The 109989-nt window shown below is 44.4% G+C and overlaps 1 protein-coding gene across 4 annotated transcripts; it reads left to right on the top strand.

Annotated features, from left to right (window-relative positions):
- The first annotated feature begins 19787 nt into the window (after positions 1 to 19787).
- Positions 19788 to 96641, top strand: nup214 (nucleoporin 214). 4 transcript variants are annotated; one of them, XM_014133105.2, is made up of 37 exons: positions 19788 to 19990; positions 24581 to 24776; positions 24903 to 25057; positions 25248 to 25446; positions 25552 to 25622; positions 25908 to 25971; positions 26103 to 26206; positions 26405 to 26511; positions 26701 to 26767; positions 27042 to 27168; positions 33196 to 33354; positions 33531 to 34023; positions 36904 to 37043; positions 43139 to 43218; positions 43349 to 43432; positions 47621 to 47770; positions 48053 to 48211; positions 48386 to 48489; positions 48592 to 48783; positions 48984 to 49069; positions 49161 to 49244; positions 49351 to 49638; positions 49868 to 50035; positions 50744 to 50852; positions 55828 to 55906; positions 56764 to 56836; positions 57105 to 57204; positions 57533 to 57582; positions 57730 to 59274; positions 69007 to 69074; positions 69301 to 69478; positions 77952 to 78119; positions 79776 to 79947; positions 86672 to 86823; positions 87873 to 87906; positions 96327 to 96367; positions 96464 to 96641. In XM_014133105.2, exons 1-36 carry the CDS (start codon positions 19949 to 19951, stop codon positions 96328 to 96330), a joined length of 6051 nt encoding a protein of 2016 aa, XP_013988580.1. In that variant the 5' UTR covers positions 19788 to 19948; the 3' UTR covers positions 96331 to 96367; positions 96464 to 96641. The 4 variants fall into 4 exon arrangements, with proteins under 4 accessions (XP_013988580.1, XP_013988564.1, XP_013988571.1 ...); XM_014133089.2 differs by lacking the exon at positions 96327 to 96367; XM_014133096.2 differs by having other exon boundaries at positions 96327 to 96641.
- Positions 96642 to 109989: the final 13348 nt, after the last annotated feature.

The raw sequence follows: 109989 nt of genomic DNA, 5'->3' as shown, positions 1-109989 counted from the left end.
TCACCTGCCCTGAGTTAGGTAATTAAGAGGGCTATTTAGTTCAGCTGGCCCGCACCCTATTGTGCGGGATTGTTTTTCTGTATGTCAACTGCGTTTGTTGACTGTGCTTGTCCATTTTTCCCTGTTGTTGGGAGACCTTTTATTTTTGTACGGGTGGTTCCATTAAAATTACCACACAGTGTTCGCTGCTTCCTGCGCTTCTTTCCGCCACACCACAGACAAGACGTTACAGAATCCCGCACCACCAGAAGGAGCATGGAATCAGCGGGAGCAGCGGGCACTCCACTACCCTCAATGGAGGAACGTGTCCAGCACAATACATCGGTCCTGCATCGCATCGGATCCGCCATGGACCAGATGATGGAGAGGATGGAACGATGGGAGAGGAGTGGTATCCTCTCTCCACCTACACCCCCCCCGATACAACCATCTCCTCCTCCTACGACGTCTGGCTCTGGCGCGCTTCGCCTGGCACTCCCGAGGGAGTACGATGGGACGGCGGCTGGGTGCAAGGGGTTTCTTCTCCAGCTAGAGTTGTACCTGGCCACCGTCAGACCTGCTCCTACAGGAGAGGAGAGCGTAAGTGCCCTCGTTTCCTGCCTGACGGGCCGAGCTCTGGAGTGGGCTAATGCGGTCTGGAACGCTCCAGACTCGGCGAGGGACCACTACCCAGAATTCACCCGCCGCTTTCGGGCTGTTTTCGACCACCCCCCCGAAGGTAAAGCGGCGGGTGAACGGCTGTTCCACCTCAGGCAGGAGACGAGGAGCGCTCAAGACTTCGCGCTGGAGTTTAGGACCTTGGCTGCTGGAGCGGGGTGGAATGACAGGGCCCTCATAGACCACTACCGGTGTAGTCTCCGGGCGGACGTCCGCAGGGGAGCTGGCCTGTAGGGACACCAATCTATCCCTGGACGAACTCATTGACATGTCCATACGGTTGGACAATTTGCTGGCTGCCCGCGGGCGTTCGGAGAGGGTCCTGCCCGTTCCACCGCCGTGCACCCCCGCACCTACCCCTATGGAGGTAGGGGGGGCCGTGCCAAGGGGCACCGGAGGAGGTGGCTCCTCCTGCACCAGCTGTGGTCGGAGAGGACACACGGCCGACCGGTGCTGGAGGAGCCAGTCTGGGAGTCGAGAAGGCAGGCAGAACACTTCTCGGTCACCTCAGGTGAGTCAGCACCAGACTCACCCAGAACCCCCTGTTGGTCATGTGTTTTTGCCTGTTTCATTTTCTAATTTTTTTCCCTCTTCCCAGCATAGGGCGCTAGTCGATTCAGGCGCAGCTGGGAACTTTATGGACCATGGACTTGCCATTAAGCTGGGCATTCCACGGGTGCCGATAGATTCCCCCTTCCCCGTGCACTCCTTAGATAGCCGACCATTAGGGTCAGGGCTAGTCAGGGAGTCTACGGTGCCGCTGGACATGGTAACGCTGGGGAATCATAGGGAAAGCATTAACTTTTTCCTTATTGATTCACCTGCGTTTCCAGTGGTGCTGGGGGTCCCCTGGCTGGCTGGTCACAATCCCCTCATTTCATGGAAACAGGTTCTCCAGGGGTGGTCGGAGGAGTGTTCAGGGAAATGTCTAGGAGTTTCCATAGGTGCCACGTCGGTGGAGAGTCCAGACCAGGTGTCCACCGTGCGCATTCCCCCTGAATACGCCGATTTGGCGATCGCTTTTTGTAAAAAGAGAGCGACTAAATTACCACCTCATCGACAAGGGGATTGTGCGATAGATCTCCAGGTTAACGCTGCGCTTCCCAGGAGTCACGTGTACCCCTTGTCACAAGAGGAGACGGCGGCTATGGAGACATACGTCACGGAATCCTTGGGACAGGGGTACATTCGGCCCTCCATCTCACCCGCTTCCTCGAGTTTCTTTTTGTGAAGAAAAAGGAGGGAGGTCTGCGTCCGTGCATTGATTATAGAGGTCTAAACGCGATCACGGTGGGGTTTAGTTACCCACTACCTCTTATCGCTACGGCGGTGGAATCATTTCACGGAGCACAGTTCTTCACAAAATTGGATCTCAGGAGCGCGTATAACCTGGTGCGTATCAAGAAGGGAGATGAGTGGAAAACCGCCTTTAGTACCACATCAGGCCATTATGAGTACCTCGTCATGCCGTATGGGTTGAAAAATGCTCCAGCCGTCTTTCAATCCTTTGTTGACGAGATTCTCAGGGACCTGCACGGGCAGGGCGTGATTGTCTATATCGATGACATTCTGATATATTCCGCCACCAGCTCCGCGCATGTGTCCCTGGTGCGCAGGGTGCTTGGTAGACTGCTGGAGCATGACCTATACGTTAAGGCTGAGAAGTGTGAGTTTTTCAAACGAGCCGTCTCCTTTCTGGGTTATCGCATTTCCACCACGGGGGTGGTGATGGAGTGTGACCGCGTTAAGGCCGTGCGTAATTGGCCGACTCCAACCACGGTGAAGGAAGTGCAGCGGTTCTTGGGCTTTGCCAACTACTACCGGAGGTTTATCCGGGGTTTGGCCAGGTAGCGGCTCCCATTACCTCACTGCTGAAGGGGGGCGGCGCGTTTGAGATGGTCGACGGAGGCGGACGGAGCCTTCAAGAAGTTGAAGACCCTGTTCACCGACGCGCCCGTGTTGGCGCACCCGGACCCGTCTTTAGCGTTCGTAGTAGAGGTGGACGCATCCGAGGCTGGGGTGGGTGCCGTGCTATCACAGCGCTCGGGTGCGCCACCGAAACTCCGCCCCTGCGCTTTCTTCTCAGGGAAGCTCAGTTCGGCGGAGCGTAACTACGATGTGGGGGACAGGGAGTTGCTAGCGGTAGTCAAAGCCTTGAGGGTGTGGCGACACTGGCTTGAGGGGGCTAAGCACCCCTTTCTCATCTGGACCGACCACCGAAACCTGGAGTACATCCGGGCAGCGAGGAGACTGAATCCACGTCAGGCAAGGTGGGCCATGTTCTTCGCCCGGTTTAGGTTTACCATCTCATATAGACCGGGTTCCCTTAATACTAAAGCCGACGCGCTGTCCCGTCTGTATGACACGGATGACCGCCCCATCGATCCAACTCCCATCATTCCAGCGTCTAGGCTGGTAGCACCAGTGGTGTGGGAGGTGGACGCGGACATCGAGCGGGCACTGGTGTTGGATCCTGCGCCTGCGCAGGTGCCCGTGGGGCGCATGTATGTGCCGCTCGATGTTCGCGATCGGTTGATTCGGTGGGCGCACACGCTACCTGCGGCGGGTCATCCTGGTGTAGAGAGGACAGGGCGGAGTCTAAGGGGGAAGTATTGGTGGCCCACCTTGGCTAAGGACGTGAGGTCATATGTCTCTTCCTGTTCGGTCTGTGCCCAGAGTAAGGCTCCTAGGCATTTACCGAGAGGGAAGTTACAGCCCCTCCCCGTTCCGCAACGGCCATGGTCGCACCTGTCTATCGACTTCCTGACAGATCTTCCCCCCTCTCAGGGGAACACTGCGATTCTGGTGGTTGTGGATCGGTTTTCTAAGTCCTGCCGTCTCCTCCCCTTGCCCGGTCTCCCTACGGCCCTGCAGACTGCGGAGGCCCTATTTACCACGTCTTCCGGCACTACGGGGTGCCGGAGGATATTGTCTCTGATCGGGGTTCCCAGTTCACATCCAGGGTCTGGAAGGCGTTTATGGAGCGGCTGGGGGTCTCGGTCAGTTTAACCTCCGGTTATCACCCCGAGAGCAATGGGCAGGCGGAGAGGGTGAACCAGGAGGTGGGCAGGTTCCTGAGGTCGTATTGCCGGGACCGGCCAGGGGAGTGGGCGAGGTATATTCCTTGGGCAGAGTTAGCCCAGAACTCACTTCGCCACTCCTCTACTAACATGTCACCCTTCCAGTGTGTGCTAGGGTACCAGCCGGTCCTGGCCCCATGGCACCAGAGCCAGACCGAGGCTCCTGCGGTGGAGGACTGGGTTCAGCACTCCAAGGAGACCTGGAAAGCAGTACAGGACTCACTGAAGGAGGCCAGTGCTAGGCAGAAAAGGAGTGCTGACCGCCACCGCAGTGAGGCGCCGGTGTTCGCACCGGCTGACAGGGTCTGGCTCTCGACCCGGAACCTGTCTCTCCGCGTGCCCTGCCGGAAGCTGGGGCCGCAGTGTGTGGGGCCCTTCAAAGTCCAGAGGAGGATAAACGAGGTGTGTTATCGGTTGCAACTCCCTTCCTATTACCGTATTAACCCCTCGTTTCATGTGTCTCTCCTCAGGCCGGTGGTGGCTGGTCCCCTACAAGAAGATGAGGTGCCGGAGGCCCTCCACCCCCTGGACATCGGGGGTCCCCGGCGTACAGCGTAAGGGCCATTCTGGACTCGAGACGCCGGGCGGGGGGGCCTGCAGTACCTTGTGGACTGGGAGGGGTACGGTCCGGAGGAGAGGTGCTGGGTGCCGGCGGAGGACGTCTTGGACCCATCCATGTTGAAGGAGTTCCACCGCCTCCGTCCGGATCGCCCTGCGCCTCGTCCTCCGGGTCGGCCTCGAGGCCGGTGTCGGCGCGCTGCAGGGGCCGCGCGTCAGGAGGGGGGTACTGTCACGATTCCTACCGACGGTGGCGCCCCCTCCTGCTCGGGTGGCGCTCGGCGGTCGTCGTCACCGGCCTATTAGCTACCACCGATTCCCTTTTTGTTTTTCCCTTTTTTAATGTTTTCTCACCTGCCCTGAGTTAGGTAATTAAGAGGGCTATTTAGTTCAGCTGGCCCGCACCCTATTGTGCGGGATTGTTTTTCTGTATGTCAACTGCGTTTGTTGACTGTGCTTGTCCATTTTTCCCTGTTGTTGGGAGACCTTTTATTTTTGTACGGGTGGTTCCATTAAAATTACCACACAGTGTTCGCTGCTTCCTGCGCTTCTTTCCGCCACACCACAGACAAGACGTTACACTTTCTCCACATTTTGTTGTGTTACAGCCTGAATTTAAAATGGATTCAATTGAGATTTGTTGGTCACTAGCCTACACACAATACCCCACAATGTCAAAGTGGAATAGTTGAAATTTTTTTAAACAAATTAATAAAAAATGAAAAGCTGGAATGTCTTGAGTCAATAAGTATTCAACCACTTTGTTATGGCAAGCCTAAATAAGTTCAGGAGTAAAAGCACGAGATGACTACCTCATCTCTGTACCACACATACAATTATCTGTAAGGTCCCTTAGTCGAGCAGTGAATTTCAAACACAGGTTCAACCACAAAGACCAAGGAGGTTTTCCAATGCCTCAGAAAGAAAGGCAACTATTGGTAGATGGATAAAAAAAGCAGACATCGAATAACCCTTTGAGCATAGTGACGTTATTAATTACACTTTTGATGGTGTATCAATAGACTCAGTCACTACAAAGATACAGGCGTCCTGGCCTCCCAAGTGCGCAGCGGTTTAAGGCGTCACTACAGACACTGGTTCATTCCCAGGCTGTGTCACAACTGGCTGTGATCGGGAGTCCCATAGGGTGGCGCACATTGGCCCAGCATCGTCCGGGTTAGGGGAGGGTTGCCGGAGAGAAAGGAAACCGCTCAGTGATTTTACCATGAGGCCAATGGTGATGTTAAAACAGTTACAGAGTTTAATGGCTGTGATAGGAGAAAACTGAGGGTAAATCGACAACATTGTAATTACTCCATAATGCTAACCTAATTGATAGAGTGAAAATAAGGAAGCTTGTACAGAATAAAAATATTCCAAAACATGCATCCTGTTTGTAACAAGGCACTAAAGTAATATTACAAAAGACTTGGCAAAGCAATTCACTTTTTGTCCTGAATACAAAGTGTTTGTCACGCCCTGACCGTAGAGAGCCTTTTTATTTCTCTATTTGGTTAGGTCAGGGTGTGATTTGGGTGGGCATTCTAGATTATGTATTTCTATGTTGGCCTGATATGGTTCCCAATCAGAGGTAGCTGTCTTTTGTTCTCTCTGATTGGGGATCATATTTAGGCAGCCTTTTCCCACTGGGGTTTTGTGGGATCTTGTTTTTGTTAGGTACTGTGTAGCCTGCAGAACTTTACATTAGTTTTTTGGGTATTTTGTTGTTTTGACGGTGTTCATTTTTAATAAAGGAAAAATGTTTGCCTACCACGCTGCACCTTGGTCTCCTTCTTACGATGAGCGTGACAGTGTTATGTTTTATTGGATTTGCCACAAACATATCTTCATATTTTCAAGCATAGTGGTGGCTGCATCATGTTATGAGTATGCTTGTAATCGTTAAGGACTAGGAGAGTTTAAGGATAAAAAAGTAACGGAATGGAGCTAAGCACAGGCAGAACACTAGAGGAACACTTGATTCAGTCTGCTTTCCACCAGACACTGGGAGATGAATTCACCTTTCAGCAAGACAATAACCTAAAACACAAGGCCAAATCTACACTGACGCTACTTACCAAGAAGACAGTTGTTTTCAATTTTTCAGTATGTGGTATTGTGTGTAGATGGGGGAGAAAAATATAAATTGAATCCATTTTGATTTCAGGTCTTAATACAACAATATGTGAAATAAGTCAAGGGGTATGAATACTTTCTGAAGGTACTGTATATAGGGAGTGGAAAAACATGGCTATATACAGGGAGTACTAGTACCGAGTCGATGTGCAGTGGTACGAGGTAATTAAGATAACTATGAACTGTACAAATACAGTAGGTAGGGGTAAAGTGACTAGGCAACATGATAGATAATAGACAGTAGCAGCAGCGGTTGTGGTGAAAGTGGCTTGGGTGGCTGGAGTCTTTGATAAATGTTGGGCCTTCCTCTGACACCGCCTGGTATAGAGGTCCTGGATGGCACGGAGCTCAGCCGCAGTGATATACTGGGCCGTACGCACTACCCTCTGTAGCGCCTTGCGGTCGGATGCCAAGCAGTTGCCATACCAAGCGGTGCAGTTGAATAACTTTGAGGATCTGAGGACCCATAACAAATCTTTTCAACCTCAAATAAAATAAAATGGTATTTGTCACATGTGCCGAATACCGTGAAATGCTTACTTGCAAGCCCTTAACTAACAATGCAAAAAATGTTTTATATTTACTAAATAAACGAAAGTTTTAAAAAAGTTACGCAATAAAATAACTATAGTGAGGCTATACACAGGGGCTACCGGTACCGAGTCAATGTGTGGGGGTACAGGTTATTCAAGGTAATACAGTGGGGGAAAAAAGTGTTTGATCCCCTGCTGATTTTGTACGTTTGCCCACTGACAAAGAAAGAATCAGTCTATAATTTTAATGGTAGGTTTATTTGAAGTGAGAGACAAAATAACAACAAAAATATCCAGAAAAACGCATGTCAGAAATGTTATAAATTGAATTGTATTTTAATGAGGGAAATAAGTATTTGACCCCCTCTCAATCAAAAAGATTTCTGGCTCCCAGGTGTCTTTTATACAGGTAACGAGCTGAGATTAGGAGCACACTCTTAAAGGGAGTGCTCCTAACCGCAGCTTGTTACCTGTAAAAAAGACACCTGTCCACAGAAGCAATCAATCAATCAGATTCCAAACACTCCACCATGGACAAGACCAAAGAGCTCTCCAAGGATGTCAGGGACAAGATTGTAGACCTACACAAGGCTGGAATGGGCTACAAGACCATCGCCAAGCAGCTTGGTGAGAAGGTGACAACATTTGGTGCGATTATTTGCAAATGGAAGAAACACAAAAGAACTGTCAATATCCCTCGGCCTGGGGCTCCATGCAAGATCTCACCTCGTGGAGTTGCAATGATCATGAGAATGGTGAGGAATCAGCCCAGAACTACACGGGAGGATCTTGTCAATGATCTCAAGGCAGCTGGGACCATAGTCACAAGAAAACAATTGGTAACACACTACGCCGTGAAGGACTGAAATCCTGCAGCGCCCGCAAGGTCCCCCTGCTCAAGAATACATATACATGCCCGTCTGATGTTTGCCAATGAACATCTGAATGACACAGAGAACAACTGGTGAAAGTGTTGTGGTCAGATGAGACCAAAATGGAGCTCTTTGACATCAACTCCACTCGGAGGAGGAGGAATGCTGCCTATGACCCCAAGAACACCATCTCCACCGTCAAACATGGAGGTGGAAACATTATGCTTTGGGGGTGTTTTTCTGCTAAGGGGACATGACAACTTCACCGCATCAAAGGGACGATGGACAGGGCCATGTACCGTCAAATCTTGGGTGAGAACCTCCTTCTCTTAGCCAGGGCATTGAAAATGGGTCGTGGATGGGTATTCCAGCATGACAATGACCCAAAACACATGGCCAAGGCAACAAAGGAGTGGCTCAAGAAGAAGCACATTAAGGTCCTGGAGTGGCCTAGCCAGTCCAGACCTTAATCCCATAGAAAATCTGTGGAGGGAGCTGTGTGGTTGGAGTCTTTGACAATTTTTAGGGCCTTCCTTTGAGGTCCTGGATGGCAGGAAGCTTGGCCCCAGTGATGTACTGGGCTGTACGCACTACCCTCTGTAGCGCCTTGCGGTCGGATGCCAAGCAGTTGTCATCCAAGGCGGTGATGCAACCAGTCAGGATGCCCTCGATGGTGCAGCTGTAGAACTTTGAGGATCTGAGGACCCATGACAAATCTTTTCAGTCTCCTGAAAATAGGCGTTTTCGTGCCTTCTTCACGAGTGCGTTACTTCATTCAGTTCAATGTGTGATTACTGTAGACTGGCATGACTTAGCTAGCTACAAAAAATTTGATCATATTACTCCAGTGCTAGCCTCCCTACACTGGCTTCCTGTTAATGCAAGGGCTGATTTCAAGGTTTTACTGCTAACCTACAAAGCATTACATGGGCTTGCTCCTACCTATCTTTCCGATTTGGTCCTGCCGTACATACCTACACGTACGTTATGGTCACAAGACGCAGGCCTCCTAATTGTCCCTAGAATTTGTAAGCAAACAGCTGGAGGCAGGGCTTTCTCCTATAGAGCTCAATTTTTATGGAATGGTCTGCCTACCCATGTGAGAGACGCAGACTCGGTCTCAACCTATAAGTCTTTATTGAAGACTCATCTCTTCAGTAGGTCCTATGATTGAGTGTAGTCTGGCCCAGGAGTGTGAAGGTGAACGGAAAGGCTGGAGCAACGAACCGCCCTTGCTGTCTCTGCCTGGCCGGTTCACCTCTTTCCACTGGGATTCTCTGCCTCTAACCCTAATACAGGGGCTGAGTCACTGGCTTACTGGTGCTCTTCCATGCCGTCCCTAGGAGGGGTGCGTCACTTGAGTGGGTTGAGTCACTGACGTGGTCTTACTGTCTGGGTTGGTGCCCCCCCTTGGGTTGTGCCGTGGCGGAGATCTTTGTGGGCTATACTCGACCTTGTCTCAGGATGGTAAGTTGGTGGTTGAAGATATCCCTCTAGTGGTGTGGGGTCTGTGCTTTGGCAAAGTGGGTGGGGTTATATCCTGCCTGTTTGGCCCTGTCCGGGGTATCATCGGATGGGGCCACAGTGTCTCCTGACCCCTCTTGTCTCAGCCTCCAGTATTTATGCTGCAGTAGTTTATGTGTCGGGGGGTTAGGGTCAGTCTGTTATATCTGGAGTATTTCTCCTGTCTTATCCGGTGTCCTGTGTGAATTTAAGTATGCTCTCTCTAATTCTCTTTCTTTCGGAGGACCTGAGCCCTAGGACCATGCCTCAGGACTACCTAGCATGATGACTCCTTGTTGTCCCCAGTCCACCTGGCCATGCTGCTGCTCCAGTTTCAACTGTTCTGCCTGCGGATATAGAACCCTGACCTTTTCACTGTGATTACTATTATTTGACCATGCTGGTCATTTATGAACATTTGAACATCTTGGCCATGTTCTGTTATAATCTCCACCCGGCACAGCCAGAAGCGGACTGGCCACCCCTCATAGCCTGGTTCCTCTCTATGTTTTGGCCTTCTCTAGGGAGTTTTTCCTAGCCACCGTGCTTCTACACCTGCATTGATTGCTGTTTGGGGTTTTAGGCTGGGTTTCTGTACAGCACTTTGATATATCAGCTGATGTAAGAAGGGCTATATAAATACATTTGATTTGAGCTACAGTAGCTAACTGGGTTTCCAAACATGTTGATGATTCTGTTGTTAAATAAAATGTCTAACTATCAGGGCACAAGGCCAGACCCAGATGCAGAGACAGGAGGCAGATGGTTGGAATCTTAGATGTTTATTGATCCTAAAAGGGGTAGGCAAGAGAATGGTCGTGGACAGGCAAAACGTCAAAACCAGTACAGAGTCCAGGAGGTACAGAGTGGCAGGCAGGCTCGAGGTCAAGGCAGGCAGGCGGGTCCAGAGTCCAGAAATAGGCTAGGGTCAAAACCGTCAGGACTAGCAAAAAGAGAATAGAAAAGGCAGGAGCACGGGAAAAACATGCTGGTTGACTTGGACATACAAGACGAACTGGCACAGAGAGACAGGAAACACAGGGATAAATACACTGGCAAAAACAAGCGACACCTGGAGGGGGTGGAGACAGTCACAAGGACAGGTGAAACAGATCAGGGAGTGACAGTACCCCCCCCCTAGAGGCACCACCTGGCGTCCTACCCGGGCGCATACTTGGCTGACCGGGGTGTTGTCGGTGAAAATCGGCAATGAGGGCCGGGTCCAGGATGTCTTTAGCAGGGACCCAGCACCTCCCCTCCGGGCCATAACCCTCCCAGTCAACCAGGTACTGGAAACCCCTGCCCCATGGTCGAACCCTCAGGAGGCGTCTCACCGTATACGATGACCCAAGGGGGAGGGATGGGCCTAGAAACAAAAGACAAAGGACTGTGAGACACGGGCTTAATCCTAGACGCATGGAAGGTAGGGTGAATACGGAGGGTACGGGGTAACACAAGACGGACAGCAGTGGAACTAAGGACTCTAGAGATGGGAAAAGGACCAATGAAACGGGGGGACAGTTTGCGTTACTCCACCTGAAGGGGCAGGTCCCGAGTGGAAAGCCATACCCTCTGCCCAATGCGGTGGTGGGGAGCTGGGGTCCGATGACGGTCCGCTTGTCGACGATACCTGGAGTTGGTCTTGAGAATTGCCGCCCGAGCTCTTCTCCAGGTACGTTGACAGCGGCAGACAAACATCTGGGCCGAGGGTACGCTGACCTCCTGCTCTTGTTCCGGGAAGAGTGGAGGTTGATACCCCAAAGAGCACTCAAAAGGAGAGAGTCCTGTGGCCGAACAGGGAAGAGCGTTCCGGACATATTCCATCCAGACCAGTTGTCGACTCCAGGTAGTGGGGTTGGTTGAGACCAGGCATCTCAGGGTGGTTTCGAGGTCCTGGTTGGCTCGCTCCGACTGGCCGTTGGATTGGGAATGAAATCCGGAGGACAGGCTGGCCGACGACCAAATAAGGGTACAGAATGCCTTCCAGAACTGAGGACCCCGGTCAGGGACCATGTCCATCGGCAGTCCATGGATCCGGAAGACGTGCTGCACCATAAGCTGGGCTGTCTCCTTGGCAGAGGGTAGTTTGGGGAGAGGGATGAAGTGAGCGGCCTTAGAGAATCGATCCCCTACCGTCAGAATGACAGTGTTGCCATCAGACGGAGGGAGCCCAGTGACAAAGTCCAGAGAGATATGGGACCAGGTAGTGGCTGAAGGAGGCCAGAAGGAGCTTGCCGTGAAGTCTTGTTCTGAGCACACACTCTGTGCACGCGGTGACAAAGGCAGAGACATCAGAAACCATTGTGGTCCACCAGAAACGTTGTCAGATGAAGGCTGGGTACGACGGGAACCTGGATGACAGGTCAGCCTTGAGGAATGAGCCCATTCCAGGACCCGAGACCGGACTGAGTTAGGAACAAATAACCGTTTAGCCGGGCCCCCTTCAGGTTCAGGCTGGGAACGTTGGGCCTTGCGAACCAAGGTTTCAATACCCCAATCCAGGGACGAATGGTTTCGGAGACCGAGGGTGTGGCAGAGGAACTGTATATGCGGGAGAGGGCATCCGGCTTCACATTTTTGGACCCTGGGTGGTAGGAAATGGTGAAGTTGAATCTGGTGAACAACAAAGCCCACCGGGCCTGCCTGGAGTTAAGGCGCTTGGCTGTACGGAGAAATTCTAAAGTTTTATGGTCCGTCCAGACCATGAAGGGCTTGTTCTGCTCCTTCTAGCCAATGCCTCCACTCCTCCAGTGCCAACTTGACAGTCAGAGTTCTCTGTTGTCAATGTCATAGTTCCTCTCTGCCGGACTGAGACGATGAGACAGGAATGCACAAGGATGGAGCTTCTGGTCCTGTGCAGATCGCTGGGACAGGATGGCCCCCACTCCAACATCAGAAGCATCAACTTCTACCACAAATTGACGGGATGGATCCGGATGGGTGCTGTGGTGAACCGATGTTTCAGGTCCACGAAGGCTTTGTCAACCGCTGGAGACCATGTGAACGGTACTTTGGGAGAGGTGAGTGCCGAGAGGGGGGCCGCCAGAGTGCTGTAGTCCCGAATGAAAACGGCGGTAGAAATGAGCGAACCCCAGGAAATGTTGCAACTGCACCCTGGACGTAGGCTGAGGCCACCCCACCATCGCTTTCACTTTTTCCTGATCCATTTGGACATTTCCATCTGCGATGACATATCCCAGAAAGGAGATTGTTGAGCGGTGAAACTCACATTTCTCGGCCTTCAGAAACAATTGGTTCTCCAGGAGACATTGAAGGACTTCTCTGACATGCAAAACATGATCTTGGGCAGCCTGGGAAAAAAAACAGGATGTCGTCCAGGTAAACGAACACGAAACGGTTCTGCATGTTCCGGAGCACATTGTTTACCAGAGCCTGAAAAACAGCGGGGGCGTTGGTGAGTCCAAACGGCATGACCTGGTACTCATAATGTCCACTGGCTGTATTAAAGGCTGTCTTCCACTCATCTACTTTGCGTATCCGAACCAAGTGGTAGGCATTCCGAAGGTAGAGTTTGGAAAAAATGGTGACTCCCTGGAGAGGTTCGAAGGCCGAGGTGAGGAGTGGTAGGGGATAACGATTCTTGATCATTATATCATTAAGACCCCTGTAGTCAATGCGCAGGGTCTTGTACTTCTTCTCCATGAAGAAAAACCATGCGCTGGCAGGAAACGTAGACGGACGGATGCCTCCAGTAGCCAGAGATTCCTCAACTTACTCCTCCATGGCCTTGGTCTCTGGGCCGGATAGAGAATATAGACGACAACGAGGTGGTGTGGTGCCTGGGAGGAGATCAATGGCACAATCATAAGGACAGTGCGGAGGAAGAGAAGTGGGCCGTGCCTTACTGAAAACCTCCAGGAGGTCATGGTACTCACTGGTGATGGCAGAGACATCCGTGGCTTTTCTCACGTCCTGAGGGGAACGTCTCAAGGACAGCTGTGTGCCGTTTTAAGGCAATGAGAATGACAAAACGGACTCCAACCCTGGATGGAGCCCGTGGTCCAGTCAATAACCGGATTGTGTTTCTGGAGCCAAGAAAATCCCAAAACCACAGGAACATGGGATGAGGAGGAGCTGTATAGTCTCACTTTGGTTTCCTGATACCCATATATGAACGGGCACAGTGCTATGGGTGACTCTTCCAATAGAACGGCCATCCAGTGCCCTTGCATTCATGGGGACAGAGAGAGGTTGAGTGGGAATACCCAATTCAGAAACCATGGTAGCCTCCATAAAACGTTGATCAGCCCCAGAGTTAATGAGCACTCGGAGAGACTTAGATTGGTCTCCCCACAGCAAAAGCACAAACAAAGGTGTGTGGGTGATGGGAATTAAGGAATTCCCAGTCTGGCTAACCAGAGTACTTGTACCGACCAGAGACAGGGGTTTCCTAATAGGGCAGTTAGCTATATAATGTCCTGCCTCACCACAGTACAGACAACAGTTAGAACTCAACCTTCGTGAGCGTTCCCTAACCGATAACTGAGCTCTTCCCAGTTGCATTGGCTCAGGAGTATCCAACTCACCCGTCGTAGATGATTCAAGAGGGGGCTCAGGTGGCGTCGGATCCTCTCAGAAAAACTGCCTTTGGAAACTTCTGGATTCCTTCGAAGGTGAGCCAGCCCTAGCGAATGAACGAGTGTGCCTGGGGCAAGACTTCTTCTCACGCCAGCGTTCCCTTAGATGTCCATCAATTCTAATGGTGAGAGCGATGAGGGAGTCGAGGTCCACCGGTAATTCCCGAGCAGCTAGCTCATCTTTAACCACCTCAGATAGTCCGTGAAGAAAGGTATCGAAAGAGATTCCGGGTTCCAGGCACTCTTGCCGGCCAACGTACAAAAATCAACCACGTAGTCTGCCACACTACGGGAGTTTTGACGTAATTCAAGAAGCTTACTGGCCGCCTCCTTTCCGGATACCGGAGAATAGAATACCTTCCTCACCTTTGCCATGAATTCCTCCAGATGACAACAAAGGGTGGATTGTTGCTCCCAAACAGCAGTGGCCCAGGAGAGCGCCCTTACCGACATTAGCGTAATAATATACGCTATCTTCAATCGGTCCGAAGGGAATGAAGATAGCTGTAGCTCAAAAATAAGAGAGCACTGAGAAAGAAAACCCTGACAGGCACCAAAATTCCCAGAATATCTCTCCGGAGGAGGTAAGCGGGGTTCTCGGGGAACCAGTGTAGGCTGTACCAACTCACCACTAAAAGGAAAACAATTTACCGGGAGATTGGGGTTTCTCAGGGATGGAATAAACAAAACATACAGTCAATAATACAGTACAAAAAAGAAAACAAAGGGTATATATACAGTGAGTGCAAATGAGGTAAGATAAGGGAGTTAAGGCCATAAATAGGCCATGGTGGCGAAGTAATTATAATATAGCAATTAAACACTGGAATGATAGATGTGCAGAAGATGAATGTGCAAGTAGAGATACTGGAGTGCAAAGGAGCAAGATAAATAAAATAAATACAGTATGGGGATGAGGTAGATAGATGGGCTGTTAACAGATGGGCTAAGTACAGGTGCAGTGATCTATGAGCTGCTCTGACAGCTGGTGCTTAAAGCTAGTGAGGGAGATATGAGTCTCCAGCTTCAGTGATTTTTGCAGTTCGTTCCAGTCATTGGCAGCAGAGAACTGGAAGGAAAGGCAACCAAAGGAGGAATTGGCTTTGGGGTGACCAGTGAGATATACCTGCTGGAGCGCGTGCTATGAGTGGGTGCTGCTATGGTGACCAGTGAGCTGAGATAAGGCGGGGCTTTACCTAGCAAAGACTTGTAGATAACCTGTAGCCAATGGGTTTGGCGACGAGTATGAAGCGAGGGCAAACCAACGAGAGCGTACAAGTTGCAGTGGTGGGTAGTGTATGGGGCTTTGGTGACAAAACGGATGGCACTGTGATAGACTGCATCCAATTTGTTGAGTAGTATTGGAGGCTATTTTATAGATGACGTCGCCGAAGTCGAGGATCGGTAGGATGGTCAGTTTTACGAGGGTATGTTTGGCAGCATGAGTGAAGGATGCTTTGTTGCAATATAGGAAGCCGATTCTAGATTTAATTTTGGATTGGAGATGCTTAATGTGAGTCTGGAAGGAGAGTTTACAGTCTAACCAGACACCTAGGTATTTGTAGTTGTCCACGTATTCTAAGTCAGAGCCGTCCAGAGTAGTGGTGCTGGACGGGCAGGCAGGTGCGGGCAGTGATCGATTGAATAGCATGCATTTAGTTTTACTTGCATTTAAGAGCAGTTGGAGGCCACGGAAGGAGAGTTGTATGGCATTGAAGCTCATCTGGAGGTTAGTTAACACAGTGTCCAAAGAGGGGCCAGAAGTATACAGAATGGTGTCGTCTGCGTAGAGGTAGATCAGAGAATCACCAGCAGCAAGAGCGACATCATTGATGTATACAGAGAAAAGAGTCGGCCCGAGAATTGAACCCTGTGGCACCCCCATAGAGACTGCCAGAGGTCCGGACAACAGGCCCTCCAATTTGGGATTCGAAATGGTCAGTAATCTGTTTGTTAACTTGGCTTTCAAAGACTTTAGAAAGACAGGGTAGGATAGATATAGGTCTGTAGTAGTTTGGGTCTAGAGTGTCACCCCTTTGACGAGGGGGATGACCGCAGCAGCTTTCCAATCTTTGGGAATCTCAGATGATACGAAAGAGAGGTTGAAAAGTCTTGTAATAGGGGTTGCAACAATTTCATCAGCTCATTTTAGAAAGAGAGGGTCCAGATTGTCTAGCCCGGCTGATTTGTAGGGATCCAGATTTTGCAGCTCTTTCAGAACATCAGCTATCTGGATTTGGGTGAAGGAGAAATTACATTTACATTTAAGTCATTTAGCAGACGCTCTTATCCAGAGCGACTTACATTCACCTTATGATATCCAGTGGAACAACCACTTTACAATAGTGCATCTAAATCTTTTAAGAGGGGGGGGTTAGAAGGATTACTTTATCCTATCCTAGGTATTCCTTAAAGAGGTGGGGTTTCAGGTGTCTCCGGAAGGTGGTGATTGACTCCGCTGTCCTGGCGTCGTGAGGGAGCTTGTTCCACCATTGGGGTGCCAGAGCAGCGAACAGTTTTGACTGGGCTGAGCGGGAACTGTGCTTCCTCAGAGGTAGGGAGGCGAGCAGGCCAGAGGTGGATGAACGCAGTGCCCTTGTTTGGGTGTAGGGCCTGATCAGAGCCTGAAGGTACGGAGGTGCCGTTCCCCTCACAGCTCCGTAGGCAAGCACCATGGTCTTGTAGCGGATGCGAGCTTCAACAGGAAGCCAGTGGAGAGAGCGGAGGAGCGGGGTGACGTGAGAGAACTTGGGAAGGTTGAACACCAGACGGGCTGCGGCGTTCTGGATGAGTTGTAGGGGTTTAATGGCACAGGCAGGGAGCCCAGCCAACAGCGAGTTGCAGTACTCCAGACGGGAGATGACAAGTGCCTGGATTAGGACCTGCGCCGCTTCCTGTGTGAGGCAGGGTCGTACTCTGCGAATGTTGTAGAGCATGAACCTACAGGATCGGGTCACCGCCTTGATGTTAGTAGCGAACGACAGGGTGTTGTCCAGGGTCACGCCAAGGTTCTTAGCACTCTGGGAGGAGGACACAATGGAGTTGTCAACCGTGATGGCGAGATCATGGAACGGGCAGTCCTTCCCCGGGAGGAAGAGCAGCTCCGTCTTGCCGAGGTTCAGCTTGAGGTGGTGATCCGTCATCCACACTGATATGTCAGCCAGACATGCAGAGATGCGATTCGCCACCTGGTTATCAGAAGGGGGAAAAGAGAAGATTAATTGTGTGTCGTCTGCATAGCAATGATAGGAGAGACCATGTGAGGATATGACAGAGCCAAGTGACTTGGTGTATAACGAGAATAGGAGAGGGCCTAGAACAGAGCCCTGGGGGACACCAGTGGTGAGAGCACGTGGTGCGGAGACAGATTCTCGCCACGCCACCTGGTAGGAGCGACCTGTCAGGTAGGACGCAATCCAAGCGTGGGCCGCGCTGGAGATGCCCAACTCGGAGAGGGTGGAGAGGAGGATCTGATGGTTCACCGTATCAAAGGCAGCAGATAGGTCTAGGAGGATGAGAGCAGAGGAGAGAGAGTTAGCTTTAGCAGTGCGGAGAACCTCCGTGACACAGAGAAGAGCAGTCTCAGTTGAATGACCAGTCTTGAAACCTGACTGATTTGGATCAAGAAGGTCATTCTGAGAGAGATAGCAGGAGAGCTGGCCAAGGACGGCACGTTCAAGAGTTTTGGAGAGAAAAGAAAGAAGGGATACTGGTCTGTAGTTGTTGACTTCGGAGGGATCGAGTGTAGGTTTTTTGAGAAGGGGTGCAACTCTCGCTCTCTTGAAGACGGAAGGGACGTAGCCAGCGGTCAAGGATGAGTTGATGAGCGAGGTGAGGTAAGGGAGAAGGTCTCCGGAAATGGTCTGGAGAAGAGAGGAGGGGTCAAGCGGCCAGGTTGTTGGGCGGCCGGCCGTCACAAGACGCGAGATTTCATCTGGAGAGAGAGGGGAGAAAGAGGTCAAAGCACAGGGTAGGGCAGTGTGAGTAGGACCAGCGGTGTCGTTTGACTTAGCAAACGAGGATCGGATGTCGTCAACCTTCTTTTCAAAATGGTTGACGAAGTCATCCGCAGAGAGGGAGGAGGGGGGAGGGGGAGGAGGATTCAGGAGGGAGGAGAAGGTGGCAAAGAGCTTCCTAGGGTTAGAGGCAGATGCTTGGAATTTAGAGTGGTAGAAAGTGGCTTTAGCAGCAGAGACAGAAGAGGAAAATGTAGAGAGGAGTGAGTGAAAGGACGCCAGGTCCGCAGGGAGGCGAGTTTTCCTCCATTTCCGCTCGGCTGCCCGGAGCCCTGTTCTGTGGGCTCGCAATGAGTCGTCGAGCCACGGAATGGTGGGGGCTTTGGCGGGTTGCTGTGGAGGGTGCCAGGCAGTTGACCGGGGTAGGGGTAGCCAGGTGGAAAGCATGGCCAGCCATAGAGAAATGCTTATTGAAATTCTCAATTATAGTGGATTTTTTCAAATTTCTGTTTGAAAAAGCTAGCCTTAGCTTTCCTAATTGCCTGTGTATATTTGTTCCTAACTTCCCTGAAAAGTTGCATATCACGGGGGCTATTCGATGCTAATGCAGAATGCCACAGGATGTTTTTGTGCTGGTCAAGGGCAGACAGGTCTGGAGTTAATCAAGGACTATATCTATTCCTAGTTAAATTTTTTTGGAATGGGGCATGCTTATTTAAGATGGTGAGGAAGGCATTTTTAAAGAATAACCAGGCATCCTCTACTGATGGGATGAGGTCAATGTCATTCCAGGATACCCCGGCCAGGTCGATTAGAAAGGTCTGCTCACAGAAGTGTTTTAGGGAGCATTTGACAGTGATGAGGGGTGGTCGTTTGGTCGTTTTATGACAGTGATGAGGGGTGGTCGTTTTATAACCTATATTAAACTAGGCAAGTCAGTTAAGAACAAATTCTTATTTACAATGACAGTCTAACCCAGCCAAACCCTAACCTAGACGACGCTGGGCCAATTGTGCGGCGCCCTATGGGACTCCCAATCACGGCCGGTTGTGATACAGCCTGGAATCAAACCAGGGTCTGTAGTGACGCCTTTAGTACTGAGATGCAATGCCTTAGACTGCTGCACCACTCGGGAGAGACTCCATATCAAAAAACAAAAGAACAGATAGATACTTCACTTTTTTACCATTCACCACAAAATTCATCCGACAAGCTTCAATCACTCCAGGAATATTTTTCATCTCTTCAAAATTGACTTCCCACGAGACGTCAGATATAACCCCCTTGATGGGTAGCCTGACACACACGACACTTCAAACTTGTCAAATCGGTTAAGACACAATGCACGTTCCTTCTGATCCGCAAAAGCACAAAAAATCTAAACAAGCCCACCTCTCGTGATCCTCACAGCCTTCACTTTACCCAGCACTCTCTCCACCAGTTTAGATAACTCAAATGGTTTCTTTAAGATTGGTACTCTGCTCAGCTGCTCGTCATTAAGAAACCGTACTCGATACAAAGGACCATTCTCATCACTGTCCACTACTTTGCTTCGTTTTCTATTATTTTGGATAATACTCCAATTCTCCTTGATTCTACAGCCATTGTATTCAGAATCCACTTCATCATCCGATTCCGCCATCTTTCCATCGGCTTTAGGGTTTATGATCGACAGTAATGTTATGCTGTCCCGCTCGTGGTGTATGTAGCACTTCTAGTCACCTGTCCCCAGGTAACTGACTGCCAAGGCCTTTTGAGATCATTTAATGTTGGATCATTGATTTACACTTCCAAATTTGAAATCATTGACGTCACGTCACATGTGAGTCTTAGGCCGATTACTCTCGTCTGAATTGAACTAGCATGCCAATCGCTCTGGGATGGATTATTCTGCCTTGCAAATGAAGTTTGTGCGTCACTTCCTTATTGTATTTCACAAAATTTCAGCGCGGTATGATTTCTTTTCATGTGGAAAGGAAAGGCTAGAACCAGCCCGTGTATATTTCGTAAAGTTCTGTTGTAGCTGAAGTAATTATATCTGCTGTTAATTTCAAAATGAGTGAAGACCCTGACTCTCCTCCCGAAAGGGAAATGAAGGTAGGCAAACTATTGTAGCTACGTAGCTAGCAAGTTAACTAGCTTGTATCATTAGCTTGCTAGCTAGCGTATTTGCGCAGCAGGTAGTTTGTCTGCCTGTCAACCAGCTAGTGTTTTTGCTAGTTAGTTAGCTCGCTAGATAGCGATCTGGGGATAACCTTCCAACTGAAGTACGTTATTGTCTGTTTCTTGCTGCCCAATTCCCATAATGTTACTAGCTAGTAGCTATCCTATATTTTAGTCAAAGATGGCTAGCTAAGCCAGACTCAACTAACTAACAACAAAGTCATGAACATCAAACAACTCAACGATGTATGGATTAACAACCGTGTATAGCTAGCTAGCTGTATACATTTGGGTGTCTAACACTGACTTTCTTCAACAGTAACTAGCTATGTCATCTAATTAGCTACCTACAAGCTAGCTGGTTAGTTACATCAATTTACGAATGCTGTTGTGCTCTACGTAAATTAATCTTGTTTTTGCTATTAGTAGCATTTATTCTAGTAGGCATTCATTCAGCTGCTAGCTATCCCAACGTAATTTATTTCCAAATCCACCTCGTCCTGTCAACAATATATTGTTGTTAACATAGTCAAAATGGGCTTTACAGATCTTAACCCTTGTTGTCTTAAGGGTAAAAAATGACCGCCACTATGTTTAACAGCAGAGAAAACCCCCTAAATTATATTTTTTCAACTTTTCCTAGAGTGACCCCAACATTAGAAAAAGTGAAACATCTCCTTTGTTCATATTTCCATGAAAGCTGTACACCACCAGGGTAGGGCTGGGTGATATGGCCAAAATATTATATGACGGTATTAAAAAAAGAAAAAAGAATGGTATGACGGTATTTTTAGTTTTTGAATAATACAAGTTCTACATTTGCTTTATGAGTAGTGAGTGATCCTAGTGTGGCGGCAACACATACATTCTAAGTGATTTCAATGAGTCTCGCTCCATTCTGATTGTTTTATACTGTTCAATTCAACTTCAACCAAAACAAATTTCTGCATTTCCTGCACTCTATTGCAGTGGTGGAAAAAGTACCCAATTGTCATACTTGAGTAAAAGTAAAGATATGTTAATAGAAAATTACTCAAGTAAAAGTGAATGTCACCCAGTAAAATACTACTTGAGTAAAAGTCTAAAAGTATTTGGTTTTATATATGCTTAAGTATCAAAAGTAAATGTAATTGATAAAATGTACTTGAGTATCAGAAGTAAAAATTTAAATCATTTCAAATTCCTTATATTCAGCAATATATATTCACCCCCCTTTTTTCTCCCCAATTTCGTGGTATCCAATTGGTTGTAGTTACAGTCTTGTCTCATCGCTGCAACTCCAGTACGGACTCGGGAGAGGCGAAGGTCGAGAGCCATGCGTCCTCCGAAACACAACCCAACCTAGCCGCACTGCTTCTTGACACAATGCACATCCAACCCGGAAGCCAGTCGCACCCATGTGTCGGAGGAAACACGCGTACACCTGGCGACCTGGTCAGCGAGCACTGCGCCCGGCCCGCCACAGGAGTCGCGAGTGCGCGATGAGACAAGGATATCCCTGCCGGCCAAACCCTCCCTAACCCGGATGACGCCTGGCCAATTGTGCGTCGCCCTATAGGCCTCCCGGCTGCGGCAGAGCCTGGGCTCGAACCCAGAATCTCTGGTGGCACAGCCTTAGACCACTGCGCCACCCGGGAGGCTGGCACCATTGTCTTGTTTTTTTTATTTACGGATAGCCAGGGGCACACTTCAGCACTCAGACATAATTTACAAATGAAGCATTTGTGTTTAGTGAGTCCTCCAGATCAGAGGCAGTAGATGACCAGGGATGTTCTCTTGACAAGTGCGTGAATTGGACCATTTTCCTGTCCTGCTAAGGATTCAAAATGTAACGAGTACTTTTAGGTGTCAGTAAAAATGTATGTAGTAAAAGGTACAGTATTTTCTTTGGAATGTAGTGAAGTAAAGTACAGATACCAACATCAACAAATTAAGTAGTACTTGAAAGTATTTTTACTTAAGCATTGTTTACTAATGGGGAATGCAGTCAGAGGCTATAAAGGTGCTTCTGATGACAGTCCCCCCAGTTCTCTCTTTGCTGAAGCAATGAGTGCACAATTCAGTGCCCAACAAGTCGTAGATCTGATTTTTTTCAGATGTCCAGGAGGAACAAGAGAACAATGATTTAGAAGAGCAGGTGGTATCTGAAGAAGAAGATGGGGAAGAATACAACCCAGAGCACGATGCATCATCTTCAGATGAAGAAATCCCCCAAGCTGAAAGAGGGACGTTTCTGTCAAAGAAAAGCAGAATAACATGGTCCTTGTCACCATATGACAACCAGGGCAGGATGGCAGCACAAAATGTCATAAGGATGACCCCAGGGCCCACAAGACATGCAGTTGCCTATCCCCAGGACATCGCCTCTACATGTTCATCACACAAGCCATCGAAAAAATCATCCTGGAGATTACAAATTTGGAGGGTTTCCGTAAATATGGAGACAACTGGAAAAGGATGGATGAGATTGACCTGCTTGCCTACATAGGGCTGCTAGTCTTAGCGGGTGTGTATACGTCCCGAGGCGAGGCTACATGTAGTCTCTGGAATGCAGAGTGGAAGGGCGATTTTTCGTGCCACAATGCCACTGAAAGTCTCACACTTTCTCAAGAGTGCTGCGATTTGATAACCGTGAGTCAAGACCTGCAAGACGTGTGAGACAAACTGGCGGCCAAAAGAGTTGTCTGGGAGAAGTGGGTGGAGCGTCTGCCATACCTCTACAACCTTGGGCCTGAAGTAACAGTGGATGAGCAACTGGTTCCATTCAGAGGTACATTTTTATTTTCATATCTGTAATGTAAGTAATTTTTACAGTTCATTTTATTATGTATTGCTGTAATATCATTGATTTATGTGATTGTTTTTTGTGACATTGATACTAATTACTGATAGTAATCTCTTTTGTCAAAAGGTCACTGTCCTTTCCGACAGTATATGCCCAGCATGCAAGCAAAGTATCGCATCAAGATATGGGTGGCCTGTGACGCACAATCCATCTATGCTTTGAAGATGCAAGTCTACACAGGGAAGCTGACCAGTGGAGGCCTGGAGAAGAACCAGGGGATGTGGGTTGTGCTTGATGTGACCGATGCACTGAGGGGTCACATTGTCACGTGACAATTTCTTCAACTCTTATGAACTCAGCCAGCAGCTCCTGAAGAGGAAGATCACCATGGTTGGCACAGTTAGAAAGAACAAGCCTGAGCTCCCCCCTACACTCCTCGCAACAAGGGGGAGAGAGGCCATCTCATCAAAGTTTGCCTTCACCCCACCACCACTCTAGTTTCTTACCTCCCAAAGAGGAACAAGAATGTGGTCCTCCTGAGCACACTGCACAAAATGGCTGAGATCAGTGATCGTGAAGACAGGAAGCCAGCCATCATCCTGGACTACAACCACAACAAAGGAGGCATGGACAACATGGACAGGTGATTGAACTTACAGCTGCAGCAGAATAACTGCTCGCTGGCCCCTGGTCATCTTCCATAACAGCATTGATGTGTCCTCATACAATGCCTTTGTAATATGGAGCAAGATCAACCCTACCTGAATGCCTGATAAGCGGAACAAGAGGAGGGTGTTCCTGGAGCAGCTGGGAAAGGCACTTGTAACCCCACACATTCAAAGAAGGGAGCACCTCCTCTGCACAGCAGCCTCTGCAGCACTTGTGAAAGCTCTTCAGGGGACTGAATCTTGTCCTGATCCACCTGAGGCTGGGGCAGGCAAGAGGAGGAGATGCCAATTCTGCCCCCCAAAGAAGGACTGTAAAATAAATACTATGTGCTGCACATGTGAGAAATACATCTGCAAAGTCCATGCATACACACTTGCATACTGTCCTATATGTGCTAATTAGTTGATTGTTTTATGTTCTTCACGTTTGTTTTGTGTCTTCACGTTTGTTTTGTGTCCATCTTATTTATTGTTGTTTATGCACTTTGTGTCTGGGGCAATTGTTAAAAAATGAGAGAAGACTATTATTTTGTAGTTGAAGTCTTCATTGTACAGTATATAAGAATATATTACTGTTTTGCCCAAAAAGTTCAAGACTGTTATTGTTTCCCTTCAATAAAATGCATTCAAAACTACTTTCTGCACATTTCTGCTACTTTCTTAGGCCATAGTAGTGCTATTTCTTGCTTAAAAATGTAGGTTTACACCTATGCAGTACCTTTAGCAATAATAATCTTCTACTTTAGTAAGGAAAACAATAATGACAGGTGTATTGTAATAAAATCGAGTGGTGTCCACTGATTTAAATGCAGTCTTTCTGCATTGTGAAGAGGGAAAACCCAGATATTCACAAAGTTTGTGAATTGTTTCTTCATGCAAAATAGATTTGGGGTTTAAAATTCAGTTAAGCTGCTTTATTTTAGGGCTTTAGTGAAGGCGGGTAAATTTTTTTACCCTTAGGACTAGGGGAGTATACAGAATGTTAAGATTACGCAAGGGTTAAACGAGTAGCCTACATGAGACTATATTCAGTGCCATCACAGTCATGAAGTATTCTATTATTTTATGCAGGATTTTCAGTTCCGGCAAATGAAGAAAACCCGTGTCTTTGATTCACCTGATGAGCTGCCGAAGGATAGATCAAGTCTGCTCGCCATCTCCAACAAATTTGGACTGACATTTGTCGGACTAGACAGAAAGATCAAGGTGTACCTCACGGGGGACATCCTAGCTTCAGACAAAGTTGATGGAAACTCCAATGAAATAGGTAAGATTTTCTGTACATTGGTCATTCTGTCTCGTACGGTTTTCCTAAGCAATGACAGTTATGGCGTGCCTTGGCCAATGTAACTTGACTTTACCTTTTTCTCTCAATCTTACTCCTCTTTCTCAGTTGAGGGGATAGCAGCCTTAGCTGATGTTCATGTGGAGTTGCCTGTGCACAACCTGGGACTCAGCAGTGATGAGCTCACCCTGTCAGCCAGTGGCATGTCAGAAGCATCAGGCCTGTCACTGGCCTTCTACGACGTCCGCACCTTCATCAACAAGGTGATTAACTCTCATAACAACCCCCCCACTGCTAATGGAGTGGTACGGTTTCGTCATGGTGAAACAGAGTTCAGAGCCCATGCTTTGATATCAATTGAAAGCACACCAAGACTAGTCACCAACTTCTTCAGTTCCATATTTTTCCCACACACCTAATCCCCTCACTTCCATGGCTGCCCCCTCTCTCCAGGCCCGACCGCAGAAGTTGCCATTTGCGACTCTGCAACCGAGAGCCGGCCTGGGCATTATTGTGCAGGACCTCAAATGGAACCCGGTGCAGGTTTCCATGCTGGCCACCTGTCTGTCTGACGGCAGCATGATGGTGCTGGAGGTCACAGACAGCGTCACAGTGCAGGCCCAGCTACCTGCCACAGAGGGCATCACCTGTGGTAAGTGTGACATAGTGTGTAATCACTTTGAGGAATACATTTTTCATGTAATTGGAATTTTATACAATTTGTTTTCGCTTTCTGTCATCTTCTCCCTTAATACAGTATGCTGGAGTCCCAAAGGAAAGCAAGTAGCCGCAGGAAAAATGAATGCAACAGTCAGTCAGTATACTCCAGTAAGTCTGTACCAACAACTCTCAGTATAATACATTAACGACGTTAGACACACTTATTATTCCTGTGAAGTCTGGTGTGTATGATGTATTTTGCTCACAGGAGGTTGGTGGCACCTTAATTGGGGAGGACAGGCTCAGGGCAATGACTGTAGCTGAATTAGTAGAATGGTATTAAATACATCAAACGCATGGTTTCCAGGTGTTTGATGCCATTCCAGTTGCTCCGTCCCGGCGATTTCTAATGATTATGCCCTGGTCTGACTCTGACTCTGCTCTCCTGAACAGGGGCTTCAGGAGAAGAAAGTGATCCCCTGCCCAAGCTTCTACAGCTCTGACAACCCTGTCAAAGGTAAACTAGACACAGATCAGGCTGGCCTGAAGCAATAAACCTGAAATTGAACATTTTAGTGCCTTAATTTTCCTGCCTGATAACCTTAATCTCAATTATATGTTTTCTTTGTGTTGTCCTTTCTCTGTCAGTGCTGGATGTGCAGTGGCTGAGTACGTTTGTGTTTGCTGTGGCATATGCAGCAGCCGACGGCTGTCCGGAAACACCTCCTGAACTGGTGGTGATCTCCCTCCCTGTGAGTAGTACCAATGGTCTGTCATGCATCTGAATGATGATGAGATCATTTTGCAGTGTTAATTTTTCATTGTTCTAATACTAATAGGGTCATTTCACTCCGTGACTGAAATGTTTTCTCTCCTAAATGATAGTTTATGGGTTTGCCTTTTTCATTATTACTGAAACCATTTTGACAATTAACATGTTGATATGTCAGACAAAGACAGAGAAGAGGGAGGAGAGGTACCTGAACTTCAACGACCCAGTGTACGGCACCTGCACTGAGAGACAGCATCACTACTTCCTCAGCCACATAGAGGACTGGTGAGACGCTCCTCACTCTGTATTCTGCCCTGCCTGTCTGCAGATATTTTTTTATTTTCTTGTTTGTAGAAAGTGGCTTTTGAATGCAAACTCAGTTCCGTTTCCCTCTGGCTCTCAACTTCAATGTTCGAGGAACAGCTGTGAGGTTGGTGAATCACTTATGCTCATTGTTATTTTTTCTTCTTTCAGGGATGTTGTTCTTGCCGCATCAGCAGCCTCCATTGAAGTCAGTGTCATCGCCAAGCAAGAAGATAAGGTAATATTTGTCAATCAGCATTGGCTTGATTCTCACACTGGGTCTTAGAAACTTTAGCAGTTCAAGGTTGATCTGGATTGCTCAACTTCAGATATCTTTGTGCAGAACATGGTCTCATCCATTGGACAAGAAGACATCACCTCAGCATCTTCTGATAAATGATTATGGAGTAGTAAAGCCCTAATCAAAGGCCAACTGATATTGATCAATTGAGCCCCTGAGTGTCTATGTTGTCATGTAACCTCTTTGTGCAATGTGCTATTGTGTTGTTCAGACCAACTGGGAGCTGTGGTTGCTGGAGGACGCCAGCAGGGGAGAGCTGCCTGTCTCTCAGAATAACGACGACACGCTGCCTCTGGGGCTGGCCATCGACTACACCAGCCAGCAGGAGATCCACATCAGTGAGTGGTTGCTGCTCTCTCCCCTTCCAGCTTTCCAGATTCTTCTGACCCCATTCCAAACTGGTCACTTTCTCCTTGATGGATTTGTAATTCTCCCCTTGCTGAATGAAAGGACTTTGCCATGTCGTTACCAGTTCATTCAGATCTACGAGTGTGGAGTAGGCAGGAAGGGTCAGGCAAAAGAAGCTGGTGAACCATTTGGAATCAGCTGATATGTTTGTCAACAATGTAGGGCTGACCCCATTTCGTCAACTGGTCGATTGTTTGGTCGATAGGCTGATGGTCGACCAAGATTTCTTTACTCGAGCAGTAGCAACAAAAAATAACATGATGTGCAAGACACCTGTCTGAGTGGACTGATCCATTGTGGAGGCCTTGGGGATGGCCCAGTCCATCAGTCTAAGACGTGCTACTGAAATTGTATATTGTTATATTATGTAAGAACAATGGTGCAACACAAATACAAATAATATTATTTAAGAACAGATGTGCTTTCTCCTGCGTTGGATAGTGGTCGCTGTCTGCGGTTCTGAAACACATAGGTGTGCTGTTGAATTGGCACTTTTCCTAGACCATGTTGCAGTGTGCATAATAGCACATTTAACCAGCATATTGGTGTTGAGAACAATGCGGCAGAGGCAACAGCAGAGTTAGGAGATGAGAAAACAGCCCTTGTCTTAATTGTCTAAGAAAAGTGAGGAGAGAGGAAACACCAACTTAATTAGGTCTATAATCAATCGCCTTAACTGTTAAATGTGCCTGGATTTATATCATCGTCATCCATATACACTACCGTTCACTACCGTTCATATATCATCATCCATATACACTACCGTTCATATATCATCATCCATATACACTACCGTTCATATATCATCATCCATATACACTACCGTTCATATATCATCATCCATATACACTACCGTTCATATCATCATCCATATACACTACCGTTCATATCATCATCCATATACACTACTGTTCACTACCGTTCATATATCATCATCCATATACACTACCGTTCATATATCATCATCCATATACACTACCGTTCATATCATCATCCATATACACTGCCGTTCATATCATCATCCATATACACTGCCGTTCATATCATCATCCATATACACTGCCGTTCATATCATCATCCATATACACTACCGTTCATATCATCCATATACACTACCGTTCATATCATCATCCATATACACTACCGTTCATATCATCATCCATATACACTACCGTTCATATCATCATCCATATACACTACCGTTCATATCATCATCCATATACACTACTGTTCACTACCGTTCATATCATCATCCATATACACTACCGTTCATATATCATCATCCATATACACTACCGTTCATATATCATCATCCATATACACTACCGTTCATATATCATCATCCATATACACTACCGTTCATATCATCATCCATATACACTACCGTTCACTACCGTTCATATATCATCATCCATATACACTACCGTTCATATATCATCATCCATATACACTACCGTTCATATCATCATCCATATACACTACCGTTCACTACCGTTCATATATCATCATCCATATACACTACCGTTCATATATCATCATCCATATACACTACCGTTCATAGATCATCATCCATATACACTACCGTTCATAGATCATCATCCATATACACTACCGTTCATATATCATCATCCATATACACTACCGTTCATATCATCATCCATATACACTACCGTTCACTACCGTTCATATATCATCATCCATATACACTACCGTTCATATATCATCATCCGTATACACTACCGTTCACACATCATCATCCGTATACACTACCGTTCACACATCATCATCCGTATACACTACCGTTCACACATCGTCATCCGTATACACTACCGTTCACACATCATCATCCGTATACACTACCGTTCACACATCGTCATCCGTATACACTACCGTTCACACATCGTCATCCGTATACACTACCGTTCACACATCGTCATCCGTATGCACTACCGTTCACACATCGTCATCCGTATACACTACCGTTCACACATCGTCATCCGTATACACTACCGTTCACACATCGTCATCCGTATACACAAATGACTATTGTAGCTGGAAACGGCTGATTTAAAAGAAAAAGAAAATGGAATATCTACATAGGCGTTCAGAGGCCCATTATCAGCAACCATCACTCCTGTGTTCCAATGGCACGTTGTGTTAGGTAATCCAAGTTTATCATTTTAAAAGGCTAATTGATCATTAGAAAACCCTTTTGCAATTATGTTAGCACAGCTGAAAACTGTTGTCCTGTTTTAAAGAAGCAATAAAACTGGCCTTCTTTAGACTAGTTGACTATCTGGAGCATCAGCATTTGTGGGTTCGATTACAGGCTCAAAATGGCCAGAAACAAAGACCTTTCTTCTGAAACTCGTCAGTCTATTCTTGTTCTGAGAAATGAAAGCTATTCCATGCGAGAAATTGCCAAGAAACTGAAGATCTCGTACAACGCTGTGTACTACTCCCTTCACAGAACAGCACAAACTGGCTCTAACCAGAATAGAAAGAGTGGGAGGCCCCCGTGCACAACTGAGCAAGAGGACAAGTACATTGTTGTCTAGTTTGAGAAACGGACACCTCACAAGTCCTCAACTGGCAGCTTTATTAAATAGTACCTGCAAAACGCCAGTCTCAACGTCAACAGTGAAGAGGCAACTCCAGGATGCTGGCCTTCTAGGCAGACCAAGAGTTTTATTTTAGTCTGGGACAGCCCTACAACCGGACAAGTTATAGTTGAGTACTCTTGTGATGGTTAGTGTCTATCAATTCACCATTACATATATCACCAGTAGTAGCCTACATTTACTGTTAATTCCCAGCATTTCTAATCTATAATGTTTGTTTGGTTATGGTAATTTCTCTTCATGCATTCAATATATAGGGAGTATACAAAACATTAAGGACACCTGCTCTTTCCATGACAGACTGACCAGGTGAATCCTGGTGAAAGCTATGATCCCTTATTGATGTAACCTGTTCAATCCTCTTCAATCAGTGTAGATGAAGGGGAATAGACAGGCTAAGGAAGGATTTTTAAGCCTTAAAACAATTGAGACATGGATTGTGTACGTGTGCCATTCGGATGGTGAGTGGGGAAGACAAAATATTTAAGTGCCTTTGAACGGGGTATGAAAGTAGGTGCTAGGCGTACCGGTTTGTGTCAAGAACTGTACCGCTGCTGGGTTTTTCACGTTCAACAGTTTCCCGTGTGTATCCACAATGCTCCACCACCCAAAGGACATCCAGCCAACTTGAGACAACTGTGGGAAGCATTGGAGTCAATATGGGCCAGCATCCCTGTGGAACACTTTCGACACCTTGTATATTCCATACCTCGACGAATTGAGGCTGTTCTGAGGGCAAAAGGGGGGCTGCAACTCAATATTAGGAATGAATTCCTAGTGATTGGTACACTCAGTGTATTATTATTATTATTATTATTACTACTAATACTACTACAGTAGTTTACCGTTCTGATTGTAGGAGTGGACACGTTTCTAGAGCTTACAATGTATAGTGCATTCAGAAAGTATTCACACCACTTGACTTTTTTCACATTTTTATGTGAAAATGTGAAATGTGTACAGCCTTATTCTAAAATGGATTCAATTGTTGTTTTTCCCTCATCAATCTACACATAATACCCCAAAATGACGAAGCAAAAGGAGGTTTTTAGAAATGTTTGCAAATGTATTAAAAGTGAAAAACATATCACATTTACATAAGTATTCAGACCCTTTACTCAGTACTTTGTTGAAGCACCTTTGGCAGTGATCACAGCCTCGAGTCTTCTTGGGTATGACGCTACAAGCTTGGCAGACCTGTATGTGATGAGTTTCTCCCATTCTTCTCTGCAGATCCTCTCAAGCTCTGTCAGGTCGAATGGGGAGTATCGCTGCACAGCTATTTTCAGGTCTCCAGAGATGTTTGATCAGGTTCAAGTCTGGGCTCTGGCTGAGCCACTCAAGGACATTCAGAGACTTGTCCCGAAGCCACTCCTGCGTTGTCTTGTCTGTGTGATTAGGGTCGTTGTCCTGTTGGAAGGGAACCTTTGTCCCAGTCTGAGGTCCTGAGCGGTCTAGAGAAGGTTTTCATCAAGGATCTCTCAGTACTTTGCTCTGTTGATCTTTTCCTTGATCCTGACTAGTCTCCAAGTCCCTGCCATTGAAAAACATCCCCACAGCATGATGTTTCTTACAGATGTGATGCTTGGCATTCAGGTCAGAGTTCAACAGAATCTTGTTTCTCATGGTCAGAGTCCTTTAGGTGCCTTTTGGCAAACTCCAAGCAGGCTGTCATGTGCCTTTTACTGAGGAGTGGCTTCCGTCTGGCCACTCTACCATAAAGGCCTGATTGGTGCAATGCTGCAGTGATGGTTGTCCTTCTGGACGGTTCTCCCATCTCCACAGAGGAACTTTGGAGCTCTGTCAGTGACCATCGGGTTCTTGGTCACTTCCCCGACCAAGGCCCTTCTCCCCCGATTGTTCAGTTTGGCCGGGTGGCTAGCTCTAGGAAGAGTCTTCCATTTTAAGAATAATGGAGGCCACTGTGTTCTTGGGGACCTTCAATGTTGGAGACATTTTTTGGTACCCTTCCCCAGATCTGTACCTCGACACAATCCTGTCTCGGAGCTCTACGGACAATTCCCTCGACCTCATGGCTTGGTTTTTGCTCTGATGTGCAAAAAGGGGGACCTTATAGACAGGTGTGTGCCTTTCCAAATCATGTCCAGTCAGTTGAATTTACCACAGGTGGACTCCAATCAAGTTAACATCTCAAGGATGATCAAAGGAAACAGGACGCACCTGAGCTCAATTTCAAGTCTCATAGCAAAGGGTCTGAATACTTATGTAAATAAGTTATTTCTGTTTTTATTTTTTATAAATTTGTAAACATTTCTAAAAACCTGTTTACGCTTTGTCATTATGGGGTATTGTGTGTAGATTGATGAGAATCTTTTTTTAAAATCAATTTTAGAATAAGGCCGTAACGTAACAAAATGTGGAAAAAGTCAAGGTGTCTGAATGCTTTCCCAATGCACTGTACAGTTTATTTTATTAAAACACATAGGGTTTGTCTATATATGGAAAAATACACATTTAAACATTTCTACCAATCGATTGGTCGAAAGAAAACACTACTCTCGTCTGTAAAGTTTTTTTAATGCACTGCAATGTTCCGCTCCTCAGTGTCAGTCAGTAGCATTTGGTATGCGACGCTGGTTGGTACGTTCTTTTTGGCAACTGTCAGATGAATAGTGATATGCTACTGTCTCGGTATCTACTGGTATCTACAGTCAGTCAAACTGTCACGTAGTACCGCTGATGTTCCTGTCTGGGCTCCCCGCTTAAAAGACTCCACCAGCAAACCAAACTATCAATTTGAGCAGCATTTTTAAATGATTGTATTCTGATCAAATCCTGTCTCGAGAGACCTAGGCTGTATTGGATAGAAAGAGAAAGGGGGAGGCCCACGTTCATTACAATGACTCGGACGAATGAGAGAACATCAACAGAACCAGACAAGCATGTCTGAGAATGCTGATGAGGTTTACCCTGAGCTTTCCAAACTGTTGTTCTGTCTCTGGAGAGCAGTCTCAGGCAAGCAGACTCATTATTTGTCTCATCACACTGGCTTTAGTGCTGGTTTTTCCTCCAAGTGCTCAGGGCTTTGTTTCTTACTAAGAACTCAAGGTCTCTTACGTCACACAGCAATATAGCAATTCATATGCTCTGTACTTGTCTCGGCTTTTGTTAATGTCCTGGGTACCTGTGTGTGGGCGTGCATCTTCCATGAGCTTAAGTGTGTTTGTGTGTGTGTATATCTGTCTGGCTGGGTGTTTGCCTTGTTGTTTCAGTTAAAGTGTGTGTATGCCTGTGTGTTTCTCTCTGGCTACCAATAGTTAGACCTAGTTAGTTATACTGTACTTGATGTCACTTTTCCCCGCTATGTCACTACAGCCGATGAGAAGACTTTGCCCCCGGCGCCCACTCTGCTGCTGCTGTCTACAGATGGAGTTCTGTGCCCCTTTTCACTGCTCAACTTCAACCCTGGGGTCAAGCAACTGGTCGCTGCCCCCACCAGCCTGGCCCTGGACGGAGAGAGACTGCCCCCTGCAGGTCTGGAGGACCTCTTCAGCTTTTTCATATTTACAAATCGTGTATTTTTTTTCTATCTCACTGAATACATTTGTCTTATGATACTTGCAATACCTATACTACTATCATACTGTAAAGTATTTATAATAGTGTTGTGATAGGATCCACTAAAAGCAGCTCTCCTCTCTGCATTGCAGGATCTGCAGCTCCCCTCCCCCCTTACCCAACCTCCTCTCTCCCATCAGCCCCGGCGGCATTCCCTCCGCTCCGCCTTCCCTTGGCCACCACACCAAACCCTCCTCCCCCTGCCTCCTCCCCTGCCTCTGTTTCACTGTTCACCGCAGCCCCAGCTCCAGCCTCCTCATCCGGCTTCTCGTTCTCCATGCCCCCCTCCTCTTCCACTGCTCCCCCCGCCTTCTTTCTGGGGGGCTCTACTGCCTTCAGTGCGAGCCCAGCCTTGGCCACCTCTGGTAGCTTCTCCTTCTCCTCCAAGCCCCTGACAGAGACCCCAGCCGCAGCTTCGGCCTTCTCCGTCAGTGCCCCCAAACTTCCAGTGATGGAAATGGCTCCAGTTCCGGCCCCCACTCCAAAGCCCACCCCCCAGCGCCTGGCCACCGCCTCCCCCATCACGGTGCTCCGAGGCACCCCCGAGCCAACCACTCCCGCTGTGAAGATGAACCTCAATGACAGGTGAGAGGTTGATATACATACCTGAATAACTTTGACTGTTTACATTTCACTTAGATCAGTTATGGGCAACTCACGGCCCCCCTTTTGTAGGCCTGCGGACCAATTTCAATTAAAAACGACTCCGTTAGGGTCTCAACTTACTGTTGAGAGTTCGAGTAATAGAATACACAAGGTGCTGTTTTGAAATTCGTTTGTGCATCAGCAGTGACTTAATTAGCCCATGTCAGCCAAAAAAATTCGATTACATTTTATTTATTTTTTATTTATTGTTAAGTTAGTCTAGCGGCCCGCTATCTAAAACTTGTAGTAAGCATGGATGAATTACCGACTGGGGTAGGGCCCATTGATCATCAGTTATCATTTTAAAAACATTTACCTCCACCCTATGGCAAAATGTGTAGAATTGCATGAAATTAGTTATCAAATTGCTAAACCTTCTCTCCGCCCCATCGCAAAAAATCTTTAAAATATACATTTTTTCCTCTTTGATGTCATAAGGCGTGTCACTGAAATGTTTTGTTCGCTAGGTGGTGGGGGGGCTGTATTTGGTATTTTTTTAGGATCCACATTAGCTGTTGCAAAAGGAGCAGCTACTCTTCCTGGGGTCCATACAAAACATGAAACATGACATAATACAAAACATTAATACACGAGCAGCTCAAGGACAGAACTACATAAAAAAAAGTGTAAAGGCACACACAGCCTACATATCAATACATACACAAACTATCTAGGTCAAATAGGGGATAGGCGTTGAGGTGTTGCTTTATCTGTTTTTGAAACAAGGTTTGCTGTTTATTTGAGCAGTATGAGATGGAATGGAGTTCCGTGCAATAATGACTCTCTATAATATGTACGTTTTCTTGAATTTGTTCTGGATTTGGGGACTGTGAAAAGACCCCTGGTGGCATGTCTGGTGGGGTAAGTGTGTGTGTCAGAGCTGTTTGTAAGTAGACTATGCAAACAATTTGGGATTTTCAACACATTTAATGTTTCTTATTATAAGAAGTGTTGCAGACAGTCTTTCCTCAACTCTTAGCCAAGATAGACTGGCATGCATAGTATTTATATCAGCCCTCTGATTACAATGAAGAGCAAGACGTGCCGCTCTGTTCTGGGCCAGCTGGAGCTTAACTACGCCTTTCCTTGCAGCATTTGACGACATGACTGGACAATAATCAAGAAAAGACAAAACTAGAGTCTGCAGAACTTGCTTTTTGAAGTATGGTGTCAACAAAGCAGAGCATCTCTTTTTATTACGGACAGACCTCCCCATTTTTACAACCATTGAATCTATATGTTTTGACCATGACAGTTTACAATCTAAGGTAATGGCAAGTCATTTAGTCTCAACTTGTTCAACAGCCACGCCATTCATTACCAGGTCTAGAACTTAGGGAATGATTTGTACCAAATACAATGCTCTTAGTTTTAGAGATGTTCATTACTGTCCACCCATTCCAAAACAGACTGCAGCACTTTAAGGGTTTCAATGACTTCATTAGCTGTGATTTCTGATGTGTATATGGTTGAACATCAGCATACATGGACACACATGTTGTTTTAATGCCAGTGGCAGGTCATTGGTAAAAATAGAAAAGAGTAGAGGGCCTAGAAAGCTGCCCTGCGGTACGCCACACTTTACATGTATGACATTAGAGAAGGTTCCATTAAAGAAAACCCTTATGAGTTATATTTTGTAGATTGCCATATCCTGGATTCAGAGCTGAGGTTGAAAAGCCATAACACAAGTTTTTTTCAACAACAGGTAATGGTCAATAATATCAAAGGCTGCACTGAAATCTAACAGTACAGCTCCCACAATCTTATTATCAATTTCTTTCAACAAATCATCTGCCATTTGTGTCAGTGCCGTACATGTTGAGTGCCCTTCTTTATAAGCATGCTGAACGTCTGTTCTTCATTTGTTTACAGAGAAATAGCATTGTATTTGGTCAAACACCATTTTTTCCAAGAGTTTGCTAAGAGCTGGCAGCAAACGTATAGGGCTGCTGTTAGAACCAGTAAAGGCCCCTTTACCACTTTTGTTTAGCGGAATTACTTTGTCTTCCCTCCAGGCCTGAGGCCGAAGACTTTCCTCTAGGCTCAGATTAAAGATATGACAGATAGGAGTGGATATAGAGTTGGCCACCATCCTCAGTAGCTTTCCATCTAAGTTGTCAATGCCATTAGGTTTGTCATTATTGATCGATATCAATAATTTTCGCACCTCCCACACTAACTTTACAAAATTCAAACTTGCAATGCTTGTTTTTTTTATGCATGAATACGATAGCTCACTGTTCGTTTGCCCACTTTGCCAATGAAGTAATCATTAAATTAAATGCCAACATCAAATGTTTTTTTGTATGGGCCTGATTCGATGAAAGATGGAGTTAAATTTGTCTTTCTGCCCATCATTTCATTTTAAGTACTCAAGTTTTTTTTCCATCATTCTTTATATCATTGATCTTGGCTTCATAATACAGTTTCTTCTTCTTTTTGTTGAGTTTAGTCACATCATTTCTCAATTTGCAGTAAGTCACCCAGTCAGATGTGCAGCCAGACTTATTATCTGCTCCTTTTGCCCCATCTCTTTCAACCATACCGTTTTTCAATTCCTGATCAATCCATGGAGCCTTAAGCGTTCTAACAGTCAGTTTCTTAACAGGTGCATGTTTAGCAATAATTGGAAGAAGCAATTTCATAAATTCATCAAGTGCAGCGTCTGGATGTGGGTACGCAGACCCATGAGCCACTGCCAGCCCCTCATGATGAGTTCTGTGTTTTATGGCCCCTACCCCCATCAAAGTTGCCCATCCCTGACTTAGATGTTTGTTGGCTGGCTTAGCTAGATATGCTTATGTTTCTGTCCCTCAGATTCCTGGCAGTAGAAACCCCCGCTGCAGCTCCAGCCTCCCAGCCCTTCTCCTTCAACTCCACACCCAAAGCTGCCTTCTCTGAGCCTAGCAGCCATCCCGCTCCTCTGCCCATAGTCACCAAGTCTGCAGCCATGCCAGGTAAGGACAATAATAAGCATAATTCAGCATAATTCATACAGATGTACAGTGCCTTCAGAAAGTATTCATACCCCTTGACTTATTCCACATTTTGTTACAGCCTGAATTCAAAATGGATTAAATATAAACATGTTTTCACCCAAAAACACACGATACCCCATAATGACAAAGTGAAAACATGTTTTTAGAAATGTTAGCAAATTTATTGAGAATAAATGTAATTTACATAAGTATTCACACCCCTGAGTCAATACTTTGTATGAGCACCTTTGGCTGTCATTGCAACTTTGAGTTGTCTTGGGTATGTCAGCTTTGCACATCAGGAATTGGGGAATTTATCCCATTTTTTTCCCTTGAAGATTTCCTCAAGCTCTGTTAAGTTCGATAGGGAGCGGCAGTGAACAGCAATCTTCAATTCTTTCCGTAGATTTTCAATGGGATTCAAGTCCGGGCTTTGTCTGGGTCACTCAAGGACTTTCACATTCTTGTTCTGAAGCCATTCCAGCGTTGCTTCGGCTGTATGCTTGAGGTCATTGTCCAGTTGGAACGTAGATCTACGCCCCCGGTCATTTGCACTCTGAAGCAGGTTCTCATCAAGGATTTGGCTCCATTCACTGTTCCCTCTATCCTTACCAGTCTCCCAGTGCATGCCGCTGAAAAGCATCCCATAGCACGATGCTGCCACCGCCATGATTCACGATAGGGATGGTGCTAGACAGGTGATGAGCTGTGACAGGTTTTCTCCAGAAATAGTGCTTTGCATTCAGACCAAAGAGTTTAAAAAAAATCTCATCAGACCACAGAATCTTTGGCCTTATGCTCTGTCTTTCACATGCCTTTAAGCAAACTCCAGGCATGCTGTCATGTGCCTTTTTCTCAGGAGTGGCTTCTGTCCGGCCACTCTCCCATAAAGCCCAAAATGGTGAAGTGCTGTTGAGACTTGTCCTTCTGGCAGGTTCTCCCATCTCTGCCAAGGATGGCTGTAGTTCTGTCCGAATGGTCCTGGGTTTTTGGTCACCTCCCTGACCAAGGTTGTTCTTGCCTGGTTGCTCAGTTTGGTCGGATGGCCATCTCTAGGCAGAGTCTGGGTAGTTCCATATTTTCAATTTCCCAATGCTACAGAACACTGTGCTCTTGGAAACTTTCAACACTCAAGAAATTGTTTCATATCCTTCCCCAGATATGCCTCATTGCAATTCTACCTTGATGATCGATGCATAATTCCCCCGACCTCATGGCTTGGTTTTTGCTCTGACATGCACTGTCAACTGTGGGACCTTATATAGACAGGTGTGTACGTTTCCAAATCATGTCCAGTTAATTGAATTGGCCACAGGTGGACTCCAATCAAGTTGTAGAAACATCTCAAGGCTGATCAAATGAAATTGCATGCACCTGTGCTCAATTTGGAGTGTGATACGGTTGAAGTCAGACGTTTGCATATGCTTAGGTTGGAGTCATTAAAACTCGTTTTTCAACCACTCCACATATTTCTTGTTAACAAACTATAGTTTTGGCAAGTTGGTTAGGACATCTACTTTGTGCATGACACAAGTCATTTTCCCAACAATTGTTTACAGACAGATTATTTCACTTATAATTCACTGTATCACAATTCCAGTGGGTCAGAAGTTTACATACACTAAGTTACTGTGCCTTTAACCTAGTGTCCCACCCACGGTTCACACTATTCAACAGCCAGTGAAAAATCAGAGCGCCAAATTTAAAACCACAAAATGTCATAATTCAAAGTTCTCAAACAAAGGACTATTTTACACCATTTTTAAAGGTACACGTCTCCTTAACCTCTTACATCTAGACGTTCCGCTAGCGGAACACCTGCTCCAATATCCAATGATAGGCGTGGCGCGAATTACAAATTCCTCAAAAATACAAAAACTTCAATTTTTCAAACGTATGACTATTTCACAGCATTTTAAAGACAAGACTCTCCTTTATCTAACCACACTGTCCGATTTCAAAAAGGCTTTACAGCGAAAGCAAAACATTAGATTATGTCAGCAGAGTACCCAGCCAGAAATAATCAGACACCCATTTTTCAAGCTAGCATATGTCACAAAAACCCAGAAGACAGCTAAATGCAGCACTAACCTTTGATGATCTTCATCAGATGACACACCTAGGACATTATGTTATACAATACATGCATGTTTTGTTCAATCAAGTTCATATTTATATCAAAAAACAGCTTTTTACATTAGCATGTGACGTTCAGAACTAGCAAACTTCCGGGGAATTTACTAACAATTTACTAAGTTACTCACGATAAACGTTCACAAAAAGCATAACAATTATTTTAAGAATTATAGATACAGAACTCCTCTATGCACTCGATATGTCCGATTTTAAAATAGCTTTTTGGTGAAAGCACATTTTGCAATATTCTAAGTACATAGCCCAGCCATCACGGGCTAGCTATTTAGACACCCGGCAAGTTTAGCCTTCACCAAAATCAGATTTACTATAACAAAAATGTTCTTACCTTTGTTGTCTTCGTCAGAATGCACTCCCAGGACTTCTACTTCAATAACAAATGTTGGTTTGGTCCCAAATAATCCATCGTTATATCCGAATCGCGGCGTTTTGTTCGTGCGTCCCAGACACTATCCGAAATGGTAAATCAGGGTCGCGCGCATGGCGCAATTGGTGAGAAAAAAATTCTAAATATTCCATTACCGTACTTCGAAGCATGTCAACCGCTGTTTAAAATCAATTTTTATGCAATTTATCTCGTAAAAAAGCGATAATATTCCGACCGGGAATCTCGTTTTCGGCAAACAGAGGAAAAATCACAAAGACGGGGGCGGCCAGGGCACGCGCCTAAGCCCACAGTCACTTGATCGGCCACTTGAGAAAGGCGATAATGTGTTTCAGCCTGGGGCTGGGATGACGACATTCAGGTTTTTCCCGGGCTCTGAGCGCCCATGGAAGACGTAGGAAGTGTCACGTTAGAGCAGAGATCCTTTGTAAAAGATAGAGATGGCAAAGAAGTTCAAGAAATGGTCAGACAGGCCACTTCCTGTAAAGGAATCTCTCAGGTTTTGACCTGCCATTTGAGTTCTGTTATACTCACAGACACCATTAAAACAGTTTTAGAAACTTTGGAGTGTTTTCTATCCAAAGCCAATAATTATATGCATATTCTAGTTACTGGGCAGGAGTAGTAACCAGATTAAATCGGGTACGTTTTTTTATCCAGCCGTGAAAATACTGCCCCCTAGCCATAACAGGTTAATGAAACCACGTTGTCCGATTTCAAAAAGGCTTTATGGCGAAAGCATAAAGTTAGATTATGTTAGGACAGTTCCAACACAAGAAAAAGCACACAGCCATTTTCCTAGCAAGGACAGGCGTCACAAAAACCAGAAAACCAGCTATGCATGCACTAACCTTTGACGATCTTCATCAGATGACACTCCTAGGACATCATGTTACACAATACATGCATTTTTTGTTTGATCAAGTTCATATTTATATCCATAAACCCCATTTTACATTGGAGCGTGATGTTCAGAAAATATTTTGCCTCCAATACTGTCGGTGAGCAGCACAACAATTTACAAAAATACTCACCATAAACGTTAATAAAATATTAAACTGTTATTCAAAGAATTATAGATGAACATCTCCTTTATGCAAACGCTGTGACAGATTTCAAAAAAGCTTCACGGGGAAAGCACACTTTGCAATAATCTGAGTACTGCGCTCAGAAAAATACACTAGGCAATACAGATACCCTCCATTTTGGAGTCATCTAAAATCATAAATAGCATTAGAAATATTCACTTACCTTTGATGATCTTCATCAGAAGGCACTTCCAGGAATCCCAGGTCCACAATAAATGTTGCTTTGTTTGATAAAGTCCATAATTTATGTCCAAATAGCTCCTTGTTGTTAGTGCGTTCAGTTAGCTACTCCAAGTGTAGGAAGCATGCGGAAAATGTCACGATGAAAAGTAAAAAAAGTTTGATTTACGTTCGTTCAAACATGTCAAACGTTGTATAGCATCAATCTTTAGGGCCTTTATCACTTAGAACTTCAATAATATTCCAACCAGACGATTCCAGCGTTTGGAACACAGATAACTCTCACGTGAATGCACGCCAATGAACAGCAGTACCTTCCTGAGTCAACAACTTCCAACTTCCTCTGTTCGCTCTCTGTTCATCATAGACGCCTCAAACAACTTTCTAAAGACTGTTGACATCTAGTGGAAGCCTTAGGAAGTGCAAAATTAACCCTAAGTCACTGTGTGTTTGATTGGCAATGACTTGAAAGGACTACAAGCACCAGAATTCTCACTTCCTGGTTAGATTTTTCTCAGGTTTTTGCCTGGCATATGAGTTCTGTTATACTCAGACATCATTTTTTGAAATTTCAGAGTGTTTTCTATCCAAATCTACTAATAATATGCATATTCTAGTTTCTGGGCCCGAGAAGTAGGCCATTTAATTTGGGTACGTTTTTCATCCGGCCGTGAAAATACTGCCCCTACCCTAGAGGTTAAACAGCTTGGATTAATTCCAGAAAATGTCATGGCTTTAAAAGCTTCTGATGGGCTAATTGACATCATTTGAGTCAATTGGAGGTTTACCTGTGGATGTATTTCAAGGCCTACCTTCAAACTCAGTGCCTCGTTGCTTGACATCATGGGAAAATCAAAAGAAATCAGCCAAGAATTGTAGACCTCCAAGTTCATCCTTGGTAGCAATGTCCAAACTCCCGAAGGTACCACTTTCATCTGTACAAACAATAGTACGCAAGTATAAACACCATGGGACCACGCAGCCGTCATACTGCTCAGGAAGGAGACGTGTTCTGTCTCCTAGAGATTAACGTACTTTGGTGCGAAAAGTGCAAATCAATCCCAGAACAACAGCAAAGGACCTTGTGAAGACGATGGAGAAAATGGGTACAAAATTATATCCACAGTAAAATGAGTCCCATATCGACATAACCTGAAAGGCCGCTCAGCAAGGAAGAAGCCACTGCTCCAAAACTGCCATAAAAAAGCCAGACTACAGTTTGCAACTGCACATGGGGACAAAGATCGTACTTTTTGGAGAAATGTCCTCTGGTCTGATGAAACAAAAATAGAACTGTTTGGCCATAATGACCATCATTATGTTTGGAGGAAAAAGGGGGAGGCTTGCAAGCTGAAGAACACCCAACCATGAAGCACAGGGGTGGCAGCATCATATTGTGGAGGTGCTTTGCTGCAGGAGGGACTGGTGTACTTCACAAAATAGATGGCATCATGAGGCAGGAAAATTATGTGGATATATTGAAGCAGCATCTCAAGACATCAGTCAGGAAGTTAAAGCTTGGTCGCAAATGGGTCTTCCAAATGGACAATGGCCCCAAGCATACTTCCAAAGTTGTGGCAAAATGGCTTAAGGACAACAATGTCAAGGTATTGGAGTGGCCATCACAAAGCCCTGACCTCAATCCTATAGAAAATTTGTAGGCACAACTGAAAAAGCGTGTGTGAGCAAGGAGGCCTACAAATCTGACTCAGTTACACCAGCTTTGTCAGGAGGAATGGGCCAAAATTCACCCAACTTACTGTGGGAAGGTTGTTGAAGGCTACAATTTAAAAGCAATGCTACCAAATACTAATTGAGTTTGTAAACTTCTGACCCACTGGGAATGTGATGAAAGAAATAATTCTCTCTACTATTATTCTGACATTTCACATTATTAAAATAAAGTGGTGATCCTAACTGACCTAAGTTAGGGAATTTTTACTTACATTAAATGTCAGGAATTGTGAAAACCTGAGTTTAAATGTATTTGGGTAAGGTGTATTTAAACTTTCAACTGTACATTTGCACCCCAAAAAATTGACATGTTTTCACTTTGACATTATGGAGTAGTGTGTGTGTGTGGTGGGTGAGATTAAATAAATACATTTTAATCTATTTTGAATTCAGGCTGTAGCATAACAGAATGTGGTGAAGAGTCAAGGGGTATGAACAATTTCTGAAGGCACTGTACTTCTTTTTTCAAAATTAGAATCTTTATTGTTTTGGTTTGTGATATTGTTGATATCCATTCTGTCTTTCTGTTTCAGGCCCAGTCCAAACCAGTACACCCCCCACGGTTGTACAGAAATCTGCCCCAGCCACCCAGACAAGTACACCCACTCCACAGGTGCTAAAACATCATCTGCCTATTGAAATAAATAAGATATTAGACCAACAATCAATTTATTGTAGGACAGGTCATAATAGTAGAGACAAATGCAGTGTCTAGAGACATCTGTCTGTTTGCTGTCCTCTAGGCTGCGCTGAGTGTGAATGCCCTGGAAAAGCAGCTGCAGCCGAGGAAGGACTCAGACCCAGTCATGGCTGGAATACTGGAGGAGGTAACAGATTAATCCAATAGTCTTTCTCTCAAACTACTGCTACTTAATTACTTTTTTATTTTATTATGAATCCTATTTAGTATCATAACCACACACATTCAGTGGAGTTAACCCACAAAGGAATCGAACCCAGCACCATGCTCCAACCAATTTACACTATATGGGTCTTGCTATAAATAATGGGGCTAATGTGTGACGTTGGTATAAACATTTCAAAATGCTTTGAAATAACAACAAAAAAAACTTTTTTTATGCAGTTCCAGTTGTGTACTTGGGGGAATATATTTGCAAGTTGGCCCATAATTCCACCTTTACAATAAGATGGGCCTAGGACTATACATCCTTTAAGCAGGGTTCATACAGACAAGGACTTTTAGTGATTTTGTTTCAAGCTCTTAATTTATATTTTGAAGGACCTCAATGTTATACAATTGTATAATGTGTATAATTGTACATATAGGGCCTAATATAGAACGCGCCCCCCAAAAAAAGGCATGCAAAAAGTAGGCCTTACCAATGCGTTGATATTCAAATTATTATTACATTACAAAATATGTGAAAATAATGTCGACTTCACTAAATACACTGAAAGAAAATATATAAAAGCAACATGCAACAATTTCTTAGATTTTACTGAGTTACAGTTCATATAAGGAAATCAGTAAATTGAAATATATAAATTAGGCCCTAATCTATGGACTGGGAATATACAGTGCATTTGGAAAGTATTCAGACCATTGACTTTTTCCACATTTATTACATTACAGCCTTATTATAAAATGTATTAAATAGGTTTTTTTTCTTTCATCAATTTACACACAGTACCCCATAAAGCAAAAACAGTTTTTTATTTTTATTTTATATGAGCAAATTTCTGACATTTACATAAGTATTCAGACCCTTTTACTCAGTACTTTGTTGAAGCACCATTGGCAGCAATTACAGCACACCTGTATTTGGGGAGTTTCTCTCATTCTTTTCTGCAGATCCCCTCAAGCTCTGTCAGGTTGGATGGGGAGTGTCGCTGCACAGCTATTTTCAGGTCTCCAGAGATGTTCAATCATGTTCAAGTCCAGGCTCTAGCTGGGCCACTCAAGGACATTCAGAGATTTGTCCCAAAGCCACTACTGCGTTGTCTTGGCTGTTTAGGGTCGTTGTCCTGACCTCCTGTCTGAGGTCCTGAGCGCAAGGATCTCTCTGTACTTTGCTCCATTTGTCTTTCCCTCGATCCTGACTTGTCTCCCAGCCCCTGCCACTAAAAAACTTTCCCACAGCATGATGCTGTCACCACCATGCTTCACAGTATGGATGGTGCCAGGTTTCCTCTAGACGTGGAAACGTGATGCTTGGCATTCAGGCCAAAGAGTTCAATTTTGGTTTCATCAGACCAGATAATCTTGTTTCTTATGGTCAGAGTCCTTTAGATGCCTTTTGGCAAGCTCCAAGCAGGCTGTCATTTGCCTTTTACTGAGTGGCTTCCGTTTGGCCACTCTACTATAAAGGCCTGATTGGTGGCGTGCTCAAAGATGGTTGTCCTTCTGGATGGATCTCCCATCTCCACAGAGGAACTCTGGAGCTCTGTCAGAGTGACCATCAGGTTCTTTGTCACCTCCCTCACCAAGGCCCTTCTCCCCTGATCGCTCAGTTTGGCTGGGTTGCCAGCTCTAGGAAGAGTCTTGGTGATTCCAAACTTCTTCCATTTAACAATGATGGAGGCCACTGTGTTCTTGGGGATCTTCAATGCTGCAGAAAGGTTTTGGTACCCTTCCCCAGATCTTTGCCTCAGTACAATTCTGTCTTGGAGCTCTACGGACAAGTCCTTTGACCTCATGGCTTGGTTTTTGCTCTGACGTGCACTGTCAACTGTGGGTCCTTATATAGATGTGTGTGTCTTTCCAAATCATGTCCAGTCAATTAAATTTACAACAGGTGGACTCTAATAAAGTTGTGGAAACATCTCAAGGATGATCGATGGAAACAGGATGCACCTGAGATCAATTTCACATCTCATAGCAAAGGGTCTGAATACTTATTTAAATAAGGTATTTCTATTATTTTTCATAAATGTGCAAACATTTCTAAAAACCTGTTTTAGCTTTCTCATTATGGGCTATTATATGTAGATTGAGGACATCTTTTTATTTAGTCCATTTTAGAATAAGCCTGTAATGTAACAAAATGTGGAAAATGGGAAGGGGTCTGAATACTCTAAGGAAATGCACTGTAGATATCAATCTGTTGGTCACAGATCCTTTAAAAAAAAAAAACATTAAATATAAACATATGGGTGTGGATCAGAAAACCAGTCAATATCAGGTGTGACCACCATTTGCCTCATGCAGCACGACACCTCTTCTTCAAATATACTTTATGAGGCAGTTGATTGTGCCCTGTGTAATGTTGTCCAACTCCTCTTCAATGGCTGTACTAAGTTGCTTGATATTGGTGGGAACTAGAACACAATGTCATACACATCAATCCAGAGCATCCCAAACGAGCTTAATGGGTGACATGTCTGGTGAGTATGCAGGCCATGGAAGAACTGGGACATTTCAGTATCCAGGAATTGTGTACAGATCTTTGTGACATGGGGCCGTGCATTATCATGCTGAAACATGAGGTGATGGCGGCGGATGAATGGCACGACCATGGGCCTCAGGATCTCGTCACAGTATCTTTGTGCATTCAAATTGCCATCGATAAAATGCAGTTGTGTTCGTTGTCCGTGGCTTATGCCAGCCCATACCATAACCCCACCACCACCATGTGGCACTCTATTCACAATGTTGACATCAGCAAACCGCTCGCCCACACAACGCCATCTGCCCAGTGAAACTGGGATTCCTCCGTGAAGAGCACACTTCTTCAGTGTGACAGTGGCCATCGAAGGTGAGTATTTGCCCACTGAAGTCGGTTACGACGCTGAACTGCAGTCAGGTCAAGACCTTGGTGAGGACGCAGATGAGCTTCCCTTACACTGTTTCTGACAGTTTGTGCAAAAATTCTTGGTTATGCAAACCCACAGTATCATCAGTTTTCTGGGTGGCTGATCTTAGACGATCCCGCAGGTGAAGAAGCCGGATGTGGAGGTTCTGGTCTGGCGTGGTTACACGTGGTCGGAGGTTGTGAGGCCGGTTGGACATACTGCCAAATTGCCTAAAATGTCGTTGGAGGCGATTTATGGTAGGGAAATGAACATTAAATTCTCTGGCAACAGCTCTGGTGGACATTCCTGCAGTCAGCATGCCAATTGCACACTCCCTCAACTTAAGACATCTGTGGCATTGTGTTGTGACACAACTGCACATTTTCAGAGTGGCCTTTTAATTGTCCCCAGCACAAAGTGCACCTGTGTAATGATCATGCTGTTTAGTCTTGTGTGTTAGTCTATTCTACACAATTGCGCACAGTAGGCACAAAAACATGAACTCGTATCCTTGATGTTAAGTCTAGCGCGACCCGACCTGTAAATAAAGCAGACAAAAACAGATGTTCAAGATCAGTTCACTAGGGATATTAGATCCAATGTGGATCCAGGCACAACTGTCCTCACCAGTGTAAAGAATGAGACGGAAAAATATTCTGGACATTCCTCGTTAACCTTTTTTCCGGCACTTGGGCTGTTGCATTGCATGCGCTATCACAACAGCTGTTTGTCACTTGACTATCAGTAAGAAAATATCTTCCTGGATAAGATGATGATGTGTGAAAATAGCTCATCACAAAATGCGCATCCAACAAATATTGTGCATAATTATTGAAGAACCACGTTCATGACAGTATTGATTTAGGTTTTAAGTAGGAAGGTAAGGTGACTCTCGTTTAGAAGACACTCGTTCAATGTCTAATTTGACTGATTAATGCTTAATATAATGATAAACGACAACTTACACTGCCATAATTGCAAGGACAGAAAAGTAATGTTTTATGTCACATGATTTTAGACACATCCGTCGAGACAACAACCATGAGAAAGGGTTAAACAGGTTTTAAATCAACGCGTACATTTTATTGAATGTAGCTGGCTCCCCCCTTATATCTTAATGTAATGACATCAACAATAAAATGGCAGATTATCAACAGCTGTAAGAAGTTTTCCAGTGTAAGAAATCCTCACTGATACCCGAGTTTATAGAAAGACCCATATGGTTCATCATGGTAGCTTCATGCTGGTTGTGTTCCTCTCAGATCGCCCACTTCCAGAAGGAGTTAGATGACCTGAAGGCACGCAGCCACAAGGCAGACTTCAGAGTGGGCACCACAGAGGAGATGAAGGAGCTGAGGAAGGAGTCTGAGGACCTCCACATCTTCACCCTGGAGATCAAAGACACCACTGAGGTACAGTACGGATTTAATTTCATTTGATTAGATGTTATTATTTCAGAGATAAGGCCAGCATCAATCAGAATATGAAGCTCTGTGTAGTTGCCATTGTTAATTTATGTACCCAGTTGTGTAAATTCAAAGTAACAAAGTAATCAGTTGCATTCACGTGGCCCATGAACTCACACCCCCTGGTGTTGCCAGGTCTATAACAACAAAATTAGCCATTTCAACTTAAGTACAACCACCTAGACCTCATAGGCTCTTACCATGTGTATGTGTGCTTGTTCTCCCCAGTCTCTCCACGGGGACATCAGCACTCTGAAGACCACCATGCTGGAGGGCTTTGCCGGGGCGGAGGACGCAAAGGCCCAGAGTGAGCTCAACAGACACCGGGGCTACCTGCAGCTGCTGTACAAGAAACCACTGGACCCACGCAGTGAAGACCAACTCAAGGTAAGCCTCTGGATAGATACGGAATGAATGGTTAGATGTGTATATCGAACGTCTATCATTCCTCAGGGTGGATGTGGTAGAAATGGTAAAAGCCTAACACTATTGAAAATAATTCACTGTGTAGAAGACTTTGTTGGACTGTCATTTCTTTTGGGGTTTTCTCCCCATAACCAGGAGATTCGCAGGCTGTACCAGTATGTAAAGTTTGCTGTGGAGGATGTGAACGACGTGTTGGACCTGGAGTGGGAGAAACATCTGGAGAATAAGAAGAAACAGAAGTGAGTGAGAATTCTCTTTCACTTCCTATGTCAATTTCCAATTGTCATTGAATGTTTCCTTTCTAACCAGTTTCCTCTGTGGTACTCCTCTGTCTCTTCCAGACACATGATTGTCCCAGAGAGGGAGGCTCTATTCACAGCCTTGGCCAACAACCTGGACATCATCAACCAGCAGAAGCAGAGGCTGGACACACTGGTCAAAGACCTCCATGCCCTGCGGCTCTACAACAAGACTGCAGCCTGGAGCACTCCTGCCCCCAGCCAGCCTGCTGCTACCACCCCCACCGAACAGAGGTATGTACAAGGGTGTATACCTGAAATACAATGGCCAGATTTATTGTAGCATGAAGATCTGTTCAGAGGCAGTAAGTTTTTTTTTATGTCAAATTTTTCACTGGGGTATGTGTGTTGCAAAGTAGTGTTTTTTTATTTTATTTTTATGCATAGTGGTTAAAAATCAATGATCACTTATGAATTCCCTCTGTATTTACTAGTTTGGACAACGAGCTGGAGAGTTTGAGGGATGCACTCCTGAAAGCCAGTCTGGAGACCATTCCCAAGACCACTTCGAAATCTCCAGGCAAAATGCTTACATTTTCCAACACGTCTCACTGTGTTAACTGTTGTGCTTGAGAGATGTAAATGTAATTTGACTCCTTCAATTTCTGCAGCCAAAATGTCTCCGATGAAGCAGTCTCAGCTGCGTAACTTTCTCTCCAAGAGGCAGACACCACCAGTCCGCTCCACCGCTCCAGGTATTCCCAACACCAACACACAGAACACAGTGACCAGTGCTGAGCAGTGAAGTATAAGTAACGTGTGGCATTTACCCCTCCTGAATGTCCTCTATCTTTCCCCCAGCCAACCTGTCCCGCTCGGCCTTCCTCTCTCCCAAATACTACGCGGACCTGGACGATGTGAGCTCCACCTCCTCCCTGTCTCAGGCCCTGGACCCAGACTACTCCCATTATTTTGCGGAGGAAGAACCAGAGCCTGAGCCTGCCCCCCTCCCCATGCTCCCCCTCTCTATGCCCCGCCACCCCACGGTGGTACGCACCCCCTCCATAGCCCCGGGGTTTGGGGCCATCCAGTCCACTCCCTTCAGTAAGGTGCGCCAAGGACTGGGCCTCAGCCCCATCATGAGCCCAGGTAGGAAACTATTGAGCTTATTTGACCTTTATTTAACCAGGTTGGTTGGAGAACAGCAGGTAATACAACTTTGCTGTTGTTTAGTAGTATGTCATTGATATTGTATGTTTTACCCTCTAGTATCAACCATCAGGACACAGAGAGGACAGACAACCTTATGTCAAAGTGCTGTACTATGGTTTTAAGAGAGCTATTCTGTAGTACAGTAAGTCATCAAATTCTTCTCTAGTTCCAACCAATAAGATCAACATGGGAGGTGCCGACAGCACGGCACTAGCCACTAAGACGGTGAAGCACGGAGCCCCGCCTACTGAGAAGGCCACACCCGTCCCCCTTCCTGCCCAACAGGCTGCTGCTAAAGCCGCTTTCCTCAGACAAATGGCCAATCAGAAACCAGGTAGGCGGGTTGCAATTAATGGGAAGTACATTGCATTTGTGACCGTTTTTCTGTCACTGTAACAACATACAATGTTGCCTTGAGACCTAGTATAAAATCTATGGACATTTTTTTTCTTTCTGCTCTGCAAAGGACATGGGCTTTGGGATCTGTTTCTGTGTTGTGACCATGTTAGGCTATGTTACCTTAACAGTATAACTCGTTTTAAAAAAGAACAAGCTAGGAAGAAACTTTCATTGTTAATCTCACTACATTTAAAACAGTTTGAAGACACTCAGATTAAGAGACCGGTAGAGCTTCTATTCTGCTCACTGTCGGTTCACTTTGAACAGTAAAACTCAATGCTATGTTCATACTCAGACACCAGGGGGAGACAAAGACCTCAGGATCATAGGTGAACTGACAGCCTCATGACTTTACTATGAAGAATAATGGTTGACAATAGTTTAATCAATAAATTAAATAATTACATACAATTATTTAAACAGTGCTTTTAAAGTTTTAATCAATTGAGACTATTCGTCTGAATATAGTGTACATCAGTCTGTTGGTAACCCAAAATAACATGACCGGTATGATTTGAAGTGATTGAATGAAAAGGTTAGATAATTTTTACACACAAAAGTGACAAAATATGTGCGTCTGGTTGTCCCAATGTCAGTTTTAATGACAAATTGTCATTGACGTTTCTTCTTTGTGGTCAACCAGCAGTCAGTGGCTCTCTGACAGAGTCCACCCTGAAGACTGTTCCCCAGGTGGTCAACGTACAGGAGCTCAATGACAAAGGACCGCCACCGCCTATCTCCACTGTGATCAGGTAATCCATCATCATCATCAATTTTACCATCCCTCTTCATCAGGGCGTCACCTTGGGCCTACGCTCAAGAATGCTAGGCACCTTTTCTGATTACAATTCACAAAAAGTAGAAAGGACATTAAATGAAACAAAATATTATGTAGATAAGAAATCTGTAGACAGTGAATACATTTCGTTAGGAACGGGCTGAGTGGATCCTATCTAATATTGTTACAATAGTTGGCTGATTCCAATCTAACCATTACTGTAAAAATAACCTACAGTCCACATAACTACTGTACACAGCAGCTTTCTTGTTTTTGTTTGTCTAATTGAAAAACTTCTGTGTGCTGCAGTGTTAAGGTCTGCTGACAGTGCTGAGCCCCTCAGGGTCTGACACAGTGACTGTGTGTTTAAAAAAAAAAGTAATGTCACGGAAATACAAAGTCTTTCTTTGTAGTCTAATACGTGTAAGGTGTACACTATATACTGTATTTGAGTTTGAACCATGCAGGGTCTTCTGATAGGCAAAGCTTTAAAACGAGGTTCCGCTGAGTGCCAGATTACTCTATGGTGGATGGAGGGAGAGAGGGGTTATCGCTATTTTAGCTTGGCGAGGCACATTTACAATGACTCGCTGATGCAGAAAGAGACAGCTACACACACAAATAAGGGCAATAGAAAGAACAGGGTGAGCGGGTGTGCTGTACAGACAGTGACAGGACTAGACTGGTGCTGCATGAAGGGGCCATGTGTGTGTGTGTGTGTGGGGATGGGCACACACATGGGCAATGGACCATGTTATAAAGTGTGTGTGTGTGTGTGTGTGTGTGTGTGGGTGGGTGAGTTTACGTCCTGAGGGACGAGGGCCCACTTCAGCACTAGCCTATGCTATTTGTGTGGTTGTGTGTGTGTGGGGCTGCATACTTTACGTCAGTGTACAGTGTGAGTGGTTCCCAACGATGCAGAGAAATATTTTACAAATGATATAACACAATGAGTAACGATAACTTGGTTATATACACGAGGTACCAGCACTGAGTGGATGTGCAGTGGTACGAGGTAATTGAGGTAGAGATGTACATACTGTAGGTGGGAATAAAGTGACTAGGCAACAGGATAGATAATGAACAGTAACAGCAGTGTATGTGATGAGTAAAGAGTTAGTGGAAAAAACGGTCAATGCAGATAGTCCGGGTAGCTATTTAGTTAACTATTTTACTATGTAGCACTAAATAGTTTAATAGTCACTGCCATTGGTGATGAAAGGGCTGTTGATGACAGCTGTGCATGTCATGTCAATACCAGAGTGTCTAAGGGGCGCCAGGATGGACAGATGTTGGCAGCAGGTACAGCCCTGTATTCCTGTTCCCATAAAGTGACAGAGGGAAAATGTCATCGTCCCCAATGTCACAGTACAGTCAGCCTGGAGGGAGAGGGGGCCTTTAATTGGTACCGTCAGCAGTTTCTGGTTTTAGAATAAATGTTCTTGGGGGAAAAGGAAAGTTCATTTTATGCTTAAGTGCAGATAAGAAATAAACGCACACGTTCTGTTCTTTGTAGATAATATCTGGTATTTGGGAATGAAATTGTTTGACTGCACCAAATGTCAGTTTATTCAGAGGACCTTCCTTGCTTACAAATAGAGTTTTGAATAGTTGTTGGTCTTACATTTGAGTGTGAAATGCACTTTACCCATCGTCCTTATCTAGGGAGATCCTCTTTCTCTCTTAGTCTCACCCTGGTCCCTTATTTTTCCCATGGCATCACATTAAATCACCCATGGCTAATAGTCACCCATAGCAACCGGTCTGATTACTTCTCAGACGAGTTATATGCAGGAACAGCCATTTACTAATCCCATATCCCCAGCCTGTCCTGTCTTCACTGCAGTAGTGTTGTCCTGCCCCAGCCATGGTGTGGAACTGGGGAGACAGTATAGATTATCAGAGGCACTGCTGCTGCCAGCCAGATGCCAACTGCCAACATCCGGACGGAGAATGTGATTTGGTGTATGGGGGAAAACACAGCCGCAGCAGTATAGGGTTTTCTCTCACACAACTTCTCTCTCTCACTCCTCTTTTCTGTCCTCGGCTCTCCCATTCTTTCCCTGTCTCTCTCTTTCGTGTCACATCTGTCATCTAATGCCCTTTTACACGCGCACACACACACACACACAACATGACTTAAACAGAGCAGAACACCTCAAAGCATATAGCCAGCTGTAGCATCCTTCCTATTAAGATTTACTTCAATTAATTCATTTCATTTTATCCGTGGGTGGTCTTTACATTTCTAGGCTTCAGTGGCCGTGTGATAGAGTTATAGTGTGTTAGCAGCAGGAACATTGCACTGGAGTGGGTGGTCACTGGTGCCTGGCCTAGCCTGCCTGGCAGTGATAAAGCTGGCCAAGTTGTAAACCTAGGCTGATACATGGCAGTGCTTGTAAATGTCTGTTGGTGCCAGGTTACAGTGCGTGCGTGCGTGCGTGCGTGCGTGCGTGCGTGCGTGCGTGCGTGCGTGTGCGCGCGCGCGCGTGTACGTACGTGTCTTGTGCTTGACCTCTAGTACCTAGGAAACAGCAGACAACAGCAGAGCTCTCTCCCATCTCTCAGAGTTAATGCATGGGTAAGGCCTGCCCATGCAACTTTGATGGAGAGACACTGAATAATTGACAGTGTGTGTTGCTGACCCAAGGCGATAGGTCCACACTTCCGCTCACCAAACGGACATGTTTGTAACTATGGAAATGTTGTAGCAAAGAGAACTTGGCCCTGTTCCAAAACAACTCCTAGCCCCCGTCTTTGCAGATCTGAAAGAATAAGATGGGTCTAAGCAAAATGGGGGAAGTTCCAATAAAACCAATTGAAAACCATTTCGCTTACACCTTTCCAATTCCTGCAGTGTGTGGAGCTCTGTTGTGTCTGGTGTTTGAGTAGTTCTAAAATGTATAGCTTGCTTCACTGTTTGTTGACTACTACTAGTGTTATGTAGGCTACTCTGGTTCCTGCACAGTACTGGCTGATGGGGAGAGCCTGCACTACCTCTTTCTCCCTGGAGGGGGCCCTGTTGTCAATGAGATTTTAGTGGCCATTCTTGGCCTGACTTGGGCATGCTTGAGTAAGTGGGGGCTCAAGATGACAGCATTGGTACCTCACAGTTCAAACTCATCAATGTTTAAATAAACCTGTCACAGGTTCAGCCGTTACTTTACGCTACACATCCTCCTCGGTCTGCTAACTCACTGGCCTTAGCGGCTTACATCTGTAGTGGAAGATCTAGGATCTGTAGCGCTTCCCATTAGCTTTTTGATCACCTCTTATCTCAGGCCTGTTCAGTGTGCCTGTTTCTTCTTTTGTTTAGTGCTTAGGCCATTTCTTCAACAAGCACATTCCTTTTGTGTGTGTGTGCGTGTGCGTATTGATCGATGCGGGCTGCCCAAGGCCCTGTGGTGATGCGGTGCTCATACTGATGCAGCACTGAGACGGCCGTGAGTAGAGTTGCTGATGAGCGGAGTAATCATCCCCAGCTCTGCCACCTGCTCTGTGCCCCCTCATCCAGAACTAGCCACACACACACACACACACACACACACACACACACACACAACAAGAACCACCAGACAGACACCCACATTGAAAGATGAAAGAACCACTAAACACACACTTAACCCAAATATTATGCATCTATACACATACATACTCGTCACCACTACCTACCTCATAGGAAACACACAGTCACTTTACCAAACACACAGTCACTTTACCAAACACACACCTCTCCACCAGAGAGAAGATCCACTGTGTCCCTAGTCAGGTTGATGTCCCTAGTACAGCAGTTCTCTGATGTGGAGTCATAGCTTATTGGAGGTGAGTCCATCACATGAGACGAGAGCCATCAGCCCTGGTTTGTGTATGTGGGCCGCAGCCGAGAGAAACAGACTCCAGCTAGACGGCTTTATCAGGTCACTGCCTCCGTCGCATCTGATTCACTGCCGGCATAGGCTAGCAATCTGAGTGCATATCTGGCTTGCCATCCCCCACGGCACTCACTGCCCCAATCTCCCTCTCTTTTATCACCTCTTTCACAAACCGCTCCCTCTCTGTCCTCTATATCCCTCCCTCTTCATCTTTAGTTCTCCCATGCCTCTCTCCCGATCGGTCACTGTCTGCCATGCTCTCTTTCCTTCTCTGCCCTCTCCCAATGTCTTTGCCTCCCTATCTCACCCTCGCTCATTCTCTAACCCTCTGCCCCCCCCATCTCCCCCCGTGTCTCTGAGAGGATGTAATTGATGGTCCTCTCTCTCTCTCTGCTAGGCCTCGCTCCTCTATTGTGATGCGGTTGAATATTTTGGCAGGATTCTCCCTGGGGCCATTTTCCAAATTAGCCCTGCTCACAATAACGAGTCCACCACAGCCAGACAGTCTGATAGGCGGCTTATTTTAGAGATGCATTCCCCAGCCAGTCAGTCCCTCAGACACAACACTGGGCCTGTATTGTGTCCATCCACGCCAGTATGGTTTTGGTTCAGTTGTCAATAGTCTGTCCGTGGCAGTGGTTGATGTTGAAGAATAATTAGTAAGGCAGTGCAGGCCTATTGTTCTATGGCTTTTGTCTTCTGTATTCTATTCACTACTGTAGGTATCGTACATGGCCTTGGCTTTTGTCTGGGATGAGACTATCCTTGGGTTATGCAGAGTGTTTGCAGATGGGCCAGTAAATTATAGGCTGATGCAAAGCGCTGACACACACACACACACACACACACACTCACACACCCCAATTAATCACTTGTGGCGTGAATGGCAATCACACCTCAGTTGTAAGTATGTGCATGTCTCCTCACTGACTTGCATTCGTTAACTTTCGGAAAGCAATTCCTGATGAAATGGAGTGGAGGAGATGAGAAATTAGGCTGTATTTCAAATGTGATGTATGCTTTGAATCCAGCTCGTTGTGCACGGTTGTTTTTATTTCCTCTTTCTCCCTCTCTCAGCTCCTCAGTCCCAGCCCCGGTCGGTCAGGTTGTTCAGCAAGTTTTGGCTACAGTGGCCAACACCAACCAGGCCAAACGAGTGAGTATCAGCAGCCCATATGGCATCCTCCCAGCTGTCAAATCCTGTGAACTACATCACACTCCATACCTTTATGCCAGCTGTCTGGGTATTACTAGCCAGAGGCCTCATTTCTCCCTGCTCTAAGAAAGTCAAGTCAAGGTAAAACGTCACCAACTTGCAGTCGGAACCAACTGAATACATGTGCAAGAGATATTCAGCTACAACCGGAGGCAAATGGAAATTCAATAGAAAGTTATTGTTTATTCATAAATACCAAAGAGTTTAATGTGTGTGCTATCAGTGGCTGAATATCTCTCCTACACCCCATCTCTAAGAACTCAGCAACTCTGTGTAGTTCCTGGAGTTCCAGTGTAGTTGGCTGACGGCTGGGCTGCGTTGTTATGGGTTAGAGTGCACAGGGCTGTGAAATGCCCCAGGTTCCTCCCATGTCCCAGCGGTGGAGTGATACAAGTGGCAACTGGGTGGGAACTGAATCATACAGGGGAACTCTCACACACATCACACCCCATTTCGAACCAGGTTCAAGTTTACGGGATGACCCAAGCACTCATGACGCATAGCCTACACACCGATACACTCACAGAAAAAACACAGAATATGTTAACACTAAAACACTGTTTTGTGATAAACAGAATCCAAAGTCTGAGTAGTGAGATTAACTAAATTACATTTTGCTTTGATTTAGGATAAACATGAAAGTACATTTTTGGGTTCTCTAAAATAACATGTATTTTTCATTTTTGGGGGGTGTTTTTCGCCTTCTTATTTTCACCCTCTTACTTTGTTACTGGTTATTTTTGAAGCCTTGGCAAAGAGAGACGTTTAAACTGTCCTTCTGTTGTTTTTCTTGTCAGAATTCTACTCAAGGCATACTGAAGGTGTCCGCTGAGAGTGTCTGCTCAGCTTCCCCCCAGGGTTTTGTGTTTGGTAAGTACACACTGTAAAGATGAGATGTTTTAGATGCTCATCCCATCAAAACATGCTGGAAAGTCCCTTCCACCTAGAGTTGATGTATTTTTCCCAGGGTTTTTATATACTAGAAATCTACAAAATATCTGAGTGAACCATTCATACATTACATCCATTTGATTACATTCCGTACGTTACATATTTGATTAGCTCTTAGTATAAAAAGGTGTACTAGAACCTAATTATCATGCTTAATTTAATGCCATCTCCTCTCCCTCTCTCCCAGGCGGACCCCCTAAAGCTGACGCCCCAGTCTCCCTGCCCCCCTCCAGCTCAGCCCCATCACTGGGGGAGCAGAGCAGCAAAGCCTTCTCCTTCACCGCAGCGTGAGTCTCTGGGGTCAGGGGTCAGAGGGACACTTCATATTTTATATTTTAATTTTTTTTACATTTTAGTCATTTAGCAGACGCTCTTATCCAGAGCGACTTACAGTAGTGAGTGCATACATTTCATACATTTTTTTTATTTGTAATATTTTTTTTGTACTGGACCCCCGTGGCAATCGAACCCACAACCCTGGCGTTGCACACACCATGCTGGCGTTGCAAACACCATGCTCTACCAACTGAGCCACAGGGAAATAGGGAAGTTGAATAAAAGAAATAGACCAATGGCTGACTGTGTTTTCTCATACTATATGATGCTTTTGGACAGGTCTGCCGGGGGCTTCAGTTTCTCCTCTGTGTCCCAAGGAGCTCCACCAGGTACCTCTCTCGCTCATGCACAGCCATATATGCCACACATCAGTTTTAGTAGGCAGTAAAGTCAGTGTTAAGTTTGTTGAATGCCATATCAATGAAAGAGTTGTCTGGCTTAGTTTGTAAATCTGCGGTTCATATCTCTCTTCCCAGTAAAGGACGTGAGTAAATTCTCCTTCAGCAGCGCTGGCGGCGGCACAGGAAAGATGATGTTCGGCTCCTCTGCCGGGGAGGAACCCTTCTCCTTCACCCCCAAATCCACCTCCCCCGCCCTGGGGGCCAACGGCTCCCCCACCCCTCTTTCCAGCATGTCAGGCGAGCCTGTGAGGCCCACCTCCATCACCCCCACCCTCAGAGTGGAGCCCCAGGCCCCCAAGGTGGTAGGAGGAGAGACCCTGGGGAGTTTCTCAGGTCTACGTGTGGGCCAAGGGGACGAAGAGAAGCCCTCAGCGGCCACGTTTAGCTTTGGGCAGCCGGACAACGGAGGGGCGCTAGGGTTAGGCACGGGGGCAGCCCAGTTTAGTTTTGGGTCGGCCCTCCAGCAAGGGAAGCTAGCCGAGGCTGCATTTGGTGAGGCGGATTCTACCTTGACAGACTTATCCAAGGCTGCATTTAAGCCTCCCGAACCAGCCGCCCTGTCTGTCACTAAGCCTGTGTTCTCCACGTCAGCAGCCACCTCCTTCAGCAGCCTCCTAGCGGCACCCCTCTCTTCCCCCTCAACCACCCTGGAGAAGGAGCACCCCAAAACCCCCACCCCCCCGGCAGACCCCACTCCACCCCTAGAGCCTGCTTCCTCACAGCCCAGCCCCTCCGTCAGCCCCCCTATCGCTGAGCCTGAGGTTACTACCTCGCCAGAGTCCTCAGTCACCCCCACCCCTACCATCCCTGAAAAAGCCCCAACGCCCCCAGCTCCCCCCACCGCCTCGACCACCTCTTTCCCCCCTGCCTCCATCACCCCACCAGCCCAGGCAGCCCCAAACACCAGCCCAGAGCCTGTCAATGAGTCCACGCCTGCCCCTGAGGCCTCACCACCCGCAATCACCCCCACCCCGGTGGCCCCACCACTAGCCTACCCGGCCCCCAGCTCGGACAAACCTGTCTCCATCTTCACCCAGCCACCGGCCGTCATCGCAGTTAGCACAACTATAGCCGTCACCAGTCTCACCCCGGTCATCAACACTGCAGCCCCCGCCTCCACCACCCCTACCAACTCCAACTCCGTATTTGGGCAGCCCGCTCCAGCCTCAGCGGCTGCCGGCGGCTTTGGTTCCACCGGCTTCGGTGCTCCCCCTGCTACAGGCGCAGCAGCTGGCTTCGGGAAGCCCGTATTCGGACAGACAGTAGGCGGGTTTGGCCAGCCTGCTGCTAATGTAGCCGGTGGCTTTGGTTTTGGCCAGTCTGCATTTGGGGCCAACCCCGGATTTGGACAGCCCGCAGCGGCCTCCCCTGCTGCAGTTGCCAGTACCGCTGCTAGTGGAGGTGGTTTGTTTGGAGCCCTCAGTGTCAGCAATGCAAGCGGCTTTTCCTTTGGCACCCCCAGCGCCAGTACGGCCAGCAGTACAGGCACAGGCCTGTTCGGGCAGCCGAGCGCCACCCCGGCCTTCGGGCAGCAGAGTGCCGGGTTTGGACAAGGCTCTGTGTTTGGAAGCAACACCACCACTACATCCTCCACTGGTTTCAGCTTTGGACAGGCTGCAGGTGAGTGTGTTTGTGTGTGTGTAACACGTGTGTGTGAAAAGGCACTAATACTTGTTCCATCCTAGAATTCATCACCAATATAGTGTATTTTCTAAGTGGCAGACAGCTCAGGTCCAGCGTCTTATTGGAACATGGTCACCATGACACTGTATGAGGTTGTTTTAAGCCAGTCTAGTATTTACACAGATGACATCTCAAGCTGCCATTCTATCTCTTCTAGACTGGATGTAAAATCTGTTTAGGGATCAGACAATACCTAATGCTTCAGGATTGGATTACCAGATTCTAGTTGATTTTGACAAATACTCTCCAAATTCCATATTTAGGACTACTATAATTTTAGCAATGGTATGTTCACCTATACAAACATAGGTAGGGAAATAAGCAATGGGGCATCCTTGACAGTCAGAGCTGCTGCCAAAGTGTTTAAATGAATGTTGTTTTCCGTCTGTGGGACTGAACAGCATCATTAGGAAAGGCGTTTATCACGGCCATTCGGATAATGCAGCTAGGAGAGGAGCCCTTTACTCTCTGATACAGCCTCGTCCAGTCCATCCATCTGGGCCTGTTAGGATCTGCTGGTTCTGGCAGGCCATACTTCTCCGTATGTCCATGGGTCATAGGTACAGACACACATGATTTTATTTATTTTATTTAACCAGGTAGACAAGCTGAGAACAAGTTGTCATTTACAATTGCGACCTGGCCCAGATAAAGCAAAGCAGTTTGACGCATACAACAACACAGAGTTACACATGGCGTAAAACAAACATACAGTCAATAATATAGTAGAAAAATAAGTCTATATACAAAGTGAGCAAATGAGGTGAGATAAGGGAGGTAAAAGCAAAAAAGGCCATGGTGGCGAAGTAAATACAATATAGCAAGTAAAACACTGGAATAGTAGATTTGCAGTGGAAGAAAGTGCAAAGTAGAAATAGAAATACTGGGGTGCAAAGGAGCAAAATAAATAAATAAATACAGTAGGGGAATAGGTAGTTGTTTGGCCTAAATTATAGATGGGCTATGTACAGGTGCAGTGATCTGTGAGCTGCTCTGACAGCTGGTGCTTAAAGCTAGTGAGGGAGATAAGTGTTTCCAGTTTTAGAGATTTTTGTAGTTCGTGCCAGTCATTGGCAGCAGAGAACTGGAAGGAGAGGCGGCCGAAGGAGGAATTGGCTTTGGGGGTGACCAGAGAGATATACCTGCTGGAGCGAGTGCTACAGGTGGGTGCTGCTATGGTGACCAGCGAGCTGAGATAAGGGGGAACTTTACCTAGCAGGGTCTTGTAGATGACCTGGAGCCAGTGGGTTTGGCGACGAGTATGAAGCGAGGGCCAGCCAACGAGAGCGTACAGGTCACAGTGGTGGGTAGTATATGGGGCTTTGGTGACAAAACGGATGGCACTGTGATAGACTGCATCCAATTTATTGAGTATGGTATTGGATGCTATTTTGTAAATGACATCGTCGAGGATCGGTAGGATGGTCAGTTTTACGAGGGTATGTTTGGCAGCATGAGTGAAAGATGCTTTGTTGCGAAATAGGAAGCCAATTCTAGATTTAACTTTGGATTGGAGATGTTTGATGTGAGTCTGGAAGGAGAGTTTACAGTCTAACCAGACACTTAGGTATTTGTAGTTGTCCACATATTCTAAGTCAGAACCGTCCAGAGTAGTGATGCTGGACGGGCGGGCAGGTGCAGGCAGCGATCAGTTGAAGAGCATGCATTTAGTTTTACTTGTATTTAAGAGCAGTTGGAGGCCACGGAAGGAGAGTTGTATGGCATTGAAGCTCGTCTGGAGGTTAGTTAACACAGTGTCCAAAGAAGGGCCAGAAGTATACCGAATGGTGTCGTCTGCGTAGAGGTGGATCAGAGACTCACCAGCAGCAAGAGCGACATCATTGATGTATACAGAGAAAAGAGTCAGCCCAAGAATTGAACCCTGTGGCACCCCCATAGAGACTGCCAGAGGCCCGGACAACAGGCCCTCCGATTTGACACATTGAACTCTATCAGAGAAGTAGTTGGTGAACCAGGCGAGGCAATCATTTGAGAAACCAAGGCTATTGAGTCTGCCGATGAGGATGTGGTGATTGACAGAGTCGAAAGCCTTGGCCAGGTCAATGAATATGGCTGCACAGTATTGTTTCTTATCAATGGTGGTTAAGATATCGTTTAGGACCTTGAGCGTGGCTGAGGTGCACCCGTGACCAGGTCTGAAACCAGATTGCATAGCGGAGAAGGTGCGGTGGGATTCAAAATGGTCGGCAATCTGTTTGTTGACTTGGCTTTTGAAGACTTTAGAAAGGCAGGGTAGGATAGATATAGGTCTGTAGCAGTTTGGGTCAAGAGTGTCACCCCCTTTGAAGAGGGGGATGACCGCAGCTGCTTTCCGATCTTTGGGAATCTCGGACGACACGAGAGGTTGAACAGGCTAGTAATAGGGGTTGCAACAATTTCGGCAGATAATTTTAGAAAGAAAGGGTCCAGATTGTCTAGCCCGGCTGATTTGTAGGGGTCCAGATTTTGCAGCTCTTTCAGAACATCAGCTGACTGGATTTGGGAGAAGGAGACATGGGGAAGGCTTGGGCGAGTTGCTGTGGGGGGGTGCAGTGCTGTTGACCGGGGTAGGGGTAGCCAGGTGGAAAACATGGCCAGCCGTAGAGAAATGCTTATTGAAATTCTCAATTATAGTGGATTTGTCGGTGGTGACAGAGTTTCCTATCCTCAGTGCAGTGGGCAGCTGGGAGGAGGTGCTCTTATTCTCCAAGGACTTTACAGTGTCCCAGAACTTTTTTGAGTTTGTGTTGCAGGAAGTAAGTTTCTGCTTGAAAAAGCTAGCCTTGGCTTTTCTAACTGCCTGTGTATATTGGTTTCTAACTTCTCTGAAAAGTTGCATATCACGGGGGCTGTTCGATGCTAATGCAGAACGCCACAGGATGTTTTTATGCTGGTTAAGGGCAGTCGGGTCTGGAGAGAACAAAGGGCTATATCTGTTCCTGGTTCTACATTTCTTGAATGGGACATACTTATTTAAGATGGTGAGGAAGGCATTTTTAAAGAATAACCAGGCATCCTCTACTGAAGGGATGAGGTCAATATCCTTCCATGATAACAGGTACAGACACACACATGATAACATAGGCACTGTACACACACGTACACGTGGATTTTGTGTTGTGGATATGTAGTAGTAGAGTAGTGGCACACACTTCATGTGTTGAGAAATATAATGGTGTTTTATTGTATATAACTACCTCAATTTTGCTGGACCCCAGGAAGAGGGGATCCAAAATAAATACAAATAGGGACTCTGTAAACTACTATGTTGGAGGAAGTTGGAACTAAACACAGATCTAGGGTCAGTTTTTTGTTTCACCTGGTGCAGATGTGGTAAGGGTCGGGTTGGCGGTTAGCTGATTCCCGAGCTGTACATATAGGGGTAAGTTTGTTCGATGTACACATTCCATGGCACATGTTTTATGAATTGAGGGGCAAAACAACGCCGGATTCAAAACTTCAAATTTTTCTATTTAAATTACTATACAAAATTCTTGCAGCCAATAGAATGTTATATTTATGGGAGATACAATCTTCCCAGCTCTGCAGATTTTGCTGTGAGGAGGCAGTCATTAGATCATTTATTTTGGTACTGTCCATATGTAGCTCATTTTTGGTCACAGGTCCAGGAATGGCTGAAGAATTGCAACATTTGCCTAGAAATAACGCTGCAGATAGCAATACTGGGTGATTTGAAAAGCCATAGTCAGTCAATCAATCAATAATATAATAATTATTTTAGCAAAATTGTTTATTTTTTATTTACAATCTGTAGAAGCTATGAGAATAGGAAGGTTCAGTACTTTTGTGAAGCATCACAGCACAGTTGAAAAATATATGGCAAATAGAAATCCAAAATGGATGGTGTTAAGAGATAGATGGGAGGGGTTGAATGGAGCTGAAGGGTGGGACTAATAACAAGATAACCAATGTCAAACATACGGGGTCTGTAAAATGTATATAGGTTCAGGGATTTTGTGAAATAGCACAGTTACAAATAGAAATCTAACTGGATGGACATCAGAAATAGAGGAAGGACTCAAAACAAACAAAATATAAATATTGTAAAATAGATTGTGTCTGTAAAATGTGTATAAGATGTATAACCTGAAGGTAGAAGCCTAAGCATTATAATAAAGGTATATTCTAAAACAAGTATGTATATCTATATAGGTATATATATATATAGATAGATAGATAGATATGCGTATGTACATGGATTTATATATATTTACCAAAAAAATATATGGGGGATTGGAAATGATGCAGACAATTACATTGATGGAAGCAACAATCTTTCTGCAATATTAAGCTGATCCACCCCTTAAAATAAAAAAAATTACACTACCACTAACCAAGTCCCATAATGATGATGAAATAAACCAAGCCCTTGTAATGTGTTTTGAAGAGATTATATACTGAACCTTTTTAATTAAGCAGAAGTGGGCTGTCAAAGTGTGGGTTTGACTGCTAGGGAAAGTAACCCAGGTCAGAGGTTAGTGTGTCCCAGACAGCCCAGCAGCTGGCTGGCCTCTCTTGGTTACTGGAGTCAGTCAGATAGAGGGGGTGGGAGTGATGGGATATGTGGGGTGGCTTTGGGTTGGAGACTGTTGGGTGGGTAAAAGGAGAGGGTGTGAACTGTGAATGTTGTCGGTGGTGTAGGCTAAGGAGTGGCAGTGGGTGAGAAAATCGGGGTGTTGGGCTGAGAGAGTTTCCCCATTCCCAGGGATTCTCTGAATTCTCCCTCGTGCCAACTGGCTGGGTTGGCCGCAGGGAGAGACAGCTGATCTCTATGTGGTACAACTCCGCAGTTACAGGACCAAGTTCACTGTGTCTGTCCTAGGGCTAAGTGTTCCCAACCAGATAGGTTAATTCTGTTTTACCACAGTGTCGGTGTATCTGTCTGGCCATAGGCCTACATTGCAAATAGTAGAGAGAGGCTTACATTCCATGATGTGATTACTTTTTCCTTTTATCTATACAAAGCTCTTAACATTTAATCCCCCATAATTGTTCCGGCTAACTGGACATAATCAGATCTACCTAGAGGAAGTTGTGCCTGACGCATGCATTATGTTGATATTGTTTGGAGGAAGCAGGGTCACACGGTCTGAAAGTCATGAGGAGAAGAGAAAATATGTTCCTATTTATCTGTAAAGGAGGAGGTTGCAATGGGGGTTAATTGAACCAAGGTGTGTGTGCTCACTGGTTCGCATGTCTGTGCACCACTGTCAGTGCCTTTGTCAGTTTTGACGGTTTAAGCAAGGTAATCGATGCAGTGAGGAGAGCAGCCCTGGGTCAGATGGTCATTAGTCTGCGCTGCAGAGCCTATAGAATGTTCAACATGAATTACATTACCCTGCATCAGAGCAGGCCTGGTCCCTGTCACACTTAACAGAGCTTGATTGAGTAAGACATAGCCGAAGACCGGACTGTGGAATCTGTCTTGAAACAGAGGAGTAGGCTTAACCACCTGAACTTGTCCAATAAGAATGCTCCGTTTTGAGGAAATCAGAGATACTTTGCAGTGTATCCCAAGGGGTGATTTTTATGAATTCATTATGTAGAGAGACCCTTAGATATCACTCAGCGAGTGTTAATAGCCAGGGTCATAGTCTGTTTGTTTCTAAATGTCTTTGTGTGGGCCTGAGGTGACAGCAGGCTTGTGTTCGATCTACAATAGCCTACTAGCCACGCCAGTACAGCAACATGTCACACTGTAAATGGCCCTAAAATTCCTATTGAGTCTGGATGTGTGTTCTTCATTCCCATGAATTATGTCTGTCCCCTTCATGGCTGGTCAGTTATTTCAGTCAGCATATTGTCAGTGTAGATACAGTATGTGAACTTGCCAACGGACTGTTACGGTTTTATTTTGGAGCACGTTTTTCAAACTGTGCCTATGAACGCTCATTCATAAACTGTTAATGCCCCATTGACAATGAGTGTTACTTTTTAGAAAATGTGTATACAGAGTCGGAAGCATTTATTTTACGCCTCTGCCTGTTAAAAAAAAACACCACCAATGGACTAATTCGAGCCACACACAATGTGGTGGGTGGGTGTCTTGAATTAGTTTTGTAATTTCAGAGATGGGTGAGTTCCATTGCCAAGTTCCCAGGCCCAGACTAAAGGCAGTCACAGCATTCATTTGTAGGGCTGTCCCCATTTCTCACACACAGCACACACTTTGCCGCACACACAAAGGTTCCATCTATCTAGAGTTTGTCAGAAGGCTGATCACACTTCATACATTTCCAGTGTACCCAGGGGCATTGTGTCAGAAATATAAGTAGAGAGTAGGGTTGCAAAGGGTCGGAAACTTTCCGGTAAGTTTCTGGAATTTTTACTTAAATTCATCAAAAAGTTAGCTTATAACAGTGAACCTTTTTTTGTGGGATACACATAAAGCAATTCTAGGTCTTGTGGCATATTTTGGTTAAACCATCTCCAGAATTCAATGGAATTGCAACCCTCTGCATGCACAGTGCACTCTTCCATCACATGTACAGCTGATTCTCAAGATCTTGCACGCTAATGAGATGCTTTTGAGCCCACACTGTCTGAGCCAAGGACTACGTGCTTTCTGGTAAGTTTTGATTACAATACTGGGTGGGGTGAATATTTTTTATGATGACATACATGATTTTTTGTTAACTAGTAAATAGTAGCCTACAACAAAGTCTGTTTAAATAATTTTTAACTTAACAATATCTGCTAGTTAGTTTTTGCTACCATGTGGGTTTTAGCTTGCTTGAGCCTGCTAACTGAGGAGTGTTAATTCACCTGTTTCCATACATGTTTCATTTTAAAACATTTATCTTACTAAGGAATTGTTTAATTTAACTGCTTAATTATTTATCTGTACATGAAATTGTTTTTAATTGTTTTATTTTATTTTTTTCTAATCTTTACAGGAAAATGCCACGGGCACTATCTGATGTGTGGAGACATTTCACTGCAGCTAATGTAGAAGGAAAAGCTGTGTACATTTGCAAATACTGTGCCAAATCATATGTGAAGAACGCAACAAAGATGCAGAATCATCTGGCCAAGTGCATAAAGTTCCCTCAGCGCTCACAACAAGCAACCTCTGCAGAGTTCAAGTGACGGTCAAGAAAATCATAGAGAAAGCAGACTGTATTGCAATCATCTGTGATGGGTGGTCGAATGTTCGTGGGCAAGGACTAATTCACTACATAATCTCCACCCCTCAACCAGTATTCTACAAGAGCACAGACACAAGGGACAACAGACACACCGTCTCTACATTGCAGATGAGCTGAAGGCAGTCATCAATGACCTTGGACCACAGAAGGTATTTGCACTGGTAACAGACAATGCTGCGAACATGAAGGCTGCTTGGTCTAAAGTGGAGGATTCCTACCCTCACATCACACCCATTGGCTGTGCTGCTCATGCATTGAATCTGCTCCTCAAGGACATCATGGAACTTAAAATAATGGATACACTCTACAAGAGGGCAAAGGAAATGGTTAGGTATGTGAAGGTTCATCAAGTTATAGCAGCAATCTACCTCACCAAGCAAAGTGAGAAGAATAAGAGCACCCCATTGAAGCTGCCCAGCAATACCCGTCGGGGTGGTGTTGTCATGTATGACAGTCTCCTGGAGGGGAAGGAGTCTCTCCAAGAAATGGCCATATCACTGTCTGCCGATATGGACAGCCCCATCTAGAGGATCCTCCTGGATGATGTGTTTTGGGAGAGAGTGGTAAGCAGTCTGAAACCTATAGCAGTAGCCATTGCACGGATTGAGGGAGACAATGCCATCCTGTCTGATGTTCAGATTCTGCTTGCAGATTTAAGAGAAGAAACCCGTACTGCCCTGCCCACTTCACTGTTGCTCCAAGAAGAGGAAACTGCAGTTCTGAAATACATCAAAAGTCTTTCAGACTTCTGTTTGAGGCCCATACACGCCGCACCGTACATGTTGGACCCCAAGTATGCTGGCAAGAACATCCTGTCTGGTGCAGAGATCAACAAGGCCTGTGGTGTCATCACTACCGTGTCTTGCCTCATTGGCCTGGATGAGGGCAAGGTTCTTGGCAGTCTGGCGAAGTACACTTCCAAGCAAGGGCTTTGGGATGGAGATGCAATATGGCAGTTGTGCCAACATATCTCATCAGCCACCTGGTGGAAGGGACTTTGCATCTGAGGTTCTTTCCCCTGTTGCCTCCATCATCCTCCAAATCCCACCAACATCAGCCGCCTCAGAGTGCAACTGGTCCTTGTTTGGGAACACACACACCAAAGCACGCAATAGGCTGACCTGGCCATCCGGGCAAATTTGAGGCTTTTTGAGCCCGACAACGAGCCATCCTCAACAAGGTTGGAAAGTGACAGTGAAGATGAGGCTTCAGAGTCTGATGTTCAAAAGGTGGACATTGAGGAGGTCCAGGGAGAAGACATGGAAGCCTGAGAGGAAGACAACCAAAGCTTTAGTTTGTAGACTATAATTTTACAGATGTATGTTGAAAATGTTTTTGGGAGATGCGATGGATCATTCAATATTCCCTTTTGTTGTTCAGTGAAATCATCCAATGTGGAGAGTCGACTCATTTAAATTAAAGTTCAATTCGTAACTAAATATTTTTTTTTATTTCTATTGGAAGGATTTAATCATTTGCAATTGTCTGCTTATGATAAGGTAAAAGGTTTATGTTTCTGTCTCCATATGATAGGGTAAATATATCCAATGCAAAAAAACATCTACATTTAAATGGTATAAATATTAATTTGCATATATTTCCGTTCATTCCCATATATTCCCGTTAATTCCCACGGAAAGTTTCCACCTCTGAATATTCCCCAAAATGTTCAATCCTAGTGGAGAGGGTGGGGATTTGTCTCTTTCTGCTCCATCGTCTATCCCCCTCAGTCATCGATAACCTGTGAGGAAAAGGGTTCTCTGTCGCCTTAGTCTAATGCTACTGGAACGAGACCAGCCATAAAATGACTGCACTAACAGTGTACACACACCCACATTTCTTACTTCCTACCACTGTCATCATCGCTAACCTTAAGACTGCACATCCCAAGCATAATTTGTGATGTTGTGCATGGATTTATTGAAGTGCATAGCCTGCAAAATACACACAGAGTACAACACATTAGGAACACTTTCCATCACGGACTGATCAGGTGAAAGCTATGATCCCTCATTGATGTCACATGTTAAATCCACTTCAAATCAGTGTAGATGAAGAGAAGGAGACCGGTTAAAGAAGGATTTTTAAACCTTGAGACATGGATTCTGTATGTGTGCCATTGAGGGTAAATGGGTAAGACAAAATATTTAAATGTCTTTGAACGGCGTATGGTACTAGGTACCAGGCACACCGGTTTGAGTGTGTCAAGAACTGCAAAGCTTCTGGGTTTTTCACAATCAACAGTTTCCCATGTTTATCAAGAATTGTCCAACACCCAAAGGACATCCAGCAAACTTGACACAACCGTGTGAAGCATTGGAGTCAACATGGGCCAGCATCCCTGTGGAGCAATTTCAGCACCTTGTAGAGTCCATGCCTCGACTAATTGAGGCTGTTCTGAGGGCAAAAGAGGATGCAACTCAATATTAGGAAGGTGTTTCTAATGTTTTGTTCACTCAGTGTATATCTAATTTTTATTTTCTGTCTTCTTCGCTCCCAGCTTTCGGAAGCTCCTCCACTACCTCAGTGTTTGGTCAACAGCCCAGTGGTGGGAGTGTCTTTGGACAGGTAACATTCACATATTACTGTGTGTGCAAAATATAAAACCTTCCTACCATTTGATATGTAACACTTCAGTAAAAGACCCCCAAATGTCCCTCTTCAAATGCGAACACACCACACCACTCACATACACGGTAGATGTATTATTGCATCAGCTGAGAGGCCCATGCACTAACTACTGTATAACCAATTATGACCTTGTGGCTGTGCCCCCCTCCCTTCTCCCCTGCAGCAACCATCCAGTGGTGGGGGTCTGTTTGGTTCTAGCTCTGCCACGGTAGCAGGCTCCCAGCAGGCAGGGGGAGGCTTCTTCAGTGGCCTGGGGGGGAAACCCAGTGAGGACGCCGCCAACAAGAACCCCTTCGGCACGACCGCCGCCTCCGGGGGCTTCAGTCAGCCCAACCAGACAGGTGAGAGGACCCATAGGGGTGGAGAAGTTGTAGCAGAAAGGATGACTCATTTTATAATTAAACTTCCTGTGCAATTTTAGGACCGTTATCATTAGCAAGAGACCCTTTGATTGACCAACCCCCTTGCACAGGATAAAGTCGACTGATATACACACTTTTATTGCCGCTCCGTTTCATACCAGCAAGCAATACAATGAGAATCACCAGAGTTTTGATAAGAGCACAAATATTATCAAGGTAAATATTTTCATGTAAATGTAGGGAAGGAGCCAATATAATCAATTTTGTTTATGAACACAGTCTCACATAGAGCAGTGATTTAACCTGTTGATGCCGGAGGCACTGACAGCGTATGTGTTGTCCTATCTGTGACACAACAGGAGTCTGCACCATCCTCTATAGCTCCTGGTCATGTTACTGCTCAACAGACTGACTGGCATAGTTTTACATAGCAAATAGGCTTCTATATGCATGTTTTCTTATTCTAATGCACACAAACAGCATCTAATCATCCATGTTTGTTCTGTAGATTCATGCAAATATGTTCATATTTTCCCGACCTTGTGGTGGTACGTGATTAATTTCCGTTAAACAGTGTTAATGAAAACATGAGTCTATTTTTCCTTCAAGCTATATATCACAGTGGTACTATACATGTAGGCTAGATGATCACAGTGGTACTATACATGTAGGCTAGATGAGTAGAAATATCCACCTTGATATGCATTTGAGCCACCCCCATACTATTCTACTATGCCCTCTTTTGTTCCAAATTGAAATTCTGATTATGGCTATCTGAATATGTATGACCCATTTCAAAGGGACTATTTGATAGGATAGTATATCCCTTGCATGCCCAAAGCTTTGATTCTTATGAGAAATGTCATTCTCTGGCACTCACGTATTGCCTTCTAGGACATTTTGCCTGAACATATATCCCAACCCACATTGTTTCACCCATGTCTTCACCCATGTTTATTTTCTCAGTGCGCTGCATGACATGCATGTAGACCATTTTAGCTTTTAGTCAAATTCCTAAATTCCATTAGTTCTTCGACACTCACCTTTGGGAAGAGCACTGCAAATTAGTATTTTCCTTGAGTAGCTCTTAACGGACAGTAGGCATTGTGCCATGCTGCGTAATACATCAAGTGTCCGTCCCAATGTCTTCCACACACAGCTAATACCATTCAGCCACTGTGGCAGTCACATATCCATTTCTTCCTTCTGCCTGTTACTGATGAAAAGTGAAACCCTTTATCTGATATTGCTGATCAAGCTCCTTAATGCCCAAAGATGTCTTCTTCTCCTGCACCCAGTTATTGATTGGCATCATAGTCAGTCAGTCAGTCATGTAACTTGTCCATGTAATCATCCAACTATTTGAGAATCCATTTTGATTTGAAATGTGTTTCTTTTATTTTCTCTCACATTGGTTGCATTCAAGTTACTGTCTTGTAAATTGTTGGAGCGTGAAAGTGCTAAATTGCTGAAAGTGGATGAGATGTTTGGAAATGTGCCACCTGTGCACAATCTCCAATGAGATTGTGGTGTTCTGTGTCATTTACACCTTAAATGTAGTGAGGTACTTGCCATGAGCAGTATTACCATATGGCCAATGCATTGTGCAAAGTATGAAAATGGCCCCTAGAAAATAGCCTCCTCTATGAACGCGAAAAACCATTTCCAGTCTGTCACCAGCGGACTCTCACTAGCACCTTGCTAAAAGCCCAGAGGATTTAACGATAGAATCCTTATACATCTCTCCAGTGGTATAAAAAATAGAGACTGGACTGTCGTTTCTCTTTGTTTATTTGAGCTGTTCTTGCCATAATATGGACTTGGTCTTTTACCAAATAGGGATATCTCCTGTATACTACCCCTACCTTGTCAGAACACAACTGATTGGCTCAAACGCATTAAGAAGGAAAGAAATTCCACAAATGAACTTTTAACAAGGCACACCTGTTAATTGAAATGCATTCCACCTCATGAAGCTTGTTGAGAGAATGCCAAGAGTGCGCAAAGCTGTCATCAAGACAAAATCGGTCGAATTGCCCACCCGTTGATTTTGTTAGTTACTCTCACTCAGATATCAAATTAAGAACTGCAAACATTTCTTTCCACCTATGGAAAAATGAGTAGAATTGCATGAAATTTGTTATAAAGCTGCTAATTATTCTCTGCCCAATGGGAAAGTCTTTAGAATTGCAGGAAATTAATATTTCAAGACCCATTTAATCTTTCCTCTCTTTTTTATACCACTGGAGAGATGTATAAAAGCCAGGTCAGATGAAGAGACCGACGTTTCCAGCCAATTAAAAGTGAAACACGCTGTAAAGATAAAAAGACTGCGGGAGATCTGGGTTAACCGTAAAGTGTGTTGCTGTCATGACACCCCCAAAACGATATTCCACCACATCGTTCTGGAGATGAATATCTAATGAACGTGGAGGGAGAGAAGTTTAGATTTTCCTTAAATGATTGAATTTTGAAATGGTGATCAGTGAGTGAGGGCTCGTGGATGGAAATTCTGTAAAATGTCGTCCTCTTCCTGCTCAGTGGACTATAGAGCAGGGATTGGCAACAGGAGGCCTGCGGCCAAAACCGGCTCACGAATGTACATTTTTTTTGGGCCCCACTGTTTTTTTTTATTTGTTTGTTATTTTAGATTTTGGTGTAAAATAAAAATAATATTTTTTTTTTTATCTGCTGATCATGTCTGAATGTAATCAAGGTATGAAATGATTATTTTCAAATACAATCTATTTTGGGGCTTAGTAGAATGGCGCCGGAGAAGATGGCTGACATTTTACGTGCTCCTAACCAACTGTTATTTTGTTCGGTTTTTTTGCATTGTTTAACTTATTTGTTTACTTATTTTGTACATAATGTTGCTGCTACCAAAAACCAGTTCTGGACATCAGAATAGCGATTATTCACCAAGAACTGGTAGAAGTTTTTCCTTTTACGTGTCCGACGTGATGGATATACTGCTTTGCCGGGAACAGGCCCAAATCTCCGTCATTTGCGTGAAGAGAAGACTGAGAAAAATGGGGCGGAGGTCGGGCTGCCTTCTGAGAATTCAAGGGCGAGCCATCCGTTCTATTGGCCAACGTGAAATCATTGGAAAATAAAATCGATGGCCTACGAGCAAGATTAAACTACCAACAAGACATTAAAAACGATCGTATGTTTGTTTCACCGAGTCGTAGCTGAACGACGACATGAATAACATACCGCTGGCGGTTTTTACATTGTATCGGCAGGATAGAACAGCAGTCTCTGATAAGACAAGGGTTGCGGGTCTATGTATATTTGTAAACAACAGCTGGTGCACGATATCTAAGGAAGTCTCAAGGTTTTGCTCGCCTGAGGTAGAGTATCTCATGATAAGCTGTTATTCAGGGTTGCAAACTTGTCACCTAGATCCGATGATCTGGTTTGTATCACACTACTGGCTCTAAGCGAACGAGTGATGCGCGTTTGGAGCAATACTGGCTGTATCCAAGGCTCAGCCAGTCGGTTACAGCATCAGTGCGCGCTCTAGAAAGTCAACTTGCCATTTACAGTAGCGCGTTCCCTGAACGATAATGAAGAGGTAACGTTAGGTGAGAAGTCTGACCACGGAGACGGGGGTGAGAAGTTGATGAAGTGTACTTCATGAGCTGTAACCGAAAAACTACTGGTATTTGGAAAGTTTTGAGGTGAGGGAGAAAGTGTGGTGGAACAAGTATTAGCATTGTTCAGTATCTTGCCTGCTGGATCGAATTCTCCGTAAGCTAGCCAGAGAAATGTTGAGCAACATTAGCCAACTTATCTGATCAAATAATTGACTTTATGGTGTGAAAATTGGCTTGCTAATAAAGTCAACAGCAAACGTTAGCTAGCTAACATTACAACATCAGATGAGCTAACATTAGTAACCTAACCAATTCGTTATAGTATTAACTGGTATACAACTCCTTGCTGTTCCTCAAGTTATAACGTGTTAGTTGCTTACTGGACCCTGGCAATCTGTGTGAAATGTTAACTAGCTAACGAACTAGCCACTATCTGTTAACTAATGTTTTCCCTCTACAGTATGTGGTTAATTTTTAGAATGAGAGAATTAGGTGAAAATAAGGCGTTGCTTGTTAAACAAGTGGATTCAGGGATCAAGTGTAGCTGGAGCTGGGCCTGGCTTAAGCTGGATGCCACTATAGAGGTGAAAGGAACATCACACACTTTCCCTCTTTCTCACTTTTGCTGGCACATTGTAGAACAAATGTCCACAGCCAGAAAGTGTACAATGTAATAATGTGCAGTGTAGCCCAAAGAGAGTTTTTGTTGTGGTGAATTTGACAGTAAGGGGTGTGTGTGTGTGTGAGGGGGGATTATACTTATTTTTACTCGGTGAATGTTATTTTTGCACACATGTAGCCTTGTGCACTTGATCGATGTCTACTATAGTGGCCACCATAATATAGGAAAAATAGAATGCCTGATTTGTTTCATTCAATTTCTACTTTAAGATGTTATTTTCCCAAGTGCCTTATTTATGTGTGTGGTCACAAGCATTCTATTATAAAGGCTGTCATGGCTAACTGCAATATTAGTGTATTGTTTTGAGTGTCATTTGCAGTAAAGTCTAGGCAACAAATAACATTAGATTGCTTTCTTTACATTTTTTAGCTGTGAGTTAGGTTCACATGAACCACTATTTATTTTACACACAGGGACTGATCATGTAGATCATATTCTTTGTTGTTTTAATTCACACATTGGCTACCCAGACTATCTGCATGGTGTCCCGCCACCCACCACATGCCAACCCCTCTTTTACGCTACTGCTACTCTCTGTTTATCATATATGCATAGTCACTTTTACCATACCTACATGTACATACTACCTCAATCAGCCCGACTAACCGGTGCCTGTATATAGCCTCGTTACTGTATATAGCCTCGCTACTGTTATTTTTCACTGTCTTTTTACAGTTTTTTTATTTCTTTACTTATCTATTGTTCACCTAATACCTATTTTTTTTTACTTACAAATTGAGCTGTTGGTTCGGACATGTAAGTAAGCATTTCACTGTAAGGTTGTTGTATTCAGCGCATGTGACAAACTTTGATTTGAATTAGTTAAAACCTGCATTTCCCCCTAGCAGGGATTTTTTGCACGTTTCAGTGCCCCCCCAAAAAAGTGTCATCTTTTTGGGCCCTCAGCGGTTTGCATCCCTGTCTATTGCACTCCACACTGCCCTTTCCCACCTGGACAAAAGGAACACCTATGTGAGAATGCTTTTCATTGACTACAGCTCAGCGTTCAACACCATAGTACCTTCTTAGCTCATCACTAAGCTAAGGACCCTGGGACATAACACCTCCCTCTGCAACAGGATCCTGGACTTCCTGCCGGGCCGCTCCCAGGTGGTAAGGGTAGGTAACAACACTTCTGCCACGCTGATCCTCAACACGAGGGCCCCTCAGGGGTGTGTGCTCAGTCCCCTCCTGTACTCCCTGTTCACTCATGACTGCATGGCCAAGCACGACTCCAACACCACCATTAAGTTTGCCGATGACCTGATCACCGACAACAACAAGACAGCCTATAGGGAGGAGGTCAGTGACCTGGCCAAGACAGTCATGAAGAGGGCACGACAAAACCTATTCTCCCTCAGGAGACTGAAAAGATTTGGCATGGGTCCTCAAAAGGTTCTACAGCTACCATCGAGAGCATCCTGACTGGTTGCATCATTGCCTAGTATGGCAACTGCTCGGCATCCGACCGCAAGGCACTAGGGTAGTGCATACGGCCTAGTACATCACTGGGGCCAAGCTTCCTGCCATCCAGGTCCTTATACTAGGCGGTGTCAGACGAAGAAAAATTGTCCGACTCCAACCACACTAGTCATAGACTGTTCTCTCTAATACCGCATGGCAAGCGGTACCGGAGCACCAAATCTAGATCCAAGAGACTTCTAAACAGCTTCTACCCCCAAGCCATAAGACTCCTGAACATCTAATCAAATGGCTTCCCAGACTACTCTCTGTTATTATCTATGCATAGTCACTTTAATAACTCTACCTACATGTACATATTACCTCGACTAACCGGTGCCCCTGCACATTGACTCTGTACCGGTACCCCCTGTATATAGCCTCGCTGTTGTTATTTTACTGCTGCTCTTTATTTGTTACTTTCTTATTTTCTACAAAATTATAATATTAAACTGCATTGTTGGTTAAGGGCTTGTAAGTAAGCATTTCACTGTAATGTCTACACCTGTTGTATTTGGTGTATTGCGACAAATAATTTGATTTGATTAGTTGTGGTCAATTTGCGGCGTACAATAAAATTTGGGGCCCCCAACCATTCGTTCCGATAAAAATTGCTCTATTTAGGTGCCCTACCCATGCAATAGAGGATTGTTCAGGTTTGCTACATCTCTCTTGTCCTCGCTCTCATCCTCTTGGAGGGGACCAATAGCCAATTCGAGAACTTGTTTAGGGTTTCCCATACCATTACTTAGGTGAGAAGCATAGCTCAGTGGCACCCTGTCTAGAAATATTTTGGGATCCTTTTACGTCGATTTAAAGGCCCAGTTGCGTCAAAATTCTGTTTTTTCTTTGTTTTATATCATATTGTACAACAGAGGATGAAGCGAACTGTTAGTGTGAAAACATTTGATCATTTGAAAATACAGTCTACACAGGACCTTCTAATCAGCAGGTGTGCGTGCGGTAGTTTCGACTTTCCATGGTAACATCGCCATGCGGTAAATTAGTTAATAGACCAATAAAGAGTTCCAGACCTCTCTGAGTTCCTGTGTTTCTTATAGAATATTAGCTCAACAATTGCAGAGATCCTGTACCTGAAGATCATTTAGGAAGTATTCACTTTTCCCACATTTTTTAAGTTTCAGCCTTATTCTAAAAATGATTAAATTGTTTTTTTTCCCTCATCAATCTACACACACTACCCCATAATTACAAAGCAAAAACAGGTTTAGACATTTCTGCAAGTGACTTTTTTTAAAAATGATTAATTTATGAAATATCACATTTACATAAATATTCAGACCCTTTACTCAGTACTTTGTTGTAGCACTTTTGGCAGCGGTTACAGCCTAGAGTCTTCTTTGGTATGACACTACAAGCTTGGCACACCTGTATTTGGGGAGTTTCTCCCATTCTTCTCTGCAGATCCTTTCAAGCTCTGTCAGGTTGGATGAGGAGCGTGGCTGCACAGCTATTTTCAGAGGTTCTAGTCCGGGCTCTGGCTGGACCCCTCAAGGACATTCGGAAACTTTTCCCGAAGCCACTCCTGTGTTGTCTTGGCTGTGTACTTAGGGTCGTTATCCTGTTGGAAGGTGAGCCTTCGCCCCAGTCTGAGGTACTGATTGCTCTGGAGTTGGTTTTACTCAAGTGTATCTGTACTTTGCTCCGTTCATCTTTCCCTCCATCTTTTTTCCCTTCTTCACTAGTCTCCCAGTCCCTGCCACTGAATAAAATCCCCACAGCATGATGCTGCCACCACAATGCTTCACCGTACGGATCGTGCCAGGTTTATTTGTCGTGACGCTTTGCATTCAGGCCAAAGTTCAAACTTGGTTTCATCAGATCAGAGAATATTGTTTCTCATGGTCTGAGTCCTTTAGGTCCCTTTTGGCAAACTCCAAGAGGGCTGTCATGTTCCTTTTTACTGATGAGTGGCTTCTGTTTGGCCACTCTACCATAAAGGCCTGATTGGCGGAGTAATGCAGAGATGGTTGTCCTTCTGGAAGTTTCTCCCATCTCCACAGAGGAACTCTGGAGCTAAGAGTGACCATCGGGCTCTTGGTCCCTTCCCTGACCAAGGCCCTTCTCCCCCAATTGCTCAGTTTGGCCAGGCCACTGTGTTCTACAGAAATCTTTTGGTACCCTTTCCCAGATCTGTGCCTCAACACAATCCTGTCTCGGAGCTCTACGGACAATTCCTTCGACCTCATAGCTTGGTTTTTGCTCTGACGTGCACGGTCAACTGTGGGATATTTCCAAATCATGTCCAATCAATTGAATTTACCACAGGTGGACTCCAATGAAGTTGTAGAAACATCTCAAGGATGATCAATGGAAACAGGAATGCACCTGAGCTAAATTTCAAGTCTCGTAGCAAAGGGTCTGAATACTTAAGGTATTTCTGTATTTTATTTGTAATATATTTACCTGATTTTTAAAACTGTGTTCGCTTTTTCATTATGGGGTATTGTGTGTGGATTGCTGAGGAAAACAAATATTTAATCAATTTTCGAATAAGGGTGTAACGTAACAATATGTAGAAAAAGTCAAGGGGTCTGAATACTTTCCGAATTCACTGTAAATATGAACAGGACCGGCACAAAACATTTGCACGGCACCTATTTCAGTCTACATGCTATACTGCTATAAATCCACTGCTATAAATCCACTGCTATAACTCCACTTTTAACCTCTGTCTGTCCTACAGGAGGACCCACCCTGTTTGGGAACAGCGGGGCCAAAACCTTTGGCTTTGGCTCTCCAGCATCAACATTCGGAGGGGGGGAGCAGACGGCCAGTGGGACCTTTAGCACGGGAGGCGGGAGCGTGGCTGCTCAGGGGTTCGGCTCCTTCTCCACCCCTGCCAAACAGACAGGTAGGCTACTCCCTCAACCCAAAATAAGTGACAATAGTCATACAGCTCTGTCAACTACAGACGTTTGTGTCCATGGTTATTTTCAAAAGTGTTGTCCAACGATGTCACAAATAACACTGTTATTAGACTTTGGGTCTCAGTAGCCTGTCTTACAAAATATATCACTTTGAAGAGTATGTCGATTATAACTTTTTCAAGCAAGCATCTTTCAATTGCGAAATTATTGCAAGGTGGTATTACAAGGTAATATCACACCTGCCGGCCTAACGTACACAGTACAAGGTGGTACAATAGGGTAGTTGTACTTTATTCTGCAATACCTACCCTCTTTGAACACATTCTCCATCACTAGCCCCTCTAGTCTTTTTGACTGTGATAGTAACGGCCCTTTACATTCTTGGCTCTGTCTCTGATGTCGTCCTGTCTGCCTCTGTCTGTTGGTGCGGTGGGTGGCTCAGTGTCATGTGAGGGTCAGAGAGTGGGGCAGGTGCTGATGGATGAACACTCCACATACGCATCACTTCCTCCCCAGCGATGCGGTGGGGGTGGCTCCACTCCCTGCATCCTCAGCTGCCTCCAGCTCTATCTCCCCAAGGAGAGACTCACTCTGTCCTCCTTTATCATCTGAGCTACAGTGAGAGTCACCTTATCTCTTTCTGCCAGTACAGCACTAGTGGAACACGGTCAGGCTACATTCCACAATGCTGCGTCTTTCGTAGCTAGTGAACAGTCTTGGTGTCTATTTGGCCAGAGCAGTCATAGCATACATTTTGTCAACGCAGTTCTAATATTTCCTCAAGCTAGCTAAAATTATAGCATGTCTTAGCAAATAGAAAGTCGTAGCGTTCCCCAAAAGTTATTACCACTGCAGTTTTGTCTTGGCATTTTACTCAGCTAGCTATCTGGCACTGCCAAAGGACATCATCTCTCCTAGCTTTATCATAGGCATCTACCCCTAAACTCTTGGGCCCATATTCACAAAGCCTCTCAGAGTAGGAGTGCTGATCTAGGATCAGGTCCACCCTCTAATTCATAACTGATCCTAGATCAGCACTCCTACTCTGAGAGGCTTTGTGAATACGGGACCTGGGGGGTTTCGGTGCCGCTCCAAGGAATGTAATCCCATTACATTAGCTCAATCAATTATTCACTGGGCCGTGCTCGTCTCGTAGCCAGGCTGTAATTTCAGTGCTCCCCTCTCTTTAACTCCTCCTCCTTTCTCAGCCCCAGAGAGAGTGTGGTTGGCAATCAATTCCCATCAAGCCCTCCTAGCCCTTATGCTATGTGTGTGTGAGAGCAGTTGTCCCTGAACAGAAATGGAGTGTTGTAGAGCAGATGATAATACAACACAACATTATTAATCATGTTGGGGTGATTTTAGTTTTAGGGCAACACCAGGTGTGACATATACACATGGCTCAAGATGTAGGAATAAGGTAAACGGTGCCTCTATTTTTGAAGCCTTTGTTATTATGTATGTGTCCCCTGAGACATTCTGCCGCCGCCCCCACCCCCCCCGTCTCAACCAATACAACAATATAACTCATACACATGTCAAGCGTATTCATGTAACCATCCCTCTCACACATATTTTATCAAATGCAAAGTCAACCACCTGACCCTTCCTCACACACCTCTCTCTCTGTACCCCTACAGGTGGTTTTGGGAGCGCCCCTGTGTTCGGTAGCCCCCCTGCTTTTGGGGGCTCCCCGGCTTTTGGGGGGGCAGCAGCGTTTGGCTCGGCACCCTCTTTTAGCAGTCCCATGGGCTCCTCAGCCAGCAAAGTGTTTGGAGAGGGAACGGCAGCCGCCAACGTGGGAGGATTCGGGTAAGAGAGACACCCCTGTTAGACATGTATTGGATATGAAGAGTGAAGACTTTTTTAGAATTGTTCTGAAATTACAATGTAGAAGAGCTGAATATTCTTGATAATACTGACCATAAAGGCTTCAGAATGTCTTTAAATGTTTTTATGCATTTAATTTCAGTGATATTGTCTGGGTTGGTTGTCATGTATATTAAAAAGGTTGACTTTGGGGCGGCAGCGTAGCCTAGTGTTGGACTAGTAACCGAAAGGTTGCAAGATCGAATCCCCGAGCTGACAAGGTTACAAATCTGTCGTTCTGCCCCTGAACAAGGCAGTTAACCCGCTGTTCCTAGGCTTTCTACCCCTCAAATAAGAATTTGTTCTTAACTCACTTGCCTAGTTAAATAAAGGTCAAATAAAAGGAAAGCATTATGGGCAAGTTATGCAACACCTCACGTTCCAGCTGACAGCACGATGACACATCCCAGACAGTGTTTTCATATTCACACATGGAGCTTGTCACCAACATTCCATGGTAAATAAGCAATAGCATGCTAACCCCCGACCTCATTTCTCAACTTGGGCATAACACCCTAAGCCCTGCTCAGCTACACTAGCCAGGTTTCCATCCAATTGGTGACAGATTTTCATGCGAATATTAAAACATTAGCATAAAGAATATATGCGTATTTTCCTACCAGTGGTGTTTACACCAAACTGACTTGTTGTGGATAAAAATCAGTGTGTGATGCCTTTACACAAGGTACTTTTTTGCTTAAGTTTTCAGGTACAGTGCCTTCAGAAAGTATAAAACTTGACTTTTTCAAAATTGTGTTGTTACAAGGTGGTATTAAAATGGTTTGAATTGTCTTTTTTGTCAACAATCTACACAAAATACTAATGTCAAAGTGGGGGGGAATTGTGTGGAAAAATAAAACACTGTCTTGATTACGTAAGTATTCAACCCCCAGAGTCAAAAATACATGTTAGAATCACCTTTGGCAGCGATTACAGCTGTGAGTCTTTCTGGGTATGTCTCTAAGAGCTTTGCACAACTGGATTGTTCAATATTTGCACATTATTCTTAAAAAAATTATTCAATCTCTGTTAAATTAGTTCTTGATCATTGCCAGATAGCCATTTTCATGTCTTGCCATAGATATTCAAGCAGATTTAAGTCAAAACTGTAACTAGGCCACTCATTAACATTCAATGTCGTCTTGGTAAGCAACTCCAGTCTATATTTGGCCTTGTGTTTTAGGTTATTGTCCTGCTGAAAGATGAATTAATCTCCCAGTGTCTGTTGATTTTCATATAGGATTTTGCTTGTGCTTAGATCTATTCCATTTCTTTTTATCCCCAAAAACATCCTAATCCTTGCCGATGACAAGCATACCCATAACATGATGCAGCCACCACCATGCTTGAAAATATGAAGAGTGGTACTCCGTGATGTGTTGTGTTGGATTTACCCAAACATAACGCATTGTATTCAGAACATGAAGTAAAAAAAAAAAAAAATGTTTTTTTGCAGTTTTACTTTAGTGACTTATTGCAAACAGGGATGCATGTTTTGGAATATTTTTTACTCTGTACAGGCTTCCTTTTCACTGTCATTTAGGTTAGTATTGTGGAGTAACTACAATGTTAATCCATTGATACACCAGCCAAAGTGTAATTAATAACTTCACTATGCTCAAAAGGGTATTCCATGTTTGCTTTTTTATTTTTACCCATCTACCAATAGGTGCCCTTTGCGAGGCATTGGAAAACCTCCCTGGTCTTTGTGGTTGAATCTGTGTTGGGAATTCACTGCTTGAATGAGGGACCTTACAGATAATTGCAGTGTGTGAGGTACAGAGATGAGGTAGTCATTTTAAAGTCATGTTAATTAAGCAATAAGGCACAAAAGGCAGTGATGTAGCATGAATATAGTCACAGGTATATGGTGGTGTTCGACGCGATAAGTAACCCATTTACTTATTGCTTTTATAAAACTGTTACCAACCTATATTAAAATAATGAATTACATATTTTCATTAAAATGTTATTTTGATAAGTCAATTCATACAATTTCATTATTTGACCAGAAGCTGTACAGTAGTTTGGACAAAAATCTGTTTGTTAGTTATTTTGGTCATGTTGCTACGGACACGACCCAGTTCATTATTTTTTCATAGTTGCTATGCAAAAAGGCCAAAATGGTTGCTATGCAGTCTGGATAATGTTATTTTCGCTTGCATGCTAGCTAGCTAGCTAGCTAGCCAACTTCAGTTAACTCAGTCACATCAAACATTAAACTTGGAATGACAGTACACTAGCTGCATTTTTGTTTCATTTAGCTTTTTTTACATTGACATTTACTTGGATACGTCCATGATAATGACGTTGATGCGTGATTTCGACTGGCTCAGAAAAAGTTATCATCTGGGCACTGTTCGCGCTACACGGAGTGTACAAAACATTAGGAACACCTTCCTAATATTGAGTTGCACCCCCTTTTTCCCTCAGAACATCCTCAATTCGTCGGGGCATGGACTCTACAAGGTGTCGAAAGCGTTCCACAGGGATGCTGGCCCGTGTTGACTCCAATGCTTCCTTCCCACAGTTGTCTGCATGTCCTTTGGGTGGTGGATCATTCATGATACACACAGGAAACTGTTGAGCGTGAAGTTCCCAGCAGTGTTGCAGTTCTTGACACTCATACAGGTACTCCTGGCACCTATTACCATACTCCATTCAAAGGCACACATCTTTTGTCTTGCCCATTCACCCTCTGAAAGGCACATTTACACAATCCATATCCCAGTTGTCTCAAGGCTTAAAAGTCCCTCTTTCACCTGTCTCCTCCCCTTCATCTACACTGATTTGAAGTGAATTTAACAGGTGACATCGATAAGGGATCATAGCTTTCACCTGGATTCACCTGGTCAGTCTATGTCATGGAAAGAGCAGGTGTTCCTAATGTTTTATACACTCAGTGTATGTATGGTACTACAGAGATCAAAATTCATAAGTGAAACATTGTTTCCAGGTCAGACAGACAGCAAGGCTTATATTAACCCCCGCTGTACCAAACTTTGCTAGGCTGGAAGCGAGGGGAAATTATGTGCGAGTTGGGATGAATACAAGAGATGATTCAGACGGCAACATTTACATGATATTCTTATGGCGGTGCAGTGATAATGTTTTAGATGGTACTGTTAGCAGGTATAGGTGTGTCTGTGACGGCCAATACAGCACGGCTTGGAATGCTGCTCATCCAATCAGCATCCAGGATCCAAACAACCAGTTTTATAAACATGTTCTTGCACACAAAGTGAGTCCATGCAATGTATTATGTGACTTGTTAAGCAAAGTCTTACCATAACAATGGGGTAGAATACTTATTGACTCAAGGCATTTCAGATTTTTATTTATAATTCATTTGTAAAAATGTCTCAAAATAATTCCACTTTGACATTATGGGGTATTGTTTGTAGGTCATTGACACAACATCTAAATTTAGCCATTTTTAAAATTCAGGCTGTAACACAATAACATTTGGAAAAAGTCAAAGGGTGTGAATACTTTCTGAAGGCACTGTACTGAATAAAAATCTAAAGTTCAATGTGTTTCCATTTAATTTTCAACCGATAGTTTTGTCACAACTGTTGCGTTAAATAGTAAATGTGCCTACACTGGTCTTGCTTTGTGTGCTTTACCCAACAGCTCGCAGATGCAGTGCGAGTAGTCTACATGATGACATTATTATGGATAATTTAATGACATTCAAGCATCGATCGTCATGTCACCAGAATAAGACCCGAGTCTATTTATTGGAGAGGAGCATGAAGCTCATCAACGTGCACTTTCACCACTCTGACGTTCATCATAACTTATTTCATCTGTAGTGTAATAAACTACATGGTTTCCAGATTTGTAGTGGGAGGACTACACACTATGTCATCGGGTGACTCCAAGTTTACTTCAATATGATCGTTATTATATCAATATTTTCATTAAGGCATTTCCACTACCATTTCTCACATAATACAATTTTCCGACACAAAAAGTTCCCACCATGTCGAATGAACAAATGATCTGTCAGCATTTATAAAATTGTACTCAAATGTCCTGTTTTTCTATACGGTATGACTTGAAAATATGGTTACTGGCACACATCGTGTGCTTCGTCTGCCTTCAATGAGTTTGAAATTTCATTTAGAAAAGTCCACAATAGTTTAGGGCAAGCATTGCTGGTATGTTTTAAACACAATTCATCAGGGGATGGGATTCAGTCAGCTCTAACCACCCAGACCCCCTGCTGAGTCAACCTCTATTCTGAGTTTAACTGCAACCCTCATTGTAAGATTATGGGTGAACATGGGATTATTCCTCCATCCCCTACCGCTCAGCTCCCTATTTCTCCCCCCCCCCACGTGCAGGCCTGCTGGGGCGCTGTGCACCTCTGCCAAAACCCAAACCACAGAGCCATGCAGAGTTAGATTATTCCACCCAGATAATCCCATTCTGGGGTCATACTGCCAGATGATTTTAAAATGGGCTGGTACCCGCCTTCTCTCTTCTATCTATCCTCTCCCTCTTTCCCCCCTGGGGGTCGTGTATTGGGCACAAGTTGTCAGGAGGGTATTACCGCCTAAATCCTCACCCCTCAATCCTCTACCACCCCCTACTCTCTCACACACACACACACACACACACACACACTTTACACCCTCTGCCTTAGGTCCTGTTGGTTTCAGGAAGACGAGCTAGCCTTGCCCTGAAGTCATTTCTCAGTTTTTCTTATTTTTCTCCTGTTCTGTTTTGTCAGGGTTTAATCCCATGGGACTGTCAAATGGCAGCAGGCTTAGTGTTTTCAGTCATTCCTTTCCTCAGTTCAGTCAGTTTTTCAGTCTTGTTCTTTTCATAATGTCAGGACTCGTGAGGTAATATTTGTACCGCTCTTTATTTCGCTTGTCATCACCTGTCGTCCTGTTCACAAAGATAAATATTGAAGTTGTTTACGAATGCCGGTTCTAGTTTAGTTGTTTCAAAACCTCTGCAGAGATTTATTAAAAGATAGTTCAAAGATAAAACGCCTCAGGAATCCCCACAGGCAGTAAATGTCACCCTCCCTATCTTTAGAAGTGGTACCTCAATTTAGCAGTGTAGAGTAGGCTTGGGCGATATCCAGATTTTCATACCGTTTCTGTACCCAAACGGGTGTACGGTATTACCGGAAGTACACACAAGGGGTGCTATTTCCAAAAATATATTTTTTATGGAGATGCACAAAACAATTTAGGCGACAGGGATCTTGATCCAGGAGAGTATTAAATGTCCCTGCTGTAACCAAGAAGCTTGATTTTGACATCTAGGCAGTAGGCAAGTTAGCAAACCAAATGCATAGCTGGAACCCTGAGCTGGATATCATTTATTTGACACATCTTAGATGTATTATAGTTATATTCAACCTATAGTAATAAATAAGCACTGGCATTGCATGAAGCCCCCGTGAGGTATTGCTAAATAACCCTGTATACTGTTTATACCGTATACATCTCCCAAGCCTAGTACTTAAAGATGAGTCTGGTCCCGGATTGACCCAAGAGCGGGTAAAGAGGGCCGGCCAGAAGGCCGGCCGGCGATTGGCTGCTGTATTAAGGTCAGAGGTCAGCCTATATTTCGGTCCAGGGGTCTGCTTCCCAGATTAGAACCAGCAGAGCAGCTGAGCTGGCTGAATGGCCTGGACTATTCTCTACCCCTCTCTTCATTACTCTGTCTCACTCTCTTCTTTAATGTCACACTATCTTTTCGCCCTTGTTTCTGTTATCTTCCCCTCTTTCTTTCTCTCTCCTCTCTGAACGGCCACACACACACATGCTATATTGTACGTCCATTCCCCTTCCTCCTCCCCTCGTCTCTGCTGATGTTTGATGATTCTCAAAAACTAATCCTGGAGGTACAGCTGTCTGACTGGTGCTGCTCTTGTATCTCACTCAGGGCAACTGAAGCCTCCATGTCAGAACGAAATATCTAAAAATATAAGATATGCCTTTTATCCAAAGCGACTTAGTCATGCATGCATGCATACATTCTACATATGGCTGGTCCCGGGAATCAAACCAGCTATCCTGCCGTTGCAAGCGCAATGCTCTACCAACTGAGCTACAGAAGACATCTAGCTTTCCTTTAGACTCTTCTACTACACATTTAAACTGAATAAAACATTAAAACACACTCTGCTCCCTGACAGTGTCCCAGCCTCCACATACAGATCCCAGATCAGTAAGGGAAGCGCCGTGGGAGCGTTAGCGACTTATTCCATTGTAATTCAAATAAAGTATTATTGCAATATGCTTTGATGTAATGGGCTCTGATATTTTTCCAGGCAAGGCTGTTTCTCTGCATATTTTAGGAACCTGTCCTCTGGGTTAGAATGGTAATGTGAGCAGAGTAGAGGGACTGGGGCAGTGTGCTACAGTAACTATACTAGACAGTCTGTAACCTGGAGGGGAGGAGCGCCGGTCATAGTAATTCGACCTCCCTCTGTATGGCGTCAGGGGGTTCAGGACTGATGTAGTATATAGGGTGGATGTAAACTGACCAGCATATTTCCCAGTTTGTGTGTCAATGTAATAAATCAATTGTACCAATGGTTATTCTAAGCAACACATCTTCCTGAATTTTTATTAGGGTATTGTTAGATCTATTAAATCTGAATCTATTTTTTGTCATTTGTTTCTCTTTCCCCTCACAGCTTTGCCTCCACTCAACAAAGTACACCGTCGTTTGGTGCACTGGCCAACCAGAGTGCCCCATCGTTTGGTAACCTGGCCCAGCAGCAGCAGGGGTCAGGGTTCGGAGCTCCTCAGCCCAGCGGCTTCTCTGCGTTCGGACAGCAGGGAGGAGGTGTGTGCTACTATCTCACCCATTCAGTTCTTTCAGATCAGTGCAGAGGATGCCACTCTAGAGGATGCACCCCAAGTCTTTATTGACATGTTCCCTTCCCTCCCTCTTCTAGTGACCAAAACTGTACAAAGCATATGAATGACTCCAACACCCGGCTTAGTTTTATCTGCCCCCTGCAGTCTCCTCCCCACTCTCCCAGCCACGCTAACAAGGAACAAATAAACAAGAGCTCAAGTCTTCGTTTGAAGTCATGCCAATGAGTCTCTTCCCATATTCCCCTGAAGCAGAGTCACTGGTTAGCTCAACTCATTAGTGTCTGGATAAATAGCAGTCAGTTAGCCTAGTGGCTAATGCTATCCCCCAGCACTCTGTCTGCTGTGCAGTACAACAGGGCCACAAGATGCAGTGCTAGGCTAATGCTAGGATAGCTGTGGGGATGGTGGAATCCCACCAGTGGCTTCCTATTAACCCAAATACCTGCTATGGCCGCATGCCGCCACGCAAGCTACTTTCTGTCGGAATAATGTTTGTGCATGGCCCAGTTTTCTCAAAACGGGAAGAGGAGGGTGGGAAGACAACTTTTACCATCTTAGTTTCGCTCTCTCTCTCGTTCTCTTTTTCTTCTTGTTCTCTCACTGTTTTTCTCTCTCATTCCTCTACTCCCTCACATGCTTGCCCTCTCTCCCCCTTGCTTTGTGTCTAGCTCTCAATATGTCACTCTCACACACACTTACACACACACACACACTTTTTACTTTTCAAATCCTCCAGCCTCCCTCTTATTTTTCCCTCGGTCTCCCTCCGCTCCTGCTCTGGAGCCCTGGATGGTGCTGTTTGCGTATGTCCGATCGTTAGGTCTAGAGGAGCTAGAACAACAGTCATATTATTGTGTCTTATGTGGTTGACTGGCTCTGTACCAGAGGTAATACAATGGAAATAGTAGTAGTTTTCTCTCTGATTCAGTCTACATTTTACAGAGTTGTTTTAAATGGTTTCCGCTGGTACGTCTTCATCTACATGGTTCATTGTGTTTGTTGGTTTTCTTGCAGGCTTTGGGTCTGCTGGTGGCTTTGGGTCCAATCAGTAAGTATGACTCATCGTTGGGCTCTTCTGTGTGGGGGGGGTACGTGTTTCGGTAGTGTGCGCTCATTTGTTGTGTTCACATAAGAGTGTGTCTGTGTTTATCTTTGTTCTTGAGTGTATACATTTGTCTGAGTGTTTGAACCCTCCCTACACACACACACACACTCGCATGTGTGTCTCTGGCAGTAGTGTGTGGAGGAAAAGTGTGTGACCACAGCGCACTTCTGAGAATCTGAAGGGCAGCATGAAGTCACAGCTGGCTTTCCTACTTTATCATCCCTCCTTCCCCACCCCCCCCACTCTAGTCTTCCTCACTCCTTTCTCTTCTCCCTCCTGTACCTTTTTCAATCCTCGCCCTTCTCCTCCCTCAAACCACTAATCTCTGTACCCTTACCCCAGACACTTGCCCCCACTACCCTCTAATTGCTCTCCTTTCCCCCCTACCTCATCTACCACTCTCTCTACACTCTACCTCCTCCCTCTCACCCGCTCCCCTCCTTTATTTTTCTCTGCCCTCCTTTTCCTCCTCTTCCTCTCCTTCCTCCTCTCCCTGTGCTGCTGTGTATCCCCCAAGGTGCATTTTAGTGGAATGCGATCTGAAGTGCTCAGGAGAGTGTGGCGACGCAGCCCGGGCTTTGTTAGATAAGCCCCTCTCTCTCCCTCTGTTCTGCTTCACCCTCTCCCCCTCCTGCCCTTCTTCCTGTTCTCCTCTTCTTCTATTCCTTTCTCTCCCCTCCTTATTCCTCCCCATTTCCATCTTTGCTCCCTCCATCTCCCCCATCTTCCTCTTCTTCCTTCTCCACTCTCCTCACTCACTCTCCTCTTTGTCCCTTTGTTCCTCATCCTCTTCCTCTCATCATACCCATTTATTATTATTGATGAAAGCAAAATGCTGTGCCAACATGCTCTGAGAAGGGATATCTATGTGTTTTATACTGAACAAAAATATAAACGCAACATGCATCAATTTCAATGATTTCAGTACATATAAGGATATCAGTCAATTAAAATAAATTCAATAGGCCCTAATCTATGGATTTCACATGACTGGGCAGGGGCGCAGCCAATCAGAATGAGTTTTTCCCTCACAAAAGAGCTTTATTACAGACAGAAAGACTCCTTAGTTTCATTAGCTGTCCGGGTGGCTAGTCTCACATGGTACCGCAGTTGAAGAAGCCGGATGTGGAGGTTCTGGGCTGGTGTGGTTATACGTGGTTTGCGGTTGAGACCAGTTGGACGTACTGCTTAATTCTCTAAAATGACGTTGGAGGCGGCTTATGCTATAGAAATTAACATTTAATTATCTGGCAACAGCTCTGGTGGACATTCCTGTAGTCTCCATGCTAATTGCAAGCTCCCTAAAAACTTGAGACATCTATGGTGACAACTGCACATTTTAGTGGCCTTTTATTTTCCCCAGCACAAGGTACACCTGTGTAATGATCATGCTGTTTAATCAGCTTCTTGATATGCCACACCTGTCAGGTGGATGGGTTATCTTGGAAAAGGAGAAATGCTCACTATAAGGGATGTAAACAAATTTGTGCGCAAAATATGCTTTTTGTGCATATGGGAAATGTCTGGGATCTTTTAGTTCAGCTCATGTGATCAACACTTTATATGTTGCGTTTATATTTCGTTCAGTATAGTTTAATTTCTTCAAAATAGAGTGTATGTTTAAAGAAACAAGGTTTATATTAATACACTTCAACACAAGTAAACATGACCTTTCGAGTCACTTGACTTTGGTGCATATTATTTAGTAAGTTGTTCTTAAATATCATTCTGAATACATTTTTATGACCGGCAAAGCATTTTCATGTAGACGGAACATAACAACTACAGCTATATGTACTTCTTAAATTAAGTACATTTCATTCTCCGTCCCATAGAAACTGATACCACTCTTCATGTAGCTGCCTAACAGTGTTGACTTTATCTGGAAAGATCTCATGTCTGAATTCCTTTTCATCATTCCTGCTTTCTTCTTTCCTCTCTTCCCTCTCTTTCTCTCTTCTCCTAGTCCCATCCTATTTTTCTTCTCTCCACTTACCTCAGTTCTACACCCCTCTCTAAACCCCCTCTATTATTTTCTGTTCCACCCATATCTTCCCTCTACTGTAGTATGTGTGGATATGTGTTCCGTCCAGGACTCCCTCCTTATATTTTGTGTGTATACAGCAAGGTTATTATAGTAAATGGAAACTAAAAACTAAAATTGGAAAAACAATTTAGTGATGAACTATCCTGAGACTTATCTTTGACTGCAATTCTTTTTTATTTAATAAAATTGTAATCCAATGTTTTTTTTTTTTGTTGTTCAATCTGGCAGTTAAATGCTGCCAGTAGATGGCGATGTTTCAAATAGGCCTAGCTTGTGTATCAGTAGCTAACAGGGAAGTAATCCGAGGGCGAGCGTGAGCGTGAACATAAACCATAGGCTTGTACATTGGCGGCAGCAGAAGGTAAAGCCCTGTATAGGATTGTTTGGAGTATATTGCTGGAAAGGACAAAAGCAACTGTATTGTTGTCAGAAATGGCAGCCTGTGTGGAACAGAGATCAAAGGGAAAAACCCAACGAACCTCAAAGTTCATCTGAACAGCACCCACATAGAGTTTCAGGCTAAAGACAAGGTTAGACAGCCAACAGCTATTAGTAGCTGCACGTCAGGACAACCAACTTGAGCAGTTTGCATGAAAAGAGCAGAAACATGGCAACCTCATTCAAATTAGTTAAAAATAAAAAGAGAAGAAGCACTGGTTAATTTATTAATCCAGTCTGGCAAGTCCACGAGACTGTGCGATGAGCCACTTTTCAGAAAATTCAACCAAACACTTGATCCCAAATGTAAAACTCAAGGCGCTGCTAGAGTAAACTGGTTGATTGCTTTGCAAATGGATACAGCAACCCAGAAAGTTAAGAAGATTCTGAAAGAGGCATGAGAAATAACCCTGTGTTTATGAATGGAGCAAGAAAGGACTGACTGCTTTGTTTATGGGTGGCGCACAATTGGCCCAGCGTCGTCCGGGTTAGGGGAGGGTTTGGCCGGTAGGGATGTTCTTGTCCGGTCGCGCACTAGCAACTCATGTGGCGGGCCGGGCGCAATGCACGTTGACACGGTCGCCAGGTGTACGGTGTTCCCCCGACACATTGGTGCGGCTGGCTTCCGGGTTAAGCGGTCGTTGTGTCAAGAAGCAGTGTGGCTTGGCTGGGTTGTGTTTCGGAGGACAAATCTGAGTCAGACACCGACGATTATCCTTTTAAATCCAAGTCACATTAAGATTGATCTATGATTTAAACCTTTGACCAGACCATCACCTTATGTATTACTGTCCCCCAGTAGCAAACAGTGACATCCCAAAGAAGCTGACTATTGGCCTACAACACATAAATGGCTCCTAGCCTGCCGCGCATAGGCTACTTTCTGTCCCTAAAACTAAAATAATATAAAAAAGAAATAGAAATAATTGTATAAAACACAAATTAAATAAAAACTAGTAAATCAAGTCTGATATCTACCTGAAACTAAACTGAATTTCAAATGCACATCTAAAAACTAATACGAACAAAAAATATGATATATCGGGTGGGTCTAATGCTGGTTGGTTAAGTGCATTCCAGTCAGTGTCTATTCTACAATTTACCACCGGCTAAAGCTATGACGATTAAAATGCCTATTTACTCTGTTCCATTTGACTGCCCAATCCACTGTCTCATCAGCCCAGCCAGGCAAGTTATAAACTTGATCTCCACTATAAAAAGCATCTAGACATTATCTCACATTTCTTTTAGACTAACATTTCGGTTTCAACAGCAGATTTGTATAAACCTTGCTGTCTGTGTCTCCGACATTTGCAACATTGTTTCAATATTCAAATTGGATCTCCAGCTGTCCCATAGTAATGAACGGGTATGGGTCGGGACAAGACAGGCAGGCAACGTTTCTCAGTCACTCGAAGTCATGAATCATCTGGCATCATTTTTTTTTTTTTTTTCAAGTCTTTACAGCTTCAGTATTTGAAGTGATTGTGTTAGCTGTGTTGTTGGCTAGCTCCTCTGAACAATTTGTGTCATGACTAACGTTTTTAATGAAAATATGTCAATCATTATTTGAATATGTTGGTAACCGTTGTATAAAAGTGATAATGCCCTCGAAGCCAGTGTTTGGAGCCTAACAACACCTATGCTAATATATCCTCCAAACACCGGCTTTGAGGGCATTATCACTTAAATAGAAAATCTCAAAACTATAATAACCTTGGTATACAATACTTACATACATCCCTCACAGTACTGTCAGGAAGCACTAGTACTCCTCATATTGATCAGTCGGGGCCAGGCAGGGGCTAAGGGGAAAGTCCAAACCATCACAAAGGTTGCTAGCTTCCCAACCAGACTCCCATTGTCAGCAACCTCTTTTTATATATATGTTTTTTGGGGGGGTTGTCTTCATGTTTTTCCCTCCAGATCTTCTCAAATGTTTGGAGCCAGTTCGGGTTGGAGAAGCTAGTTTTTGTAGACCCCCCCCCCCATTGACAAGTGCACCCATGCTGTGTGTGGCCAGTCAACACTGCTCTCTGCAATCAAGCTCTCTGAGTAGACGTCTCTTAAAGGGTGGAGGGAGAGGGTGGGGTGTAGGTGGAGGTGGGGGTGGGGTGGTTGAGATGACAGTCCAAAACTAGTTCTATAGTATGGAACTGACCTTACAGACCATCGCAATAAACTTACGTCAAGTACATCAGTGGCCAACTAAAATGTGGAATGTGTAGTTGGATTAATTAATTGACATTTTGTGTATCAATTTTTTTAAATCAGGACAGTAATTATTTATTACTTAAGTTTATCATCCACTAGGAAACATCTCTAAGGGCACCTAATGTAAAAATAAATAAATAAAAAGGTTTTGGTCATATTTCAATAATAAACATATCATGAACTTCCTTTGAATAACACCTGTATTCATATGACATAGAATACTGTTTGTATAAATCTGTTATCCACTGTGGACTGTAACTCTAGTGTAGATTTATGCTCATCCATCTGAACTTTGCTTTGCTCTATAAAATAGTAATGTAGCCTTGTTGTTTGCACTTACTTTGAATCAGGGAAAAGTTCTAAGCTTTCATTTGAAGTTTTAAGATATCACATTTTCCAAGCTTTAGCAATTATAAGAATCATGTCCTCTGTTTCTCAAAACTCGTGTATTTTCTTATTAAAGAAAGTTTAAAAAAATACTGTAATCAGTAACTGACTCTAGGCAAGACTTGGACAGGTCGTTGATAAAAGTATCCTCTCTTGATTGCATACAATGAACTGAAATATTAGGAAAAAATGTATTCTGCTTTTTATAATCCATACTGCTGGAACCCCCTATTCCTATAAATGTGTATATTTTATACATGGAAAATGGGAAATAAACTTGGCAATTCTAAAATCTGTATCTAATGTAGTCTCTTTCTTTTTTTGGCATCCTACTGATGATGAGCACTAATTGATCGCCTGTGTTGTTTTAATGATGACAGCCTCTGGCTATTTTCCTCTTGCCTTTGTGTCTGGCTGTGTGCTTATTAAACAGAGATTTCATTTACGATTAGCCTACTGTTTAAAAGGCCCAACAATTAGACCTCTGGACTAAATGTTGATGTATTTAATGAGTCAATCTTTGATTAAGAGTTTTTGAGTCATTAGTCCAGAGAAAAGAGGTGCTGAAGGGTTTTGTCCATGGCATTAGCAGGCCGGTTAATGTAATAAATGTAATCATTTTAAAGCAGCATGGAGAAAGGTTAGGAAGCTCTAGGCTATGTTTAGACAGTGATGGGGACTTTGCTAGCTGCTAATTAGCGTACCATCCTTGACGTGGAGCAGCTTGCGTATGGTTTTGTAGCCCTCTCCTTCATCAAGGAATTCACTGGCCCTTATTAATTAATAGACATTTGGATGTAAGCCTAAGACATTGCAGGAATGAGAGTATATTGAATAGAGTGGTGCTGGTCTTGTGTAGTGGCATCTGGTCTTTGGCATGTGGCTGTCATCAATGGTCACCGCCATGGAGAATGTCACTGTCGCCCTGTCCCCTCTGGTGTGCCTGGCGATGGATGGAAATGTTGCAGGCCCGCTGGCCCTGCCAATCAGACACTGAAGTGGTTGGGGAATGTTGGGTTCACAGCATGTGATCAAGAGTCCTAGCCTCCCACTGTAACAGTGGAATTCTCCTCGCCAGCCCGCTATGATATGATTGGTCACACACACTGTGTTCAGGGCAGCTAATATTAGAGATGGATAACAGTGGTATTAGAGGTGGGCAAGACTAGAGGGAGGAAGTTACATTTGTATTGGCCTTCTGGATGTTTTTCTACCGCTTGTCCTTCATACTGATGTATGTTTCCTGGGCCAGGGAGACACAGTACGTGTGTGAAATGTAAATCATAGGTATACATATGTGGAATAGCTGATATGTTTTGATGACTCACTTGGCAATGCATTATAGATTTTGCGACGGAGGCTGTCATGGAGCTAAAACTCTGCACTGTTGTGATTTTGTAGCTAAAGAGGTTAAGCTGAAGAGGTTTTCAGCACAGTACCCTCTCTCCTTCCCGCAATTGACTTATTTGAACACGTCAAGGACCGTCTACGTTGTGTTGTAGCTGTGCAGCACTGATTCATACTCCCGTGTCATGTTGTGCTCAACAATGACAACTCCCAGAGTGCAGCACTGTGTTCTCTCTCTCTTCTCGCCGTCAGTGCGTCTCTCTGACAGAGGGCGCAGGCCTGTCACACAGACACTCATGGGGATGGCAGCTGTTTGAGGAACCCAGATAAAAAGAACCATTCTGTTTCTCTCTACCTCTCTTTTTACGGACGGATGATTGGCATTGTTCTCGCTTCTTTATCGGTCCGGCCTTTTCAACTCACTGGCTCGTCTGCAAGCCGTCTGAGACTGTAATGCAGTTAACCTGCTGAGAGTTAGATGCTGAAGGGATGTGTGGGGGGTCAACCTATGTTAATTTACCCAAAGACCTTCTGTGTAGTATTTAGAGCTATAAGCCCTGAAAGAGCTTACTTGCTTTACAACCCGTTCATCCCTGGAGAATTGGAATTGATTGTCTTCCACAACAACAAAAAACTATTTTTTGGGGGTGACAGAGGCATGGGTGCCAGGTGAGGGTAGAGTGGTGGGGTGACGGGGATAAAAACGACCCACCACACAGATTAGACCGGGAGAGAGGTAAACAGACATTTTAGAGGCTGATTTGGAGAGAGTAATCACCATAGCCTCGCTGTGGCTGGCAGCTTATTTATTGTGCAATGAGATGCAAGCAAACAGGAGCACATCAGAGGCTTCATATTTAAGATCATTGAGAGGTTTGCAAATTTGCACTATAAACTTCTGTGATTGTTTTCCTATTGCCTAATATACAGTGGCATTAGAGGTGTAGTTAGATGAGGGGTGTGTTTACCATACAGTAGAGTAATTCTGACCATGGAGGCTGTTTGACCTGGTTGACCTCCAATCTCCCAGTTGCCCAGTGCTATCTATCCCAACAACATCATGTCAAGTGCATGTAGCCAATGTTCCTGGTCAAAGTTCCCTTCACGTGGTCAGAGGTTTTGAAGTACTGCTCTGTGTGTGTATGCATCTGTGTGCGTATATTGTTTAGTGTGTGTGATAGATAGTTGTCCCTACTTCGTCTGTATGGCCTTGTCTGATTGGACGGTAAGTGCAGGCATCAGTCTCTGTGCCCTCTAGGGCTTTTACAGTAATTACATGCGGACATTTCATATTTGATCGGCGTCTGTGCGAGAGTGTGCCAGTGAAATCAGCCAATGCTGTCCGACACGAACATCACAGCAGCCAGCCAGTTATCTGACAGATACATCATCCGCTGACTGAGGACAGAGAAATAATTTTCCATATCTCAATCTGTACTGTTTGTGTTTCTCTATGGATGTATGGATTTGACCTCAGTCGAGAGAGGAGTGTGACGGACATCCTAAATGAAATGAATCAACATTAGTGTCCACTGAAGGCTGCAGTAATCTTGTTTAAGAGGCTCTCAGCCTTAGCCCTGTTAGCGGAGACTAGTTATTTATGCACAGAGTGGAAACTCTCTCGCTACTATGAAAACATCTTCTTTCTCTTTTTTTCTCCCCTCTGATAATACAGTACTGTGTGTATGTTTATATATTCCCTGGTTTTAGACGGCTTACTGTGAATTCAGCCTCAGATTGAATCCCATGTGATCATAAAGTATTAGCTTAGTGATGAGTGAATTTCCTCTTATTTCAGCCAATGATTTAACTCCCCCTTTTCGGTTGGTGTTACAGTTAATGGTGTCCCCCCACGTTCATTGTTTGGACATTAACCAATCAAGTAGGAAATTGTTTAAATATGAATACCCTAAAAAGTTGTTTCTTTCAGATGATCCAGTGGGGTCCCCTAATCCAGGAGGAAACTAAATGGTGTGTTTTCAAGTTGACGACAAACCTGCTACCGTTGATAATGGATGCCAGTGCGGCCATGCCGTGTCTAACACTGATGTTTCTGTGCTTTCACAGACCAAGATGGCCTGGACAACAATAAAGAATATACCCTTTTTGTCATTTTTTGGGGAGGGATTTCTGTTTTTTTTGCCTACAAGATGTTTGATATGAAAGTTTTGTCCACAGTGTCTGTTTTAAAAAATGTATTGTTTGTTTAATCACAGTAAAAGAGCTTAATAAAACTCTAATTTGATCTTTGTAGCCATCATGCTTTACTGTACCTTCATCATATTGCAAGGGATGATGCTGAAATACATTGGACCCTTGCCAATTCCAGAAAAGGTAGCACATTATTGACCTTTACATGACACCAGAGTAGGCGTTTATCCATCAATAGCAGAGTTGTGATTATATTTCATTCATATTATCAAATATGATTTTTTCCAGATTACATCCTGAAATGTTCATTGTTGTGGGAATATCCCCATGCTCTTTTTTGGTTGACATGGTGCACACTTGTGTAGACGGATGTAGGATCTTAATATGATTACCCTGTTGCAGGACAGCAGGAAAGTTAAAACGTGTAGTGTATTTGAGGTTTAAAAATGCTTTTGAAGTATGTAATTTCCATTTACACTTTTCGTTAAAGTCTAAAATTTCTATCAATCCCTACAAAAATTACCATTAATTATAATCGCACATAATTCACATTTCCTTTTGCTGCGGGATTATTTTCCTGCTATGTCAAACTGGCTCAAATTAAGATCCTACATCTGTTCATAGAGGTTTTTCGGACCTTTTTGGTGACTGGAAGATTTCAGGATGACTACAGAGCTCAAATCATGACTTATTGCTCCCTAACTGCGGTTGTTTACCACGATTAAAGTGCCAGGGGCTATGAATGTTATTATTTTTCATAAAAACTATTTTGGATATGGAAATTACACAGGACTAATTCCCTCAGTTTCCCCACATCATTAGTAATGGCTGGAAATACAATTGGCACTTTACATTTCAATTGTAGGTTCTTGCATGAGCCACCGATTGTCGACACTATGTATTGTACATATACAGGTAACTGCCAAGATAAAGAAAACTCTTCAGTAAATGGGGTATACAGTGCATTCAGAAAGTATTCAGACCCTTGACTTTTTCCACATTTTGTTACGTTACAGGCTTATTCTAAAAGTAATGAAAACAATTTTTTCCCTCATCTATCTACACATAATACCCCATAATGACAAAACAAAAACAGGTTTTTTGAATATTTTAGCAAATTTATGAAATAAAAAAAACTAAGTATTGAGATGCTTTTCTCAGTGTTAAAGCACCTTTGGCAGTGATTACAGCATCGAGTCTTCTTGGGTATGACGATACAAGCTTGGCACACCTGTATCTGGGGAGTTTCTCCCATTCTTCTCTGCAGATCCTCTCAAGCTCTGTCAGGTTAGATGGGGAGCTTCACTGCTCAGCTATTTTCAGGTCTCTCCAGAGATGTTCGATCAGGTTCATGTCCAGGATCTGGCTGGGCCACTCAAGGACATTCTGAGACTTGTCCCAAAGCCACTCCTGCGTTGTCTTGGCTTTGTGCTTAGGGTCGTTGTCCTATTGGAAGGTGAACCTTCGCCCCAGTCTTTAAAGCACGCTCTTTACTTTATTTATAGATTTTCAAATATGAGAACAAAAACAGTACGACCCCAAACCCTCATTCTTCCACCCATCCTTCCCTCCCTCCAGTCCACCCTACCTCCCTTCAATCCACCCACCAACCAAGGCATCTTACAAGTATATACTATTCAAGTAAATGAAATAGGACAGAAACAAACAAAAAACAGTAATAGAAACAAAAACAATGGAAAAGGTAAAGTAAAAATTCTTATCAGCACAAATGGCCACTAGAACAGACATGACTGCTTACCAAAATATGCAAGTTACACTAAGTAAAAGACGGGCTCTCCACGTATTGTATTAATGGGGACCAGGTTAAGTTTAACTTTTGTCGGGACCCAAGCACAGTGTACCTAACCTTCTACAGAGGCAGAGATGACATCACCTCCTTAACCCACTGCATAAAGGAGGGTGGCTATGCAGACTTCCAGTGAAAGAGGACAAGGCGGTGAAAAATGCTGTCGCCTTCGCCTGATGCATTGTAGCATTCTGGTCTAGGGGAAGTACCCCAAAAATGGCAGTGAACGGGTTGGGGCTAACAGTTGTGTTAAACATATGTGAGATTGCCTCAAAAATGGGGTCCCAGAAGCCACTCAAAGATTGGCATGACCAAAACATGTGTCCCACAGTCGCTGGACTCTGGTGGCATCTCAAACACTTGGGGTCCACATTTGGGTATTTATTTTTGCCAATCTGGCCCTGAGCGCTCTTGAGCAGGTTTTCATCAAGGATCTCTCTACTTTGCTCTGTTCATCTTTCCTTCAATCCTGACTATTCTCCCAGCCCCTGCCGCTGAAAAACATCCCTACAGCATGATGCTGCCACCACCGTGCTTCACCGTAGGGATGGTGCCAGGTTTCCACCAGAAGTGATGCTTATTCAGGCCGAAAAGTTCAATCTTGGATTTATCAGACCAGAGAATCTTGTTTATTATGGTCTGAGAGTCAATTAGGTGCCTTTTGGCAAACTCCAAGGGGGCTGTCATGCCTTTTACAGAGGAGTGGCTTCTAACTGGCCACTCTACCATAAAGATCTGATTGGTGGACTGCTGCAGAGGAATCTCCACAGAGGAACTCTGTAGCTCTGTCAGTGACCATCGGGTTCTTTGTCACCTACCTGATCAAGGCCCTTCTCCCCCGATTGGTCAGTTTGACTGAGCGGCCAGCTCTAGTAAGAGTGGTTGGTTCCAAACTTCTTCCATTTAAGAATGATGGAGGCCACTGTGTTCTTGGGACCTTCAATGCTGCAGACATTTTTTGTGCCTCGACACAGTCCTGTCTCGGAGCTCTAAGGACAATTCCTTCAACCTTGGTTTATGCTCTGACATACAGTATCAACTGTGGGACCTTATATAGACAGGTGTGTGCCTTACCAAATCATGTCCCATCAATTGAATTTACCACAGGTGGACTCCAATCAAATTGTAGAAACATCTCAAGGATGATCAATGGAAACAGGATGCACCTGAGCTCAATTTCGAGTCTCAGAGCAAAGGGTCTGAACACTTACGCAAATAAGTTATTTCTGTTTTTTTATTTCTAAAAACCGCTTTGTCATAATGGGGTATTGTGTGTAGATTGAGGAAAATGTTTAATCAATTTTAGAATAAGGCTGTAACGTAACAATGTGGAAAAGTGAAGTGGTCTGAATACTTTTTGAATGCACTGAAAAAGTATATTGAAAGCAGATGCTTTCACTCAGGTATGATTCCTGAGTAAATTAAGTAATTAGCATCCCATCATGCTTAGGTCCATACATAAAAATGTTGGCCATTATTTTGGCTACCGTAGCTAGAAGAGATCTCAGTGACTTTGAAAGTGGGGTCTCAACGGAGCATAGGGGGTTTAATTGAACACTTCTGGAGAGGTGCCTGAGACAGCATTTTCCACCACCATCAACAAAACACCCTTCCAATAGAGTTCCAGACACTTGTAGAATCTATGCCAAAGAGCATAGAAGCCGTTCTGGCGGCTCGTGGAGGCCCAACGCCCTATTAAGAAACTTTTTGTTGGTGTTTCCTTTATTTTGGCAGTTACCTATATTACCAGTCAAAAGTTTGGACACACCTACTTATTGAAGGGTTTTTCTATATTATTACTATTTTCTACATTGTAGAATAATAGTGAAGATATCAAAACTATGAAATAACACAAATGGAATCATGTAATAACCAAAAAAGTGTTAAAAATAATCAAAATATGTTTTAGATTCTTCAAAGTAGTCACACTTTGCCTTGATGACAGCTTTGTATACTCTTGGCATTCTCTCAACCAGCTTCATGAGAAATGCTTTTCCAACAGACTTGAAAGAGTTCCCACATATGCTTTTCCATTGCGCTGCGGTCCAACTCATCCCAAACCATCTGAATTGGGTTGAGGTTGGGTGATTGTAGAGGATGCAGCACTCCATCACTCTCCTTCTTGGTCAAATAGCCCTTAAACAGCCTGGAGATGTGTTTTGGGTCATTGTCCTGTTAAAAAACAAATGATAGTCCCACTAAGTGCAAACCAGATGGGTTGACGTATCACTGCAGAATGCTGTGGTAGCCATGCTGGTTAAGTGTGCCTTGAATTCTAAATAAATCACAGACAGTGTCACCAGCAAAGCACCATCACACCACCTCCGCCATGCTTCACGGTGGGAACCACACATCCGTTCACCTTCTGCATCTCACAAAGACAGATTTCACAAAGGACAGAATTCCACCGGTCTGATGTCCATTGCTCTGGTTTCTTGGCCCAAGCAAGTCTTCTTATTGGTGTCCTTTTAGTAGTGGTTTCTTTGCAGCAATTTGAACATGAAGCCCTGATTCACGATGTTGAGATGCTTCATTGTTTTTGCGACGGCACTTGAAACTTTCAAAGTTCTTGAAATTTTCCGTATTGACTAACCATGTCTTAAAGTAATGATGGACTTTCGTTTCTCTTTGCTTATTTGAGCTGTTCTTGCCATGATATGGACTTGGTCTTTTATCAAATAGGGCTATCTTCTGTATACCACCCCTACCTTGTAACAAACAACTGATTTGCTCAATCGCATTAAGAAGGAAAGAAATTCCACAAATGAACTTTAACAAGGCATACCTGTTAATTAAATGCATTCCAGGTGACTACGTCTTGAACTGGTTGAGTGAATGCCAAGAGTGTGTAAAGCTGTCATCAACAAAATGGTGGCTACTTTGAAGAATCTCAAATATAAAATGTATTTTTATTTGTTTAACACTTTTTTGGTTACTGCATGATTACATATGTGTTATTTCATAATTTTCATGTCCACTTTTATTCTACAATGTAGAAAATATTCAAAATAAAAACCCTTGAATGAGTAGGTGTGTCCAAACTTTTGACTGGTACTGTATATACAGTGCATTCGGAAAGTATTCAGACCCCTTGACTTTTTCCACATTTTGTTACATAACAGCCTTATTCTTAAACGTTTTAAATAAATCATTTCTTTCATCAGTCTACACACAATACCCCATAATGTCAAAGCGAAAAAACATTTTTTTAGAAATTGTTACAAATTTATAAAAAACAGAAATACCTTATTTACATAAGTATTCACACCCTTTGCTATGAGACTCGATATTGAGCTCAGGTGCATTCTGTTTCTGTTGATCATCCTTGAGATCTTTCTACAACTTGATTGGAGTCCACCTGTGGTAAATAAATTGACAAGACATGATTTGGAAATTCACACGCGTCTATATAAGGACCCACTGTTGACAGTGCATGTCAGAGCAAAAACCAAGCCATGAGATCAAAGGAATTGTCCGTAGAGCTTTGAGACAGGATTGTGTCGAGGCAGATCTGGGGAAGGGTACCAAAACATTTTTGCAGCATTAAAAGTCCCCAAGAACACAGTGGCCTCCATCATTCTTAAATGGAAGTTTAGAACCAACAAAACTCATTGAGCTGGCTGGTCACCCGTCCAACTAAGCAATCGGGGGAGACGGTCCTAACAGGGAAGCAGTAAAAACACTAGGGGGTCAGTAGAGATGCAGTGAGATGGAGCTATAAGCCCCATAGGGCCAGAGAGGCTGAACCATAGAGATCCATGGCTCAGTGTCTTGCTACACACAGCATTGTTCCAGGGATTAGGGTACTAGCACACTGCTATTGCTAGCGTAATATTAGCACAGGTTGGTATTAATAGTTTGTGGCTGGTGCCAAAGCTACAGTACAGGGAAGTCGCAATGTGATTACTTAGTATTACAGAGAAGGACAGGTGTGCAGCCTGGTGTAATAGAGAGTATATGGTGAGTGTGTGTGTTTGTATGTGCGTGTGTGTATGAAGCTGTGACATCAAGGACACACACATGCTACACACAGTTTACAGTATATAAAGCGCTGACCCTTATAAATATAGCTGTGAATGTGAAAGCGAGGAATGTAGGCATGGCCAGATAGAGTATACGGCAGCCATACTCAACTGGGGGACCGCGGTCTGGATCTGGCCCCAGAACAAGGTCAGTACAGACTTTTAACTTACCGCTTTTGAGAGACGTAATAGTAAAATGCACAAGGTTCAATTTCTAAATTTGGTTGTGCATCAGCAGTTTCCGCATGATATGTCATTCACTGACAGACCTTAGAGAGCTATTTTTAGAATTGGCCAGTTGATCAACTACTGGCCATATTGGCTAAATGGGTAAATTAGACGTACCAGCTATCTAAATATTGTTTGTAGTTTTCAAGGCCAGATTACATGCCCATAGCCCTCGACCCCGAGGGGGCCCCCATTTGATTTTGTTGAGTCACTCAGGTACCATAACACACACAAGACATGGACAAATGTATAGAATTGCAGGAAATTTGCTTTAAAACATCAAAATGTTCTCTCCGCTCCATGGCAAAATGGTTAGAATTGCAGGGATTGAGCTTTAAAATGGCAGTATTTTCTCTCCGCCAACAAGCGGGTTGGGAACAGTTTCAACAGTTTGGGGTCGCATGGGGCGCGAGTTGGGGGTTTGTTACTACGCAGGTAAATTACAATAATCATCCGAACCTCTGCGATCTAGGAAATATGTGTGACTGGACCTTCTCAAATAGTAGTTGAGTACCTCTGGTATACGGGGTTGAGGAGGGCATTTTACTGAACTATCCAGACAGGGCAATCTGCAGTTGGGGACAAATCTAGATTCCCCCCCTCAAAGAAAAGACGCATTCAGTACTAAGATGCACTACAAATTCAAACAAAAAATATGCTATGACGTTCTTAATGGGATGACTTTATATGTAAATATAGTTAAATCTTTACATATACAGTGCATTTGGAAAGTACTCATACCCCTTGACTTTTTCCACATTTTGCTACTTTACAGCCTTATTCTAAAGTTGATTGAATAAATGTTTTTCCACATTAATCTCCACACAATACCACATAATAGAAACTGAAATGAAAAACAAATACCTTATTTACATAGGTATTCAGACCCTTTGCTATGAGACTCGAAATCGAGCTCAGGTGCATCCTGTTTCCTTTGATCATTCTTGAGATGTTTCTTCAACTTGATTGGAGTCCACCTGTGGTAAATTAAATTGAATGGACATGATTAGGAAAGGCACATACCTGTCTATATAAGGTCCCACAGTTGACAGTGCATGTCAGAGCAAAAACTAAGCCATGAGGTCGAAGGAATAGTCCGTAGAGCTCCGAGACAGGATTGTGTCGAGGCACAGATCTGGGGCATTGAAGGTCCCCAAGAACACAGTGGCCTACATCATTCTTAAATAGCTGGGTGACTCTTCCTAGAGCTGGCCGCCCGGCCAAACTGAGCAATCGGGGAAGAAGGGCCTTGGTCAGGGAGATGACCGAGAACCCGATGGTCACTCTGAAAGAGCTGCAGAGTTTCTCTATGGAGATTGGAGAACCTTCCAGAAGGACAACCATCTCTGCAGCACTCCACCAATCAGGCCATTATGGTAGAGTGGCCAAAATCAAACGCACAGCCTTGCAATCTCCATAGACAAACATTGGTAGTAGAAGGGCTCAGTGACTTTGAACGTGGCACCGTCATTGGGATCTCAAGTGGCGCAGCGGTCTAAGGTACCGCATCTCAGTGTTAGGCTGTGTCACAACCGGCCGTGATTGGGAGTCCCATAGGGCGGCGCACAATTGGCTCAGCGTCATCCGGGTTAGGCTTGGCCGGGGTAGGCCGTCATTGTCAATAAGATTTTGTTCTTAACTGACTTGCCTAGTTAAATAAAGGTACAAAATTAAATAAAAATTAGTCCACCTTTCCAGCAAGACAGTTTGTCAAATTCCTGCCCTGCTACAGCTACCCCGATCAACTGTAAGTGCTGTTATTGTGAAGTGGAAACGTCTAGGAGCAACAACGGCTCAGCCGTGAAGTGGTTGGCCACACAAGCTCACAGAACGGGACCGCTGAAGAGCATAGCGCGTAAAAATCATCTGTCCTTACCACCAAGTGCCAAACTGACTCTGGAAGCAACGTCAGCACAGTAACTGTTCGTTGGGAGCTTCATGAAATGGGTTTCCATGGCCGCGCAGCCACACAGAAGCCTAAGATCACCATGCGCAATGCCAAGCGTCGGCTGGAGTGGTGTAAAGCTCACCGCCATTGGACTCTGGAGCAGTGGAAACGCATTCTATGGAGTGATGAATCCTGCTTCACCATCTGGCAGTCCGACAGATGAATCTGGGTTGGCGGATGCCAGAAGAAATGCTACGTGCCCGACTGCATAGTGCCAACTGTAAAGTTTGTTGGAGGAGGAATAATCGTCTGGGTCTGTTTTTCCATGGTTTGGGCTAGGCCCCGTAGTTCCAGTGAAGGGAAATCTTAACGCTACAGCATACAATAACATTCTTGACGATTCTGTGCTTCCAATTTTGTGGTAACTGTTTGGGGAAGGCCCTTTCCTGTTTCAGCATGACAATGCCTCTGTGCACGAAGCAAGGTCCGCTCAGAAATGTTTTTTTTCAAGATCGGCATGGAAGAATTTGACTGGCCTGCACAGAGCCCTGACCTCACCCCATCGAACACCTTTGGGATGAATTGGAACACCAACTGCGAGTCAGGCCTAATCGCCCAACATCAGTGTCCGACCTCACTAATGTTCTTGTGGCTGAATGGAAGCAAGTCCCCACAGCAATGTTCCAACATCTAGTGGAAAGCCTTCCTAGAAGAGTGGAGGCTTTTATAGCAGCAAAGGGGGGGACCAACTCAATATTAATGCCCATGGTTTTGGAATGAGATGTTCGACAAGAAGGTGTCCACATACTTTTCTGGAGGGGCAGGAGGGGGACAGGTAGCTGACTAGTGGTGGTTCTTCAGCAGCCTGATGGTCTGGGGTAGACACTATTGGCCAGTCTGTTAGTTTTAGCCATGATACTGCGTCTGAGTGATGGAAGCAGGGAGAACAGGCAGTGTGCTTGGGTGGCTTAGGTCCCTGATGATCTTCTTGGCCTTCCTGCGACACCTGGTGTTGTAGGTGTCCTGTAAGACAGGCAGTGTGCACCCAATGTACCACCCCCTGTAGAGCCTTGCGGTCCGCGGCAGTGGAGTTGCTGTACCAGGCTGTGATGCAGCCCGACAGTATGCTCTCGATGGTGCTCCTGTAGGACACTGTGCTCTCGAGCACAGGCCGAGGTTGAAGAGTCCCTGTCATATCTCCCCTGTTTGTCTGTCTGGCTAGCTATATCTATTCCTCTCTGTCAGTCTCTACTCGTCTGTCATGTGACGTGCATCCTCACCCCACTCCCAGTGGAATGGCCTAAGCCAGTATCAGCCGTCTGATTGGTGACCCACGGAGCGGACCGTTCCATCCCAACGCTCCTCTCTATCCATGGGTGACACACGGTGGGCTTTGATTGACACACATAGAAGTCCATGTTCTGTGCCACTTCTCTTTCCCCACACCACGCTGGCAGCACTGTGATAGACAGAAAGCAGAGGGCCCAGTGTTACAAGTCCAAGGGGAGAGGGACTTTCAGACAACACACAGAGGTGGTGGGGAACCGCTATTTCTCTTGCCTTGTGTCTGTCTGCCTCTACTTCCACTTCACTGTGATACTGTAACCTTTGAGAATCAATATTCTCTACCCATTTATATACTTGTTTTTGTTTTGTTAAATGGTGGGAACAAGTTGTTTGTACATTTTTAGTTGTTGTTGCTTTATGTTCATTATTGGAGAAAGATTGTCTATTCCCTTAGGAAAGAGACCAACGGGGCCAGTGGAGGAGTTGATATTCTGCTCACAGCAGCGGACAATACCGCACACACCCCTGGTCCCACCCCTGCATCAAAAGCACCAGCAAGTCAGTCAGTCACATAGACTCGGCATCAGTCAAAGAACATCCATCATTACTATTTCAGTTATTTACTTCATCACCCAGAGATGAAAGGATTGAATTCTCACAACCTGGGCTGTCAATCAATTACTACTGATGGCTAAAAGAAGGTAGTTGATGAAGAGAGAAGAGAGCTGCCATTGGATGAAATGACTGATCATCCCTCCCAGATTGAACCCATTGATGTTCACACACCAACCATACATGCCTTTATATCACTCATGCTGTGTAGTTATATTGAAGCAGGGTAGAAAATATGCACCATTTAAACATGTACAACATATAAGTAAGTTATGAAGCTGGTGAAAGGAGTGATTCCATACAAATGTAATTCATAATTCATGAACACATGGCTTCAGCAAAACTATATAACATTGAATATTCAGAAGTCATACTTTTGGGAAAACTTGCTGACAGTGCAGTGGCTGTGATTCTATTTGCCTGCCCTTTCATATAATTTGTCGAGATGTCGCAGAGGAACAGCCTTGGGATCCAATCTAAGTGTCACCTCTCCCTCTAATACCATAAGCCCCAAGGCTGGTCTGCTTGATGTCATATTTCAATCAGTCTGGACTGCTGATTGCTCCTTGAAGGAGGCCTGCCAGAGATACTCTCTCACACATGTACACACACACGAATACACACACATGAGGAAAGTCGAAATCAATCAAGTAAGCTTTTTTTTATGTTGCTTGCTGATCTCATTCCAGGTAATTCTAACTGAAGAATTGGTCTTGAAGTCTCTTCACAAAATCAGCACTGTCAATAAAAATATGGGTGAAGTCTTTGAGATTTCTCTCCCTCGGGACAATTATTTAGAGTAATGGAATTATACAATGAAGAACTTAAGGTCAAATTTGACTTGCCATGGAGGCATTCCTTCAAATATTTACAATTGAGGAGCTTGATTTTTTTCCCAGTCTAAAACAACCTCCTACGTGTGGCATGTAGCCTAGGGGTTAGACCGTTGGGAGTAACTGAAAGGTTATTAGTTCGAATCCCAGAGCTGACAAAGTGAACAATTGTCAGTTGAGTAAGGCACTTAACTCTAATTGCTCCAGGGTCGCAATTGATAATGGCTGACCATGGCTGTGACCCCACTCTCCCAGGGTGTCTCAGGGGGAGTTGGGATATGCAAAAAAAAATACAAAAAATATCCAGAAACAGGACAAATATTATAGCACCCACCAAATTATTATCTCTTTTGACCACTTTAGAAACACTCTTTTATGTGTTATAGGAGAGGTCAATTACTTTACTACAGCTGAAGTCGGAAGTTTACATACACTTAGGTTGGAGTCATTAAAACTTGTTTTTCAACCACTCCACAAATTTCTTGTTAACAAACTATAGTTTTGGCAAGTCGGTTAGGACATCTACTTTGTGCATGACACAAGTAATTTTTCCAACAATTGTTAACAGACAGATTATTTCACTTATAATTCACTGTATCACAATTCCAGTGGGTCAGAAGTTTACATACACTAAGTTACTGTGCCTTTAAACAGCTTGGAAAATTCCAGAAATGATGTCATGACTTTAGAAGCTTCTGATGGGCTAATTGACATCATTTGTGTCAATTGGAGGTGTACCTGTGGATGTATTTCAAGGTCTACCTTCAAACTCAGTGCCTCTTTGCTTGACATCATGGGAAAAAGAAAAGAAAAATTCTAGACCTCCACAAGTCTGGTTCATCCATACAAAACTGCACATAGGGACAAAGATCGTACTGTTTGGAAAAATGTCTTCTTGTCTGATGAAACAAAAATAGAACTGTTTGGCCATAGTGACCATTATTATGTTTGGAGGAAAAAGGGGGACGCTTGCAAGCTGAAGAACACCATCCCATCCATGAAGCACGGGGGTGGCCGCATCATGTTGGGGGGGTGCTTTACTGCAGTAGGGACTGGTGCACTTCACAAAATAGATGGCATCATGAGGGAGGAAAATTATGTGGATATATTGAAGCAACATCTCAAGACATCAGTCAGGAAGTTAAAGCTTGGTCGCAAATGGGTCTTCCAAATGGACAATGACCCCAAGCATACTTTCAAAGTTGTGCCAAAATGGCTTAAGGACAACAAAGTCAAGATATTGGAGTGGCCATCACAAAGCCCTGACCTCAATCCTATAGAAAATGTGTTGGCAGAACTGAAAAAGCATGTGCAAGCAAGGAGGCCTACAAACCTGACTCAGTTACACCAGCTCTGCCAGGAGGAATGGGCCAAAATTCACCCAACTTATTGTGGGAAGCTTGTGAAAGGCTACCTGAAACGTTTGACCCAAGTTAAACAATTTAAAGGCAATGCTACCAAATACTAATTGAGTGTATGTAAACTTCTGACCAACTGGGAATGTGATGAAAGAAATAAAAGCTGAAATAAATCATTCTCTCTACTATTATTCTGACAATTCACATTCTTAAAATAAAGTGGTGCTCCTAACTGACCTAAAACAGGGAATTTTTACTAGGATTAAATGTCAGGAATTGTGAAAAACTGAGTTTTAATGTATTTGGCTAAGGTGTATGTAAACTTCTGACTTCAACTGTATATGGGGAAAAGGTAGCTACTCATACAGAGAATTCCAATAGTAAGAGATTTGATTGGAACTCTGTGAATTATTTTTTGGGTTGCAATCTGAGGTGCAGTTTACTCTAAGGAATGTATCCTGTAGCTCTGGGCCTTCCTTTCCTGTGGTGGTCCTCATGAGAGCCAGTTTCATCAAAGCGCTTGATGGAATTTGCGACTGCACTTGAAGAAACTTTAAAAGTTCTTGAAATATTCCAGATTGACTGACCTTCATGTCTTAAAGTAATGATGGACTTTCATTTCTCTATGCTTATTTGAGCTGTTCTTGCCACAATATGGACTTGGTCTTTTACCAAATAGGGCTAGCGTCTGTATACCCCCCCCCCGTCACAACACAACTGATTGGCTCAAACTCATTTAGAAGGAAAGAAATTAAACAAATTAACTTTTAAAAAGGCACATTGTTAATTGAAATGCATTCCAGGTGACTACCTCATGTAGCAGGTTGAGAGAATGCCCGGAGTGTGCAAAGCTGTCATCAAGGCAAAGGGTGGCTACTTTGAAAAATCTCAAATCTCAAATATTTTTTTATTTGTTTAACACTTTTTTGGTTATGACATGATTCCATATGGGTTATTTCATAGTGTTGATGTCTTCACTATTGTTCTACAATGTAGAAAAATATATATATATATAGAAAAACCCTTGAATGAGTAGATGTGTCCAAACCTTTGACTGGTACTGTAACTCCTAAACTTACCCCTAACCCCTGGTCTAGCTAACGTTAGACAGCTAGCTAATATTAGCCACCTAGTCACCTAGCTAGAATTCGTAACATGTCATACATTTAGCAAATTTGTTACATATAGTACATTTAGAAAATTCATATAATAATATAATATGAATTGTAATTCGTAACATATTATACAAAATAGGTGATGGAGATCCACAAATGAATACGTACCATACGAAACATAACATACAGTATCATAGCAAATGTAGTGCCTCGGATTTACGTACAGAATAATACGAAATGCTCTGAGACCAGGTTGGCCAATAACCTCTTCTCCTTTTCTCCCTCTCTCTCC

This window comes from Salmo salar, chromosome ssa01, assembly GCF_905237065.1.
Source record: "Salmo salar chromosome ssa01, Ssal_v3.1, whole genome shotgun sequence".
NCBI lineage: Eukaryota > Metazoa > Chordata > Actinopteri > Salmoniformes > Salmonidae > Salmo > Salmo salar.
The sequence above is the reverse complement of the archived record's forward strand: the minus strand, read 5'-3'. Positions and strand labels throughout refer to the sequence as shown.

Excerpts from the sequence above, each read along its gene's own strand:
- nup214 (XM_014133085.2), top strand. The coding sequence starts at position 19,949 with ATGAGTGAAGACCCTGACTCTCCTCCCGAAAGGGAAATGAAG. Across the intron at positions 48,212-48,385 it reads GCAGTGAAGACCAACTCAAG|GAGATTCGCAGGCTGTACCA; the intron begins GTAAGCCTCTGG and ends CCCCATAACCAG. Across the intron at positions 86,824-87,872 it reads GTTCGGACAGCAGGGAGGAG|GCTTTGGGTCTGCTGGTGGC; the intron begins GTGTGTGCTACT and ends GTTTTCTTGCAG.